General features: G+C 36.7%; 16 protein-coding genes across 24 annotated transcripts in view; 9 read left to right on the forward strand and 7 right to left on the reverse strand.

Annotated features, from left to right (window-relative positions):
• LOC137717969 (uncharacterized) overlaps positions 1-5,521 on the forward strand; it is a 9,365-nt gene extending 3,844 nt beyond the window's left edge. Inside the window, exons 8-16 of one of the 2 annotated variants that reach the window (XM_068457491.2) lie at positions 435-476; positions 575-682; positions 1,212-1,354; positions 1,459-1,582; positions 2,542-2,616; positions 3,425-3,778; positions 3,861-3,953; positions 4,762-4,891; positions 5,025-5,521. In XM_068457491.2, the coding sequence (XP_068313592.2) occupies positions 435-476; positions 575-682; positions 1,212-1,354; positions 1,459-1,582; positions 2,542-2,616; positions 3,425-3,778; positions 3,861-3,953; positions 4,762-4,891; positions 5,025-5,266 (1,311 nt within the window). In that variant the 3' untranslated portion in view covers positions 5,267-5,521. The remainder of the gene's footprint in view (positions 1-434; positions 477-574; positions 683-1,211; positions 1,355-1,458; positions 1,583-2,541; positions 2,617-3,424; positions 3,779-3,860; positions 3,954-4,761; positions 4,892-5,024) is intronic. The other variant, XM_068457492.2, reaches the window with a different exon arrangement.
• A 9,163-nt stretch (positions 5,522-14,684) lies between these two features.
• On the forward strand, positions 14,685-17,139 carry LOC137718771 (zinc-finger homeodomain protein 1-like). Its single transcript, XM_068458307.2, has one exon. It carries the CDS (start codon positions 15,642-15,644, stop codon positions 16,731-16,733), a length of 1,092 nt encoding a protein of 363 aa, XP_068314408.2. The 5' UTR covers positions 14,685-15,641; the 3' UTR covers positions 16,734-17,139.
• A 2,945-nt stretch (positions 17,140-20,084) lies between these two features.
• Positions 20,085-25,688, reverse strand: LOC137717847 (protein root UVB sensitive 6). Its single transcript, XM_068457334.2, has 13 exons — positions 24,585-25,688; positions 24,227-24,325; positions 23,980-24,093; positions 23,177-23,248; positions 22,978-23,088; positions 22,784-22,903; positions 22,092-22,193; positions 21,939-22,011; positions 21,740-21,823; positions 21,561-21,625; positions 21,375-21,476; positions 21,087-21,269; positions 20,085-20,588 (listed from the first exon to the last, which is right to left on the reverse strand). The coding sequence occupies exons 1-13, from the start codon at positions 24,957-24,959 to the stop codon at positions 20,532-20,534; spliced, it is 1,557 nt and encodes a 518-aa protein (XP_068313435.1). The 5' UTR covers positions 24,960-25,688; the 3' UTR covers positions 20,085-20,531.
• Positions 25,689-26,257: 569 nt separating this feature from the next.
• On the forward strand, positions 26,258-32,449 carry LOC137717453 (CLP protease regulatory subunit CLPX2, mitochondrial). 2 transcript variants are annotated; one of them, XM_068456832.2, is made up of 15 exons: positions 26,258-27,072; positions 27,171-27,235; positions 27,351-27,454; positions 27,565-27,648; positions 28,369-28,415; positions 28,541-28,615; positions 28,689-28,760; positions 29,736-29,792; positions 30,363-30,433; positions 30,531-30,630; positions 30,802-30,906; positions 31,186-31,248; positions 31,376-31,498; positions 31,890-32,048; positions 32,198-32,449. In XM_068456832.2, exons 1-15 carry the CDS (start codon positions 26,500-26,502, stop codon positions 32,276-32,278), a joined length of 1,779 nt encoding a protein of 592 aa, XP_068312933.1. In that variant the 5' UTR covers positions 26,258-26,499; the 3' UTR covers positions 32,279-32,449. The 2 variants fall into 2 exon arrangements, with proteins under 2 accessions (XP_068312933.1, XP_068312934.1); XM_068456833.2 differs by lacking the exon at positions 31,186-31,248 and having other exon boundaries at positions 26,328-27,072.
• A 976-nt stretch (positions 32,450-33,425) lies between these two features.
• LOC137717454 (uncharacterized) lies at positions 33,426-39,294 on the forward strand. 2 transcript variants are annotated; one of them, XM_088698947.1, is made up of 9 exons: positions 33,436-33,693; positions 34,671-34,735; positions 35,473-35,541; positions 36,209-36,328; positions 36,858-36,940; positions 37,051-37,126; positions 37,608-37,793; positions 38,262-38,390; positions 38,896-39,294. In XM_088698947.1, the coding sequence occupies exons 3-9, from the start codon at positions 35,521-35,523 to the stop codon at positions 39,064-39,066; spliced, it is 786 nt and encodes a 261-aa protein (XP_088555073.1). In that variant the 5' UTR covers positions 33,436-33,693; positions 34,671-34,735; positions 35,473-35,520; the 3' UTR covers positions 39,067-39,294. The 2 variants fall into 2 exon arrangements, with proteins under 2 accessions (XP_068312935.1, XP_088555073.1); XM_068456834.2 differs by lacking the exon at positions 34,671-34,735 and having other exon boundaries at positions 33,426-33,693.
• Positions 39,295-44,434: 5,140 nt separating this feature from the next.
• Positions 44,435-49,781, reverse strand: LOC137718692 (protein NRT1/ PTR FAMILY 4.3). The gene is made up of 5 exons (XM_068458238.2): positions 48,886-49,781; positions 48,203-48,420; positions 47,385-47,822; positions 46,949-47,091; positions 44,435-45,562 (listed from the first exon to the last, which is right to left on the reverse strand). Exons 1-5 carry the CDS (start codon positions 49,022-49,024, stop codon positions 44,659-44,661), a joined length of 1,842 nt encoding a protein of 613 aa, XP_068314339.1. The 5' UTR covers positions 49,025-49,781; the 3' UTR covers positions 44,435-44,658.
• A 4,956-nt stretch (positions 49,782-54,737) lies between these two features.
• Positions 54,738-65,047, reverse strand: LOC137717677 (mitotic spindle checkpoint protein MAD1). The gene is made up of 16 exons (XM_068457115.2): positions 64,612-65,047; positions 64,175-64,274; positions 62,978-63,138; positions 62,604-62,801; positions 62,422-62,514; positions 62,066-62,182; positions 61,169-61,416; positions 60,000-60,171; positions 58,781-58,891; positions 58,491-58,694; positions 57,921-58,083; positions 57,198-57,288; positions 56,778-56,847; positions 55,903-56,031; positions 55,676-55,714; positions 54,738-55,053 (listed from the first exon to the last, which is right to left on the reverse strand). Exons 1-16 carry the CDS (start codon positions 64,798-64,800, stop codon positions 54,964-54,966), a joined length of 2,175 nt encoding a protein of 724 aa, XP_068313216.2. The 5' UTR covers positions 64,801-65,047; the 3' UTR covers positions 54,738-54,963.
• Positions 65,048-68,898: 3,851 nt separating this feature from the next.
• Positions 68,899-71,536, reverse strand: LOC137717565 (large ribosomal subunit protein bL21c). 2 transcript variants are annotated; one of them, XM_068456971.2, is made up of 5 exons: positions 71,097-71,535; positions 70,788-70,868; positions 69,888-69,989; positions 69,677-69,751; positions 68,899-69,131 (listed from the first exon to the last, which is right to left on the reverse strand). In XM_068456971.2, the coding sequence occupies exons 1-5, from the start codon at positions 71,430-71,432 to the stop codon at positions 69,060-69,062; spliced, it is 666 nt and encodes a 221-aa protein (XP_068313072.2). In that variant the 5' UTR covers positions 71,433-71,535; the 3' UTR covers positions 68,899-69,059. The 2 variants fall into 2 exon arrangements, with proteins under 2 accessions (XP_068313072.2, XP_088554239.1); XM_088698113.1 differs by lacking the exon at positions 68,899-69,131 and adding an exon at positions 69,191-69,277 and having other exon boundaries at positions 71,097-71,536.
• Positions 71,537-74,530: 2,994 nt separating this feature from the next.
• Positions 74,531-83,342, forward strand: ARF1 (auxin response factor 1). Of its 2 annotated transcripts, none has more exons than XM_068456930.2 (15): positions 74,531-74,773; positions 75,476-75,564; positions 76,499-76,614; positions 77,938-78,033; positions 78,145-78,201; positions 78,368-78,520; positions 78,677-78,761; positions 79,328-79,418; positions 79,523-79,687; positions 80,432-80,551; positions 80,627-80,702; positions 80,969-81,134; positions 81,220-81,722; positions 82,136-82,326; positions 82,733-83,342. In XM_068456930.2, exons 2-15 carry the CDS (start codon positions 75,519-75,521, stop codon positions 82,899-82,901), a joined length of 2,034 nt encoding a protein of 677 aa, XP_068313031.1. In that variant the 5' UTR covers positions 74,531-74,773; positions 75,476-75,518; the 3' UTR covers positions 82,902-83,342. The 2 variants fall into 2 exon arrangements, with proteins under 2 accessions (XP_068313031.1, XP_068313032.1); XM_068456931.2 differs by having other exon boundaries at positions 74,551-74,768.
• A 1,505-nt stretch (positions 83,343-84,847) lies between these two features.
• On the reverse strand, positions 84,848-91,710 carry MTR4 (RNA helicase, ATP-dependent, SK12/DOB1 protein). The gene is made up of 13 exons (XM_068456786.2): positions 91,271-91,710; positions 90,947-91,147; positions 90,293-90,850; positions 89,771-89,875; positions 89,176-89,286; positions 88,542-88,792; positions 88,293-88,416; positions 87,828-88,110; positions 87,595-87,749; positions 87,179-87,328; positions 86,850-87,082; positions 86,444-86,708; positions 84,848-85,440 (listed from the first exon to the last, which is right to left on the reverse strand). Exons 1-13 carry the CDS (start codon positions 91,556-91,558, stop codon positions 85,162-85,164), a joined length of 3,003 nt encoding a protein of 1,000 aa, XP_068312887.1. The 5' UTR covers positions 91,559-91,710; the 3' UTR covers positions 84,848-85,161.
• Positions 91,711-91,856: 146 nt separating this feature from the next.
• Positions 91,857-94,570, forward strand: LOC137717421 (NAD(P)-binding Rossmann-fold superfamily protein). The gene is made up of 2 exons (XM_068456787.2): positions 91,857-92,069; positions 93,727-94,570. The coding sequence occupies exons 1-2, from the start codon at positions 91,857-91,859 to the stop codon at positions 94,249-94,251; spliced, it is 738 nt and encodes a 245-aa protein (XP_068312888.1). The 3' UTR covers positions 94,252-94,570.
• Positions 94,571-98,754: 4,184 nt separating this feature from the next.
• LOC148694551 (uncharacterized) lies at positions 98,755-99,666 on the reverse strand. The gene has a single exon (XM_088698990.1). The coding sequence runs from the start codon at positions 99,664-99,666 to the stop codon at positions 98,755-98,757; it is 912 nt and encodes a 303-aa protein (XP_088555116.1).
• Positions 99,667-100,320: 654 nt separating this feature from the next.
• LOC137717940 (acyl-CoA) lies at positions 100,321-106,037 on the forward strand. Its single transcript, XM_068457450.2, has 12 exons — positions 100,321-100,479; positions 100,800-100,946; positions 101,055-101,231; positions 101,396-101,478; positions 101,607-101,805; positions 102,474-102,595; positions 103,140-103,206; positions 104,132-104,182; positions 104,622-104,674; positions 104,846-105,056; positions 105,422-105,592; positions 105,795-106,037. Exons 1-12 carry the CDS (start codon positions 100,408-100,410, stop codon positions 105,852-105,854), a joined length of 1,413 nt encoding a protein of 470 aa, XP_068313551.2. The 5' UTR covers positions 100,321-100,407; the 3' UTR covers positions 105,855-106,037.
• Positions 106,038-107,285: 1,248 nt separating this feature from the next.
• LOC137718420 (putative small nuclear ribonucleoprotein F) lies at positions 107,286-109,959 on the forward strand. 3 transcript variants are annotated; one of them, XM_088698621.1, is made up of 6 exons: positions 107,286-107,427; positions 108,145-108,232; positions 108,343-108,380; positions 108,519-108,583; positions 109,682-109,759; positions 109,828-109,959. In XM_088698621.1, exons 1-5 carry the CDS (start codon positions 107,422-107,424, stop codon positions 109,749-109,751), a joined length of 267 nt encoding a protein of 88 aa, XP_088554747.1. In that variant the 5' UTR covers positions 107,286-107,421; the 3' UTR covers positions 109,752-109,759; positions 109,828-109,959. The 3 variants fall into 3 exon arrangements, with proteins under 3 accessions (XP_088554747.1, XP_068314068.2, XP_088554746.1); XM_068457967.2 differs by having other exon boundaries at positions 109,682-109,959; XM_088698620.1 differs by having other exon boundaries at positions 107,306-107,427; positions 108,070-108,232; positions 109,682-109,959.
• Positions 109,960-110,593: 634 nt separating this feature from the next.
• CLC-C (chloride channel C) lies at positions 110,594-115,641 on the reverse strand. 2 transcript variants are annotated; one of them, XM_088698617.1, is made up of 7 exons: positions 115,216-115,641; positions 114,248-114,448; positions 113,755-113,932; positions 112,973-113,235; positions 112,514-112,783; positions 111,126-112,254; positions 110,594-110,974 (listed from the first exon to the last, which is right to left on the reverse strand). In XM_088698617.1, exons 1-7 carry the CDS (start codon positions 115,359-115,361, stop codon positions 110,885-110,887), a joined length of 2,277 nt encoding a protein of 758 aa, XP_088554743.1. In that variant the 5' UTR covers positions 115,362-115,641; the 3' UTR covers positions 110,594-110,884. The 2 variants fall into 2 exon arrangements, with proteins under 2 accessions (XP_088554743.1, XP_088554744.1); XM_088698618.1 differs by having other exon boundaries at positions 113,755-113,937; positions 115,216-115,498.
• Positions 115,642-116,269: 628 nt separating this feature from the next.
• LOC137718264 (MLO-like protein 13) lies at positions 116,270-120,509 on the forward strand. The gene is made up of 14 exons (XM_068457781.2): positions 116,270-116,532; positions 117,513-117,570; positions 117,717-117,934; positions 118,074-118,190; positions 118,364-118,418; positions 118,516-118,619; positions 118,762-118,836; positions 118,945-119,033; positions 119,208-119,257; positions 119,343-119,383; positions 119,513-119,731; positions 119,822-119,889; positions 119,981-120,041; positions 120,144-120,509. Exons 1-14 carry the CDS (start codon positions 116,410-116,412, stop codon positions 120,384-120,386), a joined length of 1,521 nt encoding a protein of 506 aa, XP_068313882.2. The 5' UTR covers positions 116,270-116,409; the 3' UTR covers positions 120,387-120,509.
• The last annotated feature ends 1,387 nt before the right edge of the window (positions 120,510-121,896 follow it).

A 121,896-nucleotide genomic window follows, 5' to 3' on the forward strand; every position in this document is an offset into this window, starting at 1 on the left:
CCTTTTCTGTTCAAAATTTCCCTTAATATGATATATGTGTACGTTCTTGTAAGAAAAAGGAGGGCGAGGGTTTTGGTTTACAGTGAGGAATGAATGACACTATTGGGCTTTGATTTTAAAGAAAAGCCAAAAATTCTACTCTTGACACGTTTGAAGTGTTAAGGAACTAGTGCATCAAACTGTAGAGCAAATAGGTAACTTACCATTGGGCTTTGCTTGTCACTAGACTTAGTCTCTCTCTAGTTTCAGCCAGAATATTCTCCAATGAAGACTCAATTTTCAATACGACTCCAGTGGATGCCTTAACCAAACCAAAGTGAATAAATGTAAAAAGAACCAATAGAAATTGTGTTGGGAATTATATAGTGGCCCAATTCCTTTATAATTTCTTGAAAAATGTGTAGTTCACCTTCTAAATTGTTGCTCATTCTCAGGTATTTGAGAAGTCTCTGCTATGCACTTTAGCCCTTGATGAGGTACATTTATTCTTATAATCAATTTGTCTCTGTCTTTGCATCTAAATATGTGACACTGTTTTTTGAATATCTTTGTTCATTGAACTACTTTTCTTTAGTACCTAGATTTGTACCTCACACGCGTAGATAGCTTAAGAAGAAGAATCTCGTGCGCCATTGAAGGAGAACATGGCTTGAAGTATTCATTAATCAGGGAAACCTTTCAGGTTTGTTATTATCTTTCACTTATATAAAAACGTAAGTCATTTGGGGTGAAGTTATAAGGAAAACTAGTTGGGAGTTAAACTTACCACAATTACTAAATTGCAATTAGACAGTATATGTCTCTTGGTCTTCTGAATTAAGTGAGGTTTGGTCAGGGTGGGATTACAGGTGTACGTCGTTGTTTGCATATTCAAAAATTGAAAAGAAAATGTTAGGTGCTATATAGTTGTACAAATACATGCATAGCCATGTTTGGATCAATTGAAGTCCTACTAAAATGATCGGTATGTTTCTCATAAGAAAAAGAAAATGGCAAGCCTGTTTTCTCTGTACATTCAAGGGTTAGCAATCACATTGGTTGTGTCCAGGGAAAATAACCCGTGCTGTTAGGATTCTGCCAAGGTTTTGCAGGCTTTTTCCATTTCGTGGAAAGAATGCATTGTCCATTTATCTCATAAAAATGTGTTGTCCATTTAAGAGAAATAATGTATTGTTCGTACACATGAAATTTCTGACAATTTATACCTTCAGAATGCATCAGATTACTTGTCAGCATACCTGAAGAATACGGATGGCTTGCTACGTTTGCATGCTTATTGGGCCCGTTTAGAGCTAAACTTGCACAAGGACCAACTGGCAGCTCGTGGAGTCTGGGAGACTTTACTTAAGCTCTGGTATGGTCATTTCTGGAATTTGTGAATTTGGGTTGTTATATTGGTATGCTTATTGTTATTTCAGTTTTCATTTGTATAATGCTTATTTTTTTATGTTCTGTTAGTGGTTCAATGCTGGAAGCCTGGCAAGGTTATATAACAATGGAAACTGAATTGGGTCATGTTAATGAAGCTCGGGCCCTATATAGGAGATGTTACAGTAAAAGATTTCTCGGAACTGGTTCAGAGGTAAGATCTACTTTCCTCGTCTATATTCTTGAATGAAACTTGTTTTTAACCACTTGGCCTCTCTCCCATTCCTGGGCTGTTTCTCCCTCAAATTTTGCACGACTTTGTTTATTCATTCAGTAGTTTGTGTTTTGCCTAGTTTTTGGGTTCTGATCTGTGTGATACACTCTGTCCTATTCCATATTCCCGTTCAAATATTGAGCACAGAAGAATCAAGTATAATATCTTGTTTGTCATAGCAGGCAGCGAGATTAGATAAAATGAGTAGTCCTGTTCCCTTGGTCACCTGGTGACCAAGGATTCATGGTCACCCACCCTTGGAGTTGATATTAAGCACATCCATTTAATCCACACTTGATATCAAATACAATGGTGTGTGACCATGTATTTCTTGGTCACTAGGTGACCAAGAGAACATTTCTATAGATGAGTATTTGGTTACAGATTTCTTCAGCCTATTGTTTATCAAATTGTCAACATTCTCCCTTCATTCCTAGCCACAATGTGCTATATAAATTATCAGAAGCCTCTTGGGGTTTTAAAACCCAGGTGAATTTTGATGTGATCAGTATGTTTCTGAAAAAGGATAAAACACCAACAATTAATTGACAAAGTTGAAAGTTACTTTTAGGAATTAAAAAGTTAAAAACTTAGTTGTAAAAATTATTTGAAGTAAAAGCTTTCTTCAGTAATTTGGCGTATTATCTAGCTTTCTTTTCAACAAATTATAAACCATATCACTGTGGGAAACTTGCCTTTTTTCCTAAAAGGCCTCGTGTCTTGAAATTTGATATTAGCTGTTTTCATTCTGTGTTCATACTGACCCATATTGAGTACTTGTAGTTTCTTGCAAAAATTTGGTTTGTTGCTTATTAATAGTAGTTTATTCACTTGTACACTACATAATACATTGGGGGATTAGATGGTGCCTTCCTTTCCTAAAATACAGAATAATTCAGGACATCTGCCACTCGTGGTTACGTTTTGAGAGGGAGTTTGGTTCGTTGGATGATTTTGACCATGCAGTACAGAAGGTACATTTCCTCTCTTTTGCACTTACCAATTGAATTTTGTATGAAATGTGAAATCATTAGAATATGTGAATGTGAAGGTAGTTTCTACTTTTCTACTCCATGTTCCTTCATTTCTGGGTTACAGAAAAATTAACAGTCAAAATAAAAAGTTTGTCACCATGCTGAGAATTGTGCTTCATAAGATTTGTCTAATGTTCTCAGCTTAGGTAATGTGAATGAAGATTCACCTAACAAATAATAAATTACTCGTCATATGAAAATGATAGAATTGAATATGAAATCATTTAGAATATGTGAATGTGAAGGTATTGGCCTTTATTTCTAGGTACATTGCAGTTTACAATAACATAAAGTCAGAAAGTTTGTCGAAAGAAAACTGTAATACGAGAGCCACCAGCTTATAAGGTTGGCATAATGTTGTCAGTTTAGGTACGGTAATGAAGCTTTATCACTAATGAATATCAAAGTACTCATCTTTTTAAAATCTGGAAACCAAATGTACTAGTACTAGTTCTACAATATCTTATATAGACCCGGGGGAGCCAGTTTTAAGTGTTAAAAGTTATCCTAATTTGCTCAGTTTAAGACTTTAAGTATAGGTATGCGTTGCCTTGATCATCTCAGCTAAGTCATTTTTCTTTTGTCAATCTATATGTTGAAGTTGATAATACTGTGGCATCTGCACAAATTTCTGTCTTATGAAACCTTGTTGTATCAGCTTGTGTATTCATTCTATAGCCTGCAAAAAAAAAGTGCTCATCACTCCAACAGATTGAAGGTCGATTGTTGACTTCTGCTTCTTTTTTAGGTCACTCCTCGTCTGGAAGAGCTAGAATTATTTAAGTCACAACAAGAATCCAAATTGACAGAAGAGAATCCTTTGAAGAAGAATGCTCGTGACAAGAGAAAGCAAGTTTCTGACATACCTAATGAACAACATCCAGCAAAGAGGCAAAAAGATGCAGCTCAAAAGCCTAAGCAAGCACATGGGAAGGATTCTGAGGTGATGAACTCAGTTGAACAAACTAAAGTGGAAAAGACCAAGGCCACGGGTGACCAACCAGATAGAGAAAATGAACAACAGATCAAAGAGCGTGTTCCAGAGAAAAGAAAAGTATATGCCGACCAGTGTACTGTTTTTGTTTCAAATATTAACTTTAAGGCAAGTACGCAACCCCTAAATACCTTCTCATTCTCTTCTTTTATGCACAGGCATGATCTTAGAAGCTGTTCGTGTTTTGCAGGCAAATGATGAACATTTGCGTCAATTCTTCAGTGATGTCGGGGGAGTGGTTGCTATAAGAATACTACATGACAAGTTCACTGGAAAGTCAAGGGTCTCTCCCTCTCTCTCTCTCGGTTTACTGGTGTTTGTTTATATTGTGTGCAAACCTTTTTAGTTTAGCAATCTGTCTGATATTGCAAGTGGTATTTTAGGATTGGCTAATGTCCAGACGTTAGTTTGGTTCAAGGAGGGATTTTAGTACTCGTACATAGGTTGAAGCTTGACTATGTTAATGGTTTAGAGGCATAAAAGATAGATCTTGAAGTTGAAGCCATGTTGCTGGAAATTCTGGCAACTCTCCTTGATGATTTAGGGGCATTTGGGACACTTTAGAGTCATAATTTCCTCAGTACAGAAAGTAAGACTGAGATAAAATACTACTGGCACAAAATTATGTGCTGTATGTGAAGAAAGTTTCCATTCTTTTTTATTGATGATGGAACTAGTTTGACTCCAGAATAAGAAGACCAAATTATGTCTTTTGTGCTACAGTTGTGCTATTTATCTAATCTGAATGTTGCAACTCAATATATAAGGGGGAATGCTGGTATAATTTATGCCTGGTGGCAGGTTTAGAAGTTTCTTGTTTAAAAAATCAATGATGTATCATCATTATCTGAATGTAAAAGTTATCTGTCACTGAGACCATTGTGAAAAGCATCCAGATTTTTTCTCTGTAAATCCTGGAGTTATCATACATGTATATGAAATGAATCTGATCCTCTCTGTCAGTATAAGAGTTAATTTATTGGACATGGTGCATAAATCAGAAGTAAAAATTACATGTAACTATACCTTTTTTTTTACATCAAGTAGTTGACGTTATTATACTTTATTTCTCATCCTTTTAACTTGTGAAGGGACTGGCATATGTGGATTTCTCAGATGATGGCCACCTCATTGCAGCTGTTGCAAAAAATAAGCAGATGCTTCTTGGGAAGAAGCTGAGCATTGCACGATCAGATCCAAAGCATGGGAAGAAGGAACATGGTATGCCAAATTGGGTTTGTTTTAAATTAATTTTGTGTTGGGCATATATGTTCTTTGAAATTCTGTCTGAATTAAAAAAAAAAATAAAAAATCTTTTATCTGATGCTGAATACTTTCACTATAACTGGTGCAGCCAGGGGAGCCGAGTCTAATAATTCTGCCGAGGCCTCCAATGCACCTATGGCACGTCAAGCACAGCAGTCTACTTATAACCGAGGAAGCGATAATGTACAGCTGAGGGGTAAGAACACATTTGCAACTCCCAGGAATATCCTTGCACTTGGTCATAGTAGGAATAAACCAAAAACTGAGGAACAGGATGATGAAAAGCCAAAATCCAATGATGAGTTCAGAAACATGTTCCGCAAAGATTAGGGCCTTCTTACTGGGTTCTGTAACTTTACTGCAAAGTACCAGCAACTTTCTTTATTTGGACACAACACAAATATGGCAAATCAAATACCTGTATTCAGAATCGCCAACCTCGGCCTTGTTTTGGGTTGACAGCCCTCTTTTGCTGAAGTAGGTATAAATTGAATCTGTTACCTGTTACAGAACGTAATTGAGGTTTAATTTTCCTAATGCATCTGTTCATAAGATGGTTGCCGATAATTCCGGCCATTTGTTTTATTCCCCGTCTTTATTTGGCTGTCTATGTCCGACTGGTAAATGAGTAGGATAATCCTTACTTGTTGAGATTGTGCATAGCTGATATTTTCTTTTCTTGACCATTGTTTCTTCATGATGGCATACCGATAATTCTTTCTTTTTAACGGTTTCATTTGGCTTGCACTCAAAAATTCTCGATGGCAAGCGGTTTGTAGCTCAAGTGGTTAATCTTAGAACATGTACCCATGCACCCTTAGGCTAGGTTCATATCCCCATTCCCTCAATATTGCTTTGTACCAAAAATTTTATAATATTAGCATAGGAATTAATGTTAAGTTGTGAGGTACCAGAGGAAATAGTTTAAAATAATAAATTGACTAAATGAGTTCGAGTCTTTTTAGCATTTCTCCTTTCTTTGATATTGCCTCAAGAGTTTTGGCAAACTCTCAACATAATGATATTGCTTACCAATATTAAACATTGTGCAAAAAACATGAGGTAGTGGAGAGCTCTACTTTAAAAAAGTCTTCATAGCATTTCCCTTGACATTTATTAGAATTTGGGGAAATTTTTTTTTTTTTTTGACTGAATTTAAGTCAAAATACCGCTAGAAAAATAGCACCGCACTTAGTGGTGGATTATGTGTACAAGCCTTAATAAGAGTCCATTATTTTGAGGACAAGCTATGATTTAGATGCAAGTGTAATGGAAGATTATCCAAGTTGTAGGATTGTCTCTTCAACCAAATAAATATGGGATTCAAACCATCCCATTTCCCTTACCATTAATTAGAATAATCATATCAATTCCAATGAAAAAAATATGATTTTCAGAGAAAAATTGTGAGTAAACGCATGAACAAACCCGTGCACACACATAAGGAACCACGTAGTATCATCCCAGTGTTCATTGGTGGGATTTATCCCCTCCTTATGCTATAGCTGCTTATTCTCATACCTTTCGAAGCTTCCTTGTTATAGGTTTTGTTAAAAGAGGTTTTGACTTGTTTTTAAGAATTCTTTAATAGTCAAGGGTTGGCCTCATGTTCTCCTGACATATTGTATTTTTCTTGTTTATCAATAAATTCTCCTCAAAATCACTTCCCATGATAGCAATGCTGGAGTGGGATGGACTTTGCGGCCAGATTAAAAAAATAAAAAATAAAAATCTTGTGTTATCAACATATTTGATTTAGATAAGATCACTTTATAACTTCTTTATCATGTATATAATTATGAATAGATCCTAGATAACACAAAAAAGAAAAGTATAGCTAGTTGACTCTTGTTTTATCATCTCATCCATCCCTACGAGAAATCACAACGAAAATCTCCATTTTCAGCTTCTTAATAAAGTTTAAATAGTCATTAACAAACTCTAGATGTGAAGGGAAAATAAAATGGAGAAATTTCAAAAGTATCTTCAAAACTTAAAATATGTTGTTGACCAACTAAACGTCGTTAAAACCCCATAAACCATCTTTAAAAGCAACAAATAAGAGTCAATTTAGAATCATCTCATTTTGAAAAAGTTTTTTAGGTTGAGACAGACACGACAACTCAAAAGACGCTATTTAGTATCACGCTAGCATTTGCTTTGTTAATTTGATGTTCTAGTCTTGCGTCAAAGCACATATAGAATAGCGCATCAGATTAGTAAAATGATAGCGCAATAACTACACATTTGAGCTCATTTGACAAATTATATCATCTCCTGATGTGCCTAAATATGGAATAACAATGCATAGACGGATGAAAAAAGTTGGAAACAGAGGGAATTAGATGCAATTTTGTTTCTCTCTACATTTTCCCTCACTCCCCCCGCCTTTATCAATTTCTGAATCATGCGTGAGGACTTGGTGGTGGGGTTGGAAGGAAGGAGGTGGTGGATACTAACGGACTGTGTAAAAGGAAAGGTAGTCTCTCCGTTGTTTTTTCTTTCAGTTTTTGCTTGCTTTGAATCTTATGCTTTACCCAAGGATAGATTAAGCTTTACTTTGGTCCCTTGATATATATATATATATATATATATATATATATATATTGTGTGTGTGTGTGTGTGGCATTCGGATCTAAGTCCAGACAAAATTATAAAGGGGAGGGAATGTTCCCAGCGACTGGCTGACTAGTCTTTTCCTTTACTATGTCAAAGCCGCAGTCTAAACTTCAAAAGAAAGTAAATGTGTTTGATTCTGCGATAAGATCATAAGAGTACGTAGGGCGCTGGAAAATCAATGTTCAAACCACACATTCTTAAAGCTTGGAAGTTACATGTCAATTAGAACTACAATCTAGTGGTATTCCTTTTCACTTCTAACTTGTAATTAAGTAAGGGGTCTAGGCTTGGAAGTTACAAACTTACAACGCATATATATGCACTCAACTTTTCAAATGCTTAATTACCAACGGAAGGAATAACGAAGCAGAAATGCCTAGGATTGATCATCACGCCTCTGAGATGATCCCCAAAAGCCCCCAAAGAAAACAAGAAGATGGTATCATTACCCACAACCCTCTATGTTGTTCCTCAAAGCAACCTAGAAGGATGTCATTATATGCAGACAACTCACCCACTCTCAATTACTGCAGAGTGCAGATCTATACCTAACCACAATGAGGCTTCTAACTGGAAACACACCAGGTAATTAATCGGCCACACAATTTTAGGAAATGTGGACTCGGTTAAGACACTTGGATATCATTTCTATGCATAGATATTTGATATATACATATACGTATACATATACATATATATATACACGTGTGTGTATCACCTCCGTGGCTATATTACCAATTAATCGTTGCATGCCTTAATTTTATCAGATAAAATTTTCATAGATAATGCAGTATATATTTATAAGCATTGAAATTACTGTCAAATAACCTGACTTTGAAGCAAAAATCTATAAAAAATATAAAAATTTGAATTGTGCGTTTTAGTTGTCAAAATGCCTTTATGAGCATCACATGTCGTTTCGGGTACAAGTGAATCAATCAAGGGCACGAAAATAATAAATGCGGTTGATCTAAGGAATGTGAAATATATAACTTACTTTGCTTTTAAAAATACGTAAGAAAGTAAATTTAGAAATAAACCATGTGATGTGAGTAGGGATATAGAATGATGACCTGCAAGACTGCCAGTGCGAGTTTTGGATATATATCCTGGCATGCAGTTGAAGAAAAGAAACCGCTACCTATTTCTGCACAAAGGCAAATTAAGGGAACCAAAACACATTAAAGCAAGAGATATCTGCTTTGCTTTATGTTACTTATGCATGCTTTATAGTTTATAAGAATAAGACGACGATTCCAGTCCCAGTCCCACCCTCACCCTCTTATAAAGAAAGAAGGGGAGATCGAGAAAAGAAGCAAGAAAAAGTGTGTGCATGCATGAGTGTCAGGTTAGCAAGCATGATACCATCATTTTACCTGCATTACTGCCGGTGGTGGTGGTCACACTGATCAGCTTTGCATTCTTGCCTATCTCAATGACAAAGCTACCCTTAACTGGGTTGGTAAGGAAGATTGAACTAATCGCAGACACAAAAATATGGGGATGGAAAGTCCAAAAAAATCTGATGATCATTAGTTGCAATAAACATTTACATGTATAATAAAGATAAACTCATAATTTTACATATTTTAAAATATTAGAATATGTTAAAGTGGGTTCACATTTTCTCCAACTTTTATCTCTTCCATTTTTTTCAACTTTTTTCTTCCATGTGCATGCATATATAGCATGAGTATGACTGCTAGTTACAATAATTATAATTCTTAACGGGTGAAACATGTCATAGCATATAATTTGATGTTTTACAGAATCTTTTGTATTATTTACGTATGTATTAAGAGCGTATCTAATGTGTTGGGCAAGGCCTGGAGACTATGGGCAAAATCCAGCCCTTTAAGATGACATTGCCTACCAATATTTTTTTTATTATTCAGGATTATAGGATAGGATTCTAAATATTAAGTAGGTCTCACACTATTTAAGGCTTGGGCTGGATCTAATTCGGCCGCATAAGGTGCCTAAGCTTTAATTTAATTAGGCAAATTTTGTTACGTTAGTAATTGTTTTTTTCAATTTCAAAGCAAGATTATCAATTTACCTAGGCCATAAGCCCTCCCATTAGATATGCTCTAACGGGTCGTGTAATTACAACGTCGACAAGGCACAACCCGTTTCCCAACATTACCAAATATTTACTTGGATTACATTTGGCCTATATTCTGTAAGTTGGCATCACTCGAGGATCATGCATGCATGTATGACAAAAAGCCACCTTTGTTGAATTTATCAGGTTATTGTTGATGAGAAGCATGCATGCCTTAGAGGAAAACCGAAAGGGAGATCAAAAGGGAAGCAAACTACGCAATTTGATTGGCAAGACGAATATGATTTAGCCGCCTAAAGGAAGATTTGGTTTCCAAAGACAAAGGGCATGTGCATCTCGAAATAGTAGGTGTTGAGATTATTAGCAAAAAGCAGCTGGTATCTTAGAAAGTATAAAATGTGAGGGACAGTTGAGCTCGTTGATTATTATTATTAAAGCATGCATGTGGGATATAACATCCAATCTAAGTTGACAAAGAATAATTTGCTTTAATTATACCAAAAAGACTTAGTCCTCATTTCCCCAATTAAAGTGAACATTAGAATTATCTTTATGCGATATAGTACAGTAAAACTGATTTTTTATTTATTTAATTTTTTTTGTGACATTTACTAATTTAGGCTTATTTCAAACGGTTAATAAATAATGTAACTTTTTAACATGCTTTAGTTGACCGACAGAAAAAAATTAAGAGAGATTTTTTTTAATTTTTTTATTAAGCAAATAAAACTATAAAATCAAGTGTCAAAATTTTCAGAAAGATGCACCAATGGCTCATTACTTACTACATTGGTACTATCTTTTAGCTTATAACTTACCACGCATATATGAGAGATAGTCCTATGCAAAAAATGCACGATGTTCACAAATTCAGCTATATTAGCAAAAATAATCATCTCCAGTCAGTTTTTTTTTTAAATGTGAGTTCAAGAAATATATTGAAATCCAAGGAACAGAGCAATGACCCAAAATGATGAATTAAAAAGGAGAAAGAAATGAAGAAATATAACAGAGCAATGGCCTCTAACAATATAGAGAACTCAAAAAGGAGAAAGAAGAGCAACAAAGAAAAAAGTAGGGGAAAATTACAAGATGAGAAGAAACATAAAAACTAAAAACTAAAGATGGATAAAGTCCTTAAATGTGGTGGGTAGAGTGTGGAATAAAGGAGGGATAATACAAGAATAAAGTGATTTGACTAAAGTTTAGTTCTCACAGATATTATAAACATGCATGTTAATTAATTCCTCCCTCCAGGGTCCAGACTGCTGTATAAAGCAAAACTTAATAGAACAAGAAGCCCTGTACTAATATCCACATATATCATGCAGTTATTTAATATGGTGTTGCCCATATATATACACACATATATATTTATCTAATTTTTTTTGCAAGAGTGATCGATAAATGATAAATTAAAATAGACGGTTGAGATTCTTAAAAATAGTTAATTAAGTGGAAACCACAAATTTTTGTGTCCCAAGATCCTAATCCTATTTATAAGTGTTATATGTTACATATCATAAATGTTATAATGTAGCATGCAAATCTGGCATCACTTGCATTACTCATAAAAGTGAGTCTCATTATCAATACTAAATATACACTTTTTTTTATCCAACCATATATTTGAGGTGTGGGAGATTTGAGTTAAGCTTACCCAACAAGTTAGCTACAATAATTTTAATATTAAATTTGTTATTTGAGGGAGGCGAACTTAAAATTTCAAATTAAATTGTAGTATTAAATGATTAAAATATAAAATTTAAAGGAGCTGACCGAGGGCACCCTAGACAAACTGTACTAGATATGGGCTTAATATTCCACCAACTTATAAACACATATTAAGTGTAGTACAAAATATACTACGTACAGTTCAGATTACTTACTTCTACTAAGATTCATTAAAATCAAATTATAAAGTAATCGTATTGCTAAGATTCATGGTACCACATATCACTACTGGATTAGATAGTTTCATAGTTTAACTATTAAAAGAACCATTGACTCTCTCTCTCTCTCTCTCTCTTTCTCTCTCTCACTACAGCATTAGATAGTTTAACTATTATGAACTATTGACACACTGTCTCTATATCAGTACGGGATTAGATAGTTTAACTATTATGAACTCTCTCTCTCTCTCTCTCTCTTCGTGTGAATGTGATGTATCATAATGAACTGAAATGGCAATGTCAATTGTCATGTCTTCTGCTTTCCAAGGAGACATTATTGTCGTATTGATTGATTCCTTATTTGACGCATGATACATCACTTGTGAGTTGTGATGAAGAATATTATGAGAGTAAATTGCATGAAACAAGTTTATTTATATATAAAATTTAAATTTAATAATATAATATTATCTGAAAAGAAATTTACACATGGTACAATATTATTATACCGGAACATACGATCATGGTGAACTTGTTTGCAGAGGAATGCATGCTTCCAATATCTTGAACAAAACAGACAGCTATGGGAGGTGAAATATAGAAATTAAGCAGCTTTGTCCGTAAGTAAGGACTAATTAGTTACAATGGCCGAGGTGAATGTAGCTTTTAGTCCAATGCTAAATAAAAGGTGATGTCCTCTATCACCGATGCCACAGATGAGGGAAATGGATCATCTTCAGATGCTTTTCATCTAATTTTGTTCATCAAATTTCAAAAGTTTGAATTGTTTGATGAGTATAATTAGGTAGAAAGGATCTGGAGATCATCCATTTCAACAGATGAAAGGATCCCTGTGAAGCTCTGAGGAAGTGCCACAGTGGCCGTGCCTGTTTCGTCACAAACCGTGTGACATGGCTTGCTTAACAATAGCCACAGTGGCTACAGTAGTTGTGCCCATTGAGGCAAAATTTGTGGCCCCGCAAATCCATGACCATATCTCAAATTTCTAGTAGTGTAAGGATCATTATGTTAATAATGAATCTCACATTTATAAGATGGATTTTGTCTATACTTATAAATAAGTTGCGTAACTCCCCATATTGCCGATTAGTTTTATGATGAATCTCAACTTTCTTTATAGTATTAGAGCAGGTTCTACACGTGTGAAGCTCAATGATCACACGTGCTTCACGTCACACTATTTGTGTTGTCTGCGTGTTTGGCTAAAAATTTATCATTCGTAAGGCATTTTGAGAAAGAATTCCACATTTATACCAAGAGAGACCTTGCATGTATTTATAAGTAAGTTAGACTACTCTTATTTCTAATTGATTTTATAGTAGAATCTTAATTTTCTTCACAATATTCTTTTATTTAATTAGATAATTTGTTATGAAATGGTTCACATGAATAGCATGGGGCACTCAATTTCACTTCGAAGGGTTAACGTCGAAACTTCAATTTAATAATTAAACACCCATTTGTAGCATGGAGCTGACCTGAGTGCCGGGGCAGTAGCTGTACTATATATAAAGTAGCATGCATGCCTGCATATATATATATAGTTAAGTGTGGGACACACATTTTTTACATCTGTTTTTGGAGGGTTTACTCCATAATGTTTTTCAACAATGTAACTGTTTTTTTTTTTTATGTCTTACTTCAATAAAAAATACCTAAATCTAAAACTATATGATTGTTAGATTCAATTTAATGTTTGTTAGTAGAACTATATTCGTTTATTTTCTTCACTATAAATGAATGTCTTGACGACTTTGGATTTATGTAATTTTTTACAATAATGATATATGAATAATGCTAAAATATAGATGTTACGGATCATTGAAATACATTATCAACTGGGACCCTATAAAGTCAGTATCTAAATATGTGTCAAAAACATCTGTCTCCTGATCATAATCTTTATATGCATTAGTATCATTCATGTCATTAATTTATCAAGGCTTCAAGCTATACTTAAAGTAATAACTGGATCGAATTAATTAGAGCGCCTCCAATGAAAGATACAAAATGCCTTGCAATTGGCATTTTACGTTTTCGGGAGGCTAGAAAACACTCCAATGGCTGGACGTAAAACATTCATCTTAATATGAAAATAAAAATGTAAGTTTACATATTCTTCTACATCATTTGGAAGTGAACGCCGCCAATAAAAAAGAAAGCAATAAATGGAATCTCAAATTTATATATCTCCCTCATTAAAATAAAATTAAAATTTACACTCCTCGGAAATATAAATTGAGATGTAAATCTTGCTTTTACATCTCAAATTTGTATCTCTCTGATGGAGATACTCTTAGGTCCTTGATTAAGAGTGCAATTTAAAAGTGAAAATTGAAGACAAAAAGGCTGGAGAAGGTGCATCAAGAACTCTTTGAGTTCAAATAAAGTTTGGATAATACTATTCACATACCTATTTTTATCTTCCAAACACTTGTTAATTTTTTGTCATTAATTTTCTTCAATTCATTCGATAGGGCTGAAAATTGAGAGGGTATGAGAAATAAAAATGTGGGAGTGGAGCACTACCCTAAAGTTTAGGGCACTCATATTAAACTACGGTAATGATTTTCAAACTCTTATTTTCTCCGTCACCTTTTTATATTAATTTGTTCTTTAATTAATTTATTTGATTAATATGCTAGAATAAAAGTGTGGAGTGTAACAGAAACGAGAGTGCAAAAATAACTTCCCTGTATCATAAAAAGGAGAGATTTTGCTAATTTTCCATTGAGACAACATTACTTTTCATAAGCCTAATTCCCCTTGGCACTCTCTCTCTCTCTGGCAATTGGCATTGTATTCTGGCTTTCCTTTTGTCCTCTCCACTCTCTGACACGCACACTTCGCTGTATGTGGCGTAAACTTGCCTGATAGTGCAAGCAAGCACCCCACTTTTTTCTTCTTTTTTTTTTTTTTTTTTTTTTTTTATAGTTTAGTTTTGTTGTTGTTGCTGTATTATGGGTGCTCTCTCAGGTTTCAACTAGTTTGGTTTCTCCAAAAGCTCAGTGTATTCCTCTGTAAAAAAGCTATGCCTTTACTTCTCTCTCTCTCGTCTTTCCTAATTGGGCCCCTCATCAGGACTCATCACTAGTGACTGTATTGTAAGCTGATATTAATACTTAGTGCTTCACTGGCTAAACCCACCATCAAAACCAGTCTCTGGTCTCTCTACCGCTAAGCTTGGCTATACCTACTCTCACTCTCTCTCTCTCTTTCTCTCTCTCTCTCTCTCTCTCTCTGAGTGTGATTTCCTCAAACAACTGATCTCTTCTAATTTCTGGCTTTGTTTCTTTACCACCCACTAGCTCCACCAGTTCCCTTCCCCTTCTTGCTAACATAATCAATTATTCTTGTTTGTTCATAAACTAATCTACACTTCACCATTTTCATTTGATTAAGCTTCTCCCCCACCCCTCAACACCCCCCCCCCGCCCCCCCCCAAAAAAAAAAAAAAAAAAGGTCAAAGAAAGACTGTTTTTCTTTTGCAGCTTCTTTCTGACTGAAAAATGGGAAAATGGAAGGTGCAGTTGGCGACGGTGCGTGAGCATGAACTAGCTATACACCAAGATATATTCTCCAAGGGAAGTTCATCCTCTTATTGTCTTCTTTCTTTATGATCTTCTCTACTTTATAGCTATTTCTCGACCGATTAATTTCTTTTTTGTTGATCATCCTTCTTGAAGTCTTTGATGAGTGCATGGTGACCACCTTTACTCCCTCCCTCCCTCCTTCCCTCTGTCTATCTATCCATCTATCTGTTTCAAATTAACGAAAGAGGAACACTAGTACTATTTGCTAGCTAGGTACTACTACTGGTATATACATATTTAGGGAGATATATGTATATTCAAAGTGGATGTGGCTCAAGAGTGATCAAGACCCTTTTAATTAATTGCTATACTATGTTCTTTAATCAAAAGGATTAATTATATATTGGCCCCATATTCAAACCCTCCAATTCTCTTTCTCTCTCTCTTGTTCCTTCTCTTTTGGTCTCCAATTACCAAACAAACAAGACCCAAATCATTAAAATAATAGTTAGAGGAAAAAGAGAGAAAGATCCATCTGTCTATTCTAGCTAAAGGATAGATTAATTAATTAATTAATGATGGATCATCTTTCAAGTCAAGAAGGAGAGATCCCAATCACAATCCCAAGCCCAATCCCGATCCTAATAAATACGTCCTTTGGAAGTGGTGGGCATGGACACTTGATCCATCATCATCACCAGCAGCGCCCCCATGACCCTACATCAGCAGCAGCAAGAGCACCAGTGCCCCAGAACAACAACAAGCACTCCAATTTTCTTCCCTCCTCAGCAGTGGTGCCCCAAAATCAAATCCCCCCCAACACTAATGGCTCTATTCCCATGCCCACAAGCCTGGATCATTCTCATGAGGAGGAGGTGGAGCATCATGTCAACAATGCAAATGCAAATGTTGTGCCCTACAAATACAGCACTTTTAATAATAAGAAAGTTGGGCACAATGGGGTGAGGTACAAGGAGTGCCTCAAGAACCATGCAGCAGCCATGGGAGGGACCGCCACGGATGGCTGTGGCGAATTCATGCCCAGTGGAGAAGAAGGTACCATTGAGGCCCTCAATTGCTCTGCCTGCAACTGCCACAGAAACTTCCACAGAAAAGAAGTTGAAGGTGAGCAGCAGCAGCTCTCCTCTTGGGATCATAATTTCCATCATACCATCAACAGGGCGGTTGGAATTGGGAGCAGGAAATTCTTATTAAATCATGGAGGAGGAGGAGGAGGAGGACATCACAAGAGTTTACTAGCACCACCCCAGTACCCCCACCAACCCCAGATGCTGATGCCTAACTATAACATGGGGATGGGGATGCTGGGGATGGTGGGGTCCATCCCTTCAGATCAATCTGATGAGCCGGAAGATCATCATCATCTTCATCACGGTGGTGGTGGTGCAGTGGGCAGCAGGCCACCAGTAGGACAGGTAGCAAAGAAAAGGTTCAGGACAAAGTTTACACAGGAGCAGAAGGAAAAAATGCTAAACTTTGCAGAGAAAGTAGGGTGGAAGATTCAGAAGCAGGAAGACTCATTTGTCCAAAACTTCTGCCAAGAGATTGGGGTCAAGAGAAGGGTTCTCAAGGTTTGGATGCACAACAACAAACACAATCTAGCCAACAAGATCAAACCACCACCCCCTTCCCCACCTGCCCCTTAATCATCAATATTTAGCTAGTTTCTGCTTAACCCTACCCTTAAAAGTACTCTATCATTATTATCATCTTTAATTTACACAGTCTTTTTTTTCTTCAGTCATGTTCTCCTTTTTCATCTCCAATTTACTTGGGTTTTCTTTATATATGTAATATCATTGGTTTATCCATGGTTATGCAATGTAGTTTGGGATATCTTGGTTTGGCAATTGGCAGTCAGTTTTGTTGGTAGTTTCATTATTTCACCATGGAAATAATGGATCGAGAGACTGATCTCTACTTAGAGGTGCAGGTTGCTTCAGCATTACCAATGTCCTTTCCCCCTTTACTATTACATTTTTGTAGTGAATATTATATTGATCAAGCGATATATGACATGGGAGGTGGATTGTCTGCCATCCTATTTCCATACTCTTTCTATGCCTTCTTATTTGTGTGGTCACGGTTAAGCCACGTTAACATTTTATATTTCTATCACTTTTTGTTTTATTATTTTTATAAAAAATTAATATAAATCGTGACCACACATAGGCATGGGGAAAGTATGAAAATGAAAGGGCAGACAATCCATCTCCTATGATATGTGTGTAAGTTTTGTACTATATAATAACCAGAACCTATAGGTTGACAGAAAAAATTAAACAAAAAATAAAGTATATTTTATGAATTCTATTAGCAATCTACTTAGTAATTAATTAACTCTTCCCTTTTACAAGTAATTAAAGTATTTCAACATGCAGACAAAAAAATGTGTTGAGTTTTGTTATGTTCTCCCAAAACTTTGGATCTATCCTTACGTTATACATACATATAAGAAAATCTATGTTTTCTGTTACAAGAACTTAAGAAGACATATATATATATATATATATATATATATATATATATATAGCCATCTCCTTTTGGGGCTACTTCACTGGAATCGTTGCAAAGCTTCATTATGTTCATCGTTTAGATTTTGAAGAAATGTTTTTATGATTGTAATATTGTTTCGTGAGCTATTAAGACAGGTGATTGACAATAGTATTTGTGAATATATACTAATAAGGTCGGATTATACTATGTGCAACATTGTATAGATGTTCCAGCTATATCATATTGTGTTGACTCTCGCATATGCACAAACTTCAGTCGACATATTTTTTTTTTTTTCTTAATTTTTTTTCTCTTGAGATAATGCTTGATTCAAAGTCACCGGAGGTGAATGTGGATATGGTAATGGGAAGGAATTAGCTAAAAACTTAACCCCTTGTAACAACAAAAAAAAAAGGGCTTGATGCAGTCAAAAAGGTAACCATGGTCTTATATAAAGAGTAGAGTAATAAGTGCATTTTACTCTTTTTCTCCTCCTTTTTTGACGCATGCAATATGCAGTGCATTTTACATTCTCATGCTAATCATACACAATCAAAATGGCTTCGATTTCTTGGTGAAGAAGGCTAATTTACTCGTCTGAAAGATTTGCTAGCTTATTATAAGAAGCTTTAAATATTGTTTTCAGAAAAGAAGAAATTATAAATATACATGCACGTACATCATTTCCTTTGAGTGATTAAAGAAAAAGTAACGATATTTAAAGCATTTTATGTTTAGCTAGCAAATCTTTCAAATGAGTAAATTATCAAATCTTTTCCTGTCAAGATTTTAGCCTTCGTATCGGCCTTGTCTCTATTGACGACGGGTAGAAGGAATTCTAGTGTTGTGTCGTGCCTTAATTAAATGAATCAATGAATCATGCGTGTGACGTGCTCATGCTATTAATATTTTTTCCTGATTATAAAGTAATCTTCTTGTGTTATCTAACTGTGTTGTTGGAGGTGTTACCGTCAAAATTTAAGTTTTGCTCAAGTGGATTAGTTGTACATGTGGCCATGTTTTATTAGAAAGCATCACCAATTAACAAAGATAGGTGGTAATACCGTATCATCATCGATATTATCCTAACTTAATCATCTATTAATAGGTGTTGAGTTTTATTACTAAACACCTCGGTGATATTAGGGTGGAAAATCCCATGTATTAATTGTGTTTTTTTTGTTTTTTTTAATACGACCGATATAAGATCTTATTCTCCAACAAAGTCAAATGCTACAGCTGAGATTATATGAGTTTTGGTTGGAAATTGAGATCGGAAAGCAGTTGGCAGCTGCAATGGAAAGGGATGATGTTGCTTTCGAAGGTATCAAACTGAGACTCGTATGCAGACTGATGGGGCGAGCAAGGAAAAATACAAGAGCTGGTTCGCAAGTTAGTCGACCGCGTCCTCTCGTAGGCTAGGAAATATACAGAGAGAAGTGTACAGATTGAAAGAGGGAGATGGGCAAAGAAGAGCTATCCTTCGGCCCTAAGATATTTTGTGTAAACACTTCGTCTATATGATCCGGTTGATTTTGGCTGCCCTGTCCAGGTTTTAAAACTAGTCTAAGCTCGATAAATTTTTTCTTGTGTCGGGAATATGGATAGTACACCACATATCATTATATAAGTGGAGGGAAGTCTTATTTTTTAAGTAGTTAATTTTTTTTAACACAAGTATCTTACCACTTGTATAGTGACACGTGATTAACCACGTTACCACCCTGTGTTCCGGACACATCGAAATATCTCAGCTCAAAATGTAAAGCTATGTCTCGTTGATTTTGGTCAAATTATCTGATATGTTTGAAAATTAAAATAATCACAAACGCTATAGTCTAAATTGTCTAATAGTATTTTTGTACACTTGCAAGCTAGAGGTTCATAATCGACTCATATGGGCGTCGAGTTTGATACTAAATTAATATGAAAACCCTATTTTATGGTTTAATCCAAATCCCTCTCACCCGTGATATATATTATTTTATTAAAAGAAGAAAATTAAAATACGTGGAAACGCATGATAGGTTTACGACCATAGTGTCCCAAAGGGTGTGCGAGCCGTTTCCAATGGGAATGGGCTTGTTTCCTGCAATTGGTCAACAAGGCCCCATTGTTGAACGGGTTAGGACAATAGAATCCATATTTGGAAAAAGGCTTTTTATACAATGTAATTCTGTATGTGACACAGGAGTCCAATTAAATTCAGTTCCACCATTGTTAAGTGAGACTACCCATTTCAAGTTTCAACTGAAGTTGCCATGTCCTGACCCTCTCAAGCGTCCAGAGTGGTACACAATTTTGGGAATTGTTTGATGCTCATTTCGTTTTTAATTTTGATTTTTCTGTCACGGATAGAGTAAAAGAATACTGAAAAAAGGAGGAATGAGCGAGGGTGAAAGTAATGTATACGGAAATGTCACAATATGAAAACTCAAAACATAAAACTGAAGACAAATTTAGTGGGTTGCTTACCTAAACAAGAAAGTGGCCCTTAACTCTTTTAAGTAATGGGCAAACGCATAAATTCATTGATATTTAGAAGGATTTCGTGGTTTCCACAGTACTATATATTTGACAAACGTGAAGAAGATAAGACGGAAAAAACCTACGACAGCAAAACCCAGGCCAGACTCTACATGGAAGGAAGAAAAAAACATGGACGTCACCTGTGCGTTAATACATCATCTAGTTACGACTCAAATACTGCAGCACGCCATGTCATCTTCATTTAAGTTTGTTCCACCAAGCACATCTTGGCACAGACCTGATCGGCATAATGACGCCAATGGTTCCCGCGGCCTCACTGATATTGTGGTAATTCCCATTTTTGCCTCCTTTACAAGCTTCTGTTTCTTTGATTTTAAGAGGAATTAAAACTATCCATTCTTCAAATGTCAAAGCCAACCTTGCAGGGAAAGGGAGTACCGGTACATTGTCCAAATTAATCACTGAATCAGACGAGCTCGCCCAGGATTGAGATGTGCTTCTGACATCATCCATCCCTACAGGAAAATAGATTATTACTACCTTTAAAACAAACAATGTGCACTGTAATCTTTTCAAGCAACTATCTGGATGGGAAAAAAGATTAAAAAAAACTCAATGGTGGTGCATTATCATAAACAAGTATAAAACTTTGGTAGTTTCCAAACACAAAATCCAATATCCTCTTGTGCTGACAGAAACATTTGAACCACATCCACTGCATCATTAAATAGATCTCAGGATGCTTAAATTGGCAGTGCTCGTGTCAAAAAATTTGCGAGCTATGTTGTTAAGCTAACAACTTTGGAGCATGAATTTGACAAGGAATAAACCTTATCATTCAGTGATTGGTAATTTGAAAATATAACATGTTACACTATTTGGAAAGATATCATTTCCCTTTTATATATTTGGTTTTGTGACAATTGTGGAATCTATTCGCTTACTATAACCCAGCCTAAATGGCCACTAAATGTGACAAAATAATAAAGTTAAAAATGTTGAACATCAATTACCTGCTCTTTAGCTTTACTCTTGAAAATCCCATACGAAGTTGAGACCATGTTACATGACTCAACAATGCATGCCTCCAGATCTTTAGCCGTGGGCTCGAAGTTTAAAAATTCATCTTTCTTGTCCTTCTGATACAGATGCTGACTGTTATATGATAATTGCATGAAATGCAGAAGTACCTGAGCCTGCAAAACAAAGTGATATGTAACATCTACAATCCCTTATATGAACGAAAAGATAAAAACTCCTTCTAGATGCCAAAGACCATAGAAATAAGCAGTATATCTCACATGAAATGCCGCTTTTAGAATGTCATCTGACTTCGCTTGATCTTTGAACAATGCGTACACTTTACCTTTTGAAGGATTATATGTCACAACATATTTCTCTTTCTGTCATCAATCAAGAAAAGAAATATTAAAGAATATAAAATAGGATAATAGGTCAAAATTTAACCCCCCCTCAAAAGCGCTTACCTCAAAGAAGGGCTCTATCGCAATATATACACTTGGCTCTTGGAATGCATCTTTAAATCGTGGTCCTGCCACTCAGTGGAGAAAATAAAAATGAATGATAAAAGAGAAAATCTCAAGGCGAACCAAAAAACCAGATGTTCATGATTCATAAACAAAGAACAAGATCTTCCCAAACATACCAAGAACAACAGGCCCATCTTTCACCCAGGGAAAATTGAAAACGTTTTCCTTCAAGTTCCCTTCCAGCAATGACGGCACTCGCCCTAGAAATGGGGGAAAAGGAAAGCACAGTTACAATATATATCTGGAAAAACACTCGGGATAACTATTATGCATGATGCCATGAGGGGAACTCTAAGGTAGAACATGGATGCTAACCTGTTTTAAGAAAAGCATCTACTGCCACACCGAATCTCGCTCGGTTCAAGGTGTGTAATACTACAGATTTAACCTGGAAACAAATTACTTCTATTAAACAAATGATACATGGAGCATGCAAATCTAAATCAATCTTCACTATTGTACACGAACCTCTTGGTAGGAGCTGAGAACATATCCACATGAAAGGAGCGCAAATGTAGTTATCAGCGATGGATTTCTTTTTGAGATCAATATACTCAGGCCAGTTCCCAGCTTCACAAGGCATAGGTTCACAATCATCAACAAAAAATGATTAAGTTCATGCATAAAAGTGCACATTGGAACAAAGAGACTAATTAAAAAATAAAAATCTGTTATTCTTTTACATGAAATGAGAGTTTATAGGCAAAGAAAACTCAAACTGTTTAGAAGTGAAAACAAAGCACAAAAACAATGATAAGTTATCCACTTGGAAAAAACCACAAGACAACCAAAGGTACACAACACAAAGGTCAAGCCAAATTAAGATGAATCACACTAGGGGGTAGACCCCAAAAGTTATGAGACAATTACAACTGCTACAACAACAACAAGCCTTATCCTACTAAGTGGGGTCGGCTATATGAATCCTAGCATGACAACTGCAACAACGACAACTGCAAGAGGAAGAAAAATTCATTTTACTTTTACACGAAGCTTAAGCTAGTAAGATGTGGGCAAACAATTATTCCGTATTCTCACTCCTCCCTTCACATGTGAGTCTCTCTCCCCCGCTACACCAATGTGCTCATATGATTCAGTGATACTATGTCCAGATTCCTGTAACACATAATCATCCTACAAAAGAAGTTGGGCAAGCATACCAGATCTGCAATATTGCCAACACATTCTCCCTTAGCTGTCACATCTCCAATGTTTTCTCCTTTTGCAAACGCTTTGTAAATTGGTGTTCGAGTTGATGTTGATGTAACAGCACCAACATTCTACGAAAAACAAAAGAGGATGAGAGGTTGTAAAACTGACAAGGAATAATTTAAGTTATACGAAAATGTCAAACCTTTGCCACATTAGCTGCACAAGCCAAAGGAAGAAACAGGTGAGGGACAGCTGCAGTTGCCAACTCTATTCCAGCACCCAATTCCATGAGAAGATCACCAGCAAACCGCAACTATAACACCTCAGCATTAAGAAAAGGCTAGTGAGGTATTGTGAGTTATGAAATGTGCAGTACTATGAAGTTGGCAAATATTTCTTACCTGTTTTAGATCATAATCAAATTTCTTTCCTTGTCGGGCAAAAAGCATTTTTCCAACACGCCCAGCACCATCCTAGACAGAAATTTAATAATTTAGATTCAAATCATTCTGTTATACGATATCGACATTAGAAGAAAAAGCTGTAGCACAAGCCACAAAAGTAAACTTCTACATAAACAATTCCAAGTTTTGGTCTCATTAACTAAACTCAAAATTACAGTTAAAAGTCAAAATGCCTCAAAAGGATAAAAGCAAAAGTACAAATTTGTATGCTTGACTCTACAAAAACATATTTTAACATTCCTTCAACAATGAAAACGGGCACAATCCAAAAGAAACATTGGCTACCAGACTGTTCAGCGTATAACACTTGTCCAAAACAATTCAGATTCTATTAATGACTGCAGTCACAAGAGTAAGAGTAAGCAGGTTTTCGCACTCATTTGTGGTGCCGGATTCAATTGGATATCTAAGTCACTAGTTAACGTAACTATGACAGTCCTTCACCTGATGGCAACAGGTTGTAAATGGGATAGGAATATGAAGATCTCACAAAAGGCACTGATATAATTGAACTCCTCCCTGGTCTGGTCTAATGTGGCAGAGTAACACAGTGCATAACACAAAACTTATTAGCCACTGTCAATTTTTCTTAAAGTGCTTTAAAACATCCTTTTGCAGCCAAAAGAAATGAAAACCAGGGGGATGTTACAATTTTTCTTAAGAATCAAAAGCTTGAGAAATACAAAACTTGCAATGCGATCAAGAAATGCCGGAACAATAATGACAAGTAATATCGTTACCTTGAGAATCCAGTTGATAGCAACAGCCCCAGAAGCAGATGTATTTCTAGAGACCCCAACTGAATTCAAAAGGGTTTGTGTTGTAAAAACACCCATTGCGCCACCAAAGAAGTGCTACAAAAAAAATATGGTTATTGATGGCATTCGATTCGACCAAGGGACAACAGCTTTAAGAAGTTGGAGCATCTTCTACAGCAGGGATGATAAACAGACGATAGAAAATAAGTTTTTATGATAGTGTATGTACCTTGAGAGCTCTCCATGTCATGTAGGGGACATAGGAAGGGATTACACTATCAGGGAAACCTTCGGGGACAACATATGACCTTACAAAAGACATCAACCCCTGCACCAAAAATCCGACACACAAAACTCGGAAGTGTCGTCATCAGTCAGAGAAAAAGTGATCAAATTTTGCACATAATGTCAATGCTTATTAAGCAACTCACCAGAAAGGTTACACTTGTTCGGTATCCATACTTAATTAAGTTGAGAAATTGTATGAAACAAAGCTTGGAAAAGAAGAAGATATAAAAAGAAACAGCCAAATTAAGAGAGAGAGAGAGAGAGAGAGAGAAAGAGTGATTAAAGTGAAAAGTACTGACGTCGAGAGGGGGCTGGGGGCTGTGCAAGCTCAGGGCGCGAAAAGAGCCCTTCTTGAAGGTGGTTGCAGAGGAGGAGGAGGAATCGGGCTCGGCGACGTAGTTCCATCGGCGGCCGTCGATCTCCTCGCAACAAATCAAACGGAAGCTGGAGCCCACAAAATCCTGATCGTGGTGGAGCAGCTGGGGAAGATGCTGCTTGGGGGGTTGGGCGTGGGACTGGGAGGGAGCGGAGGAAGCGAGGGTGGCACTGATACGCAGCGTCTCACGGACGAGAAGGCGCGCTTCCTGCGCGCTGGTGGCGGTGGTGGTGAGGGATTGATTGGTAGAAGAAGCGGAAGCAGAAGATTGCTTGAGTTTCATCGGGGGCGGAGGCATTTCGCATTCCTCTTGATTCTTTCTCTCTCTCTAATATTAATGGTGGTGTGATGAAATCAAGTGTGAGATTGGATTGGAGGGTTATATAGTATTTGGATTTGGGTAGTCGCTTTGGAATTAACGATTTCAAAAATCCAAAAATTCCAAATCCCAATTGGCAATTGGGAAGTAACGAGAAAGGATCGATGAAATGAATGCAAGGTATAAGAGGCAGGTGGCCTAACAACAACCCTCTTCCTTAGCAGCTGCAGCAACATCAACGTCGACGACAACTGGATTTTGACATGTCATTTATCACACCGCAACGGAGCAACTCATGAATTTCGGAATAATATTAATAATATTGTTGTTGAGAATATTCAGTGGCAAACACAAACTCTGTCTTTCTATGTCAGTCTGAATATGTATATATATCGAGTTTGCTGGCAACGGCAACGGTAACGGTGGTTTTTTTTTTGAGGATAATGGTTATCGGAATCCTCCTCGTTGGCTATATAGCCTATGCAGAATATGTGATGCATCATTCCACGCACATCGCCACCGTTGTTAATATTTTCTTCAGAATCTAATATCTGATATCTCCCTGACTCAGATGGCTTCTGGCTTTTGGCCTTGGGTGGGGCCTTCCCCTCTCTCTGTGTCTGGATGACAGAAACTAAACTATGCGGGACCTACCCTAACTCCCTCTCCATTGCTATTGCTACCCTACCTTATCTATCTCCATGTTATACCATCTCCAATCTACTCTATCTACTTAAAATACTGGGAAAAATTTGAAATATTCGTCTTTCACTCTTTTTACCGTGCTTATAGAATACCAAAATCTTTATGAATTTTTTTTTTGAACAAACGGTATTATCTGAAGGGAAGAAAATAGGATAAGTCTTGTGATGGGTTAGCAATAATGTAGTTCAAATTCGCCTTTGGCGAAAATCGAATCTAAAACCTTTCACTTACAAGTGAAGAGGAATACAACCAAACCGTAATAATAAGTGACTTATGAAATGTTTTAAGACACTGCAAAAACTTAATAGATATGATCAAACCTCTAATTTCGATATAAAAATGGTAATTCACTTATTATTTTTTTATTACAACAATATATTTTATGGACCAACTAAACGTGGAAACAAACTTTGTCCAAATTAGGAATCAACTTTCACATATTTGGGATCATAGCGATATATTTACATATTTTAAGAGCCATGTGGTAAAAAATTCATATTAAATAGTTATGTATGTACTATGTAGTCCAATATCTCGTATTGGATGGGGTATGGTTTTTACCCATATGTTTCAAGTTTAGAACATTGCTCACTTCTAAATTATTGTAATAGTTTTAAGAATTTTCGTATGTTTGTATTAAAGTATATGTAAATTTTTGACCGAAACCTGAGTCGAGTTAGGTAGTAATGAATTTGGGAGGGGGATACAGACATTTGCTCACTCAGTCACTAATCTGCTTCCTTTCTAGATTCAATTCGAACAAGTTGTAGTACACCAAAAGAAACCCGGGCACCTGCAGGCTGCATAGAGAAGGATGTTTCAGTCTCTTCTTCGATATAGATTCAGCAGCACAACCCCTTCATCTCTCAAACGAATAATCACCGCAGTCCCCAATGTCTACAAAACCCACGCACTCTCACTCCTCCCCCCTAAACAACATCTGCAGCAGCGGCGGCGGTGCCACAACTGGGAGGGCACGCTTGGAGGCGGAGGCGGAGGAGGAGGAGGGAGTGGAGAGTACGATCATATTAGGGCCGAAGTCAACTGTCCCCGGTGCTCCAAACAAATGGCGGTGCTCTTCTCCACCCGACCCCTCTCCATCACCAGCCGAGAGACGGGGCTCTACCAGGCCGTCAATCTCTGCCCCAATTGCAGGACCGCCTTCTACTTCAGGCCCTTGAAGCTCGTCCCTCTACACGGCACTTTCGTGGAGATTGGTCGCCTTAAAGACTTAAAGCCCCCCACCAATTCCTTCGACGCAAAAACAGAGCCATGCGCTGTTGATGATGAAACGCCCTCGTCTTCTCCGCCCAGGGACGTGCCCACCCCCAAGTTCATCTGTAAGGCGCTTGATGAATTTGTTATCGGCCAACAAAGAGCCAAAAAGGTTTTGTGATTTCAATTTTCTGAAAACAAACAGATAAACCCACGTATGGATATGATCAACTAAATTGAAAGAAATGATTTCTAATGCGGGTGTCACAGGTGCTTTCCGTTGCAGTTTACAACCACTATAAAAGGATACATCATGCTTCCCCAAAGACTATGAGGTTAGTCGAAAAACTGATGGTTCATGCTGAATTTTTAAGGTGTTTTAAGATCAAATGAATGTGCTTTTCTTGCTGCTTTATCAATTGACTGTTGGCTTTGCAAACGTAATCTCAGGTCTGGTGCAGAATCAGTTGATTATAAACTTGAAGGTGTACATGACAGTGACTCTGTTGAACTGGAGAAGAGCAATGTATTACTGATGGGTCCCACTGGTTCAGGTAGGATAAGCATTCTTGTTTATGCGTGTGCTAGTGGCGTGATTCATGAGAACCTCTAGCTTACAAAGATTGCGTACTCATTATATTTTTCTTACATTGACCAAGGATAGGGAAGACGTTACTTGCAAAAACACTAGCTCGTGTTGTCAATGTGCCGTTTGCCATTGCTGATGCAACAACATTAACACAGGCAAGTGCATTGCTCGGTCTTGTTTCATGCATCATCTGTCTTTGGCATCTTTGCTATTATCCATACCCTACAACTACAACCTATATTGGTTACTTCATTGGATGAAATTTCTTCTGGGGTCTTTCATTGTTAAAAATTTACTGTACACACTGATTTTGATGGAAAAATACTGTCATACTTCCAGTGTAAAATCCGAGCACTTCATATCAGGTGGTAATCAGGAAAGCATTCCGTATTGGAATGTTCTAATGGGGATATGTTATTTGACATTCAGGAATAGATCTAGTGATATATATATATATATATATATATATATATTGTTCTAGTGCACCATCTGTGCACGCTGTACAGACTGCTATCTTTATCCGTATTTTGTTTCACTATATCAAATCATAGCATCCTCTCTCTCTCTCTCTCTCCATATATATATATATATATATATATCTTCTGTTACTACCCTCTTCCTTTGGTATGCAAGTGGTGGGAAGGAAGCAGATACTTGATAGTTGTTAGTAAAGAAATTGAAGCTTAAGGAGTCTGTACATAACACTTGGAAACAGAAAAGCCTATGCTGTTCCCTTTGTCATGCATTAATTTCCTGAATTTTCGTTTCATACTGACGTGGATGAGCTATCTTATTGGGTTCAGTGAGAAATGGTTTCTTACTTGGATGGTTTCACTAATAGTTCAACTTCTCTCTGTTTCTCACTCTCTATGCAGGCAGGTTATGTTGGAGAAGATGTGGAATCGATATTGTATAGACTGCTTATGGTAGGTTTTATGCTATGTCATGTGTTTCTTGTTCAAGAATTGCAAATATTCCTCTTTTGTGCTTGTTTTGGGTACCATTAAGCAGACCTTACATAATTACGTTTTGATCATTCCAATGTGTTTAGGAAGCTGACTTTGATGTGGAAGCAGCTCAGAAAGGGATTGTCTACATTGATGAAGTTGATAAGATAACTAAGAAGGTGTGCTATAAACATATGTATTGAAATCAGCTAATTTTATTCCTCACTACAATAATAAGGAGGCTATTTTCAGGTTGAGAGCTTGAGCAGAGATGTATCGGGGGAGGGTGTCCAACAGGCATTGCTGAAAATGTTAGAAGGAACCGTAAGTAACCAACCCTTTGATAGGAAGTAAGTAAAACAGTTTTGTTTTAGTCTGTAAATATGATCCATGTTCCACAAATTGTTATATATCATTTATGAAGAAGTCAAACAAGTTAGGACTGTTAGTTTAAAGCATGTTATCCTGTTCAGACTGTAGACGTTTTTCTCCAATGGTTTTGTGGTTTCATTTTCTTTAGGGTAAATCTTTAATGTTTTCATGATTGTTTCAGAATTTCTTTGGAGGTCTTGAATTTTTTGGACAATAATGATGAAAATCAAATTTTGTCAACCCTCTTAGTGTGAGTATCTATACAACAACAACAACAAAGCCTTATCCCACTAGTGTGAATATCTATACAACAACAACAACAACAAAGCCTTATCCCACTGGTGTGAGTATCTATAACGGACATAATAACAACCTTCTTGGTAATTCCTTGTAGATTTCTCTTGGATTTATGTTATTACCTAAACTAAAACTTCTTCCAACTTTTTTTTTGATAAATTTGAAAGCATCCCATCTTTGTATTCTACGATATTTGCTAAATTTTTGTTAATACCTTGTTGTATAACTAAAATATTTTTGTTAATACCTTGTTGTATAACTAAAGGACTTGCATATTTGTTCTTTGGATTCCTCGTAATTCTCCCATCAGCCTTTTCTGCGATGTAACTTTTCCATCCAAAACAATTTAATGCGATTGACTTTAGCTATAATGAAAAATATCTATTGATTTGATGTCATAGCATTGGAACAAGTTTTTGTTGCATAACATTTGTTTAAAGTAAAAATTATATGAATTTCTCATGTTTTTGTTGCATGGCATTGGAACAATGCATGTGACCCATTTATAGTGATTGCCATATTCAAAATGATCACGTGACATCAGGTTTGATGCTTTCAAATGTTCGGAATGTCTCATTTAATTTAGTTATATTAATATAAGAGTACATGTGTTTTTCTTTGATCTCTCAGGTAGTTAGCGTTTCTGATAAAGGAGCTCGGAAGCATTCTCGTGATGATAGCATCCAGGTAAAAGTATCTGTTCATGTCTTCTTCCTCCTCATTTTAGAGGCTTTTTCTTTGATATGGTTAGATTTGGTGAGTTGTAGGTAAGAGATGCCTTATGGTCATACTAACTTATATTTCCTGAGTCATTAGGCCTCATCTTAGGCGATTTCTTACGGAAAAAATCACAGGTATTGCTCGTGTGGGGGTGGGTGCATAACCTGTGAAGTACAAAACTTTTCATGGTTATAGTTTGAAATGAAAATCATATGGTCCACTAGTCAGTAGATAGAATGATTTCATTTCCTTCGTGTCCAACTTTCCCCCTAAAATTTCCACTTTGAGGAGGGTGCTTGTAGTTGAAGTATTTTTAATTGCAGTGAAGTGATTTTAATATTTTTATGTAGAAAAAATGGATTGTAAATTTGGAACAGCTTTATATGTTTCATTAACGTGTTCAGTTTTAATCATACAGTTTGTACTTGAAGTCTGACTTTTAGCAGTAGTCCATTCTCCTATTTAGTAAGGGTTTGCATTGCAAAAATGTCAACAATTTCGTGGTGCACATAATTACTTTATTACGATTCTTGGCAGATGGATACAAAAAATATCCTTTTCATATGTGGCGGGGCATTTGTTGGTTTGGAGAAGACCATTTCAGAAAGGTAATGAAATCTCCTAGGGATGTATATTATAAACTATTAGCATGTATGTTTCTACATTGAAAGGAATTTGATATGGTTAAGCGCTTTCTTTTCTCAGACTCCAAGATTCTTCCATTGGATTTGGAGTACCAGTTCGTGCAAACATGAGGACCAGTGGCTTGACTGATGCCATAGTTACGTCATCTTTGTTGGAATATGTGAGAATCAAAACTGAATACAAGTCAAAGAATATATTCCATCTTTATTTTATGTATGCATAATCAATTTCTTGACTTGAGGTTTCCTGAACTTCTTCGTTTTTTCTAATACAATATGCGTATCCTTATTTGTTTGAATAACAAGCTTCAAAGTTTCTAATGGAACTGTAGGTAGAAAGTGGAGATCTTATTGCGTACGGCCTGATACCTGAATTTGTTGGCCGCTTTCCTGTTTTAGCTAGTTTGTCATCTTTAGATGAGGACCAACTTGTTCAGGTGTGCTCTATCTATCTGCATCTATTACCTTATGTAGTGAAATATTTTTGTGTTGTTTTCGTGGTTATTATTGGGTGGGTGAGTAGAACATTTTAGGCATGCTCAACCTGTAGATTATTGTGCACTGTATACTGGAAGATCTTGCTTACTCGCTTCTTAAGCATAATGCAGTAGAACTTGATATTAAAATTGAAACTGACTAGTTAGCTAGACTCGTTGTTTTGTCCTCTGATTGATAAGATATTGAAATATTTCAGTATGTTTTATTTTGTAAATCAGGTACTCACAGAACCTAAAAATGCTCTCGGTAAACAATATAAGAAGATGTTTAACATGAACAATGTAAGCTTGTGATCCATTGCATTATGTAGTCATAGAACTTTATGTCTTACCATACCTTTAATAATTTCATTTTTGCAGAACTTGATAGAATAATAATGTAAACTCCTTATTTCTTATGAAATGTCAGGTCCAATTACATTTTACTGATAATGCATTGAGATTGATCGCAAAGAAGGCAATGGCAAAGAACGCTGGGGCTCGAGGTTTGAGAGCAATATTGGAAAATATTCTAACAGATGCAATGTTTGAGGTATATATACCCTCCTATTTGCCTTAGTTATTATGGTTATAATTGATTATCGTTCTAAAACAATTAAATAGACTACTCTGTATGTTGCTGTCGTGTGATGTTGTTAGTTACACTGGCCAGTTTACTAGATAGTGGCGCTGTTTGCTAGACCTCAAAAGGGACCAGTTGATCTGTGTGAAATTAGCAACTCTAGGATATTGCTCCAAGTTTTGATTGTGAAATGATGGTTCGCTTTGTGATGACTGCTTAGTGTCTGGCCATTCCATGAAATTGGTACTTTTATTTTCATTGGAGAAAAATTAAAAGGAAAGGTGAATTATAATGTTGGTCCTTTTCCTGGGATATCAGTATTTTTGTGTCTATGATACTAGATGGCTTTTGTTGTGCACAGGTTCCAGACATGAAGACAGAAGCCAATAGTGCATATGCAGTTTTGGTGGATGAAGAAGCTGTTGGGTCAGAGGACACTTGTGGACTTGGAGCTAAAATTCTTAGTGGGGACGGTGCATTGGAGAAATTTCTTCGGGAAACAAAGTCAGGAGAATGCATGGTATGGTTTTGTGAAGTCCCTCATGCTCCTGTTCTTTTATGCCTTTCCTTTTTCTTCATTCTCTATTTGCTGCTTGATAGGTTAATATTCACTACAATTTTCTCTGCGCTATCGGCACTGCATTTTACCTAAATTTGGGTTGCTTGCAGGGAAAGCGCGGGTTGGATGGAGATGAGTGTTTACGAGAAGTCTTAGATGTTCAATCAAGAGCCACGGCGCAGGGCTTGTAGGTTTAGTAGTGGTTGAGACGCCATCTCCTCTGTATATATATAGATGAAGAAGAGAAGTTATGATGGTGTAAAAATCAAGATCCATGCATGAGTTTATGCTATCACTTGCACTTGAATGAACTCATGTATATATTTGGAATTTAATTGACTAGTGCCAAGTCGTCGCTTCAACTTTGGACGTCCACATTTTTCCATAGTCAAAATAATAAGAGAATTATTTAGGATGGATGGATAAGAACGTAACAAGAACCCCAAACCTTAATAATATTTGAAGTGCCCTGTGTAGGTCATGTAGGCAATGCACATAATCAACTTGTATCTCAACAAAAATCAACATGTTTGAAGCCATCATAAACCTCTCCCGCTCGTCTTTCTTGTCAATCTGTCTTCAAATCAATTTGGCCTAATCGGATAAACAGTCATGTGGTAATAAGGTAATTGGAAAATGCAAATTTAATCCAAAAACGATTTTTTTTTAGTGAAATCTCCATTAAATACAGGATAAGAATGTCTACTAGTCTTTTCATTTACGCTTTGTCTTTGTCTTGCAGTGTTTTAGATTGTCTTCATTAATTGTTATTGCATTGAGTGCACCTTTCCGTTTAAGGGTGTATGGATTAGTCTGCTTCGGCCTTGCCTAACCTTTTGACATATTCACCAACAAAATATTTTTATTCTTACCTATCCAGTAGAATTATAAAGTAGTTTTGCGTTGTTTTGTTTTATGCCCCATAATGTTTAATCAGATAACATGTTTTCAAGTGAGATGCAGCTTAGTTCGGAAGACTAATGAAAATAGTTTGAAAACTTTGAGTTTTAACGATAAAAACAAAATAAAAGGTAAAGTGAATAGTACCATGATTGACTTTTTAGTGTAAAATATGATTTTTCGTTAAAATAAATAATACCGTAAGCTTTTCGTTAAAGTTCTCTAGATTTTTCTATCATTGTACTAGAATGCTAATTGGTTATTAAGCCAAAAAAAAAATAAATAAATAAAAATACCTTTACATTTACTTTTATAAAATCGGAGCTAAATTAATAGAAAAGGTAAAGTATGGGCCTAGCCCAAATGAAAGTACTTGGACCCAGGCAAGGCCGAGTCCAATTGGTTTAGTCTCCTTTTCTTTTCGGCTGGTTTTTTGCATCGATTGATTGTTTCTGGTCGGTCTGGTTTGGATCCGTCCCTCTCCTTTTTGCTTGCGATTTCTAAACCTCCTCTTCCGATTCCTGCATTGCTCTGTTTTCAGGTTCCTTTTTCTCTTCCAATTCCTGCTTCTGTAAAAAATTCTCAGAACCAACCACCGGATATCATCCCTGAAAAATTGAAAAACATGGAAGGAGAAGGAGGAGAAGAGCTCAGCATACAGGAGCTGGCCTCCAATCTCTCAACCTACAAAGATCAGCTTCACCAGGTCCCCCACTCCACTCTTTTGTCCTTCTTCTTTGTTTCATCTGTTTTTATTCCTATTACGATGTTTAGTTTTCATCGTTGCAGTCGATATATGCTGTGAGTGTGATTAGGGTTTATTTGAATTATTATTTAACTAGGGTTTTTCTTACCATTATACCAATTATGATATAATTAACCTGTTTGGGTTTAACCACTCCCCTCTCTACTTAAAAGAAACAATTTTCCCTGAATTTTGATTGATCTTGTATTGGTAGCAAACCAAACTAAAGAAAGGGAGGAATTTTGAAACTCTGGTTTATAATGCGTGCAGTTGGTGATTGCACTTTAGGAATTGAGTCTACATAATCTACGGTCCGTCTGCATCCTTAGTTATTTGATACACTAGGAATTGAAATCTTTGTACTATTGTATACATGTGTGGTATTTGTTATATAACTTTTTGGCTATTAGTAAACCATGTCCAGATGTATATTGTGAATGATTTTCAGCTTGTTTGTCGATTTTAAATTGTGGGAAAACATTTATTACTCGTACAGCAAATTTCTTCCTTTGCCGTTGAACCTCATGTGTAATGTTTATGTTCTCACCTTGGAATATGAGTCAATGGTTATGGGGAGTGAGCTTTAAGTCTTGAATAGACATGAGATTGGCTTATACACTAAATTCATATCTTCAAGTCCTATCGTTGAGAAAGTATATTTAGTATGTTGTATTGTATGTAATAGTGAGCATTCGAATTAGTGGAAAAGAGTACATCTTTGCAACTACTGCATTTGAATGCGAGCAAATTGGATATTCACTATCTAACAAATGACACAGTTTTATCCTATATAGAAAAGTATATGAAGCCGGCCATTAACTCAACTGTGTCCCTCATCATTTAAGTTTTTGATCTGAAAGAAAAAAAAATTGATGAATTGTTGGGATAGAAGATCAGTCAGTCGAAATAAATAAATGAATTCTTGTGGAGATGTGCAGTTTTACCCCTTTGATGGCGTGTTTGGTTGGAGCATAACAAGAGAATCTTCGACAATGAGGAGAAAGTGGGTGCACTCACTTTGGGATAGAGTTGATTACATACTTCTTCATGGGCTTCTCTTTCAAAATATTTCAAGAACATTCTATATAAAGGGAGTGTTTTGATTGGAGGGCAGTTTTGTACCGAGGGTTCTCTAGGATGCTGTTGTGTCTATTGGTTTAGGTTTTCTCTGGGTTATTTTGTTTCTTCTGTTGTTTTTGGTGTTTGAAGGACTACTTGTCCATGCTTCTTATTTTTCTTTTGTTTTCTCTTACTAAATCTTGTGTTTCTCATAAAAAAAATGAAGTGCCTAGTGCCATGTAATCCCTAATTCTGTTACTACTTTGTAAGAAATAAAAACCATCTTCACCTTTCTCTTAATGCATTTTACAATTCTTTCTTTTTGGTATGTTAGAAGAAAAGAAGGGGTACACCGTACACATGATATCTAGGAGGAGGCTATTCCTTATATAATTTTGGGCATGTTCTGATTCTGTAGTTGGATCTTCTCACTTAAATTTAGTGGGATCCTGAAGTTTGATGTTGCAATGTTACAATGTATGCACAATTAGTTAAGCTTTGCTATTGTCTTTTGATGACTTATTACAAATTTTTACCATGAAAATAAAAATTTGAAGAACGAGTTATTATCTTGTGTTTTCTATATTGAAAATTATATGCTGTAGGTTGCATGGTGATTCATTCTTTGTATTCTCTTGTAGATATGTTTTTTGTAACGATTTCTGCTGTCCTCTGGATCAGGTAAAGGAGCTTTTAGCTGATGATCCTGCAAACTCTGAGTATGTTGATATGGAAAGAGAGCTCAATGAGGTATCTTTTTTTTCTGTTTGTTTTTATATTATATTTTTGTATGTATATTTCATGTACATCTTATCAAATCATTTGCGATTTTGATTCATTCCTATTGGAACTCTCATATTTATTTTTGAGTTTGTAGTGTATAGGTCTATATCTTACAGTTACTGTGTGAAACTGCAAACTGAGGCGACATCTTCTCTGGTCCTTAGGATGACAACCAATAGTAGTTACTGTTATATGGATCTCTAGGTTGTTGATTCAATATCATTCTTCTTTTATTTCTTCCTTCTCTCTTTTGAAGGAATCATGTTGCTCAAACTAGCAACGCCAATTAACTGCTATGGCACCTGTGGAGGTTTGTTTTCTTTACAGGGTTGAATAAGGTGAGGATGGTTTTTATGTTGAATAAAGTTCATACACTTCAGAAAGCGGAATTCTGGAGAATTTAGAATTTAGAAAAAAAAATAGATCCTTAGAGCTTCATAAAGTAGCATGTTACTTCTATCTTGGTTCCTTTGCAGGTGTGCTATGTGTGGTGATGGTCAGCTTTCACATTCTCTTTAAACTGATTTTCGATGTTCACACAGAGATTCTAAGTTTGAAATTTGACAATAAGTTTCTCTTTACGATGTAGGTCTATTTGTATGTATGTTGTTTAAATTTAGGTTTGATAATGCAGGTAATTGCTCTGACAGAAGAACTACTTGCAACTGCAAAGCAAAATCAGAATTCCGGATTAGATTTTGGGACAAGTGATAGTACATCACCTAGTTTGCCCCAGACTCAGAGGAATGAAAATGTAAGTTGACATCCTCATGAATTTTTTTATTTTCGTTTTATTTTTGTGTTTTTTTGTTGTTTTTGTTAGGGAAAATATGCTTTATGCTTTGACAAGGTTACTCCTACAATGAGTTCTGTGGTAAATGGCTATGTGGAAATATGCTTTTTTTGTGCGTGGCTTGAGAATGACTTACATGAACAGAGTTTTGTTTCTCAAAAGGCGCTGGACCGGGGTTCTATATAAAAACTTCCTGCTGTTTACTCAGCATATATTTCAACTTCAGAAGAATTTAAAAGCATACTTGGTAACCCAATGTGGAATTTGTTCCCACATTCACTGACCTTTAATAATGCATGTTATGAAGCTGATACTACTGTAGTGCTTTTTGTAAGGTTTATCTATAGAGATTTTTCCTTTTTATTAAACCCTTTTCAAAAGAATTTTTCTGTTGACCCAAACAAAGCTGGTATTACTGTCATTAGTGTCTTCTTATGTTGTATCTTTCTCGTGGCCTGTTGTGGTTACGTTATAAGCATTCCTCGTGCAGGATTCAGGGAATAGTTCCGATTATCATGACAAGTTTTCTGTTGGCACAAAAGTTCAAGCTGTTTGGAGTGAAGATGGGGAGTGGTATGTGAGAAAAAAATAGAGATTGTTTCAGTAGATTTGTGTTTACAATTTTCTACATTTGCTTTACCTTTCTTTTCTTTTTGTCTGTGGTTGATTAGTTGAATGTCCAGGTATGATGCCACAATCGAGTCTCTTACTCCAAATGGGTATTTCGTTACTTATGATAGCTGGGGGAATAAAGAAGAGGTATGGTTTCTCATACACATTGAATTAATATGTTTTTAATTCATTAAGACATTCTTCTTTCTATTGATCTTGTTCATATCGAGGTTGAGAGAGAGAAAGAGGTTGAATTGTTAAGGTAGTTGTCTTTAAAATCTGGTTTTATGATATTTATTTTCTTTGATTGAAACGTGTTTTATTCCAGTGGAATGAAGGTTTATCTGTTCATACATAGAATTGACATTGTGAATAGAGTGATGCTTTATTTACTTTTTGAAAGTTACGTCACCTATTATTCAATTTTGAAATGACAACATAGTTTTATCCTTTTCTCGTCTTAAAATTTGCGATGAAGTTAACTTAATATTTGAGGTTGTGGATCACTTTTGTTTTCATGACTGATCTCCATTTTTTAATGCATGTCCTTACATTTATTTTGGCTCATACGTCCTTCTTCTTTTAAAATGTAATTGTGGTCAGCCACTGATACTTTTTCTTACTTCAGGTGGATCCAGACAATGTAAGACCAATTCAAGAAGGGGCTGTCAATGCATTGCTGGAAGCTGAAAGGGTTGCTGAGGCCACAAAACAAGCACTCAAAAGGAAGATTGCACAAGCTGCTTCTGTTGATTTCCAATCACGAAGTTTACCACCAAAACTTCGTATAGAACCTGATGATCCAGAGGATGTGGTATTTTATCTATCTGTCTAAAACTATTTGGTAGGTTTTTTACTGTACAAAAGTGTGGATGTGGTAAAATATTCTTAGGACAAAAATGGTGGTCCAAAAGTTAAAATCTCAGGGCATGTTTACTTAATAGAAATGGAATAAGGAAGGAATGGGAACTTAAAAATAGGAAAAGGAAAGGGAATTGGATCAACTGATTCTTGATATTGAAGTATTTATTACAGATTTTAAGAGGAAGTTGACACTTTTCCGATTCCTTGCGTGCTAGTAAACACAGTGGAAGGTTTGGAAGTGAACTGATTCCCATTCCTATATTTTAGTGCTAGTTTGGTAGCAATCAAATTTTTTTTTTTTTTTTGGCATCTTCTATTATTTTCTTAAACCCTAAAAGTTATGGTATATTGTTTTTAAATGTGTTCTGACAACTTTTTTTTTTTGGGGACTAATTCTTGCCAACTTCAAAATCTACAGAAAGTTACCAAACGCAAAAAGATACATGCTTTCAAATCGAAGATGAGGATGGAACAACTGGAAGTTACACAGAATAAACGTCAAAATGCTTGGCAACAGTTCCAAACAACCAAAGGCAAGACTAAGAAGGTATGTTTGCTTGACATTTTGAATTTCAATGTGTTTGCACTATTGTCTGGTTGCTGTTTTTCAAGGGACAAGAATATCGGCTGCTTTAATTTGTCTGTGCGCCTCTGGAGTGTTTCCAAATTTTTACTTTGGTAGCTTTTTCTTCTTTTGGAGTGCTTGTCTGAATCAAAATAGTGTTTTCAAAGGCGGTGAGTTGCCTTAAGTGTGCCTCATCACAAGAGGTGAACACATTACAGATTAGATAAACTGTTGCAACTGTCTCGTTTTAAACTTCTCTTATTTTGTAATGAAATGCTCCATTATAGGTTTAAAAGACAAAAAGGTAGCATTTTGTTTATCTTGTTAGTGAGCTCTTGTCGCCGTTGTACTTGTACCTATTAAAAAGGGTTTTACCTCACAAATCGTAATGATCAATTTTCAACTAGCTTGTTTCTCAATAATTGTTTTGGTATTTAAGCAGACATTTGGGTCACTTATCCAGAGCTATAACTTGTTACATTTTCAGATTGGTTTCTTTTCTGGACGCAAGCGTGAGAGCATTTTCAAGTCTCCTGATGATCCTTTTGGGAAGGTTGGGGTGACTGGAAGTGGGAAGGGCTTGACGGATTTTCAGAAGAGGGAAAAACACTTGCACCTTAAAGGGGGAGCGGGTGAGAATGATGAAGAGGCTCCTTAGGTCCATAGACTCCCTGCACTTGCTTAGTAACGAAGAAAACCAATCTACCTACCCTCCATGTACCTTGTGAAAAGGTTTAGTCGGAACTTGTTAGCTCAAAACCCGTGGTATGCCATTGCCATATGTATTGTTCTTACCCTCGTGTCGTGGTTATTATTGCCTTATGAGTTGTATTGTGTTACGCGTTTATGTCTTGAAATGAAGCAATGGTTTGACTCCCATTGATTTTGATCCGTGTGAAAAACGGTTTTTACATTTACTTTCCATGCACTCTGCTCTGCGCCCCCGTCTCGGTCGGAAAAGACTTGAAAGGAAAAGCAAGAAGGGATACGTGTGATGAAAACGAACAACTCTCCGAACTCTATTTGACAAGTCCTACCAGGTCTGTATAGACTTAATTACAAGGATTCATGAAATGAAATCAACAAAAATATTCTCCTTCCACCATTTGCCAGCATCATGACCAAAGTTGATCATCCGCTCCGGGGCTTCGAATTTCCCTTCACGGCCTCTTGAAGTGTTAAAAATCAATTTCCTCCAGTCCTCGCAGTACTTCATTCCTCGCAGAAAAAACTCGCATACAGATTCCAGTCATATGTATAATGTATGTATGCTATCAGAACAAAATCACAAAGGAACTGACATATTTGCCACCAAAACGTTTCATACACATGGAGGCATGAATGGTATTGGTGAATTGATCGATGCATATTAACAGTGTCCTTTATACCACTCTATATGTACACTCTCATAATGTATATGTATTAATTTGTTAGCAAACTCATGAATCAACAAAATGATGCATACTCTTGATATTCAAATAACCATTCACAACTAACGATTGATGCATACAAGACATTTAATATTCACACATGTATGCACTATTGTTTAAGAACAACCAAAATCAACAAAGAAGATGGGTTCAATTCATCTGGACAAATCAATCCTTAATGGAAAAATCATGAGAGTTCACAACTAATATCACATGTAAGAATAATTTGATCTCTAAAAATAACATAGAGGATGAAGTCATAGCCGACTTCGACAATAAACTTCTCCTCTCTTGTTGAAACAATATCAGATTTACAGTAGGTCTGAGTCCAATAATAAGCGTGTTATTCTATAAGAGCAGTAACTACTACTTATATTGAAATAATCCTTTTGATTTTCTATTAAAAGCAGTATAGGAAACTGACATACAATTCCAATTCAACTATGAGTGCTAAGTAAAAAGATTCACTTAAAATTTCAATTTCAAACTGATTAGAACAATTTTAAACTCTTTAATAAGAACACTATGACTAGTTCTAACTCTCACTATCATACTCACTTTCTAACACTAAATTCTAGATGTGCTAGAAGACACATGATATTTAGACTAGTGGGTTGTGGCTATGGAGGAACATGTAGAATGTAGTTTGAGGTGGCATGCTAACAATTAATCGGGCCAGCGCTTAGGAGATACAATTGGGGTTGAGGCATTTTCACAGACCTAATTGAAAAGCAGGGATTATTCAGTGCACAACTTAAAGGACATAAACATCCTGATTCATGAATTTGAAACGCAAAAAAGTTAAAGTCGACGTAAAAAAGTTAAAGTTGCAGTACTTTGTGTTCGTGGTGGTGAATCTGCCGATGGAGAGGGGGAGGGGGCCTCCTTAGACAGACATGCTAATCTTTTGGCAAACATATGGATTATGGACGTAGCATTTGCACGAGAGAAGTTTCGTTTAAAAGGATAGCAAAGGGGGCCCTTATATTTTTCATCTTTATATAGGAGTCCGACACCACCAACATCAAAACATGTTTGAGACATGTCTCTCGTTGAAAAGGGGGCCCTTATTTTCACTGCTGTTGAAAAGTAATACTCATCATCATGTTCCTTATGCATGCATGCATCACCTCATGCCTCATGGTGGTTAGATTTCCTCTACACTCTTCAGCCTACAGGTGGAGGAGAGGAGACTCTCGATCCCTCTCCCTTAATTTCAAGTAACAAATCATCACTTCACTACAGTAACAATAGCTAGCCTACCACTTGCGTATTTGCCTTTATCACATTCAGAGAATCAAAGGATAAGCCACGATGCGAGATATCCTCCTTCCCTTTTCTTAATTACTCAAATTCCTTCCTTGCATAGAAGAAAAAACCAGGTCCATTCATTTCGAATGATATATTGCCAAACATCAAACATCTTTCATCTTAATTTGGCACCCACTCAATATGCATGGTTCTACATCTTAATTATATAAATATGTTTGGTTTCTTTCCAAGTAAAACGTTCAAAGTGATTTGAAATGTATTCAATATGTACTTGCCTACGGGGGTGCTTTCTTTGGGGAGGGACTAGTATGCTATTAATAAAAAGAGGTATGGATAACACTTAATTTGAACGTTGACAATGTAATGCAATCACGTCAAATTATATTATTCTACCTTTATAATCTAATACGACGTCCACAACATTAAAACCAACATTGTTATAGTAATAACATCATTTTGTGTAATTAGTTATAGCGTGATTATTATATAACATCAGAGTGTAAATTAACAATTATAGTGTAACTGTAATTACTTGTTTTGTGTGTTTACAACTATTATATGTTATGGTAGGGAGGTCATAAGTGACTTACGATGTTTTGTAATTTCATGACGTTTCCTAGTAATAATTTACATCTATGTTGTAATAAGACATGCATGTGTAATAATCAACGTTGGTAGTGTAATGGAAACATGTCTTAAGTATTAACTATAACTTTACCATGACCATATTACAATATAAAGGTAGAATATTATAGTTGAACATGATTGCTTTGCAACTATCAATGTTCAAATTAGATGGTACTTATACTCTTTTTTTTATTAGGGAACTTTAATAAAAAGGGCTTCTTTAAACTTTTTATTAACCAAAAACCATCTATTAATTTTATATAATAAAAAGAGCTTAAACTTTAATTAAAAGGACTTAAATTTTAATATAAAGGACAACAATTTAACATAAGAATTTAAAAAAAAAAAAAAAAACCAAAAAGTAAAACTGACGCACCGAGTCCGCACGTCACATCACCCACACAAACTCATAGAGGTGGATTGTCTGCCCTCCCATTTCTATACTCTTCCCATGCCCTCCTGTGATGTGTGGTCACGGTTAAGCCACGTTAACATTTTATATTAATTTTTTTGTAAAAATAATAAAACAAAAAGTAATAGGAATATAAAATGTTGACGTGGCTTAACCGTGACCATACAAACAGAAGGACATGGGAGAGTATGGAAATGGAAGGGCAAACAATCCACCTCCCAAACTCACTACCCCATCGTCCTGAACCTCCCCCTCTCTCTCTCTCTCTCTCTCTCTCTCTCTCTCTCTCTCTCTCATATTCTATTAATTTTCTTTGTCAAATCACCATTTCATATCGACTTTTTCTCTTCTTTCTCCTCTCGCATTTCACCACTCCCCACTCATCTTCTGCTCTTACTCAATAAACAATATACTTTTTTGTTTTTTGTTTATTGTTTGTTTATTTGACCATTGTTTCGTAATTTTCTTAAAACAAATTAAGTAATAATATTACAAGATTAAAAATAAATAAAAAATTGTAATTTTTTTTAGAACAAATTAAGTAATAATACTACCAAGGCCAAAAATAAAGAAAATTCGTAATTTTTCAGTTTTAAGAACATTAGCACTATTACTATTTCTTAACTAAACATTGACTACTTAAAATGAACACTATTTCTTAAATTAAACACTGACTATATCTTAAACCAAACATTAGTACTATCACTATTTCATAAACTGAACACGAGTACTATCACTATTTTGTAAATTAAACACTGACTATTTATAAAACGAACACTAGTACTATCATTATTTCGTAAACTAAACACTGACTATTTCTTAAATGGAACACTAGTACTATCACTGTTTCGTAAACTAAACACTGACTATTTCTACCGAACACTAGTACTATCACTATTTCATAAACTAAACACTAACTATTTATCAAACGAACACTATTACTATCACTTTTTCGTAAACTAAACACTGACTATTTCTTAAACGGAACACTATTACTATCACTGTTTCGTAAACTAACTATTTATCAAATGAACACTAGTACTATTATTGTTTTGTAAACTAAACACTGACTATTTCTTAAACGGAATACTAGTACTATCACTAGTTCGTAAACTAAACACTGACTATTTTTTAAACCGAACACTAATACTATCACTATTTCGTAACTAGTACTATCACATTCGTGTTTGTTATTTGACATTCCTCTCAATCAATTTATTTGATTTTCCTTTTTTTTTTTTTTTTTTTCCACACAAACTGAGTCATCTCTTCCCCTCCTTTTTCCTGTTCACCTTCTTCAACCTTCTCTCTCCATTTACGCATACAAAAATACCCACATCAGTTTTGGTCACCCACGTACAAAAATACCCACATCAGTTTTGGTCACCCACGTACAAAAATACCCACATCAGTTTTGGTCGCCCATAACCTAGACCAAATTGAACCTAGCCCACCCCTTGTAAACCCACCGAGATGCGAGTTTGACAGTGTCACAAGAACAACTTTAGCAGAATTTGTTAGAGTTTTAGATGCTGACATTGGTGTTAGACTACTCGAGAAGAAGATGGCACAAGCATCTATGTCTACCAAAATTAATGAAGCAAGTTGCCTCATTTGGTACTGTAACCCACCATTTTCTAACTTTTATCTGAATTTAATGAAGCAAGTCCCTTGGAAAGGGCTGAATATGGACGTGTAAAGAGAGAGAGAAAACGTTGAAGAAGGTGATGAGCTTTTGCATTACAGACTACACGTGGTTCTCTTCGGTTCTAACTCTGATGAATTGCTTGGCGTGCGTTGCACGCGCTTTGGTTGGATTAGTTTATGTTTTTCTTCTTTTTAATCTTTTGTCCTTATCATTAAATAAAGTTATTAGGTGGTTTTTGATTAAAACTTAAAGTTTTGAAGCCATTTTTATTAGTTTTTCTTTTTTATTAAAGAGTACCGTAGAATTTCCAAAAAAAGAAAAAAGAAATATAAGACGAGTGCACATTAAACACGGCCCGACCTTAGAGCATATATGTAATGAGAGATGCAAAATTTTGGAATAAGCATTTTCATTTTTGGTTAACCGGAAAGCTCTCATATGAATGAAATCTAATATACTCATAATGGTTAGAAAATGTAAAATTTACAATTTATTTTTATTTTTATTTTACATCTCAAAGACGAGACCTATCAGTCAAAGAGAAAAAGGTGAATGTGGTCCAAATTACATCTCTCACTAGAGTAGATTTCACGTTTACATCTTACAGAAATATATATAAAACATATCTAAATACAAGTTTTACATCTCAAACTTTGCATCTCTCCATTATATATGCTCTTATTGATATAGAGTAATTTGGATACAATACATGCATAGCATGTGAGTAGTGCATATTATAAAGGTTACATATATGTGTGTACGCTGTAGATCAATGAGAGCCTCAATCGAGCGCTATATACATTAATCACCTTCATTAATCCACAGTTATTTTCTTAAAAACCCTAAATATTCTTAAATAAATTATGGTATATTATCATCCAGTCTATGATGGTTATAATCTTCCATGCGAGCAGTGTCATGACCATGCAGCTGGGGTAGTGCACTTGGTGCTGATGAAGATGACGGGGTGTGAGAGTACCAGTGAGACCAAAATAGATAGTTGAGGAAGTTGAGGAAGCTGAGGCCTGCCAGCAACCAATAGAAAAGGTCCAGTCTGTCTTTGTTGAGATTATTGTCACCCAGCCAACCACCACCAACGCCACCACCTGAGGATGTTGTGATCTTATTCACCAGAGAGACGAGCAGGGAGCTCAGGTAAAACCCAAATGAATAGGAGCAATAGGTCAAGGCAGTTAAAAATGCTTGCATCCCTTTCAAGGATTGTTTGTAAAAGAACTCAATGAGGCCTACGGCAGTGAGCATTTCCGATAATCCAAAGATCAAGAATTGTGGGGTGATCCAAAAAATGGAAATTATTTGGTTCGAATGAATAGCTGCATCCCTTCTCTTTTTCTCCATGATAGCAGCCGCGATCATCGAAAACGTCGCAGAAAAGAGTCCAAACCCTATTCTCATTAATGGGGAGATACCAGAATCGTGACCGGTGAATTTTCGAGCAAATGGAACAAAGAAAGTATCATAGAGAGGGACAAGGATGAGAAGAATGATGTAAGGGATGGATTGAAGTGAAGCTGGAGGGATATGGAAGGATTTGGTTAGCTTGGTGTTCATCATACTTCCTTGTTGGACCGAGAAAGTTTGGAGCTGAGCCAAAATTGTGTTGAAAATTATGGTGGAAGCAAAAATTGGGATGACTGAAAGAAGTATTTTTACTTGCTTCACTTGAGTAACGGTGCACAATCTCCACGGACTTTCCTTTGAGTTAGTGCGATCTTGAATTTTAATGCTGGCCTTGTCCAAGAACCTGATCATCATTAATTAATATGGAAGATATTACTTAAGCATGCGTGATTACAAGAAAACACAATACACATTTATACAAGCATTCTCAAGTAACTATCATGGCTATAGCTAGTTGTTGGACAACTACTAGGCACAAAAAACTTAAGGAAATTGGCTAAAATAATTAATGAACTAATTTCAATTGGTGAAATGATGACTTTTAGTATCTAATTGATATGTAGTTAGTCTTTGATCGATTTATCGTCGTTGTTTTGATTTTGAACACTTTAGAAACTAGAATTTGTGAATTCACCGTTGCAGCCAATTTTCAAAAACTTAAGCTAGCACAGAATGATTGAACAATATATGTCAAGTAAACATGACAGTCATACAATCATGTAATGTTATTAATTAGGTGTTACAATGTGGATGAATGACATTAATTTACAGTATGATATTGACATTTCAACCTAGTAATATAAATGCATTTGCAACACCACGTAATGATACACCAAAAACAAGGCTACCTTTTGAGAATCATATCAACAAAAAGAAGAACCCAAAAAAAAAAAAAAAAGAGAAAAATGTATAGTTCTTTAAAGGATAACGCTATCCATACAATCATTTTTATTTTTTACACATTTATTTTAATTTTTAGTTGTTAGATTAAATGAATTGAAAATGAGTAATGATAAAAAAAATAATAATAAATATGTGTGAGAAGTAAAATTAGATATTTGAGAAACAAAAACAAGTGTGAATAAAACTATCATTCTTTTAATTTCATAACAATCTCAATGCAATGAACGATTTTTTTAAAAGGAAACAGATCCTAGGGATCAATTGATAGCAACCCTTCATCAAAGATCTTGCAACCACAGTTTTTTTTATATTATATATATATATATATATATATATATTTTACATACAATGAGGCTTGAAAATATAAAATATATTCAATTATAACTGCACAATTTTTGATGAAGGGTTGATATCAATTGATCCCTTAAATTCTCAGTGAGAAGATCTAGAGAGGATATGTTTCCATCTTAAAAAAAAAGGGACTGTTTTTACACTTGGGAAAATAATTGGCCGAACTAAAAGACATGCACACGATGCATGGAAAACAAGATGCTGTCATTGAAGGTCAAAAAATAATAGAAATAAGGTTATACATGTTTTCCCCTATTGTATTTGGGACATGGGTCCTCTCATAATTAATGTATTTTAATTTATTAAATTCATATATTTGGGTGATTTAAATTTGATTTAATTATGAAAATTATTATAATTTTTAAAATAAATTCTTATTTATAATCTTTAGATCAAATTTCAATAACTCAAATACGTAAATTTAATTAATTACAATACATGAATCCGAACAGGATCCATGTCCTTGTATTTGTACCTGAACTTTTCAGTGTGAAGAAAGCTGCCAGCGTCAGTAGAGAAAGTAGCATTGTCATTTAGCGCATTGTTTTGGCTTCCATGAAGCATCTGTGGATTAGATGGACAGACCTGCTTTCTCTTTAGTATCGCAGCCACAAAAACCTAAAAGGAAAATAATAAGATATTATATTTTCATTTGTTTACGTGCATGTGTAGATTCTCAAATTATTCGACAACCCACATGTTAATCTCTTTTTTTTTTTTTTTTTTTAAACATGATAATCCAACAAAATTGCATACCGACACATGCACATCAAAACAGTATATATATTTATAACCGATTATATGAACTATTCCTGATTGACCCGTGAGATATGTTGGATTCCATATAGATTACTAATTAATTAAAAAGATTAAATTGAAAATTTTAATTAGTAAAAGTTCAGATACTATACTTGAGCAATGGGAGTGAGTATGCTTCCTTGAGGTCGTTTGTTCCTGTAATATAGGGTGCCAGAAACCAAGCTGATCAACCCCATCGCCATGGCGGCTGCTGAGACTCCAAAGCCAACATCCATTCCAGAGTGAGTTTGGACCCACACGAGAAGAGTGAGGGCGACGAGTTCACCCATGGAAAAGGCAAAGTAGGCAGCATTGAAATAGGTGGAGAGTTTCTTGGACTGCTTTGGGTCATCTGGGTTGAACTGGTCAGCCCCGTGAGCAATCATGTTAGGCTTCATACAGCCACTCCCCAATGCCACCAAGTAAAGTGCTACGAAGAAGATTAGTGACTTGAACCCTTTTGCCACTACACACTCGTCTCCGTTATTAACGTTGCATGGGGGTGGCTTTAGCTGCGGAACATGAGCTTGGACTGACAATAATATGAAACCCTGCATGCAAGCACATGCGCACAAATTCAGCAGACATACATATATCATCATGTACAAAAATGAATCAATCAATCATTTGTTCACATGAATTAATTAATTGAGTACGTAGAGATATTACTCAATCAATAATTGTTAAAAAAAATAAGTGGTCATCATATTTGAATATGTGATTTTATTTTTAGCGGTATTATTCTGTCACTCTAACTGACTCGTAGCATAAACAAGTTCAGCAAAGAATTTGTTGTAGAGAGAGACAGAGGGCGTGAGGGAGAGACAAAATTAAAAGGGATGGATAAAAAATTAAAAAAAAATAAAAAAAAAAAGACAAAAATGGTGAGATCATGATGAGGGAAGGCTGAGCTTTAAGCAAGGTAGCTCACCGAAAGTTCCACAAAACCAAAGATAAGCATGGTCCAGAAACTCCCAAGATAAGAATCAGAGACGTAGCCACCAACTAGGGCTAAGAGAAAGACAGTTCCAATAAAGTTCGTCACTACGTTGGCTGAATTTGACAGAGAAAAGTGCATCTCATTTATCACGTATGTTATGAGGTTGTTCCCAACTGCAGCAATTCCCATTATCTCAAATGATTGAAGCCCTGTGCATGAAAACAAAAATATCATACAAACTTAATTACGAACGTTAAAAACATACGAAAAAGAAAAAAAAAGAGTAATGAACTAACTCCTTAATCGTAATGAATTAGTACAATCTATGGGAGAGCTTTAATTTGCTTAATTTAATAGAGTTTTAGTAAAGTAATTAAGTAGATGACGAGTTTGACCAAATTATTATGATTAACATATTGTATAAATTAGCTCAAATCCTTCATCTTTTGATGTAAATATATCGTTATATTAAAATAAAATATCATAATAATTAGGGTGCGGCTTTCTTTTTCATTTGAGAAAAGGTGTGGTTCATAAGCTAAATCAAGAAACCATTTTCAGTGTGAGTCTGAATAATTAGTTATCACAAAAGTTATATACAGGAGAAAATGCATTAAAAAAAATACCAAATGAGAGAAAGTAATTAGAAGAAGATATAGAGGATGTGGCTATACCAAGAACAAATGCAGCAGCTCTCATGCCACCATGCTTGGTAGGATTGGAAGGTCTGCCTCTCCAATCAACAGTCATCTCTTCCGCCATTTCAGATGTGTCAATGGCCTCAACTTTGTGGTTCTGCCTCCTTTGTTCCATATCTATAGATGCCCCTGCTGCTATATATATATATATGTGTGTGTGTGTGTCTCTCTCTCTCTCTCCCTAAATTTGGCCAAACTAGGAGGGAGAGGGAGAGGGAGAGGGAGATAGATGGGGAATAGTAAAGGAGGGCTGTTAAGGTTGTTGCCTTGTGTTGGTCTCAAGCTAATAATTCTGAATTGGAAGCAATTGGGTTGTTCTAAATTTATAAGCCAAGAGCCAAGCTCCTTGTGCCGTGGGATTGTAAGTAAAACCAAAATATTAAATCCACACGCACTATAACCATGTGGATAACACTTCATCCAGGAAAAAAAGGCTCCGCGCAGCTACAAGTCCCAACTTCCTATCTAGCTAGCTTTTTCTACCACTAATGATCTCATTAGAGTACTGCTCCAATGTTCTTTTCTAATTGAGCTAATAAGTTAAATTTAAGCACTAATAATCTTACTAATTAAGAGTATCTCCGATGTGCTTTTTAGTTGAGCTCTTAAGTTAAAAGACTTACTCAAGTTTAGTTATGGTTCCTAAACAGCTAAACTCTGATAATATAGCTCATAGGGTCCTCCAACTCCACCTAGTGTCACATAGTTGGTCCTTCCGTTAACTCCGTTAGTTTTTCTGTCAATATAAAGTTAAAATAGTAATCTGACCTCACAAAGTTAGAGAACTAAAACTAGAAGAAAAAAAAAGAAAAGAAAAGAAGTGAGGGTGGTTGGATTACACGGTCTGGGGGTTGTTTGGGGTTGTGCTGTATGAGGGAGAAGGCGGGGGAGGTTTGGGATTGCATGATATGGGGGAGGAGGAGAGGAGACCAGAGGATCGAGGAATTATCCATGAGACAAGGTTGGTTGAAGCAGGCGTGGTCTACGCTCTCCATTGCATTGTTATTCTTACTGGCAGCTTGACTAGACAGAGTAAAAAGTTGTCGGTAAATGTTGAAAATCACTTTATGCATGTTGAAAATCACTTAATTTCTTCTAGTAAAGTTATTGTTTTCCAATAAATTTCCTGTTTTTGATTGAACTCCAAACCCTCCTTTTAACAATGAAAAAAAAAACTCCAAACCCTAAGAATTTGCTCATTAATCCACGACAACGGCATCGAACTTGAGAGTCAAAACTTGAAAGTCCACTCAAAAGTCTCGAGGCATCCAAACCTAAAACTTAATTCAGGTTAGAGAAATCATCTTTTTAGATCATATTTTATAAATCACATAATGTAGCGGTTGATGATTAGATTTCTTCTTTAAACCAGTATCTGTCGATTGCTGAAAACCTATCAACCACTACAAAATCACTCCCGATAAGAGAATAACTGCATGATAAACTAGCTACTAAACGCACTACAGAATCACTCCTGATAAGAGAATAATTGCATGATAAACTAGCTACTAAACGGAAAAGACTTTTGAGTGCTCATTATTCAATAGGATATTTCACGTGTCATAAAATAAGTGAATGAATACGAAAAAATATAGTATTTCATATGCTTGTATTATGATATGTGGAGTATCCCTTGAATATCAGTACTTGAAAAAATCTCTCCTAGTAAACAATTGATCTTCTTAACACATGGCATTAATGTATGAGTTTGGCCGCAGGTGAACTCTGTGCTCAAATTCATACCTACTACTACGGTATTTATTGTACATATGAATGTGTTTATTATATATTTTTGATGTAAGGTGTGGTTTGATACATTGACCCAAAAGCTAAAGGTATGGTTTGATCTTCAAGTACAAGGAAATATGTTATACATGTGTTGAGTAAAAAGGGGGAGACAAAGTGGAGACACAACATATGAACATCCTAAGTGGATCCCAACACACATAATATTACCACTGCTATATCCTGTTTTCCTACCACACCTTCAAGTCAATATATATCCACATCCAAAAGGTGTTTGTTATTGATTGGTGTTCTTTTTTTTACCAGTTGATCACCACTAGGCACTACCACTATGGAAAGTGAGGAAGACTATTTTTACTCCCGTTCACTCGGATTTACTCTAGATCTCTGTTTCCGTAGCTCCGGGTCAAGAGATTCTGATTGTGCAAGAGAGTGAGAAAGAGATCTGGATTGTTCAAGTTTTTAGAATTTTGTGAAGTGGACCAATGAATAGGCTAATAAGGGTGGTAAGATTGAAATTAAGTGGTCAAAATCTCTTGATTTGCAAGTTTTATACACAGAAATATGGAGTGGAACTCATTCCCTTTTAACTCCTCAATCAACAATTCCATCACTTAATCAAATCTTGTTTGGTAAGTGACTGCCAACTTTTGTAGGAATTGCGTTGTATATTCTTTGGAAAAGAACAAGAAGCCGCAAGACTTTTGGTAAAAGTTCTACCTTATTTGTTTTGGAGATAAAGTTGGATTATAATGATATATGATGGCCATTGCAGTCGATTACCGTATTGCTTCAACCATGCACAAAAAACAAATTATTGACAGAAAAAAAAATGCACAAAATGAATTTGAGGGAAAGAGTGTCTTGTGGGAATATCCAAACGACCTTGTCACAATGTTTGGATGCACTAACTAGTAAAAATGGACCACATCGGGTGACTGTAGGGAGCACATCAATTTTTTAACGATACAAGTGATATTTTACTCTAAACGAAATTAAGAGGAGAGGGTAAACACATAGCACAGTCGTTTGAAGATGAATAATCTAATTAACCACCAGATTGAACAATTATAGGTTTCGCCAGAATAAAAAAAGCGCCCAGAATAATAAACACTGCAGGTTTTTACAATTTGGCCATATATATGTGCTATATATATTGGTATATAGACAATATATGGTTAGCGTAGGCAGATTAGTTATAAAGTGAACATATGTACTCCTCTTATGCCTCTGAGATCATTGTCTTGAGCAAAAATTTGTTGCATTATCTTTTGTCTTACATCGACAAATGTTAGATATGTCTAATTAGTGGGGAGAGCATTAGCAAATAACAATATTGCAATTACATGTTTAAGGCATTTAATTAATTGCCCCAATTACATGTTTAAGGCATTTAATTAATTGCCCCAATGGAGGGTTTAGTGTGTGCATCTTGTTTAATTAACATGTGATTTGCTTAAAGAAAGAGTGACTTCCAACCACGTAGGCGGTAGGCCACGGAAGATGGAGTGGACGGAAACTTGGTGTGATTTTCAACTCTTGGACTTGGGTGGTGGTTTCTTCTGTGCATACACCAATAGTCCACAGTAGCCTGAACTTGGACATTTTTTTTTTTATTTTTTTTTTTTTTTATTTTTTTATTTTGTAACATAGAAGGTATTCTCATGCAGTTTTGGTATCACTGTCACATGATGGGACAATATATATTTGATTCTAACATTTAATTTTTAAACCAAATGGTACACCAAAACAGAGCTAATAACCATAAAAATAACAACAGTAAGAGTTCAAACTTGAATTAAAGTTAGTGTACGCCAATATGTCAACACATGAAGAAGTCAACAGTTGGCCGAACTTGGACATAAGTCCTCTCATGAGCCTCACGCATGTACAAATGAAAAAGCCACTTTTGGAGCGTTTGGACCAAATAAAAAAGGGCAGGAGCATTATCATAAATTTATTAATTCTCTGCTCCATAGTCGACCGTTTTGAAAATATGTAGGAATGTGTATTTGTTAAGGTCAAAAAGTCCCTTAATTGGATCGATTGAGGGAGAAAGTTGGTAGGTGGACATGCACAACTCTAAAGGCTAAAGTAAGCTAATCTAGCTAAGCCTTGTAAGAGCATCTTCAGTTAGGAACTCTATATGGGGTTCGAAAAGTGATGAATCTAATCCAATTTAGAGTTTCAAGGAATCTTGGAGGCTTTATAAAAGAATATATCCCAATGAGGGGTTATATATTTCGGACTCTATATGGGGATATATATATATTTATTTATGTAGTAATTTGATTAAGTGATGATTTTTTTTTTTTTTGTGTTAGTTTTTCTTAAGTTGATTTTTGAACGTGCTATCTTAATTTTTTTTATAGACCTTTCAACCTAAAAAGTTCAAAATGTCACAAAGTTAGATTTAATCACTTATGAATTGTTCATTGGATTAGATTCTCTTATCTCAATCTCATCCATTGAAAGAAACAAATCACCACTTCGCCATTTGAAATAATTCGATTTTTCACGTATAACACAACAATTTACCTAGCACCAATTGGTAAATTAGTATCATACAATTTTGAAAAAAAATATTTGAAAATTTCATCCACCAATGCCCATGAACGTTAAATCAATTTGAAATTTAAATTCTTATGGAATTTAAAACAATCATTAATTAGCCAAATTGCAAAAAAATAAGTAAGAAAAAAAGAATTAAAAAATAATAATAAAAGGAGAGTATAAGTGTATTCGCAAGTGGAGGGAGAATGATAGAATTTTGCTCGTATGGGTTGCTACTTATTTTGTGGGACCCACTGTTTTTTGGGGCTTGATGTAGCTCGATTTTATGCTACCCAAGAAAGGAAGTTGCTAACCCTAGTGGTGGATCTAGCCCTATTTTCTGGCTCATTGAAGATGAAATTTCTCGCTAAGACTTGAAATGTAGTAGCCTCATGGAGGATAGAGCCCCAATTGGTGATGCTCTAAGTTATTGGAGAGGAGAGGTTTCAATCCCTTCCACTTGTTTTCTTGTCTTGTGATGAAATGATTGCTAGCTTAGCTGGTCATGCAATTCACCAATCAACATTTTTAAATGCCTTATTACCCATTTGAAGCTATATACATCTTCATCGATATTCTAACATTACTCAACATCTTGTTTTCCATATGAGCTTTGACATTAGTTTTTTATTATGCTAGTGCTGCTTTGGCGTTAGTTGGTATATAATATACAGGTCAGTGCCGACATTGTTTAGCCGTTTTTTTTCCTTTTATATGGAGAAATTTCTACGAGTACTGAGAACATAAGTTACGTGGTCTTATCATTTTACGTTGTTGTTTGCCGTGACTTTAGAGATTTCAATATTAAGATCCAGATTATCTATCAGATCATAACTATTGCCTATGAGAATCTCTTAGTTAAGATAATTCTTGCTATAATGATCTCAAATTCAGAGTCTAAGAACACTAAAATAATTATTTAGGAAGCTAAAAGTGCTCTCAATCGCATTTTTTTAGGCCTTAAAATTTTAGGTTTGGTATTCTTTTTCAGTGAACTTCATGCCATTTAAAGGTGGAGAAATCCTGAGAGAGAGAGAGAGAGAGAGAAAGAGAGATGATACCAAATTGGCATCGTTTAGGGACTTTAGTTGGTCTCTATCAACCCTTAAAGTCCAAAATCTCAGTAAGCACTAAACGGATTTTAAGGAAAAACCATGAACACACACCCACCACCATTACCAGTACCACCACTGTCACCATCAATCCCGCCGACCGTCTCTGCCCACCACCACCACCACCATCACCATCACATCCCCCACCACCCTAGTCCAAGAGTTTCTTGAACAAAATGATGCATCAGAAGATAAGAGTGGCCACTTCCTATGGATCACAAGAATCTTGCTACATCAGCTCGGATTCTAAATCATTTTCTCTGCCAAGTAATTCAAATGCACATTCACTACTATTTGCTTCGCTTATCTCAATTTCATTTAGTATGAAATATTCCTCAGTAATACCGTACAAATATACGGAGTAAGGCACGTCACACTAACTTCTCTTACAAACTCACAATTTTAGTACAAATCGAATGAATAAGGATCAAATCTACCATTAAACGGATTCTGCGAGAGGGTTAAATATTTGATAGTTTTTCCATTCGTAACTTCTCTTAGAAAAGGACTGTTCACAGTGTCCAGAGAAAAGACAAACCTATATAGATGGCATACCTGCTACACAATTTGTGTTTCAAACATGATAAGTGAAATATACAACCTTGGTGATTCGTCTGTAGTAGAAATCAAAGTTGAATTGCTTTTAAGTCAGGGTTCGCCGGTTGAAAGACTCCACTGTTAAGTTGGCAGTGAAAGCTGGGATTGAATTCAACTTCCGAATAAATATCTCAACCTGCAAAATGTTATCTCAGATTGGTTGACAAGGTAACTCCAATAGTTCACAACCACAAACCACATTGAAAGATTTAAACTTAAGTCCCTGAAGAAACATCCGACTCTTTTGAGTACCATATTGACTCAATGAACAACTCATGGTAATTTCTTTCGACCAAATCGCTTCTGTAAAAATTACTTTTACAAAAGAAAAGCAATTGTAGGCTCAATGGAGAAGTGTGTGTGTGTGTGTGTGTGTTTTATTTTTTATTTTTATTTTTTTGTGGAAATGCTAATAGTTCATTTTCCAACCCTCAAAGTAATTCCTCACGAAATCAAAACAAAGGTTAGTTTGCTCCCCTCCGAAACAAAGGGAATGAAAGAAAGCAAAAGCAAAATAAAGGGAAACGGGGAAACTAAACCTGGACACCAAACATAATAAGTACAACTACTGCTGAAACCATCTGTCAGATCATATGAAATATGAATCATGGACGTATACGGAATAGAGTGTCCCTAATTGAATCCTCAAATAATGTGGTACAGTTTGGATCACCCAGAGACGAAGAAACAATAGTCCTACCAGTACAGAAGCATGCAAAAAAAAAGTTCTAAGATTAGAAAACCATCATGCTCCATACCTGTTGAGATATCTCAGACTGCAAGGTGTAATCATTTGCCTGTTCAATCAAACAATAATATGTTTATATTTCTTCCGGCATTTGTTTTATCACGAACTCAAATACAACAAAAAGAAAATTGAGATGTCCCCCAAGAATATGCTTGCTGTGTTTCCTTACTGAAATCTGAAGGACCAAAATAGCTTTAAGAAGGCATAAGAAAATGATTTCATATAATACGATCTTACCAAAATGTTTGTGCTCCCTGATTCATATTCAAATTCAAGCTTCTCATCATCACTTTGCGCATATATAGATTGGAGGGTAAAACGTGTAACGGGGATTCCATTGGGACGCTGGTGTTCATCCATCACAATCTGCAAAATTGTAATCAAAAGTTAATCGTTACAGTTTCACAATGGCCCATGCAGGTCTCAAATCTGCCTAGGAATGACACTTAAAGCAAGATAAACAATTGGCCATGAAAAATTGGTAATAAATCTCATGATCTCAACTATTTATGCTCTCAAACTAGATCATATTATAGCAAATGTAAACAGAGACAACTTATTAATTCAACATGTTAATAACTTAAACTTTATATGATTGATTCTCAGTGTTAGTAAAGCATATAGACATAAAAATCAACTTTAAACCTGTTAATAGAACTTAGCAAAAGAATAACTTTGAACACTATAAAGTTTTTACCTTGGCAGTGATATTAGTAGTTTCAAGTTTTCACTACTTTGGCATTTATCTTGAATGCATACTAATATCAATGCATCTAACAAGAACGGATGGATTAATCCGTGGCATGAATAAATCAGTTTCATACGCATGGTAATGAAGATATACTGAGATAAATGCACCTTATATATAAGACTTTTTCAGCTCCAAAACCAGACATTGTTTCAAGCTATGTTCAAATTTCAAAGTGGGAAGTTGGAAACCTTTTACCGTCTCTATAAATAGTATATTAAATTTTCAATTACTAACTCTACAATATTTCATTATTGTACTTTCTTATTATAATGATTCCTCACCATGTTAGCTGGAATGCCATGTTAACTGGAATACAAGTCATATGAAAATTAAAGTAAAATGAGCAACATCTATGATATACCTTGTAACCAAAGAGCTCACAACATGCCCTCCTGAACACTGAAATTCGGTCGGCAAAAACAGTCTTGTACCTGTTCCATGGGTAAATTCAAATGTTTAACCTTAAAGTTGTATTATAGTTTAGGTAAACTGTGAACATACAATGAAAAGGACACCAAAAAAAAAAAAAAAAAAATACACACACACACACACACACACACACATATATATATATAGAAGAGCTGCCTCCTCTCACAGTAAGCCCACCCAATAACTTAAATCTAATGCAATCTTCTTACATCTGCCAAACCAAATAAATTAGCAAAAGTGGGGAACCCCAAGACTGGAATATGCTAAGTTTTCTTAAAACCTTAGGCTAAAAATAGGTACAGCAATGTATACCAAAGTTCGCTCGTATTAACAATATCCATCAGTCACTCACCTTTCTTCACGTTTTTCCAGAGTTGCAATTTGTTCTTTCAACTGCACTATCTTGCCAGATATGTAGGAATCCACCAATGTTCCAGCATCACCTGAATAGTTCAAGAGAATGAAGCAATGCAAATAAACTCAGTACAAAATTGCATGACGAGACAAATAAACATCTGACTTAAATAGTCAAAAGATAACAACAATGTAATATCTTCTAATTTCTACGTTAAGTTATACCTTCTTGATGTAAATTAGAAACACTGTTATGGAGCAAGTTTGGTGCTGTCCACAATTTACGCCAACAAAGGTGCCAACGAGGGTGACAATAATAGCAATGGTAACAATGGAGGTAGATGAGGACAATCGTGGCAATCAAGGTATTGCTGGTGGTGGGGTTAATTTGGTAGTTGTGGCAGCAACTTGAAAGCCATATATATTATTATGGTATCAGTTAATGGGGGATATTTGGACCTAAAGTACCATGTTAAAGCCACTCCTAGAATCCAAATCAATTATTTAGTTTCTAGAACAGCGTACTTTAGTAATATGACAATTTAAAACTTATTTTAATCCCCAAACTCATCTGAGAGACTGACACTCTCATCCATGCACAGCCAGAGCAAATCTGAGACAACAATATAATGCTCTTAACCATTCATTTCTAAGACAGGAACCTTAAAAAAGAAGTTTTTTTCACATAAATTTCTCTTTAAAAGAACTCTGTGCGTCTTACCTGATTGACTTTTCAATTCTTCAACAGCTTGTAACTTCTCCTTTGTCTTCTGTAACTCAGTTTGTAATGCCTCAATAGTTTGTTTTGCTTCATTATCAACCGTAAGAGTATTCACCATTCTTAAAACTTTAGTATTTGCAGCAGAGAAATCGCCATGACCAATCTGTGGAAGCAAAAGATCTCAGAAATTACATAATCGATTTTTTCTGTTCATCTGGCAGGGTTTAGATTGCTTGGTTGCAACTGCAGTTCCTTTTGGGATCGGCCAGTTAGCACAAGAGAGCCATTACATATCTGACATTAGTTTTTTATCGGACAAATCTTTCAATTCCTTAAATATTTGTAAGATAGGATTCTCATTGCATGAAAAAAGAATCTGCAGCGAAGTACAAATAACGGACAAACTAGAGTAATAATGATATTTTCCTAAGGGAAGAGCTTGGTGGCATAGTCCACAAAAGTTCAAGGCTCAGCCACCATTCAAACCCAGGCAGTGCCCCTTTAATTGCCAAGAAAAATTAAGATAATAATGTTCATATCAATAATGCTCCGAATAAATTTGGCACCCACCTTGGACTCCAGCAGAGCGATCTCTGAACGAAGTCGATCGCTCTCCCTCTCCAATGACTTTATTCTTCTAGCGTCATTGTTCAACCTCTCATTAAGCAACTTTATTTCTTCACGTTGACGACTATTAACTTCTTTTTGTTCACACAGACCACATTCCAATTCTTTAATGTAGGCCTCTTTCGTTGCAAGTGATGATTCAACCTCCTGCATGTGCAAATGAGGAAACCAAACAATGAACTTACACAGAGATTCCTTGAATTAGAAATAGTAAAGAGAAGAAATTCTGTGACCTGAAGAAAAGTTTGACTGGCTGCTTCATCTCCAGCTTCATCATTCTTTGCCGACTTCAGTCCATTAAGGACATTTCTCAACTTATCTCTTTCCTCAGTAACCATAGAGAGCTGCATTTAATACTTCCTTCAGCATACATTCTTAAAAGATAATTAGTATAGTTTTTCTCAACTTTCTTTTGGGACTGACTTGTACGAAAAATGGAATGTTAGAGCTTTTGATACGCTAGAATGATAATGCTTTTTTTTTCAACCACTTTTTCTGTACTTTTAAATATATAAATCTGAGTCCCAGAAGATTTTTGTATGACCTGGTGAGAAGTAAAAACACCTTGAATAACGACTTCACTTTTGAAAACATTGATCTATATTCTATACTGCCTTTCCAAGTTGTTAGATTCATCAACTTACATTGCATTTGCTTGACAGGATGGTTAAACTCCTCTCCCCCCCCCCTCCCTCAAAAAAAACCCCTTCCCCCTCCCCCTCCCCCCCAACACCAAGCCATAGTTACCTTGCATGTTCTACCAAACTCTTTTGTTCTTCGTTGAGAGAGCCAAACTTTAATTAAATTTCCAAAACCCCTTAATGTGAAAGGATACTAAACTAATGACCAATAGACTTAAAACTATTTATGCATAAATGAGAAAAGAAAAAGCTACACCGGTCACACATGAACCTTAATTTAGAGAATACAAAAGCAACCAGTGCAGAGCCAGAATGATGCAGGATGCAATAAAATTTGTATTTTAGGCATAAGCATATCAATTACGCTTATTATATTCAGTATTACTTTTTACAAAAGAAATGTAGGTGTTAATTACAAATCATTTAAAATCTAATTATTAGAGTTTCCTGTCATATTATGACCCCTCAAATTGTCTATATAAAGAGACCCTACAATTATTGGGTTCAATCTCCAGGCATGTTGATTGAAATTATTATGAATTGGTTCAATTTACCCCAATTTTCTCTTTATTCTAGAATCTAGATAAACACTACAATTATAACCCTATATTGACACCAGGCCCTCCCTACATGCGCACACCCACCCACCCCCAAAAATAAAAAAATTTCATTAAAGCTTCTGAAGCAGAAACTTTGAGGGATTGTACAGCAGTAGGAGAATACAGAATAAGCTTAGCAACAGCCTGAGTGAAAAACTAAATAAATAAGAAAAAGATGGCATAAAAGTAAAACTACATGGTCACACGCTTACCATCAATTCAATCCGCTTAACCTCTGATTTTGATACATCCACCTTCTCTTTGGCCAGTGTAGCCTCTATTTCAGCATTTTGTTTATCAATATTTGCAGCATCTAGAGCTACCTCCAATTGTTTCAAGGCAGCATTAGCCTCACCCACTTTCATCATGCTATCAATTACCTCTCTGCATTAAATGAAAAAAATGTTCATCAATGGGGACCGAAAAACATTTTGCACAAACAAATCTCAGATTAAATAACAAATAAGAAAATTTATTTTGCACTGTTTGGTGGGGATGATGAGGACAGAACTTGATAACCTAGACAGTACATATAACCACTATAAACACTACAACTACACAAACTTGAAACCCACGTTAACAGATCAAGCATAACTAGAAGAAAAAGAATGGAAAAATTCTCAGTACTAACCTCACCCCCCACCCCCAAACACCACACCACACCACAAATAATATACAAAGTTGACAGGGCCATTTGAACCTTCCGCAATTGTTCCAAACACCAAACAAACAAACAGACATGGTGTCATGGGGTGAAAACCAGAACACTGAAAGAAGGCTAGAGATGATTTGAAGATTTCCAATCACTGAAATTAAGCACACGGTACCAGCTCATTCTAGACCATCTACTATGAAGTCTTCCTACTCGAACAATTATCCATAGTATCACGTTATGCATACATCACATAGTACCAGAAATCATCTACTTCCTAAGAAATGTATATAGCAGGTACAGTTATTCTAGGGTCTAAACAAAAGAGACGTACCCATGCAATACAATACACAGTTTTTAACATTTAGTTTTAAATGTTTAATATATTCAGCTCTGCTGGATTGCTGGGAAGTTATCCACCAATAAATTCCAATACCATTGATGTTGTACCAGATGTTCAATTTTAATCAACAACAACAACAAAGCCCTTTCCCACTTAAGTGGGGTCAGCTAAGATGTTCAATTTTAATCAACTAATAAAAAAGTCACACTAGGGCAATCCTGGCCGCCTAAACAAAAATAAACAGATAACAAAAAATAATGGAAGAAGAAGAATAAGAAGCATCAAGGAAAGCCTCACTGTTTAGGTCCATGATTTATGAGTTTATTAATTCTCCTAAATGATCTAACAATGCTGGTTCAAAGTACTGAAATGAGCTATTCCCATACTTTTGTAAGGCTGCAAATTTAACAGGTATATCCTCAGAACATGACACGCCTGGAATGCCTTGACTCATCAACTTCCAAGATGTCAATTCATCCTCCAACTTCTTCATACTAAGCTGTAATTCTTGTAGTTTGGATAACTCTGCCTCGGCCCTCTCTCTACGGCCCTTTTCTTCCAACAATTTTTCCTTCAATAACTCAACATTTTCATGAGCCAACTTCAGCTTTCTTGCTTCCCTTACTTCAGCATCCTAAGAATTTAGAAACAAAACGAGGGACAGTAGTTCGTTATATAATAGTCAAGAAAAAGATATTAGTACAAATCTAGAAAAGATGAAATCAGTTGTACACAACTCTCTTTCAAGCGAGAGTTTCTCAAAATCCATTCAAAATTGAAACCAAAAATCCTAACAGCACAAGACAAAAATTCTCCGCCAAAGTATTTAAAAATTTTCTTTTTGTTCAGTACAATTTCTTTTATTCCAAATGATAAACTTTTGTTTTATTATTCTTCATCTTCCCTAATAATACAAAATCTATGATGAAAATATAAAAGGTTGATGAGGCAAAACTGAAACTACCACGGCTAGCATAACAATATACTCCTTAACCCCTAGGCCAAATGGCCAAATGACATTACCAAACAAACATTGCACTGACTAAGTATCAACCATTCAACATATACAGACAGATTGGCAGCCTGATCACTAATGTTTAGGATTTTATGAACTGAAGTTCAAACCAAAAATTAAACTTCCGAGGAGCTGAAGATTTTTGTGAAAAACTTAATGGAAAAATATTTAAGAATGATCATCAATCAACTTCATAGAGAGCCTGAAGATTCAATAGGAAGAAACAATTTTATTCATTAGAAAGAAAAGATCAACAATGAAAACTTACAAAGTTTCTAAGCTCTTCTTGCAGATGTTTAACTAGAATATTATTCTCCGGGGATTCAACTTCTTGAAAAGTAAAACTCGACAGTTTCTTCTCCATTTCGCTTTTTTGTTGCACGCACTGAAAAATAAAGATGAATTAAAAGAAAAATTGATCAACTCGTGGCAGTATAAGACAAATCCTAATATTATACAAAATGACAATTCAATATCAAGGCCAAGCTGACCCAACAAATTATAAAGGAAAAGGTATAACTGCAGTTGGCATTGCAAACGGACAGGTGATGATGTATGTATGAGAAAGATATTCCACAGAACATATCAACTGGTGTCTAGGAGCGATAGAAATAAGAGATCTACCTCGCTAAGTTGTTTCTTAATATCATCCAGCTGCTTTTTCAATAGCTCTGATTCTTTCTCAGCATTATGTGCTCTGCATTCCATTCGTTCAAGCTAAACAAGAATGGGGAAAGTTGAATGGCTGTTGATGTTCATAACTTCATACAGACTATAAAACTAAATCAATCAAAACCACCACTCACATCTGCAGTTATTCTAGACACAGAAAGCTTGGATTCTCCTTTCAGCTGGGAAAAATCGTTATTGAGACGCTTTTTTTCCCTCTCTATGCTTTCAGAAAGATGTCTCAGTTTCCCCTCTACAACACTTGCTTTCTCCTCAGCCAAAGCTGCTGAAGACTCAGCTTTCATGCGAAGGTTCATTTCATTTTGAAGCTTCACCTGATATTTGAAATGTGATATGCTGAGTGGGACAGAAAAAAACTGTTTGGAATTCCAAACAGGGAACAAAATAAAACTAGGAAGAAAAACAGAGAGAACAACTGAATCATTCTTTTGGGACAACCAAATGGTGGTGGAAGTACCCATCATGGATAAAGGTTCAAGCATACATATACCTCAAGTTCACTGTTTGATTGTAATTGTTTAGTCAATCTTTCATGAGAATCGTGCACCTCCTTCAAAAGCTGCTCCTGCAGAGCCTGTTCACGTCCCTTTGCAGCAGCAAGTTCTTGTTCCGCATACAAAAATTGATCCAGATATTTCTTCCTCTCAGATTCTGCAGCACATGTAACTAATGAGGGACACAAACTAAAAATGGATAATCTAAAGAGTTTCCAGATGGTTAGCTTTGCAAAAAACAAAAGAATTCTGATTTTAAGGAAAAGAACTTATCTTACCAATGCTTTGAAATAAATTCATATGCATACATGATAAAGCAGTTGCAAACAAGAAAGAAACTATCTTGTGTTGTATGGTTGGCATTCTAGTAACGTCAATGAGTCCAGGACTTTTCTCTACTCTTAAGTTAGTCATCCATGCTTGCCAATATTGTCTATTCTATCCTCAGTATGGAAAGAAAAGGTTTGATAGATTATATGCATCCTACTCTTAGAAAATAAGACTGAAACAAGGGAATTGAAATTTTTTCTGTTGGGTTACCACCACTAAGCTCTCCTCATGTGTTGACCTAAACGAAACACCCAAGATCTTCTTCAACCCTTAAACTTCATTCCCTGAAGCTTCTTTTAAACCCCAAGTTCGCTTAAGCCACAATTTCTCATTCTTTGCAGTCCTAATCCTTTTTCTTACCAAATTAAAATTGTACAAATCCACAAGTATTTCCTACAAATTTTAGCACTCAAATAGCCTCCCGCACAGTTTCAAATCACAAAGTATTTCTGCTGCTTCAACCAGTTTCTTTGTTTTACCATCTTTATTTGTCTTTCATACTTCTTTTGAAGCTTAAGTTGTCCTACAAACCGTGAACTTCTTTCTTTACAACCATAACCCATGGTAATCTTAAGTTTGTCACTTGTTGATACGGAAATCTTTACATAGTTACGAAACCACCATATTACACCATTAGTTGATCCAATCAAGTAAAGAAATGTTTTTTTCGAATATTTGTGCAACAATAACAGTGAGTTTGGAAACGAAAACTTTGCAATTCCTATTCAGCCTGCAAGAAGCGAACAGAAGTAGAGCATTGAACTGTGACTGTGAGAACCACAATTATGAAAAAAAATTGAGAAACTGAAGGGGAAAGAGCAATGTTAAGCAATGTAGTGGAAAATCAAATTCAAAGAACCCACCAACTCTGCAAAAGTTCTCATTTAAAGCTGCCAATTTAGATTGATAATCAGAAGCTTGCTTCTCCGCGTCGCTCAAGGCATCTATAAAGTCTGATTTAACCTGTGCCAAAGGAATGGAAAAGGGTTCCTCTTAGCAATAAATATGCAATAAAAGAGGAATACACTGCAGTAAGGTCTACAAGCAAGAGAAACAAAACACAGATGATCGTCCTAAATCCACATTTGAAAACAGCTTCCGGCCAATAGGACTCGTACATACTAGATTTAGCTGCCAGAATGAAATACTCAAATACAGCTATGGAAAATTGGATGAATCAATTACATTAAATATCATAGATTATCAGCAAACAATCATATAATTGATTCATTTGTTACGGATTGAAAGGGCAATTAGGCGGCACTGGCGAGAGAGAGAGAAGAGAGGGAAGCATTAATACCATTTGGCGGCATTGGTAGGTGCAGAGCAAGTGGTGGGAAGAGGAATCCGGAGGTGGAAGGGAAGAAGAAGGACGAGGAGGGTCGTCCTCGAAGATGACGAGCGCGCCAGGGCCTGGGGCAGGCGGTGGGGTCTCCGTCTCCGGCGCCGCCGCCCGTTGCTTCTTCGTCGGGGGAGTTCTTACTATCATCTTCAACCGATCCTCAAACCTAAACCCCTCTCTCTCTCTAACAGCACAGCACAGAGAAGGAGAGAGAGTGGTGGGCTAATTTAAACGCAAGGGGCGAGGGCGCCCTTTCGTGCCACCGTCTTTTCTTTCTTTCTTCTTTTCAAGTTTGAAACTCAAACAAATTTTTCATTAAGATCGGACAAGAGTGGGATATCACTAATATAATTAGGAAAATTTTATTTTTTAAGTTATCAATTTTTTAATACACATATTTTATTATTTATATATAATAAAATCTGATATACCACTTCATGTACCGATTTCAGTAAAAAATCTCTACCGCAGCAGCAACTACAAATCTTCCTTAACACAATTGATCTTTTCATAATGAAATTCCCTTTTTCGCCTTGAAGGGACAAAGTTGGTGTCATTTTATTTTCATTTATTTTTCCTTTTTGTCTGCGGGCTTGGGCTTTCATACAAACTCGTTATTTTGCTTTGTTTTTAAGAAAAACTAACGGAAAATGTTTGAAAATTTTGAGTTTTAACGATAAGTGCAAAATAAAGGGTAAGGTGAATAGTACTAGGATTGACTTTTTAGTGTAAAAATATGGTTTTTCATTAAAATGAACAGTACCGTGGGTTTTTCGTTAAAACTCTCTTGTTTTTATACAAACAATAATACAGGAAGAAAGCAGAATTGGACGTGAAATCTTGGGGGGCAAAAGAAATTGTTTTGAATTAACTAAGGGGGTGTATTCAATTGGGACTTTGAGAGATTTAATTCTTTTAATGAATCTAGTGGTATTCAATCAGGATTTTAAGTGATTCTCTGAAATTCAATGTGTATTCAATCAGGATTTTAAGATAGTTTATTAAAATCCTTATAAATCCGGGTGTATTCAATTAGAATTTTAAAGAAGTTTATAACATTCCAGGTGTATTTAATTAGAATTAGAATTTAAAGAATTTGGGAAAGTTGAGGAATTATAGGGAATTAGAGATATTTTGTAGTGTATTTTAAGCATCCACAAATCTCACCTTTTCCCATGAGATTTCGAGGGTATTGAATCAAAATTTTACATTGAATCTCTACAAATCTGTAAACACCATAAAAATCCATGAATTTATAAATCCATTAAAATCTCTCATCTTACTTCACTCGACCTCTCACTTTGAAATCTGGTAATGAAGTGGTGATCAATGTGTTACCAAACACATTGAATTCATATAAATAGAATATTTCATTTATTTAGGCTTATTATATTAACACTTCACATACTTAATACACACCATATTTGCTTTTTCAATGAAAAATTATCTTAATACACCCGCGTACTTCCCCATAGTACCCTCAGGCCTCGTTTGGCAGCTCGGATTGTACTAACTATTTCTGTCGGATAGGATAAATAGTCACCGGATAGTACTGACTAACTCAGTCGGGTGTTTGGTGCAGTATCGGACTAATGACCGTATTATTTATACTGTGTTTGGTATTATACTAGATAGGATGAATCAAACTTAAAATAATTTTTTTTTTAAAAGGTGAAATCATTTGTTTGTTCCTAGATCTCTCCGCACCTCCCAAACAGCCTCCCTCTTTCTCCCTTCTTCTTCCCTGACTGCAGAAGAATCCCAAATAATTGTTCCCCAGCTCTCTCCGCCACACCCCCCAAACTCCCTCCCTTACTCTCCCATATTCTTCTTCCCTGACTGCAGAAAAATCCCAAATAAATTCAAATAGCTAGTTGCAGAAAAATCCCAAATTGAAATCATCTCTTCGCCACACCATGTTTCTTTGCAAAACCCAGTTGCAGGGGAGCACGGCGAGTAGGTGATGAGGAAGGCCACAAGGAGAGGACGACGAGCACTAGGAGAGAAGAGATGGCGAGAGAAAGCGGCACAACAGAAGGCGACAGGGAGGACGGCGATGGCGAGAGAAGGCGATGGGGAGGACGACGATGCCGACAGAAGGCGACGGGGAGGACAACGATGGCGAGATAAGGTGACGGGGAGGACGACGATGTTGAGAGAAGCGAGAGAGAGAGGGCCGAGTTCACGAAAGAGGAAAGTGAAACCGACTAAATAATCCGGACGTTTTGGTTGGTTTTATTAAGCGGACGTATACCGTTTTAAATAAGCTGACCGGTTAAATTAATCCGACGCTTTATTTAGTACGAGTGAACGCCAAACACCCGAATCCGTATAACTAATCTTATTCGATCCTTTATCCGATTTGTCAAACAGGGCCTCACACCTCACATTCTCAATATATACCTAATATTTGCTACATGTTCCCCACCACATTTCTCAAATGTTATAAAGCTTTTAATTTGGACAAAAAATGTCGACTGGAATTTCGACAAAAGATGCCGCCTCGGATTTAAAGCATATGTGGGTTGTTTTCAATTCCACCATTAAAACTCATGTCGTCTGTTTTTAATCTTTGGTAGTAACTTTAGATGCTTAATTCTTCATGTAATCTCTGTGATCCCTAAAAGATGAATACGAATATAAAAACTTGAATAACACAGCAAAACCAAGATTAAATAATTATCGATGTCGTTAAAATCACTACAAAAATAAAAAGTATGAAGTCTTACCTCATTTGAAACTTTTGAAAAATCAATTTCGTGTTTCATTCGTCAAAAATAATTTCTCAATCAACATGTTCGTAGTTTCATTGGTTATGGTTTTGTTCAACAATGGAGGGTCAAAGAGATTTTGATAGTTGAAGAAAATACATAATACGTTAAAAATGATTTATGGTGTATTTAGAAATTTTTTAACCCTAATAAGGTCAAAATTATCATTGCATAGTAGGGTAAATAAATCATTTAATATTAAATTTTAATGTGTGATGCATTCAATATTTTGTAAGGTGCTAATATAAAAAACCTTTATTTATTTATTTATTGACATTTCAACTACTACATTATATACACGGAGCATTAAGGAAATAATATTGTAACCATCAACCAAACCAGCCAAGAACAATCCCTTTTGGTCTAATTTATTTGGGAAAATTAGAATGCCTTACATTTTTTTTTTATAGTTGTTAGATTAAACATTCATCCCTTTTAAATATTTGATTAAGGTGATTTGATCAATTGTCACCTTAGTAATTTAAAAAACGAGACGCCTATATCAAAACGTCATTTTTGGGTGCATTTCCTAGTAGGGTTTTAGACAGCAGCGGAAAAGGGAGGCAGGCGTACGTGGCAGGTGTATTTATGATAGCATCTGACGAGGTTTGTGTACGCAGACATGGGCCGACCTAGCTTTGATGTAATTGGCGGGCCTTGGTCCCCCACATGAGCACAATTTTATGTTAAGCAGTGTTATCCCTTTCACCTGAGCTTCCTGACCAATAAATCCGGACCCTTGAAATTTAATCCAACGATTAAAAACAGGATGTCTCATTAAAAGTTATAATAACTTTAGCATTGAATCAAATTTCAAGAACCCGAATTTGTTGATCAAGAAGCTTAGGTGGAAGGAATCCGGATCATATTTAGGGGTTGTTTTTCTCGGTAAGGTTAAAATTGTTAAATATTTATTATAGATACGGTATTATTTACATTGGGAGTGCGTGAGTTAGTTAAGGCTCACAATGGGTTAACCATAATAATTTAGTTTAAATTTGTCTTTTGCAAAAATCAAGCTAAAACATCTTACTTACGAATGAAGAGGAATATCACCATACCGTAGCACTAAGTGACAAATAATTAGTTGTTAGGTGAGGGACATCATGATCGAACCCACAACAGAGTGTATAAACATGATTGCTTTCAACCATTACAGTAAAAGCATCATCAGGTTGTTTTCTATCTTTTACGCGTCTTCACCCAAATGAGTGCATGGTTGAAGTAGCATTATTTTAGGCATACATTGGTTGTGCCAGCGTTTATGCTCCTCGTGTGCACCCAAATTCGAATCCTCCTTCGCGTACTTTAGAAATAGATACAACGTATTATAATAATGAATTTGTATTGGCGTTTTAGCTTTAATTGAGGTGCAATGTGTAAATTGCTGAAGGTTGTGATGATTTCAAACCTGTGTAAGGGGTTCCTTGCAATCATGCGAAACTAACGACATGATCGACAACGGAACTGAGCGTTTGGGGGCAAAAAACGAATGTTGATCCACATACCAGCTTACATACAAACTGAGAACCGAAACAAAATCTAAGAAAAAGAAATGTAAGATTCATTACTTCAAAACATTTCACAAGCACAAAAGAAATCCCGAATCATATGTTAAAACCTCCCAATGCAACCCTACGACTCAAGGGTAACTGCTGGATAGTCTTGGTAGCCCGTGACCGCTGTTATCCTTATGCGCGTATTGGGCTGGATGCATGACAAACGAGTTAAAACCAGATCATTATAACAGCAATATGCAATTCAGGATTTAGTGATGTGTATTACCAAACTCCCGGGGACATTAGATGAAGTCTAAGCAGAAAACTATAAGGAAATATTGCTACCCCTGTGTCCTATCAACAATGATAAATCGAAACAATTGAGTTTGGTTGGGACACCGGCAAATTACATGTGATGATTCTGCAAGATTCAGTACCTTGTACTACATTTCATGCATAAATTATCCCAGAAAACCTTGTCAGGACACTACAGCGTTCCCAAAGCCTCATTGCTGTAAAATGCATGATGCATATAGCTGTATGCACTAACTTAGTTTCTACCAGCCGTATTAACCCAAGGAAAAGAAAAAAAAGGAATAAAAAGTTAAACAACTGAAACTTATTTTCTTTCCAAGTTTCAATATGTGAAATCAAGTCAACTGGAGTAACTAAACAGATAACACAAAGATAGTCATTGCACTTATGAATAAAATCAACTGTTCTCGTCGGTTCACAAAGAAATGAGGGTAATACCTGTCGGTGACCGATGTTTCTCCTATAATTTTTCTTCTTTTTATACTTGAAGACAACCACTTTGTCATTAAGTCCCTGCACAATGATATACGCAACAATAAGACAGAGAAAATATTAAAAAGATACTAACTAAACGCAAACAAATTTACAATTATATCGACATTCTTTACGATGGTGAAAGGGAAAGATTCATTATGGCATAATGAATTACCTGCTCTTCAACGACAGCGTGTACAGCGGCATTTGTCACCACTGGTTTTCCAATGTACGTACTTGTTTTAGTCCCCACCAGCAACACTTTGTTGAGCACAATCTGCATAGGATCAAAATTAAACACCTTGAGGACAAAGCAAGGGTAACTTCTTAGAAAATAAAAGATCCAATACTGATAACATTCACTGTTTTTATAAATAGGGAGAATAAATGATTTCAAAGCCTTTAAAGGCTAAATTAGAGGCGACCAGACACAGTATTCTCCAATTTTTCATGAAGTCTAGTACAGAAAGAGTACATTTATATAGAGTTAAAAGTACATATGTGCTGAAAGGGACGTAGGTGAGGAACCGCTTGGCTTGGACAAAAACTAAACTCTTATTCAAGAAGTGATTGATAATTTGAAATCAGAATCCCAAGAATATTATTACGAAAAATTCCTTCATAACCAGCAAAACCAAGAATATTATTACAATTTGTCTTGAAACGACTTTTGTATGCATCATATCAACAATTTGTCTTGAAATGACTTATTGCAGCATTTCCAAACCACATTTTGTTCTAACAATGATTTCTAAATTTCATGATGTGCTGTAAGATTAGCAGGGAGTCACCTAATATCACAGGTTAACTCAACTGATGAGTCTAACATTGGAGGCCTATCGCTGGAAATGGAATGTTTCTCATCCAACCCAAGAAGTTAAAGCATATGAACTTCAACAAGACCATTCCACTCTGGCGATTCTCGTAACAGTGATGCATAAACATACAACTAAAACTAGGCCTTGCACTAGAACTACAATTAACGGCTCCATACAACTAAAACTAAAGCCGAAATGGAGCATCAACGACAAGAATTTCAAGCAACGAATAGTGAAGAATGCGAAGAATATAATACCTTGTCGTTGACATTAGCGCCTTTCAGCCGCTGAGTATAGATAAATCGTCCAGGAATGACAATGTACTGGCGCCCACCGATCTATTAGACATCATACACAAGCAACCCAGTCGGCAGTCATAAGATTAACAACTTTCGAGCTGATTAGAGAACCCCATCTTCAATTTTTGCTCTTAAATGTAATTACAAATCAAAATATCACCTGGGTAAACTGGTAATCACCACTAAACCACCAAATTAACGACCAAAAACGAAATTTGGCAGCATTCAATCACAAATTCAATCAAAGAAGTAAAATTGAATACATACCATAACAACAGCGAAAAGCTGCTCGCGTTTTGGGGCCTCCGACGAAGGGGTTTCCACGATTTGCAAGGCCGCCGGCTCCGAATCATCGGGTCCAGCCTCCGGCTCGGGAGATTGAAACTCGGCCTCGACGACCACGGTGGAATCCGACTCCGACGACTTGGTCAGAAGCGGGAACGTGGGTCGCCGTGAAGAGCAAGAAGACAGCTTGTGGGAAGAAGACAAAGAGAGAGACGGAAAGCTGAAATGGGTTGACGGAGTTTGAAGATTTTGCGAGATTTTGCAATGGGTTGCGAACGAAGAGCATAACGAAAGAGTTGCAATTGTAGAGGCCGCCATTGCTGCCGTCGTTTCTTTTCAGAGCTCACTCACTACTCGCACTCTGCGTCTCCGACGCACCAGCCAGACTTATCCTATCCGTTGGGGGATTCTATTTCGACCCAGAAATTTGCTACTTGTACCCTGCAACTTGCAAACCCGAAAACCCAATTTTGCCCTCTCAGCAAATTTATAATAAAAACAAATTTGTTAATATTTCCCACCGCGCAGTAGGAATCCGTTTGAACCACGGAAAGGCATTACATCCCCTTCTTATAAATACTCCCCCTCTCCGCTCATCGTTTATGTTCCTTCTGTAATTCCTTTGAGATTGCCTTCACAAAACCAACCAACAAGAAGAAGTAGACTACGACACGAAAAAGATGAAACCAACAAAAAGCGAATCGTTGGCATATCTAAGGGAGGTGAAGGAGGTATTTGCAAAGCAAGACAAGATCGAAAACTACCACCACTTTGTTCAGCTCCTCCAAGACTTCCGGACCCAAAAAACTGACACCGAGGCTCTCACTCGCGCCGTCAAACAACTCTTCCAAGGCCACCCTCATCTACTCTTAGGTTTCAATGCCTTCTTGCCCAAGGAACATCAAATTACATCTCAACCCCGCCCTCATCCTCCTCTTGCCTTCCGAAAAGCCATTGATTTCGTCAACAAGGTCAAGACCAGACTGCTAGGCGAAGGCCGAGATGATGATATTGATGTTTATGAGTCTTTTATAAACGTTATGGCTAGTTACAGAACGGTCAGCCGGTCATCCAAACGAAAACGAAACGCTAGTTGTGGTACTAGTAGTTATGAATCCAGAGACGATGACCGCGAGGCTAGTGAAGTAATTTACCACAAGGTTGCAGCTCTTTTCAAAGACCACCCAGATTTACTAGAAGAACTCACTCGCTTTCTGCCCCCTCTTCGTCAAGATTATCACAGTTACCCTGGACCAACAACAGCGGTAAAAGATAAGGGTAACTGCACGCCAAGCTATTGCTTGCTGCCAAAGAATTCCTCATCAACACATTGTGATTCCAGAAGAAGAGGACTTGAGTCTCAAGTACTCAACGACAGTTGCGTACTATGCGTTACTACTACTACTTCCACTTCTGTGCCCAAATCAGAGCACGAACAAAGCCTTTTTCGCTATGAAGACGACATGTATGAGCTTGACATGTTTTTGCAGACGGTGAAATCAACCAGTAAACGTGCAGAACAGTTACTGGACAAGATCAACAACGAAACAGTTCATCAAATCCGTCTCGAAGATCACTTCACAGCGATGAATCTGAGGTGCATTGAACGATTATACGATGACATGGGGCTTGAGGTGCTAGATGTGTTAAGGGAAAATGCTGCGGTGGCTTTGCCGGTTATAATAGCCCGGTTGAAGCAAAAGTGGGAAACATGTCCCGATTTTAATCGGTTTTGGGCTCAACAATCTCAAACGTTGTCAGCAAATTAATGGCTACGTATTTTGTAGTAAATATATAGGAACTATCATTTTTCATGAAGTTTGTGTGACAGTTCTGCAGCAGTGTTTCACGCGAAGAATAACAAAAGATCATCGGGAACCAAACATATGCATATCCATAGCACCTTCTGTATTTACTAATGTGTAGTAGGATCTTATATTTCAAAATAATAGTATCCCTCTTAAACGGGGTTTTATTCAATTGGAATTTTGAGAGATTTTGATGTATTTATAAATGCATAGATTTTGATGGAGTTTAATTGATTTGTAGAGATTTTATGTAAAATTTGAGTGAGTACTCTCAAATTCTCATGAGAGAGATGAAATTTGAGAATACTTAAAATATACTATGAAATCTCTTTAATTCTCCAATTTTTTGAAATCCTTTAAAATCAATTTTTATTTAATACAACTAGAATATTATAAACTTCTTTAAAAAACATTTTTAGACTCTTGAGAATCCCTTAAAACCTAATTAAATACTCCAAAATTTGTAAAAATAATTAAGATCCCTCAAAATCTCAATTAAATGGATCCCAAACTCTGTAAAGGGAATTAATAAATTTAGTATATTCTCAAAAAAAAAAAAAAAAAAAAGAAAGAATAGGGAATTAAGAATAATCAATAATAAGAAAACAAGTTCTTTTAATACTAACCATACTTTATACTAAAATAAATTTGAACAGCTACTTAGGTCTAGTGATATTAATTTTCACTTATAAGGTGAGAAGTCTTAAGTTTGATTATCGCCAACGACGAATTTAAATCATATTATTATTAACCTATTATGGAACTTACTTATTTAAATAATATCGTTTATTTAAAAAAAAAATTTGAAAACAAAACGTAAACCGACGAGTCAACTTCCTTCTTTTTCCCATCAATGTCGGATTAGGACCCATCAAAGAAGATCCTGGTATTCTCTTAGTAAAAAAAGAAAAAGAAAAATCAACCACTCGCTCGGAAAAAGAAGGTTGAATATGAAATGAAAAGTTGAAGGGGATGGGGAAAGAGACGGCAGGGGGTAAAGTTGTACCAACTGTTGTAGGGATTTCAGGGTACCTTGAATTCCTTCATCCATCACCCGTGACTATATATTTTATCTTATTTTTTTATTTTCGTATGAAACAATTTACAAAGAGCGTGCGCATTACGCACCCACCCAACCAACGTCTGTCAGTAAATCCATCGAGTTGTCAACAGCTTCGTCAGTCTCTTTCTCTCTCTTCGTCTGCCGGTAGCCCGTTTCTTTGCCAACCTTGGACAAAACAACTAATTGTAATTAAAACATTAAATTATATAATAATTTATTATTTAAAAGGGATTGCTATTAGCATTTTAAAAGAAAAAAAAGATCATCACCGGATCTTTTTCCTAATGATCATCGCTGGATCATTTTCCTAAGAATATTAGGAATTTCGTGATCATGATCGTTTATTGTACATCATACGGTTAGTTTTTGTTAGGTGTTATTTATGTTTAATTTTAAAATTTAAAATTTAAAATAATTTTTGACTGCACGATGTACAATTAACGGTCACGATTACAAAATTTCTAGGATCCTTAAAAAAAAATGTGACGGAAATAATTGAGATTATTGAAATGCTAATAATAATTATTTATTTAAATAGTAAATGTAAAAGAATAAAATAAAAAAAATAGCCAAGGAGTAAGAGAGAGAAAAGAGGGGCAGCGAAAGGGTGGTGTCGGCTTCGACCAAACACGACCTTAATCTTATCATCCTTCGATCCCAATTCCCAAATCCCAATTCCCAAATTCCCCCACTCCCACTCCCAAATCAAAACCCTAATTTACTTGTTTCAGTTCAGGAGGAGGATTCGTTTCAGCTGATCAGCTCTGCATCTGTTTCTCTGTGGTAAGGTACACTCTTATTACTGCTCGCTAAATCTGTTTCTCTGAATTCTTCAGTTCTTTTTGTACTGGGATTCCAAATCTGTGAGAGATCCAGAGTTTGGGGATCTTAGTTTTGTTTTTGGGAAAATGGTCCAACTCATGATATTAACTGCTTTAATTTTTTTTTTCCTTTTTTTTGTTTTTTTCAAAAGGGAAAAAAATAGTGAAATTTTATTAGAGTTGAAGATGGTACTGAGTTGGGGGTTAAATGAAGTTGCGTTTTTGGATCCGAAAAATTGCGAAATCGATGAAAATGCATTTTCGATATTATACACAATCGAAATCTACAAACATACAAAAGTGCATTTCATGGAATTTGTTCCGTTCTGGCTTTTCTTTCTTCAATTCTGCATTAAAGTGCGTTTCAAATTCTACTTTACTGAAAAAAATTGCCCTTTTTAGGCTAAGAAAGGTTAAGGACCCGAAAAGGTTAGTCATTTAATGCTTTATTGTTCACACAAGGCTAGCTGCTGGCATAGAAAGTGTGTAGATTTTAAGGCTTAATAACTACTAGGCGCTGAAGCTAGTTTTGCATTGATTATGGGTGATCATTAAGGGGATTTACTTATTGGGTTTGTCTTAGTTGGTAGTACTATTAGTTGGACAGCGTTGGGTGGCTTGTTTCTACTTTCTATACAAACAACTTGTTTAACACTTGGGTTTCCGCAGAAAAAAAGCTTCAGGGTTGGGAGAATATTTTCTCAGTTTTGTTATGGCATTCTCAGCTTCCAATCATCCCCAAGGCACTTCCAGGACAGGTTTGATTTTCTCATTTGGTGGAACCTCTTACTAATTTGAAAGTTGTGTTTTGCTTGCTGTTAGTATGCTATACTTAATTCGAAGGTGAATTATTGATGAACCTTATGATCATTAATTTTTACCAAAACATGAAGACATTACTGATTACCATTAAGACCATCTATACAAATCCAACTAAAGGTGCTTATCATATATGTTTTCATATTTTCTAGATCATAGGTGTTTTATAGGATGTCCCAAAGGGACAGATCACAGGTGTTTAATATGCAGAAATTTTGCTTATACCTTGTTACTGATGCATTCGCGTGGAAACAAATCTTATTGAGGCCATGGCTTAGTTAGAATTTAGGGAGTAATCATTTTACAAATGCTTTTACTAAAAATGTTTTCTGAAAATGTTTTACCATAATTGTATTTTACTTTTCTAGAGAAGTTATAAATTCATTGTTGTGCTGGAATGTATTTGAGTTTTTATAGACCTAAGAACTGGCTCACTTTGTAAAAGATCTTTTTAGTTTAAGGATTACCACAGGTCATGACTAACTAAGGGCATTGTTTCTCTTGTAATTTGATAGCCATATCATATGCTACCTAACAGGATACATCCAGGGCATTTCTGTAGTTTAAAGTTAGGATGATAAGCTGACAACAAACCGTTGTATCATCTTATAAGCCAAGGAGAAAAGAATTGAAGGAACAACATTTATAGGATGCCTCTGTTACTGCAAATTTGTTTCCTGTTTTTAATACTTGTCTCTGAATTGTATTTTCTTACATCTTGATAATTAATAGATTTCTAATCGCTACAGTGGTTTCGAAGGGGCTAGAAGTATTTGCCTTTGTTTGAGTGGGTTTATTTGATGTCTTCATTTTGTGTCTATAGTACATCTTCCTTCTCCTCATTCGTGTGGCTAAACTTTGTTGATTTTATAGGGACACCTGGTGATGCTTTGTATAAGGAACTATGGCATGCTTGTGCTGGTCCCCTTGTCACCCTTCCACGTGAAGGGGAGCGAGTTTATTACTTTCCACAGGGTCATATGGAACAGGTATGTCCGAGCTTTAAGTTTATCTACAGGTAGCCAGTGGGTTGAATTGGTAACTGCATCTTTTGGAATGATGTTTTACTTAATAATGTCAGAAACCAATTTTGAATTATATAAGCAATTACCGTTTAATACAAATAGCTGTAGTCAATGGACAACCTGTACAATGAAGAGATATATAGTGAGCTCTAAAGGGAGAGATGATTCTCCTCTACTACAGGTTTAAGGGGTTTTTTTTTTTTTTTTTAATATTTATTTTATTTTATTAAAACGTTAAGAGAATTGAAGAGAGAAGACAGTAGCTTTAATTGTTCATGCCAAGATCATTCTCAATTTTAGTCTGGATTGCACTATAATGAACTTGGGTTTACTGCTCTAATCGAAAGTGAGGGTTCTATGTTCCAGTCAATTTGGGGTGGGGTATATTCTGGTTGTGACGTCAATTAACGGAGAGGGGACATTGGCACATTTTAAAGGTTTAGGGGGGATCCGAACCAAATGGAAAGTTAAGTGGGAAAACTGGAACAAGACGCATGCTTTTTCCCCTTTGAATTAATATTAAAATATTGAATAGCTAGTCGCTAGTACCCCACCTCTCTTTTTTTTTACTTCTCTCTAAATTTGGAGCTGCGGTATAACATATGTTGTGTGGACTCAGTCTGGTGTTGGATGTGCTTTGTGATCCTAGTGATGGTACTTACCGAAGTGTTTCCATGAACTTGGAGTCCCTAATATCCATGTAATGTGCTGTTGGTGTTGTCGATTAGTATGATTGCAAGGTCCAGGTTTTGATTGCCTTTGGTTGGATGCTTTAGATTGTCTTTACATGGGATGTGGGTTGTTATATGGTTTGTAGATATTGTGCGTTTTAGGTAAGGTTTTGATTGGTGGGCCTTGGGTCTTTTAGTTTGTGAACTGTACTCCAGCGCCACCTATGTTATATCAGTACTATGAACTTTAGTCCAAAGTTTTATTTTAAAGCTTGGTTCAACCGTGCAACTCGCTTTAGATTGTGTATTCTGCTTGGCTTTCATATAATATGTTTTAGTGCATAATTTTAGAATTTTATATTACTTTTGTCTTCCATTTTTGTTTTCCTAATTTTTCAGTTTTACAATTTTTTTCTTGCTCTCATAGAAGTCAATTAGTTGATTTTCTTATTCACCTTTTTCTATAAGAATAATACGTTGTTACTTTTGCTGTTTGGGCCGAATATGACAACTGTATATTCATCGTTATAAAATAAACTGATCTAGAATAGTTTAATTTGCTCTATATGATCTTTGTCTATCTTACTGACTTTACATGTATTTTTCTTTATAATAGCTTGAAGCATCAATGCATCAAGGGTCGGAGCAACAAATGCCTTCATTCAATCTTCCATCCAAAATTCTATGTAAAGTTGTTAATGTTCAGCTTCGGGTGGGTGACCATTTTTTAAGTTTGTTATAGTATTTTTTTTCTTTTTCTTCTTATCATGCATCAGTTGGCTCTAGTTTGTAGTTGTGTGATTTTTACTTAACCTGAATGTAGGCTGAACCTGAAACAGATGAGGTTTATGCACAAGTTACCCTCCTACCGGAAGCAGATGTGAGTTGTCTTCCCCTAACCTGTAAAAGATTAATTAACCAATTTTGATGAAGTATTTTTCTTTGTAGTTTCTGTTTGTACCTAGATTTATAATTGATTGCAGCCCTTGGCTTCCCCTTTTGCATTTGTGTTGTTTTCCTTAATTTGATTCTTCTTCATGGATCAGCAAAGTGAGGTAACAAGCCCAGATCCTCCACTCCCAGAAACTCCACGGTGTACAGTACATTCATTCTGCAAGACACTTACTGCTTCTGACACCAGCACACATGGTGGATTCTCCGTCCTTCGTAGGCATGCTGATGATTGTCTGCCACCACTGGTTAGTTTATTTTTTAACAAACTTTTAATATTTTTGAGTTTCTACCTTATTTATACCATATGTTTGCTTGTCTTTTTCTCCTATCCTATGCCTTGGGGTGGCCTGGTAGGGGTTGGCTCGTTTCTCTATGCATTGCCTGAATTTCAAATTTTTCAGGATATGTCCCAGCAACCTCCATGGCAAGAATTGGTTGCAACTGATTTGCATGGAAATGAATGGCATTTTCGGCACATATTTCGAGGTTGGCTATATTTTTTGAATGGTTTACTGGATACTCGTGTTTCTTATTGTAACTGCTTTAGCCAGGAATCTTCCTAAAATTGCATTTTGTCTATGTCACATTCATTATGCATTGAGCCACTTTTATGTTTGTAACTTTGTTTTAGTAATTAGTTAATATTTTTTATTTTGAATGGTGAGTGGGTAGCTTACATGTGCTTGCATAAGTTTTGTTATTTTGGTTGGTCTGGTTGGCAATGCTTTGGACTGGCTTCCCCTTTTTCTTTTGTGGCTCGGCGTTCTTTTATCTATTTGCAGTACTTCAGCATCTTTTTATCTTTTTATTGTACTCATTTCTTCCAAAATAGTGCAATACCATGTAGTTTCTCCTTTTCTTGTCTGTGAAACTCATGACTTCAGATCCAGCATCATGTTGTGGAATATTTGTATCCATATATTAGTCATGTTGGCTGGCATTATATGATGTTGTGTTGTTTTGTTGCCTTAATTTTATGCTGTTATCAGCGTGATAGTGAGACCCTACGCTTTTATATTTTTCTACATTTTTCCTCTTCTAAAACAAACCAGGGCAACCAAGGCGCCACTTGCTCACAACTGGATGGAGTGTTTTTGTGAGTTCTAAGAAATTAGTAGCTGGGGATGCATTTATATTCCTAAGGCAAGTCTGTAGTCAATAAAGAGGACTAATTATCTTTTCTTTGTTACCTTAACATTAAGTTGGTGTATTGTTTGCTTATATGTCGTTTTACATGTATGTTCCAGAGGTGAAAATGGAGAGCTGCGTGTTGGAGTAAGGAGGCTCATGAGACAACCAAGCAATATGCCGTCTTCTGTTATTTCTAGTCACAGCATGCATCTTGGAGTTTTGGCGACTGCATCTCATGCCATTGCAACTGGGACACTATTTTCTGTATTCTACAAGCCAAGGTCTTGTCTCCTTTGCTTTATATGGAGTCGAATGAGTTCTTATCATATCTTATTTGTTACCAATGCCCTTCTAGTCTTATTATGTGTAATTTCTCAGACTATTTCTTATATATTGCACTCTGATTTTGTACGAGTGAATAATGGTGTTTAGACTAAAATCCTATTTGATAACCATTTCATTTTTAGTTTTCACTTTTTGTGCTTGAGATATGGGGAAAGTGTATGGAGAAAGGATGGATAAGGAGGGAGGGAAAGCAAAAAGAAGAATGAATGAAAACAAATTCTTGAAAGTAAAAACATCTTAAATCAGTTTTTGATTTAGTTTTCATTCTGTGTAACCATCCATATACATTTCTTCTGCATATGTCCCTCCTTCCTTTCTTCCTCCATTCTTCTATATCTGTCATTCTCTCTTGTATATGCCCTCTATCTAACACAAAAAATGAAAACTAAAAACTAAAAACTAAAAAATGAAAAAGTTATCAAATTGTCCCTAAATATGTTGAAGAGTTTTGTTATTGGTGCTGGCATAATCATTTATTTTATAGTATATTTAAAAAAGGTTGGCAGCCTATTTGGTTGGGTTATTTCTTCTCTTGATGTTACTCTATTAGAATATACTTGCCTTATTGGAGGAATGAGACATCTCTTGATAAGTTAATGGGTAGCTGGGTCATTTGTTTTATTTCTCAAATTTATCCTGATTCCTGACAAAATATTATTTGCTGGGTCCATTTGTGCCAGAACAAGTCGGTCTGAGTTCCTTGTAAGTGTCAACAAGTACATTGAAGCTCGCAGTCAGAAGCTGTCTGTTGGGATGAGGTTTAAGATGAGATTTGAGGGTGAGGAAGTTCCTGAAAGAAGGTATGTTTTCCCTGCTTGGTTTTTCTGAATGGAGTCATTAACAGTCTGACCTAACCATTTTTTACCACACTACAGGTTCAGTGGTACAATTGTTGGAGTTGGAGATAATACAGCACCTGGATGGGCGAATTCTGAGTGGAGATCACTAAAGGTATTTTTTCCAATTATGTTCCTAAATTGAGTTTTGAGTCAGTCCTACAAGAATCTATTTGACTCTGGCCATAGACATTTGGAGATAAATCACACTATGGTTTTGTGATGGGGAACCACATCTAGAGGCTTTATAATCATTTTTTTTTTTTTTTCAAGACAAATAACTTTTTCTTTAAGGTGTGTCACATGATTTAAGTCTCGTCAGTTGAAGATGAACTATATAGCAAAGATTTATTTATTTGTCGCGGTGTTTTAACTTTTCAGGTCCAATGGGATGAGCCCTCATCAATATTGCGACCAGATCGAGTATCACCATGGGATTTGGAGCCCCTGGTGGCAACTGCTCCCCAAAACTCCCAACCTGCACTGAGGAATAAGCGGGCTCGGCCTCCTGTTTTACCTTCGCCATCCCCAGACCTTACTGCGCTGGGTATGTTTGTTTACATAGTGACGTGTGATTCCTAATCTGTTTTGACTTTTTTATCCTTAAATCTTGTATGTTCTTTGTTTACTAGGTGAATGGAAATCCAAAGCTGAGTCTCCTTCGGCTTTCTCCTATAGCGACTCACAGCGTGGGCGAGACATTTATCCATCTCCGAAGTATAATTCTGCTTCAAAACCCAATTCTCTGTGCTTTACTGGGAATAATTCTCTTGCTGCTGTTTCTGGGAACTCGATGTTTTGGCCTAATCGAGTTGATGGTGTAACCGAGCCTTTTTCACCTGTTATGAACAAAGATTGTGGGGAAAGGAGACAAAGCACTGGGAATGGCTGTAGGCTGTTCGGAATTCAGCTACTTGAAAATTCTAATTTAGAAGAGACTTCTCCTGTGGTTACGGTGTCTGGAAAGTTGGGGGATACTCTACCAGTTTCATCATTTGATGCAGAATCTGATCAACATTCGGAACCATCAAATCTCAATCGATCTGATCTTCCTTCAGGAAGTTGTGATGCTGAGAAGTCATGTCTGAGATCACCACAGGAATCTCAAAGCAGGCAAATCCGGAGCTGCACAAAGGTAGTTCACGTCGTTTTTATCCCTCAAGCTAATAATATTTTGGGGTGTGATATCCACACACCCCTTTTTACTTTTCACACACCCTTTTAATTTTCAGCCGTCAGATCGGATGAAATGAAGATCAACGGACAGAAATTGACAAGGGGTGTGTGGATAGCACCCCCCTATATTTTCCACCCTTTTACTGCTTTTGTTGCAGTTTCTGGCTCTGTATGGTCTGAACTTGTAAATATCAATGTCTAAATATGACCATGTATTTCTTTTCTGTAGTGCGTTTATTATTACATTACTTTTTGAATTGGACATTGCACTGGTTCATGCCACTTTATTCCTTCTTTTTAAGTAGTCATTGGGCCTTAGGTGTTGGTGGTGACTATCTGACTGAGCTTTTCTTTCTTTTTTAAATGTCACAGGTTCACATGCAAGGGATTGCTGTTGGAAGGGCTGTAGATTTGACACGGTTTGAGCGGTACGAGGATCTGCTTAAGAAACTAGAAGAGATGTTCGATATTGAAGGTGAACTCTGTGGATCTACAAAGAAATGGCAGGTTGTCTACACCGATGATGAAGATGACATGATGATGGTTGGGGATGATCCATGGCAGTAAGTTCATTTGACCAATTCTTTAATTCCTGATTTGAGTCTCAAACTTGAAAATTAACTGTTTTAAAGTGCTTCAATTGTATCTTATAGTGAATCTAAGAACTAGTAGCAGTCGGCATTAGGAGACCACTGTTCTTAAAAGAAACTTAATGATTAGATGGTGTCGGGACAATATAACTGAGGATTCCTTTTTATTTACATAATTTTTGGGTATCCTTCCCCTTTATGATATTGACCAGAAATAATTAGGATAATGAATCTAAACTTTGTTTGCTCCACGGTTCTTTGTTTGCTCTTGAAAATGAATTTAATTGCTGCAATCTGGTCTATGGATTACAATTTCTTTATCATTTATGTTTTGCCCCTGCGGATTTTCGTCCTGTAAATTCTATGCATCATATTGCAGTGAGTTCTGCAGCATGGTAAGGAAGATTTTTATCTACACATTAGAGGAAGTAAAGAGGTTGTCGCCCAAGATAAAACTTCCGCTGAATGAGGTCAAAGCTGGCCAGCCGGATTCTGAAGCAGCAGTCAACACTGAAGACCGATCATCTATAGTTGGACCTGCATACTGATCTCCCCCCTGCATAAAGAAAAATTGGAAGAAAAAGAAGATGAAATTGGAAGATGGAACTCGACCGTCGCAAGAGACTGAAAAATTGATGCTGTGCCGGCTATGACAAACTAGTCATGCTGGAACACATTGTGTAGTTTCCCTGCATGCTGAAATGGAGCGGGGCTGTAGTCTCTAATGCACATGCAATCCGAAGAATCATTGCTTGCGGCAGAGTTTGGGTGTTGTGGTTATTGTTTGTTCTTTTGTCGAGAGCTCATAGTGCTTGCTTGTTTGGGACCCAACTGGGCTACCAAAGTTTTCTACTGTGTACGGCAGGGTACGTGCTGTTCATCTTCTTTTTTTTCTTTTTTTAAATTTATTATCTACTTTTTGAACCTGTTGAGACATGTTGGATTGAGTTTTTGTACATAAATATATAGCCTTTATCTCTTGCTTGCAAGTGAATTGCGCCGAGTTTTTCGTACAGAAGAAGCTTTGCGTTTTCGGTGTTTACAGCCTTCTCTGTCTCTCATCAAAAGATGTGGCAAATGGCAATAGAAGGTTTTTATACTAGTTGCAATTTTTTTTTTTTTGTGAACAAACGATATTATCTATCGTAAGTGAGTGAGACAGTGAGTTAAGCCTCACAATGAGCTAGCAATTATGTGGCTCAAATTTACCTTGGACGAGAACCGAACTTAAGACCTTTTATTTACATGTGAAGGAGAATGCTATTAAACCGTCCGTAGTAATAGTTGCTGTACCAATTGCATTTGCCCACAAAAAATGTGCTATACCAATTGCATTTGAACCAAAATAACATTTTGGTTTATCCAAACCCATCCACAAAAAACGATTGGATTAAGGTTGGGTTAGTTTGGACTAATTTCAGCTAGTCCAATTAGGTTAAAAATTGGGTCGAATTTAGGGAGGTTCAGGTTAACCCAACCTAAGTTGCACCCCTTACGCTCTCATCAAGGAAGTTGTATTTCCGTGTGACGTCTAAGATGCATCCATCAACCGGGTTGATGATGTAATGTTGGGTTTTTAAGTTGGAGATCTGATGCTGACTAGCTACAAGACGACAAAATCAGAGCGCCATGAATGAATGGTGAGTTTGGTTTGAGTGGAAGGACAACGGTAACAAGGTTAGAAAATTAAAAAGCAAACCGAAAGCGAATCCAATGCAATGCAATTCAAAAGCAAATATCTTATAAACTTATCAACTCCTCCGGCTCAAGCTGCTGCTCTCACATCACATCTCTCACCCGTTTCTCCGGAATCCTACCAGCCTTCAACTGCTTCCAGTCCAAAGAGAACATGATCAAAGCTGTTAAGAAGCTCAAGTTTTGGCCAAGAAAGAAGAAGAAAAGGAAGACTCACCACCAACCCTATTGTCCTCATCCGCCACCTCAACGACCGCCGCCACCACCACCCCGCCACTATTACTGCTCATTTTCCTCGTCCTCCTCCTCAACTCAGCCCTCGGCTCCACCTTTACCACCATGGCTGGATGCCGAGTACACCTACGAGACTCCCTTGGCACCTCCACTCCAGCCTGCTCCAGAATTTTCCTATCATCATCATCATGATCCGGTTCCAAGCCAACAGGAAACTGCTTTCAACGACGGCAGCAGCAGCGGCACACAGTATCCCTATCCAATTCCGACCGCATCTTATCAGCAATATACAGATCCAAATCCTGTGTATGGAGTACCAGTTATACATACACAAACGCCCAGAGCAACAACGAAGGAGAGATGTTATGCTGCCGCCTCCGCCACTCGTGTCTTGAATTGCGTTGTTGACTGGGGCATCCGTTTGTTTCACTGCATCTGTCCCTGTCTTCGCATTCGTGAAGTGAACATCCAGTAGTGTAATATCTTACTTAAAGGCAGTGTATGTCAATTTCTGGTACACAATAATGATTCTGCTCATACATTTATGTGAACTTAGAATTATACATGTCACAGAAAGCTCCTGCATAAATTTATATCAGATAATGTTTCGGTCTTGGCAACAATTCTGTGAGTTTTTCCTACTACCGTTACACATCCTCGTACAATAACATAAACAAAATGACGATCAACCCAAAAATAAAAACTAAAAAAATGAGAGACTACGCTATGTTGGAAATAATACGTACATCTTCAGGCCAAAATTTTGTATATGCTCGTTCCAGGACTTAATCGCCAATTGCCATCTCATCTCTCGATTGAAAAATGAAATGCATCCACTTGCAGATCAACTGACAGTACTCTGTATGAACCCATAAAAAATTACAAGTATAGGGAAGCCGCAAAGACAATGTCCCTTTTGATCTTCAAAACGGCCTCCTCAAATTTTGACTCAAGCTCGGTTTCTCCAATAGACTTGGCTGCTTGAATAAGTTGCTGAAGGACTTCCTCTAATCTCCTAATTGCCCTGATCAAGCTGCCCTCAAAAACAGGTGTAGCTGACATGATCTCGTAGAATTTGGACCCTTTTGCCCAAGCATACACAGCCTCCATAATATCAGGCCGAAAAGAACTCACAAAGCTGTCAACATCAATTTCGACCTGCAGTGTATACAATGCAAAAGCATTTCAACGGAAGGTAAAAATCATCTATATAAGAATAGTGTAAACAAATCCGAGCACACAGATGTTCGACAAACAGTTTGGCCAATTTAGACCAATATACCCAGTGGACCAATCAATATATGGACACTGAGCAATGACCATGGATATTTGTATTATTCTTGTCCATAGGCAATAACAAATTCACTTAGTCAATGAATCGTAATCGCTTGGTAGGTTAAATGATACTTTACAAAGAAACGAATCTCAGCGTCTCACACAATTTTACTGCAGAATACGCATGCATATAATATAATGTCTTCGGAAATTTTGCACTCATTCTACTTTATGGAGAAGACGAATCTCTGGTAGACTGATGATATACAAGCTTTATCTGATATTCTGATCAAGTTGATCATAGAAAGACGACTGAATATTCTCACAGAGGCTATCAAATCATAATCAAACTTTCATTAAACTCCTATCCGTATGATACTATGATAGGATATTCCAGTTCCCATAGTAGGTACTTATGCTGCAAAATAGCAATTTGGTCAGGGTTCACAGTTCAGGATAACAAAATGGTAGAATGGGACTATGGATATGAACCTTAAGCTTTGGACAAGGTATAAGATGTCACTTTTCTACATGAACATTATTCAAATGCTTCGCAAAAATACTTTAGGGGCTTCTTGTGTCACATATTCTTCAAAAAAATATTGTTCAATCATTATGGGTCCTGCATGACTGCGTCACCAGACTAGTTTGGTAAAGTAGTTAGCATTAACTTATGACTGCAATCAGGAAAGGCCAACATAAAATGGGTTTGCCACTTTTTTCGGGCTGTTCTTTATGTTCAAGTGGACATGCACTCAACTTTTCTTTGACTGTGACTTCCAAGTTCCAAGTAAGAAACATTTACGTACGAAATAATGTTCTGTTGTCCATAGTTGATGGAAGTTTCAAATAAATATTCAACTGTACCAGAAAGGAAGTTTTTTACCTTGCACTCGAGCTGAACCTCAGCAACCCTCCGAGCTGTATCTTGTAATTGTGAAAATAGCAGGTCAAGCTCTTCCCTTGGTTTTGTAGCTTCCTTAAGCTTCTCCTGCCACACAAAACATGAGAGAAGAGAAACCATCTCTTCCACGTTTATGTCCTTGAAAGCCCCATTGAACATGAGCTCAGTCAGGGTCAACTCTTCTGCACTACTGATTTCACAAGCAACTTTACCCTTCAACTCCACAACACCATCATTTGTAACATATCTGCATTCCAATCATTTCTAAGGCATCAAAGTGATGGAATTCCCAGTTTAAAACTAAAAGATAGAAAAGAATTTTATGGTTGAAATAGAAAATGACGGAAGGCCAGAAACAGTGAGATGAAAAATAACGAGAATTCATTACCCTAGCCTCCGAAGGACCCGTTTTCTTGCCTTCAGTTCATCTTTAAAAGCTAATGCAGTGGACGAGCGCATTGTTTTCTTGATTGACTTGATCTTGGCAGCCAAATCCTGCTTCATATGAAAAACCTTAAGCTTTTGCTCAATAAGTGGAGTTCTAGCAACTTCATGCCTGTCAAACAGGTTCTCTAACGCCTCGATCCTACGAGACACCTTTTTGTATGAACTACTTTCAATCTGAAGAACAGTAAAGTGCACTTGAAATTAGTGACACAGAATTTTAAAAAGAAAGTAATAAAATAAAAACTAAAAGTTCAAATTGCAGTAGCATACCTTCATATCTTCTTCTGGATCGAGAAGAGGAATCTTTCCTTTATCAAATCTTGACATAGTTTCAAGAACTCTCTTCAGTGTGTTTTCTCGAGCTGGTAGTGGCAAAAGATCCTTAGGAATGACCATACAAAGTCCACTCATACTATTTATCTGTTCAGAAAACATAAGTTAGCAAAATAAGAAGCTTTTGGGTAAGTGATAAACAATTAATACTTTACATAGCACAGAATGGAAAATGATCCCTAAAAGAATTGCCAAAATGACTTGTACACAAACTTAAACCCTATCAAAATAGAAGCGGAAATTTGCAAAAAATATTAATAAGGTCACTTAGATCAGTGAATCACTGCATCAGCAACCTAAGGAACATTGGTTACAGTTCATAATTTTGATGGTTCTCCTGGTAGGGCATTTACCTGAGATATGGAAATGGAGACAACAGCAGGTTCTCCTGCCTCTTTGAGAGGGATAATTTTGATGGTTTTCTTAGCAACTTCATCTGTACTTACCCTGCACCTTGTCAGAACATCCACTGTGTAGTTTGAATCTTCAGGTTTTCTACTTGCATCATCTGGACAACAGAATGGATTGTTTAGAAATTCGAAAACTCAAATCAGAATAAAGACTCTAAGCAATTCAGCATCCTCACCTTCTGAAGCAGTTTTCACCCGTTGAAAATTTAGTATCACTCCCCATGTGACCAGGTCCTCAATGGAAAAAGAAGGGGAACTTTCATCACTTTTAGCACATTGGATTGAGACAAGCCTACCAGGTTTCAGAAATGGTAAGCAGTACTTTGGAGAAAGCACAATATCATGAAGTTCCTGTTTCAAACTCTTGTATTGCTGTAACAGATTGTAATAATTCTTTACACTATCTTCTTCTTCAATTATAATTGAATCCCTCTCTTTCTCAAGATCCTTTGCTTGCTTCTGCAACAATAACATAATTCACAAATCAGAAACACAACAGAAGTGATCGTATACGTAATGTCTTAATAGATTTCTTTAGACTGTGAAGACACTTTCTGAAACACAAATCCCAACCAAGATACGAATAAAAGGCAGTCCAACTGCAATTACAAAATCACTATCCTCTATGGTAGCCAACTAACCTCAAGACTGGGGATGGCACGATCAGCTTGAAATTGATAGAACGAGTTACGAAGCAAATTTTCTGGATTACCATCTTCGCTGCGTAATTGATTCAGAAGCATGTTGTAGCTCAAATGAAAAGCACTGCAAAGCAAGAGAACAAAGGTCAATAGGAGAAAAACCTAACAAAACTAAAAGAGGAAATCTTCTCATTGTTCAAAATATATATTTTTTAATAGAAGTTCAGAGTAAAAGCATAGGGGATACACCTGTTCAAACAATCAGCACTTCCTTTAAGCATCATTTTAGCAGTAGATGGTTCCAGCTTCTCATCTACCATAAGTATACATATTCCACGCTTATCAATACCACGGCGACCAGCACGGCCACTCATTTGTATATACTCTCCACTGGATAGCCATCTGAACTTATCACCATCAAATTTCCGGACATTGGTAAACACAACAGTTTTTGCAGGCATGTTCAATCCTATGCTGAAGGTCTCTGTGGCAAACAAACACTAAAGAAATACAGTTCAATTTTTATACCACTTTGTTAAAAGAAAATATAAGCATAGATATACATAAAAATGTATGTAATTCGGCTGGAAGTGCGAGAAAATGAATGAAAATACAACTTATTGAAAAGCCTTTCTAGGCCAATATGTCTGCAACAGTTTGTCACCAGAAGAAATAGACCAATCTGGAGGTCGCTAAAAGTGGTCATAGTAGTCTAGCCAGAACAAAATCAAGATTTTTGTATGAAAAAAAGGGCCAACTGGCCGGTCAAGATTTGAACACACTGATTGGGATCACATATAAGTCCCAACCAAAGCAATAGTAGCCAATCAAATTTAAAGATTAAGCATACAACAAAATAGATGAAATAGAATTTAGACCCAACCTTGATTAGGCCTTCCTGAAATAATATCTCAATCACTTCCTTTAGAATTGGAAGCAAGCCAGAATGATGCACACCAATTCCACGCTTCAAAAGGGGTAGCATATGTGAAACCTGTTTAAGCAGTATACTAAGGAATGAACATCACTACGAAATAAAGCAAAATTCTGAGCAGCAGTGGGCACATATATAAAAAAAAATAGAAACATTATTTCAGATAAAATTAAACATCAAGTTATTTGAATATCTACTGAGCAAGTAATATTAAGTAACTTCATTGCAACTTCTTTGTTATCCTATTTGACGTTAACCGGAAGAACCCAACCATTAAATGTGTATTAGTTCCACTATGCTTTAACTAAACTGTCAAACCTCCACCTTGCTTACTCAACTTCAAAGTAGTCACGAGATAACACAAATACATGGAGGAAAAGAAAGACATACACACACACATACAAAGTCTAACTCGTGAATGCTTAAACATAGAAAAAAGTTACATCTGGCGTAATACTTGAAAGAGTATAACACTACTTCATGCAAACCAAACACAATGCTTAAACAGACATGCCAGCTTAGAAAGGAAGAAACAAAAGCTTGCCTGAGGTAACTTTTTATCATCATCAGAAAGCATATCCATAGCACTCCAGAAGATGGTTTCTACATTTTCTTTCTCATTGTCCCCATTTAGATCCATTTTTGCCATCTGTGACACCAAAAAGAAAAAAAAAAATTGGAACCAAAAAACTGGTGCTGACAAAAAGATAAAGGAACTAAAAAATTACAACAAAAATATTTCTATCAAAACATTCAAATCAACAGTCAGACACAGCCACATTTAATTGGAACATAGTCCACAAGGATTCCCAACCAAGTAGTATCGTTTCGGAATGAATAACTAATACATGTATATTATACTTAATCTTTCATCCAAAAGGTTGACAAGGGTATTGAACAGATACTCAAAACATAGCTCATAATGTCTGAACCACATAGGCAACAGGGTGCAAAAGGTTCACTCTACATTAGACTAACCAATAGTAGTAAGGAAATACATTGGGCGGGAGCTTGGTAGCAGCTAACCTCATTTAAGAAGTATATTTTAAAATAGATAGGTACGTACCTGCATTGCAAGAGATTCACACTCCCTTTTGCTAAAGCTAAAAAGTATTACAGGATCATACTGACGCTGAATTATCATTTTGACCATCTTGAAGATATCACTTTCCTCAGCAGCCTTGCCCATGATCAAACCCTTTTGCCACTTGCCATTTTCCTTCTTCTTAGCACTATCGGCAGTGGGAGCAAGAGCATTAAGAGCTTTCTGAAAGCTGTCTTCGCGAAATTTCCCTTTTTCATCTACTACCAAGTACAATCCATTCCCTCCAGAAGGAAAAATATAATGCTGCAGAGGAGTTGGCCTATAATCAGTATAGACAATGTGACAAGGCTGACGGTGAATCTTTGCAAGCCAATCAGCAAATTCCTTAGCATTTGGCACAGTTGCTGAGAGGAACACAAACCGAGCATTCTTTGGAGCCATAACAATGCTCTCTTCCCACACCACACCTCTCTCCCTATCACGCATATAGTGCACCTCATCGAAGATAATCCACGCCACCTCACGTGTTATCTCTGACCCTTTGTACTGCATGCTACGCCAGATTTCTGTTGTCATAACCTGAGTGAAATTCAAAAGTATCATCACCAAAAACCCAAAAGGATAAACACCCGAAAATCAAACACAAAAGAAAAGGCGTGCATTGCACTTGCATACCAAGCAGGAAGCATTGGGGTCGATAGTTACATCGCCCGTCATCAAGCCAACGTCGGAAAACTCCTCTTTGAACTCTCTATACTTTTGGTTGCTCAGTGCTTTGATTGGTGAAGTGTATATCACTCTCTGCTTGTTTCTTAGAGACATTGCAATCGCATACGATGCCACCACAGTTTTCCCAGCCGACGTATGAGCAGACACCTATCATAGCATACATTGAATTAAAAAAATGCACCAATTCACAAGTCAAAAACTTTCAATTAAAATAAACTCAATGCTAAAAGTTTCAATTGAAAAAAAAAAACCAGTAACAAATTTACATACCATGACGGACTCGGCTTTTTCGAGGCAGTTTATGGCCTCAGACTGAAAAGGGTCCAGAGGGAAGGGGAATTTCTTGGCAGGTTCAGAAGCTTCTGCTGCAGCTGAAGAAGAAGAAGAAGGGGGAGGAACGACATAGCCCTCAGGATACGACACGTCGTGCAAGCAGGCCACCGCTTCGTCGTCGACGCTTGCCCAACCGTTGTCCCTCTTTTGTTGTTTCTGTGGAGCTTCTTCCAACTCGGCCTCTCCCTCCGACTTCCTCTTCAGGGATGCCGCTTCCGTTTCCATGTTGGGAACCAAAACGCTGCGTTCAGAGGCGTCCTGCTGCTAATTCCTGAAGAATCGCTAGGGTTTGCAGCGTTCTGCTTCGTCTCCGGCGGCGGCTGTGAGCTTGGGGTCCCTAATAGCCAATGTAATGTGCGTTTTAGGCGAGGTTTTGGTTGGTGGGCCCACACATCCAACGTGACTTGCTCACGTGACTTTCTAATATTCACATGTACAAGTCCCGTCCACTTCACATTTTACAGAGAAGAAAGAGGCCACTCGCGGCCGAAACCGAGAGACAGAGAAGAAAGAGCAGAGAGGGATGAACGTGGCGAGCAAGGGAGGCGGAGGAGGCATGGCGGCGTCGCGGATCGTAGTCATAACGGGAGTGAGCAAAGGGCTGGGGCGAGCGCTGGCGGTGGAGATGGCGAAGAGGGGCCACACAGTAATCGGCTGCTCCCGTTCCCAAGATAAGCTCAACGCCCTCCAATCCGAGCTCTCCTCCGACAAACACCTCTTCCTCAACGCCGACGTCGTGAGTTTTCATTTTATTCGTTTAATTCTTTTACTTTAAATAATTACGGTTTCAGTATTATTTATCAGTAATTTGCATTGATTTGTTTGGTTCTTCTGGTGTGCAAATTGTGAATTGGTTTGCTCCGTCTTTCTGCAAAATTATTTCATTTGATATTTAATTTAGAGAAATTTCCATTTGATATTTAAATTAGATTGTTTCATGGTAACAATTATTATCTAAATACTAGACAAGTATCTGGAAAATCACGAAATCAATCACGATTATACTAAGGCATCGTTTAATCTCCATGATTGGATTAGAATGGATAACCAACTATGCTGAAGGTATATTTAAGAAGAGGCGACTCAAGCCAACAAGCTCCCGCTTTGCGAGGGTGAGGAGGTGGTCTGGGGGACGTCTATTTTACGCAGCCTTACCCTTGGTTTGCAAAAATGTCGTCTCTAGGACTATAACCGTGACCTTTCAGTCACAAAGGAGCAACCTTTCTGTTGCGCCAAGGCTCTTTAAGAAGAAATGAAAAGTTGTGTCAAACTTGAAGGTAGAAGATGGATTATTTATTAAGGAATCCCAATCCCCCTCAAAATGGAGGATTGAAAGGGACAAATTTCCTTCATGTCTAATCCCCTTCTTATTCCCTCAAATTGAAAATTCATTCTCCTGCACCTTTAATATACCTTGAATTGGACAAGTTATCCATTCCAATCCAATCCTAGAGAGCCAACAAGGCCTAAAACCATCCATGACAAGACCACTGCTCAAAGTTCTGAAGCTACAAGCACCTGACAAATAACAGAAAGTATGCCCTCAACAAGAATAAATAAATGAATTAAGAGTAAACGAGTGAAAGAATTGATGAAACCTTACTCAACACATGGGAGCAAGACTAGAAATTGGGGTTGCGAAAAATTCACTATGAGCAGCTTATTCCTCAATGCTATTGCTCCGTTTTTAAAGTCTGAGTATTCTGTTTCTTGATTATTATAATCTATGCATTAGTTGATACTCTAGATCCTTTGACGAAAATACATGTCCAACACATGTTATCTCTCTATTTGATTGACGAGTACTTCTTTATTTTCCTTTTGCTTCTTTTGTGATTGCTTTATTCTGACGGACTTTCTTTAAGTTCCATCGCATGTTAGTGATTTTGTAGTCTATGCATTGATTCATTGATATATGCAAATTTGAGAGTAATGTTGTTCCTTATTAGCAGACTAAATTTGTGTTAGTGGATATTAGACACTATCCTGTAAAGTATTAAGCTGAACGTCCATGGTATCTGTGGAGGTTTCTCTAAGTGCTAAAAAAGTTTTACTTTATTTTATTTGTATGCTTATAGGATTGCGTTGTGGTTGAACTTTGAGGACGTGTAAAGGCATTTAGATATGATTGTGCTTTGGGAGAATTCAAGGCATAATAAATAAAATGACTAGGTGGTTTGGAAGTTTATTTCTTTTCGTAGGCCTCTTGCAAGCAAGGCTTTCATCTTGTGATATTAAAAATTTGTGTCAAGTGAGATTATTGGTTGGATTTTAATCTATCATTTGAAGGTTTCACAGTAATTTTTACATGGAAGATTATTTCAATTCCTTCGCGTTTTCTTTTAATCCGGGGAATTTGGTTCTGATTTTTTTTTCAATGATATTATTGGCAGAGGTCTAATAACAGCATTGCTGATCTGGCGCGAGTTGTTATGGAAAAGAGGGGAATCCCAGATATTGTAGTGAACAATGCAGGCATGATCAACGACAACAAGAAGCTTTGGGAGGTTCCGGTGGAAGAATTCGACAGCGTGATAGATACCAACGTTAAAGGAGTCGCTAACGTGTTGCGCCACTTCATTCCACTGATGCTGTCGCGGAATGAGGGGAAGAACCCATCCGGAATCATAGTAAACATCTCCTCCGGATGGGGTCGATCGGGTGCAGCACACGTGGCACCATACTGTGCGTCAAAATGGGCGGTGGAGGGGTTGACCCGATCAGTGGCGAGGGAGGTACCGAGTGAGATGGCGGTTCTTGCGCTCAGCCCGGGTGTGATACACACGGACATGCTTGAGTCGTGTTTTGGGGAGTCTAGTATGAAGAATTATCCGAAACCTGATGCATGGGCAGTCAGGGCTGCTACCATGATTTTGAATCTTACGGCGGCTGACAACGGCGCTTCTCTTAACGTATGACATGACAACTCCGTTACATAGATGAATCTAGACATTCCTGTAGGATGGAATGGAGGAGTAGTTTTAGTATTAGTGCATGAATGAACAAAACTGAGTCTATTTGACTGTTGTTTAAATGATGCAGTATTATTTCAGTTTCGCTCAAATCTCTCTGCTTATGGATTCAATCCACATTTGCTATGATCGATTTGAATCCGAAATCCAAAAAATCTGAAGAGTAAAAAAATGGGATAGGAATTATGCTATTTTGAGTCTCTGTTCTATTTGATGTATTTTGAATGATGTATGAATCTATAAAAATTCGTTCATTTGAGTTAAATGTAGGGTAGTGTTATCCACACACTCGTTTTTATCTCTCACACACTTCTTGTTAATTTATGTTTTTTATATCTTCTTCAATTCATTTGATCTGACGGTCAGAAATTCAGAGAGGTGTGGGAGGTAAAAAAAAAAAAGGTAGATAACATCAAATGTATTGTGTACCAAAAACTTCAAAAGTAATCTGATTTCAAAAAATTTCAAAATTTTTGAATTGGTCCGAGTTTTAAAGCTCCGAACTTAGCATTTTTATTCAATTTCAAAACCTTTTGAATTACAAATGGTAGCATGTGTTTTCGATTGGATCGAATCCAATCGAAAATCAAGCCTAACCATTACTCATACTATGCCATGTGTTACGTGGATTCACGTCGATCCAATCGAAAATCAAGCCTAACCATTACTCATACTATGCCGTGTGTTACGTGGATTCACGTATGCACATATGCGGTAGTAGGGACTTATGACGGCAGCAATACCGATATGGGCTTTGTTACGCAGGAAACTTGAAGTTGAAACTAGTTCAAGTTTTGCAGAATGCTCCCATCGAATATCTAGGATCCGACAAATGAATAGCAAACGTGACACATAAACTGTATATTACAATTTTGACTATTTAACTTGCATGTACAGATGTTCTGATGTCAATTTTGTTGTAATCTATTTTATCTGACAATTGACAAGGGAAAGGGGACCGGCGGCATGTTGATTAAACTTTTGAAACTGTAAATGCAAGCTTGCTGCTAAAGAGGTGGCTAAGAAGCTCTGAAATTCATTTACTTGAATGAGAAAAAATACAACTTAAATAAGAAAACACATCTGCTGCATAACGTCCACTTTGCAGATTTTGTGGAACTACATACCACGATTTCTGCAAGTAACGTAAACCCTAACCATGACTCCTACAACTTAGGGGTTCTCCTGTAGACTAGGTAAACAAGTCTCCTAACTACATGTAACCACTTTATTGAAAATAAATAATCTAAAGATAAATCTTAACACCCTCCTTTAAACTGATTTCTGCAGAAAAACAGTTTAGGATTGATCTTCATCTTTCCTTCACTCCTGTGTGAGTCCCTCCCTTGAACAAACTCCAAGCATACTTCTGAGCTTCTCGAATGCTTGTTGTTTGAGAGGTTTTGTCATGAGATCAGCAACTTGATCTTCACTCTTACAGAACTGCAACTCAATCACACCATCTTTGCATAGATCCCGCAAGAAATGGTATCTAACATCAATATGTTTGCTTCTTCCATGCATAACTGGATTCCTGGAAAGCTTGATTGCTGAAACATTATCACAATAAATTGTTGTTGAATCTTGTTGCTGGTTACCAAGAACCTCTAGCATTCTTCTCAACCAAATGGCTTGACAGGAACATGAACGAACTCAGCTTCAGTTGTGGATAATGTCACAATTTGCTGCTTCTTAGAGGACCATGAAATTGCACCTGAACTCATTAAAAACACATTTCCAGAAGTGCTTTTACGATCATCAATATCACTTGCGTAATCACTGTCAGTAAAACCAAGGAAACTTGATTTTCTTCCTTTCTTATAAAAAATCCCAAAATCTGTTGCGCCTTTCAAGTAACGAAAGACTCTCTTGGCTGCCCTGAGATGCATCTCAGTGGGATTCTCCATATATCGACTTATCACGCTTACAGAATGCATGATATCAGGCCTCGTGGAAGTTAGATACATCAAACTTCCAACTATCTGTTTGAAATAAGTGATGTCAGTCATTTCCCCATCAAGATCTTTACTCAACTTTAATCCTACCTCTGCTGGAGTTGCAACTGGATTGCAGTTCAACATCTGAAACCTTTCCAATATTTCAAGAATATATTTCTTTTGACAAATAAATACCAGTTGCCGATTGTACTACTTCTATGCCAAGAAAGTAGTGCATCAGTCCCAAGTCACTAATATCAAATTCTTTCATCATAGACTTCTTAAAATCATCATACATATCAACACCACTTCCAGTATAAATTAGATCATCAACATAAAGGCATACGATGAGCATCTTACCTTCATCACCAACCTTAACGTACAAAGTATGCTCATATGGACACTTTTGGAAGCCTTGTTTGATAAAGTATGCATCTATGCGGCTATACCAAGCTCGTGGTGCTTGTTTCAGCCCATAGAGTGCCTTCTTCAACCTCAAAACCTTCTTCTCTTCACCTTGCTGCACATAGCCTGGAGGTTGATCGACAAACACTTGTTCTTGCAATTCACCATGTAAAAAGGCAGATTTTACATCTAATTGGAAAATAGGCCAGGAGTTTTGAGCAGCTAGAGAGATTACCAAACGAATTGTGTCTTGCCTTGCAACTGGGGCAAACACTTATTTGTAATCGACACCATATTCTTGCTTATATCCTTTTGCTACCAAAGGGGCCTTGTGCTTTTCCACCTTGCCTTTCTCATTCAGTTTGGTTTTGAAAACCCACTTCAAACCAATGGTCTTCTAACCTTTAGGCAAATCAGTAAGCTCCCATGTATTATTTTTCTCAATGGACTTAATTTCAGCATTCATTGCGTTTTGCCATTTTAAGTCCTTAACTGCTTCCTCAAAAGTAAGAGGGGTAGAATCTGCAAACAAAGCAAAGTGTGCAGTAATATCTTCATCAGAGAGTTCATCTCCACTTACATAATCAATCATCCAAGATGGCCTCTTCCTTAGACGTTGAATTTGAGGTGGCTGATCATCTGCAAGTTGAGCATTTTCTGGTGGGATTTCATCAGGCTCAGGAGACTGCTCAATCCTATCGTCTGTTGCATCAAAATTAGTTGGAATTTGCTGCTGCTGCTTGCTTTTTCCAGACCAAACCCAAGTTTTTTCTTCATCAAAAACCACATCTCTGCTGGTAATCACCTTCTCAGTAGTTGGGTTGTACAATTTGTAGGCTTTGGAGTGTTTACTAACTCCAAGAAAGACACACTTTGCACCCTTGTCGTCGAGCTTTTTCCTCTTTTCGTCTGGAATGTGTGCATATGCTATGCACCCAAACATTTTAAAGTGATCCACTGAGGGTTTCCGTCCACTCCAAGCTTCCTCGGGTGTCTTGTTTTTTACAGAAAGGGTAGGGCACCTGTTCAAAACATGAATGGACCACAAAACTGTTTTAGGCCAAAAACTTTTAGGAACTCCTCCCTTTACTAGCAAGCTTCTAACCATGTTGAGAATGGTTCGGTTTTTCCTCTCGGATACACCATTTTGCTGGGGTGTATATGAGGCAGTGAGTTGCCTTCGAATCCCTTGCTCATCACAGAAGACTTCAAACTCTTTTGAGCAATATTCACCACCACGATCAGTTCGCAAGGTTTTGATCCTTCTTCCACTTTCGTTCTCAACTAGTGCCTTGAAACTTTTAAATGCATTAAAAGCCTCTGATTTTTCCTGCAAAAAATACACCCACGCCTTTCTACTGAAGTCATCAATAAAAGAAATAAAATATTTCTTTTTACCATTCGATATTGGAGTGATTGGACCACATATGTCTGAATGCACTAGCTCCAATAGGTTTTGTGCTCTCCATGTCTTTCCTTTTGGAAATGGATCACGATGTTGTTTGCTAACAACACATTCTTCGCAGACTTCAGATGGAGGTGTGATCATGGGAAGGCCAGTCACCATTTGCTTATGATGCAGTGTCCTCAAGCCATTGAAATTCAAATGGCCATATCGAATGTGCCACAACCATGATGAGTCGTCTTCCTTAGCCATCAAACAAGTTTGGACAGTTTTGATCTTCAGCGGAAACAATCTGTTTTGGCTCATTTGAACAACAGCAATGGCACCCCTTACTGGATCATATATCTCACATGCATTTTTCTGAAGAGTTATTATATAACCTTTTTCTTGTAACTGTCCAACACTCAACAAATTTGTTTTCAAACTAGGCACATAAAACACATTCGAAATCCTTTCAACAAAATCATTCTTAGTCCTAATTTGAATATCACCATTTCCCATCACATTAACACTAGACCAATCCCCAAAGCTTACGGTAGTTTGAAAGTTTTCATCCAGAAATGAGAAAGATGACTTGCAACCACTCATATGATTGCTGCAACCTGTGTCAACATACCATACTTCGGAATCAATCTCCTCTTTGACGTGGAAAGCCATCAACAGTGTCTCATCATCCTTCTTTTCAGCAAAGTTAGACTTCTCTCATTTCTCTTTGTCTTTTGGCAGCTTTGTGTAGCATTCATTGCGATAATGCCCAAGGTTTCCACACCTATAGCACTTGATGTTGGACTTGTCAACTTGTCCTCTGCCTCTATTCTGAGAGTGATCATCATGTCTCTTGGAACTTTGGTGTTGTCTGTCTCTATCTCGGTTACCTCGACCACCTCGACCTTTTCCTCTACCTCTACCTTGGCCTCTTCCTCTTGAGCTTGAGGATTCAAAAAAGGTAGAAGCTTTCAGAGCTTGTTCTTCTAAGTTGACACGTTCTGTGATCCCACGGTTTAGCTGCTGCTCATGGACCAACAATGAGCTTTGAAGCTCATCAATCGACATCTCTGCAGTGTCATTTGACTCTTCAATAGAGCAAACGATGTAGTTGAACTTTGGAGCCATAGATCTCAGGATCTTCTCTACAATGGAGCCATCATCAAGCTTGTCACCATGGATTTGCATTTTGTTTTCAATCCCCATGGTCCTTGCAAAATACTCGGCGACAAACTCTCCATTCTTCATTTGGAGAGTCTCAAAGTCTCGTCTCAGGGCTTGAAGCTGTGCACGCTTCACTCTTGCTGACCCTTGGTACTTTCTCTTCATGGAGTCCCAAATGTGCTTGGAAGTATCCTTCTGGAGAATAGTCTCCAAAATAGCACGATCAATTGATTGGAATAGGTAATTCTTTACCTTCAAATCCTTCAACTTCAGTTCTTCAAGCTTACGTTGTTGCGCAATCGTAAGCGTACTTTCTTCGGGTATAGTATAACCCGTTTCCACAAGATCCCAGTATTCTTTGGACCTTAGGAAATTCTCCATCACCATGCTCCAATGATCGTAGTGACCGTCGAAGCGTGGAATCGCTGGCTGAACAAAGTTTTCTGCTGGCTTGTCAGACGCCATGAATGCTTGCTACTGCAAAGACAAAAGCTGCTGCTTCTATTAAGAAACTCTCGACACAGGCCCAGTGGGGGCTCTGGTACCAAATGCTGATTAAACTTTTGAAACTGTAAATGCAAGCTTGCTGCTAAAGAGATGGCTAAGAAGCTCTGAAATTCATTTACTTGAATGAGAAAAAATACAACTTAAATAAGAAAACACATCTGCTGCATAACGTCCACTTTGCAGATTTTGTGGAACTACATACCACGATTTCTGCAAGTAACGTAAACCCTAACCATGACTCCTACAACTTAGGGATTCTCCTGTAGACTAGGTAAACAAGTCTCCTAACTACATGTAACCACTTTATTGAAAATAAATAATCTAAAGATAAATCTTAACATGGCAAGGGTAGAGAGATTGAGATAGAGATATCTTTGTAAAATTGTAGGGGAATTGTGTTTAGGATTTGTTATTCTTCTACGCAATGTCTTTATTTATAGAAATAAAAAAGAGAGAAGAAATCCTTCGTCCCCAAGAAATACAAGTCTCTATAGAAAAAATAATTAGAATCAAATCTAATCTAGGATTTACACAATTACACTAGGAAAGTTCACAACAAATTTTAATTTTTTTTGGGTTTTTCTTTAATATTGAAAATAAAATTTTGCAACGTGTCATGCAAAAGACCGTTTGCTCCTGAGGTTATCAGAACTTGAGAGACAGTGCTTGAGAACTCAAGTGCGCGGGCGGGGGTCAGCTATGGCAGTCGCTGCAATGAGCTACTGCAGGCCTTCCCCATTTCTGGGCAAATACCCACCTCATTTTCACTTGGTAAGTCACCTTTCTTTCTGTCTCCCAATTTCCTTTTTTTTTTTTCTGTTTTTTTTTTTGGGTTTTTGTATGCAATCATCATCTGGTTGGATTATTTTTGGTTTAATGTTCTGAATCAGTGTGAGGTGACAACTTGGGGTTTCTAGTTTACTGATCAAACCTTATTAAAATTACATTTGAGCTTCTGGGTTTTTGTTATTTTCTGCAGTCTTTCACTTTGTAGTTCAAGTATTGGTTGATGGATTGATTTTGCGATAAGATTATTTGATATTCTTGAATTCTTGGTTTTTTTTTTTTTCCTTGTTGGGATTGAATTTTAGGGAAAATCGCAACCCCTGAAAGCTGGTCAGGCATCGAGAATTAGTGCACTATTTTGGGGAGCCAGGAAGTCTGCAGAGCCACAAGAAATAGAGATAAGTCTTTCACTTGGGGATTTCACTTTGACAGCTCCAGGTTCACAGAAAGAGGTGTTTGTTTGTATTCTCTCTTCATTTCGATTGATTAACTTCAAGTGTGCAAGTAATTTAATCATGTGATATCATTGATGAATCTATGTTTGTTGGTTATATTTGCAGGGAATCTCAGGAGTGAAACCGAAAAAGATATCAGTTTCGGTCATTTCATCAATCTCTGAGGTCTCATCCACTGAGTGGGATGCATGCGCTATCGATGTTACAGGCCCTGAAAAATTTAATCCATTTCTTACTCATGCTTTTCTTTCAAGCTTGGAAGAGTCTGCTTCCGCCGTCAGGGTTAGGAATTGAGCTCTTCCTTTCCGTTTGTATTATAAGCTAATACATAATACCATTGTTTGTTTAGATTTTCTATTGTATAAGCAATTGAGATTTCTGGTTCTTTAGCTGTCATGAAGAGTGTCTATCAGTTTCAATGAGCCTGGACTTCCAATATTTTCCAGGAAACCGGATGGACTCCACGCCATGTCATTGCTAAGGATGAAAGTGAAAGTATTGTAGGTGTTGTTCCACTCTATCTTAAAAGGTTTAGAATCTTCTGAGCTCTTCAGATGCAAGCTCTATTGTCATTTCTCCTAAATTATGTACAAAGGCTTTGACTTCTACTGTTTTTTTTTTTTTGCTGTGGTCTGACCTTTTTTATTTGGTTTGCAGTCATTCCTATGGTGAATTTGTTTTTGATCATTCTTGGGCTGATGCATATTATAGTTTTGGGGGGAGGTATTATCCAAAATTGCAGTCTTGTGTACCTTTTACTCCAGTAACTGGCCCCAGGATTTTAATTCGTAATACGTCATTCAAAGATCAAGTTTTTGACATCATAGTATCCGCTTTGAAGGAGCTGACTGCCAAGGTATGCAAGTAATCAAATAGTCTTTCTTGTAGCATTTATGACCCTTTTGATCCTCTTGAAATTACTATGCTTGTTACTTAGTCCTAGAGGAGCAGTGTATTTGACCGGGCAATTTTTCATATAAATGCATAAGTGAGATGTATAAAAGTCAACATTCATATAAAAGAAATGATTAGATGTATAATTTTAAGAATTTTCTTTTGTTATGCCTTTTGCTTATAATGCCTTCATCTTATGGATATAAGATTGGAGTTGAGTGAGTTTCACGGACGGACTGGAATCTGTAAACTTCTGGTGTCAAAATCAAAATGGCATAAGCATGACTGGTCCTTGAAGCCAAAAGAAGATTCCTTGAGGGAAGAGTTGAATGAACTCTTAGAATGCTATTGCAGTTTTTGTCATTCTGTTCATTTATAATTTCCAAAGTAGTTAGTGGAAGGAAGGAACTTGCCTTTTCAGATTAATATTGAGGTATTATTTTAGAGTAATATTAAAGTGTTTTAAAGATAATGAGACTTAATTAGCTATGAGGCTGTTGTTATTTTTCATGTCACTTGTCTTGACCATTGGTTCTCTTTTCTGACCTTTTCTTGTTAAGAAGAATAAGACTTGTCCTTTTCTGAATGTCAGCGCCCTTACTACTTATTCTGACTTGTCTGTTTTGACAGTACCGGCTCTCATCACTGCACATTACCTTCCCATCTGAAACGGAGTGGAACAAACTGAGTGAAAGAGGTTTTCTTCAGAGAACTGGAATGCAGTACCATTGGAAAAACCACAACTACAAAAAGTGAGTAATGCATAACCTTTTTCTTATTTACTGGGTTAATGTCAAATGTGGAGTATGTTCACATCCGTTGAAGATATAATTTTGATTGGCAATTACATTTGTAATGTATATGTGATAGAAAAGTAATATGTATATCATAGTTTACTGTCAAGAAAACAGTTTAGTATAGATTGAAATGGCAATTCTTATGTATATGCTATGGTGAATAAATACGTATTTAATGTTCTAAGCCTTTATAAACCGCTGGAATATGTTCAAATACAGCTTTGTACGTATATGTGTATCTGTTTGTGCGTGCCTGGGAATGTATGTTTGTGCACTTGTATACAAATTGTTCGTTATATTTGAGGAACTTATTACCCATCATTGAAGGCTAACACAAGCTACTCTCTGAAACATATTTAAGCAGTAAGGAGGCTCATCATTGGTTTCCAAACCATATTAGACTAATACATTTCAAGCATTATTAGACTACTCTCATTTTGTGATTGAAAATTTGAATAGTTGAACTTGAATCTAGAAAATTCCTTTATTTGTGATACAGTTTTGACGAGTTCTTGATGGACATGAAGCAAAGTAAAAGGAAAAATATACGTCAAGAGCGCAAAAAGGTTGGCCCTTTAAAACATGCTTTCATATATTCCAATTGATATTCAGTTTATCTAGAAAATGAGAAACTAAGTTGTAGAAAATTTTATTTTCTGTAAAATGGATTTCCTGTTAGATTGTTTCATGACAAAAATTCTTTAAACAGAACAATGATGTGGTGTTGCTTGGAACCAAGAAAAGGTTCACGAATATAACAGAAATACCAGAAAAATCACAAAATCAACTAAGATAATGCTAAGGAACAAATGAATGTGTGGAAAATGAGAAGTTGTTCTCTATAAGAACAAATGAATGAATAAAGGCGAAAGCCATGACTTAAAGAATGGGAGAAACATTGGTCAACTCATGGGAGCAAGACTCCCTAAACCCTAAACCCTAAGTAAATATTGACCCTCTTGTATGTATCTGGAAACTCAAACCATGGAACGGTCTACATTTGACGAATTTCCTTAAGGAACATATTCCTTGATGTTTTGTGTATGACCTCTTCATAATGCCTCCTTTAGTGATCAGTATAATCTTTGAGTTTCTTTTTTTCTTTTCTTTTTTTTTTCTTTTTTTGACAAATGATAAAATATCTACATTAAACTAAGGTGAGGAGATTCGAACATGGGTGCTCGTGTTCAAGGCGAAGCCTCTTAACCAATTGAGCTACAAGCCATTCGCAGTATAATCTTTGAGTTGGCCGGCAGTGTAATGTTTGGCAAAAAGTACTTATAGAATACCTGATTCTCTTTATTTGATTAATGAATACTTCCATTATCTTCTGCTTGCCACTTGTGAGATTATTTTCTTATGATTGAGTTTATGTTCCATCATCCTCTCTCTCTCTCTCTCTCTGTTTGCTGGGTTAAGTCAGGTAGTTTATTATTTTTCTTTTTTAGAGACATGAGGTACCGGTTTTCTAATTGAACACTTGATGTGCAGATTGTGCAGCAGAATTTGACTATGAAACGGCTGCGGGGTAATGAAATAAAGGTATTTGACCATGTTTCTTCTAATAATTGATAGCTATGATTGTTAATGATTTTTTCCACTTATATGTGATTATACACTCCTTTCAGTTGCTTTTTGCGCTGTTTTACATGATGAATCATCATTTGATATGGTTCAATCCATCAGCGATTCATGTTCTATAAGAACTTCATTCATTTTCGAAACAAATGGGGCCTGCTGAAAGATTTCTTTGGTTAAAATATCTAGTAATACTTGTACAAGTATCTGTTATTTGTGGATCTTTACTGACTCCAGTATGTGTAGTGCTTCCAATGCTACGATAAACTTCTGAAGCAATAGAATCTTGCAAGGCTTGCTGTCTTCTGTTAAGAAATTCTAGTTGGTTTATGACACTTTATGCTACAGAACAGTTTGAACATAAGCCTGACCATCCTCTTCTTTAATGATATTCTGTTGGCAGGCTAGGCACTGGGATTCGTTCTATAACTTCTACCGGAACACCACTGATAACAAGTTGGTTCCTCATAGATCTCTTTCTTAGCCATTTCCTGATGTTTCTGAGTTCGAGATATATGCCATAAATTATATTTTCATACTATAAATTATTGTGAAAACTTTTGAACAGAGAAGTTTGAGTCATTTCTTTTGTTGTATAGTTGTGTAAAATTTCACTCATATCCACAGGTGGGGTACTCCATACCTGACCAGGGAGTTTTTTCACCAAATGGGCGAAAAGATGGGAGACCAGGTACTACTTGTTGTTGCTGAAGAAGGGGATGAGCTAGTTGCTGGAGCTCTGAATCTTATAGGAGGAGATACGTTATTTGGACGCCTATGGGGAAGTCATCCAAGAGCTTACTATCCAAGTTTGCATTTTGAAGCATGCTATTACCAGGTCTAGTTATATTTATTTTTATTTTTCATTCCTTCTGTCATTTTATTAGCAAATATTTAGACTTTCAACTCTTTATATTTAGCAGACAAATGTTTTAATTGACATATCTGTAATATTTGTAAACGTGGAAGCAATTTGAAATGCTGTCATATGCCCTATATGATTAAGTAATTAGGGGCCATATTTTCTGCCCAGTGTCTCTGTACTTCCTTGAATTCCTTGATGGGAAACCGCATCTAAATTTAGATTTGTTCTGTTTTTATTGATTGCACCAAAGAGTAGACGAGCATAAAACTATAAATCAGCACTGTTAAAGGAAATATATACAACAAATATTCATTTCTTATGGTTTTATGACATCGCAGGCAATAGAAGCTGCAATCGAACTTAATCTAAACACAGTAGAGGCAGGAGCTCAGGGCGAACATAAGATTCAGAGAGGTTATCTGCCTGTGACAACCTATAGCTGTCATTACCTGGTGGACGAAGGTTTCAGGAAGGCCATAGAGAACTTTGTAGGGCGTGAATCAACTCAGGTGATTGCATTTATAATTTCTGTATTTATGTGGCAATGGCATCCTGAACCAATTCCTTTTTTCTGAGGAGTCATTTGTTACTTTGTTACGCCGGACTTATTTGTTCTTTGTAAGCGTTCTAGTAATTTACCCCGTTGTGTCTTTTTAATTCTATTTTTCGCCTCATTTCATTTCATAATAAGTACGTATTTGTTACATGCAGGTTGAGCTCGTCAAGAAACTAGTACATGATTCTGGTCCTTTCAAGGAAGGTATACAATAATTTATTGGCAGAATGCCCTTCTAGACTACGAGTAGAAGCAGATTGATTTTTTGTAAATTGTGGATGTCATATTTTTTCCTTTTTGTAAATTAAACCTGTGAAGTTTTACTTGAAAAGTATGTACATAATTACAATTACATAGTAAGCTTTATAGCAGAAAATTTCGTGTATAATTTGTGAAAATAGCGTGTTCGTGGATCCTTTAAATAAATCAACGGATGAAATGAAACGCCCGGTAACGTTCGATATGGCCTCTCGTTGGCCGTTCCTAACCCATTAACCGATGGTTGATGATCGGTGTGTGTACTCTTCAAATATTGTGGCAATGCATGATGTGTGAATCTGAGTTGAACTATCCCACAGAAATTTCTTAGCTCAAAGGACAAGGCCTGATGCATGAATATTGAAGCAGGGGGGCAGTAGTGATGAAAGAGGGAGGGTATCAGTCTCCTAATCTAAAGGCATCTTCCCGTTCCCTCGCAACCACCATCATTATCTCCACCACCACCATCACCCCACTATTCCACTGTCGCCACCATCTCCCACCACCACCACTTCCACTGACTCTGCCACCGTGACCCCTACCACCTCTGCAATCACCATTGCCGCTCACCGCTACCATCAGCATTACCGCCATTGGCACTCCAACCACCATTCCCCCTATTACCATCGTTGTCGTAACTATTGTCGCTCACTGCCTCCACCATCCCTCATCGCCATTGTTAGCACCAACACCCTCACCGCTATTGTTGCCACCCGACCCCTCCAAGCTAGTTAAGCGGCGGGTTAGGATCTAGCGTGGCCCTAAGCAAAATTTAAGTAAATTTATTAGATATCTAATAAATAGGTGCTTATTTACGTTTAAAATAAAACATATATGTGCACCTCCTCGCCAACCCCCAACTATATACCAAGGTTGAAACACCAAGAAAATAATGAAGAAGAATGATTCATGAGATACATGACTGTACAAATTCGGTAGAGAAGAGCAACACCTTGAGGGATGGAGGAAGACTACAACTCTTCTGTCTGAATCCGTAAAAGAGAAATTAGAGGGGAGGGTTGGATTCTTGATGACATTTGGTATTTATACCATGGACGCTCAAATCCATCAAAATTTCTCGACCATTAAAATCCTAGCAAATTTTGGGCATTTTCATGACACCTAGATATGTGCAGGCTATTTTAAAATCCTGTTTAACAAATGTTAAAGTCTATTAAAATCCTATCAAATCATAAATTAACTGTATTCTTTAATTTTAGAAGGATAATGCTATTCACATAATCATTTTTACTTCCCACACACTATTGGTAAATTTTGTCAATTAATCATTTTCAATTTATTTGATCCAATAGTCGAAAATTAAAAAAAAAATATATAAAAAGTAAAAATAAATGTGTAGATATCACATCTTTTTTTAAATAGCCCAAGACGACTCGCGGTCCAAATCGTTAAAAGCAAAAAATTGTCTGGGAATTGGGATAAACCCTAAAACCCCCGTAGGGTGAAGAGAAAAAGCATTATCTTTCAGCTTTAGCTTCCCTAAAGCTCTCCTCTCTCTCGCCAATGGCTGTAAGTAATTTATTTTCCATCTGTTTTTCTGGGTTTTTTCATAACTCGTATCTAATTAGGGCACACGGACTTTACAATTTTCTAGTTTCTCTTTAAAATTTACGATCTCTTCGAGTATTTGTTCGTGCTTAAAATTTCTTCTGTTGGGGGTTTTAGTGCAAGATTTGATCACGAGGGTTGCGTTTCCTTTTCTGCAACCAAAAAGTAAAATTTTTCTCCACTGATTTAATTTTGGTTAGAATTCGGAGCTCTGTTAGGATACTGAATTCTGATTTTATTTTTTTCTGTTCTAAGACAACGATATATTTGGGCTGAGAGCTGACCTTAATAATTTGGTATTTGAATGTGCCATCCACGAGAGTCAAACCAAATGCTTCCCAATTACAAGTGGAGAGGAATACCATTAAAACGTAGTGCTAAGTCAACTGCACTTCCAAAGTATTTGGTAGTATGAATGTATGCCCTTTATGCATTAATTCTATTAGGTTCCTTTTAAATTTGTGTTTATTTATAAATAGGATTTGCCTTTTGAAAAAGCATATAGATACTGAACTTGTAAAAATAGCACAATAATTTTTTTCCCGAGTTTAGTTAGTAGTTGATGAATAACTTCTGAGCTTTAAATTGTTGATTTGATGGTAGATGTAAATTCAGCTGTTGGATAGATTGGATGGAGTGCTCTGAATTGTAATACTTTTGCTCTTGTGCACAATGCAGACAATACCAGTTAACCCCAAACCTTTCTTGAACAATCTGACTGGAAAGACAGTCATTGTGAAACTGAAATGGGGAATGGAGTACAAAGGTATATTTTTATTTACGTTTCTGGGAGAAAAAAATTAACTCCTGTGCTTCAAAAATTATGAACATGCAATTGGTGCATTTCTAATCCTCTTTGATTGTGCATCTTTTCAGGCTTCCTTGTCTCAACGGATGCCTACATGAACTTGCAGGTACTACTCTAATATTTGAACTCTTTTTCTATACGAATTCTGAATAATTCTCTTAGCTTCTTTTTTACCTACTTTTTTTCTCGAGACTAGAAATTGAAGCTGGTATAATGTTTAATGTATGAAATCTTATATGCATAGCTGGCCAACACCGAAGAATATATTGATGGACAATCCACTGGAAATCTGGGAGAGATTTTGATCAGGTGAGTTTTCTGGAATTCTTTGAACCACTTAACTATAATTTTCCTTTACAATTCTATTGTTGGAATGTGCCTTATATTTTTCTTTTCATTTACTTTTGCTAGTTTTTTTCTGGCACATTTATAAGTTTTTGGTTTTCTCGGAAAAAGTTTGTATCCCAACTGATGTCTAGGATCTGCATGTGACATTTGGAGCAAAGTTGTGGGTAAATGTTGTTCTGTGTACTAAAGAGTCTACTCGGATAACTGTGAATACCCTTGAGTTAGGAAGTTGCGACCATATGATGATAGGATATAATGCTATGGCAAAATGTTAAGTTAGGTCGTGGTTGGCATTGTTTTTGCAGAAGTGGTTTTACTCATTTTGACTTTGGCATTTTTAAAGTTTCACTGAAGGCCTATGTGATTCTGTTGTTTTTCAAAAAAATCACCTCTAAGGAGAAGCACCTATCATTGTAAGTTTTAAATTTTTTCTACACTCTCTAGAAGTGACTTTGGCCCGCCATAATCACTCGTAAACGAGCCCTTAACGGGTTTGCTCCGACAAAGTTGAGGACCAGAGATTACCCGTTTGTAGTTAATCATGGCCCTGAGAAGGTGCAAAAGCATGGACCCTGTTATTTATTTTTCTAAAGTGATGCTATAGATATATTACCAGCGCAACTCTTTTGATGTGGGCTAGAAGCCTAGAATTTATGAATTTTGAATGCTGATAGGATGTGTGTACTTCTTGGCACATATGATGCATAGCTGCAAATGAACTGAATATATAGTATAAATTGGGAACAGCTCCTTGATGGGTGCAATGCTTTAAATGCTATCTTCGCTGTCTTATTGGAGATTTATGATTTATAATTCTTCCTTTTTACCGGGTGGAACTTTTGTGAGTTTGGCAATGAACCACCACACATCTAAACACAATAGATTATTCAAGTTCTCAGTTTTTCTCTAGTCAATACAATCTGTTTCCTTCCATAACCTTTTTATATGTTTTGTTATGTAGAAAAAATGTTCCAAGCATCACATACCATGTAAACATGCAATGCATTCATTAAGGTAAAATACGAAGCTAACACTTCACCTGCTCTCATTCTTCTACAGGTGCAACAACGTTCTCTATCTTCGTGGGGTGCCAGAGGATGAAGAAATTGAAGACGCCGAAGGGGACTGAGATGTGAAGTAAGGGTTGGTTATAAAAACAGATATTTAAGTATCAGGATTTAATCTCTGCTATTGTTGTTGTTTAGGTGCATTGTTTGGAGTGGTATTGCCGGATGTTTGATTTTTGACAAATGGTTCGTAAACGTTGAATGAACCATTCCTTTCATGTAACAAGGCTCATGTCGTTGGAAGTTGGAAATGAAAAACCTTTTTAGTGATTTAGTGCACCCAATTGGCGCATTTGATCGTGTTAATGTTCAGACTAGCGCACTAAAATGGCATAATCGACTCTGTTCTTTCTTTGAATTGGAGATGAAGATTCATCCAATAGCAAGAGTGCATCAAGGCAGGACATCTACCATTCCAACAGGGATGGAAATTTAACCGTTAAACCCGTTCCCTGTGGTAGCTGCCCAGAATGGGACAGCTACTGTAATGAAAATCGGGTGTATGATTCGGTTTCTGTTTTGGAATGATGATATCCGTCCCGAAACCACTCCCATTTTCATTTTTATTCTAGTTTTGTTGGAAAAATCATGGCATGAAGCATTCGAATTCTAATACTTCGGAGTGGAAATGGTTATTTCTGCCAAACAACGGTTCCCATGCTTGTAGTAGACCAAACATTGTGATTAAATCGCATGCTTGCAGCCCAAGATATATTCCGAAAAACAAATGTCACCCTTTCGCTTTGTTTTGAAAACTGTTAGCCGTTGATGTATGTGGAATCCAAAATACTTAAAAAGAAATATCATCCAGCATTCCAACTTTCTATCACAAAATCAAACTTTACTCCCCTGATATTAGGTTATTAATTGAACCAAATTTTCTAGCCAACAAGAAGCTTTACGATTTGCAAGCGTCCCCAGCAACATCGTACGGAGGCCCAACATTTATTCAGTGCCATCCAAGTGCGCTTTCAGAAAGCAACATCGTATTACAATCCGTAAGGAGTTGATATTACACAATAGTTACCAAGCTTCTTGCTTGTCTGCGAGGACTATCTGAATACCTACCTCCAGGTTTGCTTGGTAACAAGGATTTGTATACATAAAATAGAAACAGTAATTGCCTATTACAGCATTGCATAAAAAAAAACATGAGTTTATGAAAGTTTCAGATTGCTTACGCGGATTGTTACTTTTATTCGTGAGGATTCAACTGCGGAAAAAGTTCCAATATGTGCTCCGGCATGAAATCGTGCCTTGTCAAGATCCCAACAATTGGAGGCCTCTGCAAAATGTAAATGATTTAGAACAATGTTACGACATTATAGGGGAAGCTATGAGTAAGTTGGCATTTCACCTTCTTTTCGCATTAGAAGCAGAAATGGTATGCCAGAAGAATACATATCAGAGAGACAGAGAGAGAGATAGAGATTTACCCCTGGTGTCTTAGGCACCACCAGCAAGTGCCTGAGGCCAAGCGCCCGAAAGAAAATAGCAGCTTTAGCAAGGGACATTGTTTCAACTACGGTGTATGGGGAGGTATTAGTAATGGGATGGAGGTCAAGATACATTTCCATCTCTTCCTCCTGAATGTCCAAATCCTCCAGCTTGATTCCCTTGCCTAATCCTGCCTTTCCAAAATCATGTGCTCTGAACCTACTCGTAACATCTGACCCAATCAACACCCTTTGCTTTGTAAAATACTTTCGTTTAAGCATTACAAGCAAATGCGATCTCAAAACCAGCCCACACAAGTCTGCAGAATTTGAGAAAGGTGGTTCATCAATCACGGGGAACCCATTATGCGCTGTTGTTTTGAGCTCGTGTAATATATTCCCCACTTTCTCAACCCTGGAAAATGAAATTAAGGGCCAAGAAACAACATCACTTGCAACCAAGTTTCTCATGTATGGTTCTGCATGCGCCTCCATATACGGTAATCCCTTCATTTTTATAATTTGGTCATAGACACCCTTGTTGAAACAATCCGCCACAGATTTCGAAATAAGCAGAACTAGCATCATCAGTGGAAGCATTAGAAGATTATTTGTAAGCTCAAGAAGTATGACACAGAGAGAAACAGTCATTCTCATGGTGCCACCAAGGAAGGATGCCGCTCCAAGGAGTGCAAAGAAACCCCCATCAAGATCAGAGTGAGAACCAAGGAGGGTCCCGACTACACGCCCATAGGATGACCCAGCAAGTATAACAGGGATGAAGAGCCCAGAGGGAACAGCAAGACCATAAGTAACAATGCCCAGGCAGTACACGGTAACAAAGAAAACAATGAGAGTGGAAAGCCGGAACTCCCCATCAGAGCTAGAGCTTAAAAGGTTGCGGATAGCATTATCATTGGTATTGAAGAAGAGTGAAGCAAGGCCATTGTAGTGGTTAGGTGGACACTGAAAATTCTTGTAGTTTCCAGAGCGACCTATGGTGGGGCACTTGTCCTCCAGGTGACGGGGACAAGGAATGCAGTGTGAAAGCCATGGGAGGCCGTAAGAGCAACAAGAAGTCAAAAAGGAAATGGCAACGGCGAGCAGAATTTTACTTGAAGGACCACTCCTGCATATCATTTGCAGTAATCAGAAACAGTAGAAACTACATTTTCATCATTTTAGGTGCATGTAAAGTTCCATCCTATAAAAATATTTGAACCAGTTTGAAAGCTAACATATGTACCACTAAGGAGAAGACAAAATGCAAACCTTTGGGTTATACATGATGTAATTGCTTTGCGCGTAACTTTCTATGTCAGTGAGTCGCTATAGTGTTGTATAGTAAGAAATTTAACGATCTTATAAATTGAGTTTTTAGAGCCTACTTGTTTATGATGCGATAAGTTTGAAGGACTTTGTCCACAAGGAAATTGTAAAGGCTTCCAAATATGCCTCCGATAACTCCAAGGGATATGACTGCCAGTAGATCGCCGCTGCTATAACTGACCTTTGCTGAATTGACATCAAACATTATAAGACCTCCTTCCCCGAATAGCCCACATTTTCCACCCTTGCATAACTGTATGAAGCCTCTTAACAGTACCGCTACTACAGCTGTTGTGAAAAATGCCCTCCACAGAAGAGCACTCCTCCACCTAGAAGTTTTTCATATAAGAAACAAAATTTACTCCTCAACAGGAGGATGAAGAAAACATCAAGTTTTCTACTGAATATATGTATATGAATATTTTATCTATATATATACACACACACAAATATATGTACATATGAGAGAGAGAGAGAGAGAGAGAGAGAGAGAGAGAGAGAGAGAGGGAGAGAGAAACCATGAAGCTGCTTCTTCTAGCGCAAAAAGGACCCCACCAACTGGGGCACGGAAGGCAGCTGCAACACCAGCAGCAGCACCGCAGGTAATCAGATCCCTTCGGTCACGGTCATTTTTGTAGAACCTGAGACATTTCCAGGTAAGGTGATACTTGCGAGAGCCACCCTGTCCAAGCAAAGAGGCTATGCAAGCGCCAGAGTGAACCATAGGTCCTTCCTTACCCAAAATAAACCCAGCAGCTACTCCAAATATAGAACCAAAAATCTGCCAAGTTGAGACTAAGTACTTATTACAAAATATAATACCTAAACCATTAGTAAAATTTTACTTTCATTGCATCACATAAAAACAATAACGGATTTAGAAGTAGCTCTCCTTCTGGGTTTCGGTTCACTTCATCAAGAACTTCATATTTGTCCTAGTGATAAAAGAAAGTAGAACATCGCTCTGAGTAGGTAGAACATCTCTCTCATCTTCTAACATTACAAATCCTATATCCATTCAAGAACATTCTACACATGAGTAACGCTAAAGATGGAATCCATTTTCCAAAACCAAATCCCAGATTTTGGTACCAAATAACGTAGTAGTGTCTCTCATTCACCACATCATTTGATGACCAAAACATGGGAAACATTTTGGTAACTAGTTATATCGTTTACATTCTATGAAATGCACTCACACAAACCTTTATCTATCTATTGGATGTAAAAACTGCACCGTAGTGTGAGTGAGAGATTAAAAGAAAGAGCGAAAGAGAGCTGCTTTCAGTCTGCCACTCACCTTTACAAAGAGGGTACTTGGAGCCAATATAGAATGAGCATCGACTCCATTTAGATATGCTTTAACCTCAGGTATGCCAGAGCCTGCTGCTGCCGGGGCAATGTAAGCACAAAGAGCTGCAGCAGCAGCAGCCAATGTCATGTTACAACAAACGAATGCTGCAAATGCCTGATAATACCTGCACTGGAGTTCACATAAAAACGTAGTTACTCAGATATATAAAACATGTATGGAATATCACACACATCAATAAGGCAAGTAATCAGCAAAAGAAACATAAAAATAAACGTAAAGGATACATTTCAGCAGTAACAAATTATGTGAACATTGTCAGGGTCAGATTAACCACAATTAGGGTATCCCAAAAAAACCCTATAGATAGGCGCACCTGGAACGATATAAAGACTCTTTTGCAACGAAAAGCAAAAAAAAAGGAGGGGGATGGGAGTGTGTGAACTCAAATAGTAATCGGGTGAGTAGAAGCCAGGCTTACTTGTCCTGAAGCATGAGGTTGTTGGTTAGCAGAAGTTTGAAACCAGCTATATTCTCGACAGCTAGGTTATTGAAGAAGCCGACTAACCCAGTGCTTAAACCAATAAGCAGCACAAGTGCCCATTTGAGGCAAACGTACTGAAATATCTCACCCTTCGTTCTAGACCTCCAGTCCTGCTTAAAAAGATCATTCTCAATAATCCTACAAGAGTGCGAAGATAAATAAGTGAGGCTCCTCGAGAATATACGATAATTTCAACAATTATGTTTTCAACAAGCCTTTATAATCCACAAATAAGCTCCAACGCAATTTAGTATGGCGTACGTCTATAAAGTTTTAAATGTGAACGAACTAGCACCGTGGCTTACAGGAAACTGTTCTTTGATGAGATGCAAAACGGTTCTTATGGTTGGCACGATGTTTTAATTAATTTAACAAAAACTTCCAGGTGAAATTGAGAATTTCATGCAATTGTTCTTACTTTCACAGTTTCTAGTTTAGATACACACTCCAACATACACTGATGTGCTACATTTTCACATCCCTTTCTTTGAAGGTGATCAGCATCGGCATCGTATATTATTTCTTTCATTAATTGGTCATATTTTCAAAACCAACACCAAGGCTCAAAACCAGAATTTTCTGTCTTCTGCCAAGTGCCAACCAACAAAACATGATGAATGAATGTCACCAAAATAAACAAATAAATACATTATGTACAAGTGAAAACGGCAATATATCCCAAAACAGAAGATAGCATTGAAAAAAAAACACAATCCAACTCTATTTGGTTTGTGTTTCGAAACCCGAAACAACGCACAAAAAAAAATGTAAGATTCAAAAGTTTGCTTCTTTCCCTTTCTGGAGATTATTTCCTGTCCATTTTCTCCCCTCCTTAACTAATAAAAAATTCTTATTTCCAGAAAACAGAAAGAGAAAGAGAAAGTAAAAAGATTAAAAGAACTCACTCGTAGTCAAGGCTTTCAATGGGAGAGAGATTGGCACCAACAATGGCAAGCTGAGAGGTCGTGTTTCTCCTCCAATTCCTCTCAAGCAGTGGCTCCCTCAACCCCCCTCGTTCTATTTCTATACTCTTTTCCTCCTCCAATTCCATCCTCTCTCTCTCTCTCTCCCTCTCTCTCTTCGAACAAGAAATCTCTACGAGAAATGAAAATACTAGATTTTCTCGAAAATTTGATTAGATTTTGTCACGTAAAAATAAAAAATTGTTAACGTAAACAGACATCCAACATTGAAGAAGATAAGGACAAGGTTTTATGAGGTAACCACGGGACAGCAATGCTATTCCGTCTTTGTCATGGAGTTGCCAACCCTATCTTCTCTCTGTATTTTTTTCATTCGTTTCATTATGGACTGCATGAATCCATTGGCCCACGGAACCGGTGTTTCGTATTAGAATAGTCAAAACATATGAATTTGACAGTCATTGCCGGGATGTTACTTGTTATTCTACCGGTGAATTTGTTCGACATATATGAATGACTAAACACTCATTAAATTGAGTAAACTTTTTTTAAATGATGTTAAAAATAATGAACGACAATGATTATCATGTTTGTCAAATAAAATGATGTCAAGTTGTTGTTATAAAGAGGAATGGCTCAAGCCGTTGCCTAATTAAACGATTGTCCTTTATATTAATTTTACTGCATCTAGTTTCGAGCCTCAATTTTAGTTCCAATGCAATTCGATTTTTCTATCATTCATACCACAATGAAGGTTGATATGAAATGATGTCAAATCAAAAGTGATATGTAACGCTATTTTTTTCACCCAAAATTTTGTCACACGCAAGTATTTTTTATTTTTTTTAACAAACGATATTATCTACACTAAGGAGTGGGGGAGTGGGCTAAGCCTCACAATGGGCTAATACTAATATGATTCAAATTCTACACATTACTTGAAATGCACGGCCACCTCGAATATGAGTACCCCCAATTTATTTGCTTCTCCCTTTATTCTCTTCTTTTTCCTTTGCTTCGGAAAAGGGTATTCTTTGTCCCCAGAATCAAAGTTTCCCTATACTTACACATTTAAAGTTCGCAATCAATTAAAACAACATTCATTTCCGTCCCAACCTAAAACGCTAACCGCGGCAATCTTTGTTGGTGGATTGTTCATTTTGGTGTGACCAAGCTATGGCACAAGAAGAACTCAACAGCTCTTTAGAGTATGAGCCGACATGGGTGGTTGCATTTGTTTGCTTTGTCATTGTTCTGCTCTCTCTTTGTGCCGAGCGCGCTCTTCATAAACTCGGAAAGGTATCCAAACATTGTTCCCTCCTCTCTTATCATATTTGCAATCATTATAACACTTGAAATCTTTTTGTTTTTTCTCCCTCCCATGCTGGAAAATGCTTTCCACTCCCCATTCCCCCCGGCATGCCACCTCACCTGAACTGTTCACAACAAATCTAACATCACCAACAGTTCCTGAAACTATATTAGCAAATACAATCATTAACAAATCTGATAACTGAATTAGCCTAGATCCTTTAGTATTGGGATCAGTTTGATCACAAGGTTCATGATGATGATGATGATGATTCAGAAGTAGTGCTAACATCACCTACGTAAAAAGCTCAACATTGCTAGAATTCTACAAGTATTGACAGCTTGAATCAGGCCCCTGGGTAAGGAACATAGGTAATGGGTCAAAAGAAGTAATAGAACGATGATAAATTAGATTTAACTTAAGTGATCCCTAGCAGTAGCGGTGGATGGAGTTTGTCTTTCATTGTTCCCTCATCGGTACTTGGAGAAAAATAACCTTTTGTCATCGGTTCCACAATAATAAGTAATAACAGTAGGCTACTTCTTCATCGTTTTCAGTCATCACCATACTGCTCCTTATTCAATCTATAGAATTCTTAGCAGCTGGTGAATATGGAAATATGTGAATAAGCAAGAATGTATTGACAGGTGATAAATGCAATGCATATACGGAGGGCGGGAACTTATTTAATCCATAAATATTTGTCACAAAAGATGCACGTAGCATTGATAAGCTGCGAGACATGTCCAAAATCTTGAAAAATGAGGATTTTTCCTACTTTCAAATTATTGACAGACAGAGTCACAGAGTACTCTTAGCTCTGTTTTTGGAAAGTTGAACTTATCTATAGGACAATTCTTCAAGGGGTTATTTAGGCACATCAAAAAAATTTCAACTAGTTTGCTATTTGGTTTAATGTCTTTTTTTTTTTTTTTTTTTTTTTTTTTTTTTTTGTCTGGAAATTCAGTACTTAAAGCGTGAGAAACAAGATGCGCTGTTTGAAGCCCTACAGAAACTAAAAGAAGGTCTCTCTCCTTCTCTCTCTCTCTCTCTCCCTCCCAACATATCATTTCATTCTTGTATCTTGACCAATTAGATGGATGGATCATAAATTAAGAATGCCTATATACTTTACTAACACTAATCATTGTGTTTCCTATCATTGAAACAGAGTTGATGCTTTTAGGGTTCATTTCTCTTCTACTAACTGTATCTCAGCGTTCCATAATCCGCATATGCATCCCCTCTAATCTAGCAAATCACATGCTTCCGTGCAAGAGGGAAACTTCTGAGGGAAACAATAATGCACATTACTCTCTTGATCAATCTATAAACAATCGGCGGCGGCTTTTGTCTGCAGATACAAATTCAAACCATTGTCTGCAAAAGGTACTGTATTGTTAGTGCCTTATACATTTTACCACCACTTTTAATGCTTGTAATATGAGTTCGGTGTATGCGCGCGCGTATTCCGCTTTTTTGACACAGAAAGTTACAGGACAATGCATGCTTTTTTCTTTTTCCTTAGGGGAAGGTTCCGTTGTTATCATTGGAAGCACTACATCATCTACACATCTTCATCTTTGTATTGGCAGTTGTGCATGTGATCTTTTGTGTCACAACTATGGTTCTTGGAGGGGCAAGGGTAATGCTTCTTTCAGAATCTTTTTACTATTTGGATGATTATCTAAATGTGCTTGATACAACATGGTGTCCTATTCCAGCTCTTTATGGTTTGGGACCCTTCAGTTTGTATAGTGCTGCAATGGATATGGTTTGTATCTCTACGTTGTAACACATACGGTTTACCATATGTAGGTACGTCAATGGAAGCACTGGGAGGATTCTGCTAGGCAGGATACTACAAAATCTGGTAAGGGTAACTATGAAATTGGATTTCCAAGTATATTTTAGCCAATCCAAGTGCTTGTATCCGCTTTGTATGATTGAATATACACTACCCTATGTAGATCCAACTAGTCGTGAAAATGTGCATGCTCAACGCCAACAACATGAATTCTTCAGTAAACGAGGAGTAGGATATTGGCGAAGAGCAGCTATCATAGGTTGGGTGGTGAGTTTGCTATAGTTTTGTTGTTGGAGATTATGGACTCTTTATGCATGGTTCTCAACATTCCTTGTTGCTTTATATTATTTCCTATATAATATGAAGGATTAAGATACCTGATAACACTCAATTGAATGTACTTTCCTAGATATCATTCTTCAAACAATTTTATGGTTCTGTCACTAAGTCGGACTACATTGCATTGCGACAAGGATTTATCAAGGTTAATATCTCCTTCTTGTTTCCATGTGGTTCACATATCAAGGTTAAAGTTTCTCCCGTGGGCATGTCATTACGAAAAATGTATGGGACTGACTTGGTTTCGTTTCAGGAGCACTTCCCTCAGAATCGTCAATTTGATTTTCACAAATACATGATGCGGACACTTGAAATTGATTTTAGAAAAATTGTTGGGATAAGGTAATGCCTGGCTGTTGAGGTTTTGTTGTTGTTCTTGTTAAGCAGCTCAGCTGCGTATATAGATGAAGATCCTTTTGTGGCCGGAGCTGTGTATTAAGATTAATTGGAATTTGATTGTCGACTAATATAGTAATACATATTCACTCAACCGTATGTATGTGTGTACGTATGTAGCTGGTACCTATGGCTCTTCGTTGTGCTATTTTTGTTGCTGAACGTGGAAGGTAAGCTCTTGTAATAAAATCTCAATTTGAGCTGAATTAAATATCTGAGTGAAGTACTTGACAATCTATATCTTCGAATGTGCAGGATGGCATACCTATTTTTGGTTAGCGTTTTTACCGCTGATTGTGAGTATTGCCTTAAGGTCCCTTAATTTTAAGTGGAACTGGAAATCAATAATTTCCTATTAATCTTGTTGAGTGACTTGGAGGAGATGATCGCATGTAAAATGATTAATGTTTGATATGGGATGACAGCTTCTGCTTCTTGTGGGCGCTAAGCTGGAACACATAATTATCCGTTTGGCTCAGGAGGTTACGCAAGGGACGAGAGCACAGGATGATCATGAAGCAGCCGCAAGAGTGAAGCCTTCAGACACACACTTTTGGTTTAACAACCCTCGCATTGTTCTGAATTTGATCCACTTCATATTGTTCCAGAATTCATTTGAGATTGCATTCTTCTTCTGGATCTGGGTATGTGTGCACTATGCAATGCATATATCTTACAATTCTTCCAGATTTGGATCTGCGTATGACTGACAGTCAAGATTCACTTGTTTGCAGACCACGTATGGATTTCATTCATGCATCATGGAGAAGTTGGGGTACATCGTGCCGAGACTTATTATGGGGTAATGGAATTCTGTAAGGAAACAATTCGACATAATATAGCAACTTGTGTACTTAATTACTCTCATCTCATGCTTCCATCGCCGTATGCAGTGTGATCGTTCAAGTGCTTTGCAGTTACAGCACACTACCCTTGTATGCAATTGTCAGCCAGGTAAGCTCTCTCTCCGTCTCTCTCACACTGCTTGTTTTGTTTTTCCTTGTCTTTTTCATTTCATTTGTACAGTAAATAATATCTTCCGTTTGGATGATTCAGATGGGTAGCACGTACAAGGAAGGAATGTTTGATCAAAATGTACAACAATCTCTTGGTTCGTGGTTGGAAGATGCAAAAGACAAGCAAAATAAAACAGACAACGACGAATCTCTATCACAGAGAACACAAATGCACAACATGATGAATACAAAGTTATCTCAAATTGATATTGTACAACAAGAAACAGCTGCTAACGAAACAACTACAACTTCGCCAGTTTCATCCTCTCAACTTTGTTCATGATTTTTTTTTTAATTGCCTCTTTTGTTCATTTAATTTGCATGTAACCATATACTTAACTATGTGTACAAACAACATATTTCATTGTCAAAATTTACTTCTACGTACAAATTCAAACCAAGAAAATGTAAATTAGTATTTCTAGCATTAAACTGATCAAAGAAAAAACTAAAAACATATTCCTTCAACCTTACAACGGCAATCTCACTATGCTAAAACAACCATCGATTTCTTGAATAATGTCCATAGTGCATACCGAGAGAATTGAACTATAGAACCTGGGACATTTGATTAATTTCATCTGTGAAAACAAATCTTTCTTTGATTAATAAATATACCAATGATAAGTCAATAGTCAAAATCCTCATATCATAATTTTTCATTGATAATAAGCCAAAAGATAGATACTCAAACGTATAATGGGCAGAAAAGTGAGTAAAAAAAATTCAAACCTCAAGAATAGAATTGTATTACACCAAAGATGCATGCTTAATTAAAAGTCCTGCCAAAGGAAAGTCAAAAACTAAAATTTGAAATTTAACAAAAGATTTAGTGCTGAAAGAAGTAACGCATAGAATTAACCTATTTTATAAGAGTGCATTTTTGCTCATCATCATTTAGTGTAGTGTATGCTCGGCACCATATTTATCATTATTATATGAGTTTGAATTTTGAGATTTGTGCTTATCCACTACACGAATCTCGAAATTCAAATTAACCAAATTAAAAATCAAGAAGTACAAACCAAGCATTTCAAAATGGGTAAAACTTGGACATTGCTCATATGCAGAGCAGTACAATTTGCCCTACCAACTTGTCGAACACAAAAATACACAGATTTGAACTTTTACCTCGACGAAAGTGAAAAATCTGAACAATCTGCAGCAGAATGAATAGGGCCAGCGACAGAGAAAACCCAGTTGAGAGAGAAAGACTACATAAATACCCCTATGAAAACCATAAATTTTCAGATAGTCCATTAGCTAGAACAAATCATAACACTCATGGCAGACAAATCCAGAAAAATACATATTAATGAGTTATACCAGAATTACTAAAACTTGACAGTAAAAGATTTTATTTACATGGACAGTTTGTATCCGGAAACTATATAACTTTACGTATGTTTTAGAAGGTCAATTTTTGTTCTTATCCATAGTGTAGTACAATGTTTGAAATCTCGATGTGAAATTTTATCTGGGCATGTAATCACAAATTTTATAGCCAAACAGCATATATAAAAACAAAAAAGTGCAGAAATTTTGAATGACACCACATCTAATTCAATTATAATAGCCTTGCATCTCAAATGATTCAGGTATGGCTTGCCACCTCTAATTCGATTGTAATAGCCCAGCATCTCAAATGATTCGTGTATGGCTCACCACGTCTACCCAAAGTGTTCATACATTTATATACTTGTAACGTAATTCCAAGCCAAAAAAAAAAAAAGTAATAAAATAGCAGCAGATAGAGAATATAATGTCCAGATCTCTCAACGGTCTGCATAGCT

Source organism: Pyrus communis, chromosome 8 (assembly GCF_041283825.1).
Source record: "Pyrus communis isolate YQ-2024b chromosome 8, ASM4128382v1, whole genome shotgun sequence".
Lineage (NCBI taxonomy): Eukaryota > Viridiplantae > Streptophyta > Magnoliopsida > Rosales > Rosaceae > Pyrus > Pyrus communis.

What these genes read in the sequence shown, in the direction of transcription:
- LOC137717940 (XM_068457450.2), top strand. Translation starts at nt 100,408, where the DNA reads ATGGCAGTCGCTGCAATGAGCTACTGCAGGCCTTCCCCATTTCTGGGC. An exon ending in CGGAACACCACTGATAACAA is followed by an intron (nt 104,675 to 104,845) that starts GTTGGTTCCTCA and finishes TCATATCCACAG; the next exon opens with GTGGGGTACTCCATACCTGA. An exon ending in TAGGGCGTGAATCAACTCAG is followed by an intron (nt 105,593 to 105,794) that starts GTGATTGCATTT and finishes TGTTACATGCAG; the next exon opens with GTTGAGCTCGTCAAGAAACT.
- MTR4 (XM_068456786.2), bottom strand. Translation starts at nt 91,558, where the DNA reads ATGGAAACGGAAGCGGCATCCCTGAAGAGGAAGTCGGAGGGAGAGGCC. An exon ending in AAAAAGCCGAGTCCGTCATG is followed by an intron (nt 91,148 to 91,270) that starts GTATGTAAATTT and finishes ATGCTATGATAG; the next exon opens with GTGTCTGCTCATACGTCGGC. An exon ending in ACCCCAATGCTTCCTGCTTG is followed by an intron (nt 90,851 to 90,946) that starts GTATGCAAGTGC and finishes AATTTCACTCAG; the next exon opens with GTTATGACAACAGAAATCTG.
- LOC137718420 (XM_068457967.2), top strand. An exon ending in ATGCCTACATGAACTTGCAG is followed by an intron (nt 108,381 to 108,518) that starts GTACTACTCTAA and finishes TTATATGCATAG; the next exon opens with CTGGCCAACACCGAAGAATA. An exon ending in CTGGGAGAGATTTTGATCAG is followed by an intron (nt 108,584 to 109,681) that starts GTGAGTTTTCTG and finishes ATTCTTCTACAG; the next exon opens with GTGCAACAACGTTCTCTATC.
- LOC137717453 (XM_068456832.2), top strand. Translation starts at nt 26,500, where the DNA reads ATGTTTCAGTCTCTTCTTCGATATAGATTCAGCAGCACAACCCCTTCA. An exon ending in TGAAAATGTTAGAAGGAACC is followed by an intron (nt 28,761 to 29,735) that starts GTAAGTAACCAA and finishes TTGATCTCTCAG; the next exon opens with GTAGTTAGCGTTTCTGATAA. An exon ending in CTCGTGATGATAGCATCCAG is followed by an intron (nt 29,793 to 30,362) that starts GTAAAAGTATCT and finishes GATTCTTGGCAG; the next exon opens with ATGGATACAAAAAATATCCT.
- LOC137718692 (XM_068458238.2), bottom strand. Translation starts at nt 49,024, where the DNA reads ATGGAACAAAGGAGGCAGAACCACAAAGTTGAGGCCATTGACACATCT. An exon ending in AGCTGCTGCATTTGTTCTTG is followed by an intron (nt 48,421 to 48,885) that starts GTATAGCCACAT and finishes TTTCATGCACAG; the next exon opens with GGCTTCAATCATTTGAGATA. An exon ending in TTGGTTTTGTGGAACTTTCG is followed by an intron (nt 47,823 to 48,202) that starts GTGAGCTACCTT and finishes GCTTGCATGCAG; the next exon opens with GGTTTCATATTATTGTCAGT.
- LOC137717677 (XM_068457115.2), bottom strand. Translation starts at nt 64,800, where the DNA reads ATGATAGTAAGAACTCCCCCGACGAAGAAGCAACGGGCGGCGGCGCCG. An exon ending in TGTCTAGAATAACTGCAGAT is followed by an intron (nt 62,515 to 62,603) that starts GTGAGTGGTGGT and finishes ATTCTTGTTTAG; the next exon opens with CTTGAACGAATGGAATGCAG. An exon ending in AAGAAGAGCTTAGAAACTTT is followed by an intron (nt 61,417 to 62,065) that starts GTAAGTTTTCAT and finishes CTAAATTCTTAG; the next exon opens with GATGCTGAAGTAAGGGAAGC.
- LOC137717565 (XM_068456971.2), bottom strand. Translation starts at nt 71,432, where the DNA reads ATGGCGGCCTCTACAATTGCAACTCTTTCGTTATGCTCTTCGTTCGCA. An exon ending in ACGCTGTCGTTGAAGAGCAG is followed by an intron (nt 69,752 to 69,887) that starts GTAATTCATTAT and finishes ATCATTGTGCAG; the next exon opens with GGACTTAATGACAAAGTGGT. An exon ending in GAAACATCGGTCACCGACAG is followed by an intron (nt 69,132 to 69,676) that starts GTATTACCCTCA and finishes TCATGCATCCAG; the next exon opens with CCCAATACGCGCATAAGGAT.
- ARF1 (XM_068456930.2), top strand. Translation starts at nt 75,519, where the DNA reads ATGGCATTCTCAGCTTCCAATCATCCCCAAGGCACTTCCAGGACAG. An exon ending in CACAGGGTCATATGGAACAG is followed by an intron (nt 76,615 to 77,937) that starts GTATGTCCGAGC and finishes TCTTTATAATAG; the next exon opens with CTTGAAGCATCAATGCATCA. An exon ending in CCCTCCTACCGGAAGCAGAT is followed by an intron (nt 78,202 to 78,367) that starts GTGAGTTGTCTT and finishes TTCATGGATCAG; the next exon opens with CAAAGTGAGGTAACAAGCCC.
- LOC137717847 (XM_068457334.2), bottom strand. Translation starts at nt 24,959, where the DNA reads ATGCCTCCGCCCCCGATGAAACTCAAGCAATCTTCTGCTTCCGCTTCT. An exon ending in TTGGCAATATTGCAGATCTG is followed by an intron (nt 22,194 to 22,783) that starts GTATGCTTGCCC and finishes TGCCTTGTGAAG; the next exon opens with CTGGGAACTGGCCTGAGTAT. An exon ending in CGATAGAGCCCTTCTTTGAG is followed by an intron (nt 21,477 to 21,560) that starts GTAAGCGCTTTT and finishes GATTGATGACAG; the next exon opens with AAAGAGAAATATGTTGTGAC.
- CLC-C (XM_088698617.1), bottom strand. Translation starts at nt 115,361, where the DNA reads ATGGAATTGGAGGAGGAAAAGAGTATAGAAATAGAACGAGGGGGGTTG. An exon ending in ATTGAAAGCCTTGACTACGA is followed by an intron (nt 114,449 to 115,215) that starts GTGAGTTCTTTT and finishes GCACTCTTGTAG; the next exon opens with GATTATTGAGAATGATCTTT. An exon ending in ACTTATCGCATCATAAACAA is followed by an intron (nt 112,255 to 112,513) that starts GTAGGCTCTAAA and finishes AATGATATGCAG; the next exon opens with GAGTGGTCCTTCAAGTAAAA.
- LOC137718264 (XM_068457781.2), top strand. Translation starts at nt 116,410, where the DNA reads ATGGCACAAGAAGAACTCAACAGCTCTTTAGAGTATGAGCCGACATGG. An exon ending in CCTACAGAAACTAAAAGAAG is followed by an intron (nt 117,571 to 117,716) that starts GTCTCTCTCCTT and finishes TCATTGAAACAG; the next exon opens with AGTTGATGCTTTTAGGGTTC. An exon ending in TGGTTCTTGGAGGGGCAAGG is followed by an intron (nt 118,191 to 118,363) that starts GTAATGCTTCTT and finishes TACCATATGTAG; the next exon opens with GTACGTCAATGGAAGCACTG.
- LOC137718771 (XM_068458307.2), top strand. Translation starts at nt 15,642, where the DNA reads ATGATGGATCATCTTTCAAGTCAAGAAGGAGAGATCCCAATCACAATC.
- LOC137717454 (XM_068456834.2), top strand. Translation starts at nt 33,613, where the DNA reads ATGGAAGGAGAAGGAGGAGAAGAGCTCAGCATACAGGAGCTGGCCTCC. An exon ending in TGGAAAGAGAGCTCAATGAG is followed by an intron (nt 35,542 to 36,208) that starts GTATCTTTTTTT and finishes TTGATAATGCAG; the next exon opens with GTAATTGCTCTGACAGAAGA. An exon ending in CCAAAGGCAAGACTAAGAAG is followed by an intron (nt 38,391 to 38,895) that starts GTATGTTTGCTT and finishes TTACATTTTCAG; the next exon opens with ATTGGTTTCTTTTCTGGACG.
- LOC148694551 (XM_088698990.1), bottom strand. Translation starts at nt 99,666, where the DNA reads ATGGCGTCTGACAAGCCAGCAGAAAACTTTGTTCAGCCAGCGATTCCA.
- LOC137717421 (XM_068456787.2), top strand. Translation starts at nt 91,857, where the DNA reads ATGAACGTGGCGAGCAAGGGAGGCGGAGGAGGCATGGCGGCGTCGCGG. An exon ending in TCTTCCTCAACGCCGACGTC is followed by an intron (nt 92,070 to 93,726) that starts GTGAGTTTTCAT and finishes TATTATTGGCAG; the next exon opens with AGGTCTAATAACAGCATTGC.